Raw genomic sequence first — 132597 nt, 5'->3', positions numbered from 1 at the left:
TCTCCAATTACAAATAACCATCAAAAAGCTGGAGGTAGAGTGGTGGCTTATGTGGTAGAACACAAGCCTTGAGCCAAAAAACTAAGGAATAGTAACCAAACCTTAGTTCAAGTTCTAATACCAGCACACACACACACACACACACACACACACACACACACAATTAAAACAATTAAAAGCCAGGTGATGGTGGCTCATGCCTGTAATCCTAGCTATTCAAAAGGCTGAGATCTGAGAATGAAGGTTTGAAACCAACTAGGGTCAGGAAAGCCAATGAGACTCTTATCTGCAATTAATCACCAATAAAGCAGGAAGTAGAGCTGTGGCTCATGTGGTAGAAATCTAGCCCTAGAGCAAAAGAAGCTGCTAAGTGACAGCGCCTAGGCCCTGAGTTCAAGCCCCAGAACCAGCACACACACAAGCAAACAAATTCTTTGCTCATTTTCATGAGAACGTGTAAGATACTTCTAACTCATATTTTTATTCAGCATCTTTCAGACGCTCTGGAGGCAGGCAAACCCGGACTTAGATCCGAAGCCTGTCATTTACAACTTTCAAACCCAGTTTCCTTGTCAAAGCTGCCCAGTTCACAGGGCAATGAGAATTGAATGCCACAGGGCTTGTCCTTGGCATTTATAACCAGCAACCCTATGAAGGGCAGGGATCAATTCTCTGCCTTTTCCAAGGAGAACCCTTTGAACCCACAGCTGGGGAGTAACTCACCTAGATTTCCAAGAAGTCATAAAGGATCTGGGCCTATATATATTTTTAATTTTTAGGGTTAGTCCTAGGACTTTTTTTTTCCCACAAGGCTGGCTTTCTACCACTTAAACCACAGCTTCAGCTCTAGCTTTTTTTTTTTTTCCTTTTGAGGGGGGCAGTTAATTGGAGATAAGAGTCTCATGGACTTTCCTTCCCCAGGTGGCTTTGAATGTGGATCCTTAGAGCTGAGCTTCCTGTATAGCTAGGATTCCAGACCTCTGCCTTTCTCTCTCCCCCACCCCCACTCGGTTCTTTCCTGTTTCCCGTTCTCCTTCCCAACTCTTTTCTTTCCGCTGTGTCCCTAGTCTGCCTATTACTCTTCAGGGCACCACAGAAGGCAAAGAAATGGCACAGAGTGACACTGTGGGAAATTCCCAGCTTTGTCACAGACTTGACATAGCGGCCCCTCCCCCAGTCCCTCTGGAGTCCTGCGTCTTCCCTCCTCCTGCTTTCTCTCCCTTTAGCTTGTCTCTCTTCAGGTCAGGGTATCAAATTGGATTTGGGCAAGGCCTTGTCATCTTCCTGGAGTGGAAAGAGGTTGGCCAACTTCAAGGAGACAGACTCACACAAGCAAATTGGGCATTTCCCAATTCTGGGAAGCCCTAGTGGGGGGGCCCCCAAATGCAGCCCTCTTCCTGTCCCCACCATTCCCCCAGGCCCTGCTCTTCTAGATCCTTCTGCATTCTCTTTCTATCCCTCTGCAACCCTGAAGTCATTAAGAATGTGGCCTCCACTCCCTCCCTCTCCCAGTCAGGGACTTCCCTGGGTTCCTTGGCCTGTGACCAGTTTGGAAAATCTGGACTGTTGGTGATCAAAGACAAGGCCGCTGTGTGCCCACTGTGTGCCAGCCCTTGGCCCATTCCTGGGGCCCTGAGCTCTCTGTGAAAGATTCAACCAGAGGCCCAACAGCAAATAAGACAGGAGAGAGTGGGTGGTTTGGCTTCTCCAATGTTATAGAAGGGTCTGGTCCCTACCATGCTTTCCAGGATCAGCATGGACTCGAAACCTGCTCTCTTGCTATCTGATTTGACTTCCCAACTCTGTCACATACACTGCCCGGATCTTCAAAAACACACATAGACACACAAGACATGTGCACAGGTCTGTACACACAGACATGCTCATATACAAACAAACATGTATACTCAGTCGGACCAAATAAAATAGATCTTTCTTTTCTTATCCCTCTGGGAGAAAGAGCAGCCGAGTGGGGCAGGGCAAGAAGAAAAGGGTAGAGAGGAACGGGATACAAGAAGAGAAAAGAAGCCAAGCAAGGAGCAGAGAGACTAAGAGCCCAGAGACAGATTGGGGGGCGGGGTAGTAGGGGGAGCCCAGCAAGCTGGGCTGGGGAGAGATGAATCCCCTGTTGGCAGGAAAGAGAAGGCCAGACAGCTGCTCCTGGCACAGAGTTGGCAAGAAGGTCTGGTGGTGTTTGGCACCTTTGTTAAGTCACTTTCTCCTGCCCTGGTCCACCTTGCTCCCAGCCTGTGTCTCTTACCTGAGGAAGGACAGAAGTCCAAGGCTGGAACCGTAGGGGCTGCCGTGCGTTCTGGAGAAGACTGTTGGGCTTTCTGTGTCTATGTAGGAAGGAGGGCTGGGCTGGGCTGACTTTTAGGCAGGAGGGGAATTCCCCAAGATGGAGGACAGCCGAGCCACCAGACAGCCCTACAGGCCCAGTGGAGGCCTCAGCCTGCCCCTCTGGGAGAGCACAGGGTCCTTCTAATTTTAGTTTAGTGTATAGTTTTTGTGTTTGTTTTTTTTTTTGTCAGCCTCCACCTGTCACTTCCCAAGATTGGCTGTCAGTGGCTAGGAATTCCAGGAAGGGGGAGGGGAGTCCCCTGAAGAAGGAGAAACCTGATGAGTTTTTGAGTGGACTTGGAAACAGACCCAGAGGCCACCTGTCCTGTCCTTCTGGGTTCTCCCAAGGATCCCCCACTTCCTCCTCTGCCTAAGGTAGGGGGATTCCAGTACTCACAGGCCTGAGGAAATTGCCAGATGTCCAGCCCACGTCTTCCCGTCTTGCTCCCATCCATCTGTTTCCACTTAGATTCCTCTCCGCGGATTCTCTGCAGAGAAGGAAGAGCCTACACCATCCCTTCCTGCACGCTGGGTGGCTTTCACATGCCAAATAGCAACTGGAGACCCTCTTCCCCCCCAAGCCAGGGAGCTGCCCACTTGTCCTCTGCCTGCCTGGCTGACTCCCTGTCACAAAACAGGGACAGTGAGCCCTGCTCTGTCTGACTTGTGCAGTGGTACATAAAGACACGTTTGGCTGGAGGGTCTGTGACTCCCACCTGTGATCCTAGCTAATCAGGAGACTGATTGCTGAGAATCATGGTTCAAAGCTAGCCCAGGCGGGAAAGTTTGTGCAATTTTTATTTCCAATTAGCCTGCAAAAGCTAGAAGTAGAGCTGTGGGTGAAGTGGCATAGCAATAGTTTTGTTGTTGTTGCTGCTGTTTTTGTTTGTTTGTTTGTTTGTTTTCTTGCCAATCCTAGGGCTTGAACTCAGGGTCTGGGCATTGTCCCTGAGCTTCTTTTGCTCAAGGATGACACTGTACTACTTGAGCTACAGCACCACTTCCAGCTTTTTCTGTGTATGTGGTACTGAGGAATTGAACCCAGGGCTTCATGCATGCTAGGCAAGCACTCTACCATTAGGCCACATTCTCAGCCCAAATGTCTTCATCTTATAGGCAAATGAGGATACAGGAATGCACAGACAGGTCAAGACTTGGGGTTATGCTCAGTGGACACATCAGATCCACTTTCTTCCTTCTCAGAGCTTACAGGAGCTGGGCACTGATCACTCATACCTATAATCTTAATTAATCAGGAGGTTGAGATTGGAGGATCAGTGTCTTTGAAGCCAACCTGAGGCAGAAAAGCCTCTCTGAGACTCATCTCCAGCTAGCTAGCAAAAAGCCAGAAGTGGAACTTTGGCTCAAGTGGCAGAGACCCAGACGTGAGCAAAAAAGCTAAGCAAAAATGAGATGCTATAAGTTCCACTCCTGGCAGGGAAAAAAAAAAAAACCCAAAACAAAACTCTCGTAAATAGGAAAGCTATCCTGTCCAGAAAGTAACATTAGCCACATATGACGAATTTACTTAACTATAAGTTAATCAAAGCCTGGTGCTGTGGCTCATGCCTGTAATCCTATCTACTCAGGAGGATGAGATCTAGCTAGGAAGAAAAGTCCATGAGACTTACACATTCAACTACCAAAAAGCCAGAGGTGGAGCTGTGACACAAGTTCTAGAACAATTATATATATATTTTACATATACCATATATTAATATAACATATATATTATATTATATACATGTATGTATATATGAAATAAAGGTAGCCATTTGATTCTTCAATAATATAGGCATATTTCAAATACTCAGTAGCCACAGGTGGCTATAGTGTTAGACTGCCTATCTATCCAGTTCCGTACTCTACCATCACACAGTTGTATTGATACCATTTCTCTGGGGGCTGTAAACAAATGAGCAGATAATGTCTTCAAGCAGAAGAAATATTAGTGGCTGGGGGGCGGGGGAGGGTGTTGTCAACAGAGCTAGGACAAGAGAGAGCCTGGTCAGATCTGGGAAGTCTTCCTGAAGGGAGTGACTTCTTAAGCTGAAACCTGGAAGTAATCAAACGAGATCATATGGAAGGGCATGTCATCAAAGAGAACAGAATGTGCACCTAGAAGAGAGAATTTCTTCAGGGAACTGAAAAATGGTTCACACCTGGCCTTCAGCAAGGGGTTTGAAACAAAGGAGAGGGAAGAATTTGGAGAAATGGGCAGAGCCAGATCTCCTTTGGGGTCCCCTGCAGCCCCTGCATGGGAAATGGGAGAGGGGGAGACAGGTGGGAGGGGAGATCTCACTGAATCCAATCCTTAGTTCCCTCGGGTCTTCTGTGCCCTTACAGGGCATGGATGCTAGAAGAATCTCCCAGAGCAATGCATCATCTTACAGATGAGGAAGTGAAGTCCAGATGGGAAATGAGCTCTGAATGAGTAAAGGGAAGACTTCTGACGCTCTGGTTATTTTTTTCTTTCCTTTTTTTCTTCGTGTGTGTGTGTGTGTGAACATGCACCAGTACTGGGGCTTAAACTCAAGAACTGGGCACTGTCCCTAAGTTTTGTTTTGTTTTTTTTCTTTCTTTTTACAAAAGGCTGGGGGCTTGACCACATGAGCCACAGTGCCATTTTCAGCTTTTAGCTAGTGAAGGGGACACTAAGAATCACACAGACTTTCCTGCCCATGCTGCTCTTAAAACCAATCACAATCCTTGAATCTCAACCTCCATAATAGGATTATAGGTAAGAGCCACCAACACCCAGTTTCTAGGGTCATTCTTTTTTTTTTTTTTTTTGCCAGACTGGGGCTTGAACTCAGGCTGTCCTTGGGTTTTCTCAAGGCTAGGGCTCTACTGCTTGAGTCATAGCACCACTTCTGGTTTTTTTTTTTTTTTCTGCATATGTAGTATCAGGGAATGAAATTCAGGGCTTCATGCATGCTGTGCAAGCAGTTTACCACTAGGCAACACTCCCAGCCCCTAGGGCCATTCTTTTGATATTAATAATTCAGCCACCTCCCCTACCCCTCAGTTCTTTCTGTTGGTGCTCTGAGGCATGGAAGCCATTTGATGATTATTCTGGGAACTATGAGTAGAACTTCACGCATTTTCTTAATTCACTGATTTCTGTTGAAAGCTCACCAAGAACAGAAACTCTTCATCTTATTAAAGTCAAACCTAGGGTTCAGCACATTTCTGGGGCCCTTCCACAGGCTGAAAGAATCAGGTTCTCCTGGCGGGGGTTGGGGGCAGAGTTCTAGATAAAGCATTTAATAGAAATTCCAAGTCACCCTGGAATTGACACAGTAGACTTTGAGAAGCCCAAATTCTCTGAGTTAGGCCTTCTAATTCCAAAGTGAGCATTATTGGCTCAAAATAGCCATGGAGAAGCAGAGGGATGTACGAGTGTGCGTTTTCTTGTCTGAGCACCAAATTCATGGCTTTAGAAAATTCTCATGTACTCTAGAAAAATCATGTGTGTGTGTGTGTGTGTGTGTGTGTGTGTGTGTGTGTGCGCGCGCATGTGCACGCACACGCTAGTTTTGGGGCTTGAACTCAGGGCCTGGGTGCAGTCCCTGAGCTTTTCTCTTTTGTTCAAGGCTAGCTCTTTACCACTTGAGCCACAACTCCACTTCTGGCTTTTTGGTGGTTAGTTGAGATGAGCCTTATGACTTTCTTGTCTACGCTGGTTTTGAACCTCAATTCACTTGAGCAAGTAGGATAACAGGCATGAACCACTTTCACCTTGCTAGAAGCTACCCAGGACCTTACACCTGTTCTCTGTGTGTGTGTGTGTGTGTGTGTGTGTGTGTGTGTATGTTTACACCCAAACTGGGGCTTGTACCCAGGACCTGAGCACTATCCCCAAACTTCTTTTTCTTTCATCAGTCATGGGGCTTGAGCTCTAGGTCTAGACACTGTTCTTAAGTTCTTCTGTTCAAGGCTACTACCCTACTCCTTGAGCCACAGTGTCACTTCCAGTTTTCTGGTAGTTAATTGGAGACAACGGTCTTTCATGACCAGGCTGGCTTTGAACCGTGATCCCTAGATCTCAGCCTCTTAAGTAGCTAGGATTACAGGCACGAGCCACTGCTCCTGGCTTTCTCGAACTTCTTTTGCTCAAGGCTAGCACTCTGCCACTTTTGGCTTTTTGGTAGTTCAGTGAAGATAAGAGTCTCTCAGACTTTCATACTTGGGCTAGCTTCAAATTGTGATCCTCAGATCCCATCCTCTGAGTAGCTAGGATTACAGGTATGAGCCAATGGTGCCTGACTGGTTTTGTTTTGTTTGTCAGTCCTAAGGCTTGAACTCAGGGCCTGAGCACTCTCCCTGAGCTTCTTTTGCTCAAGGCTAGCACTCTACCACTTGAACCATGGTGCCACTTCTGGCTTTTTCTGTTTATGTGGTACTGAGGAATTGAACCCAGGACTTCATACATGCTAAGCAAGCACTCTACCGTAAGCCACATTCCCAGCCCCATATTTACCATATGAACTCTGCCCAAAGTCCTTTATGCTTTTATTACTTTTTTTTTTTTTGCCAGTCCTGGGCCTTGAACTCAGGGCTTGAGCACTGTCCTTGGGCTTTCTTAAGGTTAGAGTTCTACCACTTGAGTCTCAGCACCACTTCTGGCTTTTTTTCTATGTATGTGGTACTGAGGAATCGAACCTGGGCCTTCATGCATGCTGGCAAGCACTCCACCACTAGGCCAAACTCCCGGCCTCCCAGCTGTTCTTTTTGTACCAGCGAAGTTGCCTGCTCAGAACTAGGTCAGAGTCTGTGATACCAACAATCTTTGAAGAGAGCTTGTTGCATGGCATTATAGTAGGAAAAATGTAAATTTACATTTACATTTACAACTGTTTACAAAGCAGACACAAAAAGGTACATGTCTTCTTGTTGGCATTAGAAAAATGGGTTTTGTAAAATTGTAATTTCCAAGGAAACAGATACAGGGTGGTATGTTGCAATATTTTTTTTTCTTTCAAAAGAAGAGGATCCAACAACAAGTGTTACAAGTTTGTTCTGTAAAAGGAAGTGTGCTTTTTTTTTTTTAGACCATCCGATCTGGAACAAAGCTTATGTTTTCCAATTTTCTCACTGAATAGGAGAAAATTAAGGCCTAGGGAGGGGAAAGCAGGTAGCCAAGAAGACAAGGAGTTATTGATGAGACAATTTCAGTTTCCTATCCCTATCCTGTCTTCTCCCTAGCAAGTGCATTATCAAGTTTAGCTTTTGTCCCAAGTCCAGCCTTCTAGACAGCACCCCGGGTCACAGGATGAGACTGAGTTTGTGGGGTCGGTTCCACACCTGTCAGATCACAGGCTGGGATGAGCTGGAGAGGAAGGGAGCTGTCTGATGATGTGGTCTAACCTCAAAAAGGGAAGTCTGGTCACCAGTGGGGAATTTCCCCAGGCCTGATCTATGCAAATACTACACTCCAGCTGACCTAGACTCAAGGATGGGACCGGGAGAAGAGAAACAAAGATCCTGGGGAAGGCAGAGAAGATAATAGAGCCTGAATACCCCCCAAGGATCTGGCACTGTGCTAGGCTGCACCTCAGGTGGTAAATGCAGGTTGTGGGGTAGGGGGAGAGGCTTGAGCCAATACCAAGGTACACAGTCCCAAAGTAGTGTGCTCTAATTCTGGGGAGACCAAGGTGATGTCAAAATCTCTCTTAGGCTTTATGTTCAAAGCTGGCATCCTACCACTTGAACCACGGCTCCATTTCTGGCTTCTTGCTGGTTACTTGGAAAATAAGACTCACATTGGCTGGGTTTGAATTTTGATCAGACACGAGCTCAGATATGATTCTCAGCAAGGCTCAGATACGAGCCTCGTACTTGTGCCTGAGCCTTGCTGAGTGAGTAGGATTACAGGCATGTGCCACTGACACCTGATTAGTTAGCAGGGTTTCATTTTAGGTTTGCATGTCACTCACAGGGAACTTGATCCTGGGTACAGTGAAAAAGCACAAAGCAGGTAGTGACCTTGACTCACCTTGAGCAAATCCTAGTTTTTCAGACTCTTGGGAATAGTCCAAAGGCATTGTTAACTCCTTCACCACCAGTTTCCAAAAACACTCTGGGGCAGGTAAACTGAGTGGGAGCCATCTTCTGAAGAGACTGTCTCCTTGCAGCTTCTTTAACCTTTACCTCAATCTCAGGGTAGCCTGCCCTGAGGCCTCAGTCCCACTATCTTGTCTCCCCAAGACAGAGTTTCAAGTAGGACAGAGCGCCTCAAGGACGTTAGGCCTACAGTCCAACCATCACAGAGCCTGGGTGTTTTTCCTTCTATTAAAGGATCCACACTTCTTTTTTTTTTTTTTTGGTTGATCGTGGGGCTTGAACTCTGGGCCTGAGTCCTGTCCCTGAGCTCTTCAACTCAAGGCTAGTGCTGTATCATTTGGAACCACAGTGCCACGTCCAGTTTTCTGGTGGTTTATTAGAGATAAAAGTCTCATGGACTTTCATGCCCAGGCTGGCTTTGAACTGCAAACCTCAGGTCTCAGCCTTCTGAGTAGCTAGCATGACAGATGTGAACCACTGGCAGCTGGCAGGACTCACACATTAAGAGACAGGTCTTTGATGCATAGAGGTATGTATGATCTATAAAAAACATGTGTCAACTCCCCCCCACAAAAAAAAACCCAGAATAAAGACTATGAGTGTGCCATGGTTCACGCCTGTAACCCTAGCGGACGACAGGAGGCTGAGGTCTGAGGACCATGTTTTGAAATCAGCCTTGGGCAGGAAAGTCCATGAGACTCATCTCTACTAAACTACAGAGAGAGAGAGAGAGAGAGAGAGAGAGAGAGAGAGAGAGGGGGGGGAGGGAGGGAGGGAGAGAGGGAGGGAGAGAGAGGGGAGAGAGCCGGGGGAGGGGGGGGGAGAACGTCAGAAATGGCACTGTGGCTCAAGTGGTAGAACTCTAGTCTTGAGCAAAAGAAGCTCAGGGACAGCATCCAAGCCCTCAATTTAAGTCCTAGTACTGGCACAAAAAGCAAAATGACTGACAGCACGGGCCCTGATCATTTATGTGGTCAACAAAGTGTGTTATCAGCGTGGGTCATGTGTATTATCTACATCTCGCTTGTGACTGTGACTCTGCAGTGAGGAGGTGACTTGGGACTGTGACAAGCTGTGAGCAAAACAACCTTTCTCCATCCACCTGCTTCACTCCCGTCTCCCCCATCCCCACCGTCCCGGTCCAGCACCCCTCTTGATGGATGCCTACAGAGGGCCTGCAATTGCAGCTGGATACACCATAGGCAGGTGGTGATAACTTGGAGGAGGAAGGGGTGGGTCTAGCCCCAAGAGGAAGTACAAGTGCTGGCTGGAGGCTTCTGAGAACAGCTGCTGCTTGGGGAGGGTGGGGGGAGGCACTCCCTGACAGCTGTGGCCCAGGGCTTTGTTGATTCAGTAGCTTCTAGGACAGTACCTGGCCTGGAGAGGGAGGCTGGGGGGAGTTGGCCTCCCATCCTGCCTTCAGAGCTATTCTTAGATATTATTCAAAGCCTCTGGGTTCCTAAGTTAGTGACACCTGGCTTTGCAGTTCCCTTCCCCCTATTCCCTTCTCTTTTTCTCAGGTCCTCATCAATCTACACCCAGGGCCATGGCAGCCTGCTTCTTCCATGCTAGCTGCCAGGGTTTTAAAAGGGTGTTTTTTTTTGTGTGTGTGTGTCACTCTCTGCTCCTAACATATTGCTCAGCCCAGCGGCAGCAAGTTAAACTTCATGGCCCTCCCAGCTTCTGCTTTCCAGCTCCGCTTCAGCCTTTGCCTCTGTCTGCAATTCTCCTGCCTATTCCATCCCCTGCATAGTGTGTGTGTGTGTAGGTTGTGGGGTTTGAACTTGGGGTCCTGTCCCTGAGCTTTTTTTTTTTTTTTTTTAGGCTAGAGCTCTATCTACCACTTGAGCCACAGTGCCACATCTGGCTTTTCGCTTTTTTTGGTAGTTTAGTGGAGATAAGTCTCGCAGACTTTCCTGCTCAGGCTGGATTCGAAACATAATGCTCAGATCTCAGCTTCCTGAGTGGCTAGGATTACTGGTGTGAGCCACTGGTGCCCTACCTACTTTCTTTCCTTCCTTCCTTTATTTTTCTTTTGCATCCTTTCCCTCCTCTCCCTCCCTCTCTTGATCTCCTGGGTACTCTTGGCTTTTTCACTTAAGACTGGTGTTCTATCAGTGGAGCCATACCTCACTTTTGGCTTTTTAAAAATTCTAATTGGAGATAAAAGTCTCATGGATTTTCCTGTCTGCCTGGGCTGGTTTCAAACCAAGGTCATTAGTTGTCAGCCTCCCTAAGTAGTCTAGGATTACATGTGTGAACCAGCTTACCTATGGTTATTCTCAGATACATGGCTGGATGGGATACCTTCCTTCCCCCAAGAAAGTCTAAAGGTTTCCTTGGCCATTGAGGAAGGTTCTGTGTGATCGAATGCAAACTCCCATTTCTATGGTAACTATCTCCTCCTACAAAGCCTCTTCCCACCAAGCAGTCCCAGGATGCAATCACTGAACGTAAAGTGCAAATCATAGTAGACTGGAATTTGAAGGGCAGGTCTTAGTTGTTCTCAATTCTGGTTCTCAGGCCTCCTCTTCATCATTCCCTGAGCTTCTTGGGGTCTCCCTTGCCCCCTCAGATTGTAGTGCTCTCTATTCCATGCCAATCCACTTCTAATATACATTAGCTATTTCCATATAATTCATTCTTTTTGTAGGACAGAGGCTTGAACTTAGGGTCTTGTGCTTGGCAGGCAGTCCCTCTACCACTCACACCACAGCCTGGCTTTACTTATTTTTCAAATCAGATCTTGCTTTTGTTTTTTTTTTTAACCTGGGCCAGCCTAGACCTCCATCCTCCTAATCTCTACCTCCCAAGAAGACAAGATTATAGACGTGCACAACCATGCCCATTATAATGATTAATTTTAAACACTATTCTTTTGGGCTTTGGGGCATCTGTGAGCTGTCGCTGACCCATTTTTCTTGGGAATCTCAGCTGAGAAACCATGAGCCAATTCCCCTTGGTCTTATAAACAAGGCCAGTTCAGAGCAGACTCCAGCTAAGTGGGGAGGGGGGGTGATGTGGATCTCACCTGACGCTCACAAGGCTACAGGTAGATCAGAAGCCCATCTCACACACAAGCAGATTACAAACCGCAGTCAGTGAGCAAGGAAGATCAGACATCAAATCATTAACCACTCTGAATCTACCTTTCAGTAACACTTAACAGTTTTGCAACTCCTTAATGCTCTCAACTGAGCCTTGGCACAAGTGGGTACTCAGCCCTGTGACACAAAGGAAGAGAAGACAGGCCAAGGCAACTTAGTTTCCGACTATGTCAGAGATGGAAGGAGGGTTCTTCAGAACTGTGAGCCCTCACCATAGAAATAGGGAAACTGAGACCCAAGGAGGGCAATGCACGGCTGGCATGAAGCCACACAGTGAAGTAGGGACAAGATCAGATCCAACAAGTCTCTCTAATCTTTGTGTTATAATACACAAACCACACACAGGAGCCTGGCAATGGCGGCGGCGGGGGGGGGGGGGGGGGAGGGAGGAGGGGAGGGGGCGGGGAAGACTCATCTCCTGGTGATCAACTTCCTGTCACTGAACAAGTTTAGATTGGAACTACAGAGCAGAAGAGGAGCTGGAAGATGAGACAGAGAAATTGCAGTTGAGTCCACTTGCTTATCGGTAATCTTCATGCAATGGAAACTGTCTTCCACCGCTCAAATGATGGAATCTGTGCCCCTGAAGGGGTCCAGAGAGGAAGTGTGGGCTTGGCAGTAATGAATGCGCATCACACAGAGGGGCATCCAGGCTTAGGCAAGTATGTACTGTCTAGTGGGAGTCCCAGAAACACCAGGAAGAGTACAAAGACCTAACCTGTTTTATCCTAGCTACTCAGAAGGCTGAGATCTGAGAATCAAGTTCAAAGCCAGTCCAGGCAAGAGAGGCTCTGAGATTCTCATCTTCTTAATCTCACACACACACACACACACACACACACACACACACACACAAAGCTGGAAGTGGGGGGCTGGGAGTTTGGCCTAGTGGTTAAAGTGCTTACCTAGCATGTGCGAAGATCCGGGTTCGATTCCTCGGTACCACATACATAGAAAAAAGCTGGAAGTGGCCAGGAGTTTGGCCTAGTGGTTAAAGTGCTTGCCTAGCATGCATGAAGACCCAGGTTCGATTCCTTGGTACCACATACATAAGGTGGGAAAAAAGCCGGAAGTGGTGCTGAGGCTCAAGTGGTAGAGCTCTAGCCTTGAGAAAGTCCAAGGACAGTGCTCAGGCCCTGAGTTCAAGCCCAGGACTGGCCAAAAAAAAAAAAAGCTGGAAGTGGAATTGTGGCTCAAGTGGTAGAATGCTAACCTTGGGCAAAGAAAGCTCAGGGATGGTGCACCCAGCCCTTTGTTCAGGCCACAGGACTGGCACACAATCAAACCAAACCAAATGGAAAAGTAATGAATCAAAGTCGGGCAGCAACGGTTCACATTCATAATCCTAGTTACTTAGGGGTTGAGATCAGGAAGACAGAAGTTCAAGGGCAGCCTGGGCAGAAAAGTTCATTGGACTTCATCTCCAAGATAACCAGCAAAAAAGGAGAGCTGAAAATGTGGGTCAAATGGTAGCCAAAAGCTGGGTGCTGGAGGCTCATCTGTGTAATCCTAGCTACTCAAGAGGCTGAGATTTGAGGACTGTGGTTTGAAACCAGCCCAGGCAGGAGAGTCCCCGAGATTCTTATCTCCAATTAACCCCCAGAAAATCAAAAGTGGCTCCAAGTGGTAGAGTGTTAGCCTTGAGCAGAAAAGCACAGGAACAGCACCCAGGTCCTGAAATTAGGCCCCATGATTAACAAAAAAAAAGGGGGGGGAGAGGGAGCCAAAATTGTACAGTCTCAGCTGGTTGCCAGTGGCTTATGCCTGTAATCCTAGCTACTCAGGAGGCTGAGATCTGAGGATCACAGTTCAAAGCCAGCCCAAGCATTCAAGTCTACAAGACTCCAATAAACCACTAGAAAACTATAAGTTACACTGTGGTTCAAAGTGGTAGAGCCCTAGCCTTGAGCTGAAGAGCTCAGGGACAAGGCCCAGGCCCAGAGTTCAAGCCCCATTACTGATAAAAAAAAAAAAAAATTATGGTCTCTCATTCTGTAGTGATAAAAGACTAGGGAAGGAGTCTGAAAGCAAGTGTGTGTAATGGATGCAAACTGGATCAAACTGGATCCAGGCATCTTGACTACTGGTCCAGCATTTTAGCCAACTTGGGCAAGTGGACTGGGGGAGCGCTTGGATTTGCTACATACCTTTCCTCCCGCCTCCTCCCCCAACACACACACCTGGCACCCAGCATTCAAACACACATACCACTCAGTTTCGAGCAGAGGCTTTGGTATTTGGGGATTTGACAAAGTCCAAGTCAGAGAAGGGGGTATGGTGAGGGGCATAAGCAGAAGGAGGCTGAAGAGGAGGCACAGGGAAGTGGAAGGAGGGGAGACGGGCGGCTCCCGCATAGCTACCTGGCGGGGCGGGGTGGGACTATGCCAGGCCCGTGGGAATGGCAGCCTTTCCTGAGCCCCAGGTGAGGAGCAGGGAACCCCGCCCACACCCCATTCCACCAGCGCTCTTTGCTTTGTCTCTGCAGTTGGAACAGCAGCTTGGTCATGGCGGCCGGTACTGCTGACTGTGTCTTGGCAGAGGGGCCCCACCGAAGCGTGGTGGACCCTAATCCTCACCACCACAGATAGCCAGCAAGGCCTTCTGGAAATCTCCAGAGGTGTCACCCTGGCAGAGAAAGAAACAGAATCAAATCAGAGAGCAGAATCTTGTCTCAACGCCCCCCTATCCTCGTGGCCACTAGATCAGATATGAGTAGAGTTCTGTGACATCATTCCCTCCTATTCTTCCCTGCAACTCTCCCCTGCAGGGCCTGCAAGGTTCGGATCCCGTTGCCAGCAGTGTCTGCTTTTGTACGAGGGCTTAAACTCAGGGACCTTGTTATTACTCAGCTGGTGCTGTATCACTTAAGCCATGCCTCTAGTCCAGCTTTTTGATGGTCAATTAGAGTTGGAGTATTATGAATTTTTCTGCCTGAACTGGCTTCTACCTTTGATCCTCCAGGCCTCAAACTCCTGAGTATATAGGATTATTGGGGTGAGCCAATACCCACTAATCTATTATTTATTTATTATTTTTGCCAGTCCTGGGGCTTGAACTCAGGACCTGGGAACTGTCCCTGAGCTTCTTTCACTCAAGGCTACCACTCTACCACTTGAACCATAGTACCGCTTCTGGCCTTTTCTATATATGCGGCCCTGAGGAATTGAACCCAGGGCTTCATGCATGCTGGGCAAGAACTCCACCATAAGCCACATTCCCAGCCCCTGTTTTATTTTCGAGGTAGAGTCATACTTTTTGACCTGGCTGGCTTGGGCTACAATTCTCCGATCTATCTGTGTGTGATCTCTATCTCTTGAGGTGACATGCATGCGCCAACACAGCCAGCTATTGTGTTCCCCTGTAGCTGGAATGACAGACGTGTGCTGTTGTACTCAGTCACCAAATGAGATGGAGTCCCCTAAACTTTTTTATGGCTGGGCCATCTTCAAACTATGATCCCCTCCCGATCTACACCTCCCAAGTTGGTAGGATTACAATCCTGAGCCACTTTGGCAGATCTGTTTTTATTTTAAGCCAGTCCCGGCTGTTTTACAAAGAAGAGACTCTCCTGAATCAGAGCTCCTTACCTCAATGGCTTGGTGGAGAGACTTGTCATATTTCTCAATGAATTCCCGCCGGATATTGAGCAGGTCAATCTCACTCCGGGATACCATGATCCTGGTGAGTGTCTTCTCATCAGTGCCAGCGCCCTAGTGGAGTTTGGGCAAGAGGGAGACACAGAGTTGGTTCAGTCAAGAAGGAGAGAGTGCTTCTGTCCCTTTTGCCATCCAAACCCAGGGTGAATTACTCCTTATCTATCTTCCACCAGTAATCCCAACCACACCGGCGCCATCCCACATACTGATGATCAACTAGCTGGAGAGGCAAAAAAAAAAAAAGGTCAGCTGAATAGTATTCCCTCTAAAACTCAATCCCAAAGGGAACCTCAAAGTGTCACCTAGCTTGGCAATAGGGTCCTTGGACATGTGACTAATTCAGATAAAGTTTGTACTAGATTATCGTGTGCCCTGTAGTTACTAACTGCTATCCATTTTTAAGAAGAGAGGAAGCCAGTGCGGGTGGCGCATGTCTGGTATCCCAGCATTCAGGAAGTAGACGAGGCAGTGGATGGAGAGACTGGACTACACAGTGAGACATACAGCAGACTACTGTGAGGGTAGAGCGAAGACTGGAGTGATGTAGATACAGGTGTGAACGCCAGCGACTATTAATCCCTCTTTTGGAACCTCCAGAAAGAGCCAATCCTACAAGGTTTCATTTTACATTTCTGGTCTCCAGAACTATGAGTGAAAAAGATCTGTGTTGCCACCCAACTTGTGATGACAAGAAATAAAACACAGGGTCTAAGGAGCAGGTATTGGGCACACATGAAGGAGACAAGGCAAGTTTTACAGCTTTTGTGTTCAAGGCCAGACATTCTTTGTAATTAGAAGCTGTTCTGCGCTAGAAGGATTTTTTTTTTTCCCTCCCAGTACTGGCTACTTAAGCCACGCTCTTAGCCTCCCCATCCCCTTCTTTTGCTTTAGTTTGCTTCAGACAGTGACTTGTGCTTTGGCCCAAGTTGGTCTCAGACCACAATCGTCCTCAGGAGCTAGAATTACAGGAGTATACCACCGTGCTTGGCCTACGATAGGATATTTGACAACTCTTTCCCCACCAGATCCAATAGCAACAACTCTCCCAAGTTATGACAACCAAAAATATGTCCGGACATTGTCAATGTTCCCTGGATGGTGGGTGAGGCTGACACTTGACAAAAGAGAAGACACAGTGGCCCAGAAGTCCTGATCTGGAAGGGGGTACATATCTGTGTCTGGGGACATGACAAACCAGTGCTAGGAGGGGAAGGAAGGAACGAGCCACATGCCTTACCTTCATGGACTTGTAAAGCTTGTCGGCAAAGAAGAGGGGCTTGTTCTTGACACTCTGAACTGGGTGAGAAGAGACAGACACAGGGAAGTTGGTCAGAAGTTGTGTGCTGGGGCTCCTGGCTGGGCATTCCTTCAACTTCCCCAAAGGGTCTGCAGATCACTGCTAACCTCAGGTCATCGCAAGGAGCCACACTGCCACCATTTCCCTCCACAATGTCACCTCTCTAAGCCTCTCAGGGGCTGCAACTCACTTGTAGATAGGGTGCATGCAGCAGACCAAGGTCAGGAGAAGTTTCAAAGGGCATGAATGCCTGCTTAGTGTCAGACTCTAAAGGGCACCAACACGAGCGATGGTGCTGAAACCCAGGTGTTAGGCTCCACTTTAGAGACTAAGATTCTACAGACATTCTGAGCAGTGGTTCTCAAAGCGTGGTGGGTATCAGGCCAACAACATCTGTGCCAGGATCTGGGACCTGGGGTAGGAGTGCTAAATTTCATGCCTCACCCCAGACGTAATGAACTTGCACCTTTGGGCCTGATCCTTATCTTAAGACTGAAAACCCTGGGCTGGGAGTTTGGCTTTGTGGTAAGAGTGCTTGCCTAGCATGCACAAAGACCCGGGTTCGATTCCTCAGCACCCCACATACATAGAAAAAGCCAGAAGTGGTGCTGTGGCTCAAGTGGTAGAGCTCTGGTAGAGCTCTGGCCTTGAGAAAGCCCAAGGACAGTGCTCAGGCCCTGAGCTCAAGTCCAGGACTGGCAAATAAATAAATAAATAAATAAATACAATAAAAATAAATAAATGAGGGCCGGGAGTTGGCCTAGTGGTTAAAGTGCTTGTCTAGCATGCACGAAGACCCAGGTTCGATTCCTTGGTACCACATATATAGAAAAAAAGCCGGAAGTGGTGCTGAGGCTCAAGTAGTAGAATTCTAGCCTTGAGAAAGTCCAAGGACAGTGCTCAGGCCCTGAGCTCAAGCCCAGGACTGGCAATAAATAAATAAATAAATAAATGAGAAGTCACTATGGGCACCCCCTTTTCTTTCGTTCCCTTCAGTTACCGATAGCCACAAACGCATCCCTCACATCCCCAGACATCTCCTTCTTGATGACATGCTCCACGTCGTAGTTGGTCATCTTGATGAATTCCTGGAAGACTGGCCCCAAGAGAAGCCAGGAGAGGAGAGATGAGCCTCAGTTCAGAGAGGGAGATCCTCTTCACCTCTTTGCCCACCAGCTCCACCCCCAGCTGGGCCCAGAAAGCAGGAAGGGCAGGGGGAATGGTCATGGCCCAGTCTGCGCATTGGGTAGTCACTAAGAGGGGAAATGTGGTGGATTTCCAGTCAGATCTGGGCCAAATGAGAGCTTCTGGCTCCAGAGTGTTAGCAAGTTCTACGAACTTAGGCTGGGGTGGAAGAACAGGGGTCCCTATTCACCCTGTGCGGTGAGGTTACTGAAGACCCTGGGTGACCCCAGCCCCTGCTGGCCTCTTATCTCAAAATCAAGCTGCTGTAAGTAGTGATCATGATAATGACAGTAATTAAGAGGCCTATAGGTGTGGTGTGGTGCAGTACATTGTCTAGATTGACAAGGTTTTTTCTTTCCTTTGTGCTTGAACCCAGGGTCTCTTACTCTTGCTAGACTCTATACAGCTCATAGCATGACTCTATTTTATTACCACTTGAGCCATGCTTCCATTTCTGGTCTTTTGCTGCTTGGTTGGAGATAAGAATGTCATGGATTTGTCTGCCTGGCTTTTATTTATTTAATTCTTTTGGTCAGTTGTAGGGCTTGAATTCTGGGCCTGGGCGCTGTCCCTGAGTTCTTCAGCTCAAGGCTAGCGCTCTACCATTTTGAGCCACAGCTCTACTTCCAGTTTTCTGGTAGTTCATTAGAGATAAGAGTCTCATGGACTTTTCTGCCTGGGCTGGCTTTGACCCACAATCCTCAGATCTCAGTCTCCTGAGTAGCTAGGATTATAGGCATGAGCTATTGCTATATGGGATGGCGTTGAGCTGTGATCTTCAGATCACCTGACTAGCTAGGATAAAACAGTGACACTCCAGCACCCAGCTTCTTTTGCAGTTTTGATATCCTAACACCAATCAGTCAGGGCAAAACTAAAAAGTCCCGATTCCTAGGGAAGGGAATGGAAGCAGAGATTTGGTAAGTTGCCTAAGCCATGTCACTGCTGGAGTAGTGAATTAATCAAGACATTCCATTCTGTGGGCCACCATGTGAAAGTACCTTTCATACAGAAAGGTGTCCGGCAAATGTGTAAATTGTTTTTGTGTGGAAAGGGAATTTTGGAATGACCTCACATTGGGCCAATGCTTACGGCTGTGCCCTGCTACATGTGGCAACATCTGATTCAGGAACTCGTGGTTCTGTGCAATCACCGCCACCCACCCTACCTTGTTCTTGGCAGGTATCATTGTACCTCGGAATCCAAACCACACCAGAGGCCAACTTGGGTAGCCTCAGGGGAAATCTGCCTGGCAGTCCTTGTCCTGGGAATCCCACCTGCTTCCTGAAGGCAGCGAGGGGAACAGCCCTGACTCTCCACCTCTGAGACAAGAGGGGCGATGCAGGTGACTGGCTGCTTTTACACTGAGAGCTAAGAGACTCAGCTTTGGACTGGGGGCTCTGGTTGCTGAACTGGAAGTGGAGGGGTGGGGTGAGGCCTCACCTCTTCGAAGGTGGGGATAGCTACGGGTGCAGAGGACTGTCATGAATCGTGTCTCCAAGGAAGTTTTGTCGCCACTGGGAGTGTCGGCAATTTCCTGCAGGGATTTGGGAGGGAGACAGAAGAAAGCATAGTTGTCATCTCTTCCCTTGCAGGCAGAAGTGGGGTTAATCCAGCCTTAAGTGGGGGACTTAAGGCTGTCCTTACTTCTTCCCTCACCCTCTAGCAGTGGTCATCCAGTGTCCTCCCCCCTCCCCCCTGTTCCTGGAGACCTGAGGCTACACATTTGAAGATCGTGGTTCTGGGCACTGACACCTTGACCTGGTGGCCAAACCTGAACTGGCATCCTCCTTCCCTTCTACTTTCCCTCCCTCCTTTCCTCTCTTCCTTCCACTCTCTGAAAGCCCCTCTGGGGACTATGTATGGCATGCAAGCAGAAATGGCCTTGCCAGTGTTTCCCCAGGGGTGATCATGTCAAACATGTATCGTGACACATTCCTAAGTTCCCACAATTACATTCCAACCAGCTACGCTGTCATTCATATCAACTAATTTTTTACTTTTTGTGCCAGTACTGGGATCTGAACTCCAGAGCTGGGTGCTGTCCCTTAGGCTTTTTACTCACAGCTGGAGCTCTACCACTGGAGCCACAGCTCCAGTTTCAGCAATTTTTGGTAGTTAATTGCAGATAGGAGTCTCATAGACTTTTCTATCCAGGCTGGCTTTATTTTTATTTGTTCTGCCAGTCCTGGGGTTTGACCTCAGGGTCTGGGCAGTGTCCCTGGGCTTCTTCTGCTCAAGGCTAGTGCTCTATCACTTGAGCCACAGTGCCACTTCTGGCTTTATCTGTGCATGTGGTACTGAGGAATCAAACCCAGGGCTTCATGCATGCTGGGCAAACACTCTACCACATTCCCAGCCCAAGTTAATGCAGCCTGAATAGGGATATAAACCCTGAATCGTCAGATTACAAGTCTGATGCTCTACTGCCAGGCTGGCTTTAAACACTGATCCTGAATAGCTAAGATTATAGGCATGAGCCACCAGTGTCTCGCTTTATATCAGTTTAATTGCCTTTACAATAATGTATTTTAGCTTAGGAATAAAAAAAATGAGTTGATTTGAAGAAAACCATCATAGCTGGTACTTATGTAGCATAAATCATACCTAAGGAAAATACTTGTCTGGCCTGTGGGGGTTTTTTTTGCAGTGGGGTCCTTAAGGGGCCCTGAAGGGGGGAGAGAGAGAAGCCGAGGAGCAGTTCCCCCACATTCCTGCCCAATTCTGCCTAGCCCAGAAGCACAGACTTTGCTCAGAGAGCCTGTAAAACCCATACAAAGACCAGGACACTCACCAAGATCTCAGCGGCCACCTGAGAGCGGGGAGGAGAGAGAGAGGAGAGAGAAAGAGGGGAGGCAAGAGTCAGAGAAGACCTGAGAGGTTGATTTTGGGGTGCTGGGTAGGGCAGAGGTCCCTAGAGACCTGATCCTAAGACACCTCAAAATTGTAATGGCAGGGAGAGAAAAATACTTTCCTCTGAACTTTGGGTTAGACTCAAAGGGGAAGACAGAACAGGGAACAATTAAAAGTTTAAAACAGGACTTGCACTCTGTACCCAGAGCAAGCTCCAGGCCAGTTTGCTTCTCCTAAAACTGGGAGAAATTAAATTCCAACATGTTGGCCAGTGGTAGCTCATGTCTGTGGGCAGCTCAGGAAGAAAAAAACCATGAGATTCTATTACTGGGTAACAGCAAGATGTCAGACTGTAGACCTGGCTTAAGTGGTAGAGTACCAGGCACGAAGGAAAAAATGCCGAGTAAGAGCATGAGGCCCTGATTTCAATCCCCTGATACCCCCGGTTCACTGGATCCTGGGTGTATTGAATTGGAAGGGGTGGGGGAGACAGGAAGCAGGATAACTGAGGCCTGGGGAAGATGAGTTGCTGGGATGGAGTCACCCAACCAAGTAGCAGAGCCAGGAAAGGGCAAGGTTGATTTCAATGGTGGCAATCTCCATAGCGCCCCCTGCAGCTAAGATGCTGCATTTCACTAGGGAAGTAGTGGCACAAAGCCAGATGACCCTCTGGGGATGCCTCCCACTTTTGCCTTCTGCCTCTAGAGTACTTATTCTCTTGGGTGAACTGAAACCCCGGTCTTCTTTTCTTTAAAACATTTTCCATGTTCTGAGTTTGGTTCAATAAATTGTACTTTAGGTGTTCAGGGAGGTTAACATCTTTGGGTTCCTCCTCTAGGGCTTCCTCCTTTAGTCTGACTGTTGATGTGTGGATGCCTATAGTTTATCATGTCCAGTTATATTTTAGATCTAGCTTTCACATATGAGAGAAAACATGAGCCATTTGTCTCTCTGAGCTTAGCTTACCTCACTTAACACGATTTGTTCTAGGTCCATCCATTTCCCTGCAAATGACATGAGCTTATTCTTTCTAATGGATGAGAAAAATTGCATTGTGTATAGATACCACGTTTTATTAATACACTTATCTGCTGTAGGGCATCTGGGCTATTTCCATCACTTGGCTGTTGTGAATAGTGCAGCAGTGAACATGGATGTGCAAGTGTCTTTACCAATAACCTGATTTGTAAAGATCTAGGTAGATGCCCAAAAAGTAGTATGGCTGGTTTGTAGGGAAGTTCTAATGATTTTTTTTTTTTGGCTGTTGTTTTCGATCAATTGAGGGGCTTGAACTCAGGGCCTAGGCATAGTCTCTGAGCCCTTGTGCTCAAGGCTAGTGCTCTTCTGATTGTCTGGTGGTTAACTGGAGGTAAGAGTCTCAGGGATGTTCTTGTCTGGGCTGGCATTGAACCCTGACCCTTAGATCTCAGCCTTCTGAGTAGCTAGGATTTCAGACGTGAGCCTGAATCCCCAAGCCTCCTTCCAGAGAGGTTATACTTACTAGTTTACATCCCCCCTTGGATTTATAAGCTTCCTAACAGTTTATTCTCCTGCAGTCTCCTTCTCCTTGCAGAAACTGGCAATGTCTATGAAAATTCAAAGTCACATGGCACTTCATTAATTATGTCACTAGAGATTTGCCCTAAGGTAGATTGGCCTGTAATGTATATAGGAGAGTGAATGTAACACAAGGTTGCTCTTGTAGCTTTCTCTACAATAGTGAACAATGAGAAACAGGCTGTGGTTTCTCTGATCAGTGGAACGATCTATGCAGCTTCTTAGAAAGATTAGACATGGCTGGGGTGGAGCTCAGTGGTAGAGCAGGTACTCAGCACAAGACGACCCTGGCTTTGTCCCCAGCACCAGGGACAAAGGAGGAAAGAAAGGGAGAACAATGAGACTTATCAGCCTCATTTGATGTAAGTTGTGTAAACAAGTAAAGAAGTAGCAGGTGCTTATATGTGTTATCCTAGCCACTCAGGAAGCACAGACAGACATGGAGGATCATTGCCTGAACCAGCTGAGGGAGAGAAGCCTGCAAGACTCCATCTCCAGAAAAAAAATAAAGCAGGGCTGGAGGTATGGTTTCAGTAGTAGAGTGTCAGCCAAACATGCAAGCTAAGAAAGGACAAAATCTTGGGGCTGTGAATGTAGCTTAGGAGTAGAGTGCTTTCCTAGCATGCATGAAGCCCTGGGTTCGATTCCTCAGTACCACATATACAGAAAAAGCCAGAAGTGGTGCTGTGGCTCCAGTGGTAGAATGCTAGCCTTGAGCAAAAGAAGCTCAGGGACAGTGCCCAGGCCCTGAGGTCAAGCCCCAGGACTGGCCAAACAAACAAACAAACAAACAAAAAGAAAGCATAAAGTCTTGAGTTTAAAGCTAAATGTGAGGGGAGTAAAGAAGATATCCATCAAACAACTTCAGTCATAAATACCAAGATACTAAAAATAGTTATTACTATTAGGTAATGGAGTTCTTTCTATTTCCTAAAGCTTCTATAAAGAACACATATTATTTGTAATACAAACAAAAAACAGATATAAAAAAATGGGTATACACAGAAATTGGGGTATAGCAGCCTAGCCCGGAAGCAGCTGAGCTGGGCAGGGCTCTGGCTGCTCAAGGGTCCTTTGGCTGCTTCCAGAAGGTTCTCTCTCTCCCCCCCTTCCCTTCTTTCTGCAAAGCAGCTGCCAGCAAGATTTACCCCCGCCCCTGCAAATAGCTTCATAAGCAGACCAGATACCAGGCAGAGGCAATCCCTGGAAGATGACTTTGGGAAAGAAGGATGGATTTTGGGTAACATCTAAGATTGGCTCTGCTGTCAGGGACACACACACACACACACACCCCAGCAGCAACAGCAGCAGCAGCAGCAGGAGCCAGAGCTACTTTCTCAGGGAGCCCAGCAGGAGTGGATGGGAATCTTTACCTGGGCATCTTCCTGGGCCTGATTTCGATCTTCTCCTCCTTCCTCACGGTTCCCCTGCAGCAAGAGCAGTGAATAGTCAGTCCCAGAAGACCCCCAATCTGCTTTGCCTGTCCCACAACCACCTCAGATCCTACTCAGTCATGTCACTTCCTGGCAGCCCAGGGACAATTCTGTCTCCTGGTGGCCAGTGGAACAGTGAGCTCTCCATGAGTAGATGAGGCCTTGCTCTCAGGTTATGGGAATTTAATACTGAAATAGAATAGGCCCAGCGCACCCCGCCTACCCAACTTATGTCTTATGAACTGAAGGCCCAAAAAGCTAGGCTGAGGCCATCAAGGAAGGCTGCCTGGAGTAGGTGGCACCAAGAAAGTTGTTCTTTTTTTCTTTTTTAAGACTAGGACAGGTGGTAGGATTCTGAGAAGGCCAGTGGGAAATATCTTCTCTTCAACTCTGTGATTCTTCCTCTCCTCCAGACATGGGGCCTAGGCACTCACTCACCGTAGCCAGAGAGATGAGGATCCTCTTGAAGTGGCCAGAGGTGTCTGAGCTCAAGGCATCTTCCAGGGACTTGTGATAGTCTGAGAGAGAAAAGAGAGGGAGAGAGAGGGAGAGGGAGAGAAGGGAGATGTGGGCAGCTTTTGGCAAAAGATTTGGTAGTAGTGTTGGTTTGTGGTGGTAGGGGAGATATTCAGACATGGGGAGAAGTGTGTGTGTGTGTGTGTGTGTGTGTGTGTGTGTGTGTGTGTGTGTGTTTGGCCTGTTCTGGGTCTTGAATTCAGGGCCTAGGCTCTGAGCTTCTTTTGCTCAAGGCTCGCACTCTACTACCTGAGCCACAGCCCCACTCCCAGCCTTTAGCCAGTTAATTAAAGATAGTGTCTCATGAACTTTCCTGCCCTGGTAGGCTCTTAGTGGGCAGGGACAATCTCTCTTCCCAACTCCATCCAAACAGTCTTCTAGTGCCAGGTCCTTTGTCCTTCTATCTTTTCCCCAGACAATGGGTTGTGAGGCAGAAGGGGCTTAGCAAAGTCTCCTGGACTATGAGAAAGGGGATGGGGGAAGCTGAGGGTTGAGTTTGACACAGAGGCTAAAAGTTGAGGGCCCTGGCTCTACTCCGACCCACTCCTGACCAGCAGCTGTAGCCCGGACCTCTCACACTTACCTTCCTTATAGGCCTCATTGATGGCCCGGATTTCTGCATTGTTTCGAGTGGCCAGAATCTCAATAAGAGTCTTTTCATCTGTGCCGGCTCCCTAGAACATCCAGACAAAGGTTATCTTCGCCAGGGTCTTGGCTTCCAGTTGAGGGTGGTCCCTGTGTCCCTCCCAGCTCCCCAAACAGCCTGCGTGCCATCCCCTCAGTGCCCATACTCTACCTCCATGGCCTTCTTCAACTGCTTGGCGTCGTAATGGGCAGGTGGCATCATGAGCCCCAGAATCAGCCTCGCCAGATCTCCAGAGATCTCAGACTTCAGGTCGGCCATTAAATCCTGCAAAGAACACAGCTCAAAATCATGAGCACACCAGCACTTGCCCACAGAAGACCCAAGGCAGGGAGAAGATTTATCATGAGACAGGGAATAGTGGTGGGGGTTGGGGGTGGGAGGGGCACGTGACCTAGGTCTCTTTGCTGATACTAGACTTACTACTTACACAAGAATGTAAAGAGGCAGATCTGAGCCAGGTATTAGTGGCTCAGGCCTGGAAGCTGAGATCTGGGAATGGAGGTTCGAAGCCAACCAGGGCAGGAAATTTTCTTTCTTTTTTGCCAGGCCTAGGGCTTGAATTCAGGGACTGGGCACTATCCCTGAGCTTCTTTTGCTCAAGGCTAGCATTCCACCACTTGAGCCACAGCACTACTTCTGGCCTTTTCTGTGTACATGGTATTGATGAATCAAACCCAGGGCTTCATGTATGCTAAACAAGCACTCTACCACTGAGTCACATTCCCAATCCCTCATTTTACCATTTTTTTTTTTTTTGGTCAGTCATGGGGCTTGAACTCTGGACCTGGGCACTGTCCCTAAGCTATTCAGCTCAAGGCTACCGCCTTACCCCTTGAGCCACAGCCCCACTTCCCATTTCCTAGTGTTTAATTGGAGATAAGAGTCTCATGTTCTTTAGTGACTGTTCTTTAGTGTCCATGTTGGCTTTGAACCGCGATCCTCAGATCTCAGCCTCCTGAGTAGCTAGGATTACAGGCGTGAGCCACTGTGCCCAACTCTCACACCATTTTAATCCGGAGAACTCATCAACCTAAACTAGATGCTACCAATGGTGCCATAATCACTGACAGTGACAAGGCCTAGAAGCCAGCTCTTCCTATGCAAAGGATTTAGGTCCCCAAAGCGCTGGTTGCTAGTTTCTATCCTCAACGCAGGTCCCCTGCTGTGCCTCGATTCTACCCAGCCACTTTATACAAGGGTCACTAATCACAAGAAATTGGGAAAATGCAGACACATTCTCATGGCAGACCAAACCCAAGTGCTGGAAATATTCCAAGATCACCCATCTGCACAAGAGCTTGAAAGACCCCACCCAACTGTGCAGAGCTTGAAGTGACAGGGCACCTCCTGTGGAGGTTGTGTAGATGCAGGGCCCATGACTCAGGAACAGCCCTTACCCGGCCAAAGTGAGACTTGAAGGTTTGGCGAATCTGCTGCCGCTGGGCGTTGCTGCGATGCGTGATGATATCGATGATGGTGGCTTCATCGGTTCCTGAGTCATCAAAGTCACGGGCCTCAGAGGAAGACCTGTGGTTCCACTTCCCTCATGCTCCCCTTGCCCCGCCCTGCACCCATCAATCTTAGGGCAGAAGCTGGTCTTGAAACTGGGAACTGGTGGCTCACTCCTGTAATCCTAGCTATTCAGGAGACTGAGATTTGAGGATCCCATTTGAAAGCCAGCCAGAGCAGGAAAGTCTATGAGACTCTTACAAAAACAAACAAAAAAAAACTGTCCTTGAGAGATTGGCCAGCAGAGGGCACTCCTGCTCCAAGACTGTTCTCCAGAGAACACGGTCAAGGGTCCTCATTTTACACATGGGGAAACTTGAGACCCAGACTCATTTAAGAACTTGCCCAAAGCCCTACAGTGAGCCAGCAACAAAGCCATGGCATGATGAACCCAAGTTTTATGACTCAATATTTTTTTTTCTACACCAGGGTACTGTGCCCAAGAGGGCTGAGGACAATGTGGTTTCCAGGAAAATTCAGTTCTTGTCTGAGGATGCCTGGAAGTTCCTCGGGAGAGGGAAGAGATTTAGTCTAGAGTCTTCCTTGTCCTGTGGACCTTAGTAAGAGGCCTCCGTCCTTTCCTCATATGTCTACCCTTACCAATTCCCTTCATGGCTTTCCTCAGGGCTTTGGCATCTGCATCAGGGTTGAAATCATTGGCCGGGTGCACGGTTCCCTTCAGCTGTGAGAAGCAGAGAAGAATGCAATAAGTGTCTGGAGACCGAGTCCTCAGAACCTGGCCAAGATCTGAGCATGCGAAAGAGAAGAGGCTTTCCACACAAGCCCCGAACCAAGCAGCCTAGGGGAAGAGGCAGGAAGAAGACGCAGAAGACAAACTCTGGCCTATAGCTGAGAGATGAGAGACTTCAGGCCTGGGAGCAGGGCCAGTGTTGGTCAAGGGAAAATGGCCATCTCACCACTTCTGACTTTTTCTGTTCATGTGGTACTGAGGAATAGAACCCAAGGCTTCATGCACTCTACCACTAAGCTACCTTCTCAGTCCTCTCAAGGACAATTTAGAGGACAAGAGTTCTTGCCTGTTTCATTCATTAACATATCCTCTTGTGTCTACCACAGTACCTAGCACAGAACAAGCTCACTCAGAATATATGTGTCCCCGAATGGATAATATTACGATCCTGAATCCGAAAGTTAATATTGTACCATAGTAGATGATCACCTGTGAAGATATAATAAAAATGTACTAAATGTAAAAAAAAAGATATAATGGAAATAAAAGTAATAAAAACAACCACAAAAACCTTCAGGTTAAATATCATCAAGTTTAAACAAGACGTTAGGGCTTGTCAAAAAAGCTATGAACATGTGAACCAGGACCCCCAGTGTTCATCTATAAAATGGGGACAATACCTCCACTCCCTCTTTGGGAAGACCCACAGTGGACACCTGAGGTTTTTAGAGATATTATAAAAGACAATTAGCCAGGCACCAGTGGCTCATGCCTATAATCCCAGCTACTCATGAAGCTGAGATCTGAGGATCGTAGTTCAAAGGTAGGAAAGTCCACGAGACGCTTCATCTCCAGTAAGCTAGTAAAAAGCTGGAAGCGAAACTGTGGCTCAAGGGTTGAGCATTTGTGCTGAGAGGAAAAACTAAGGGACAGAGCTCAAGACCCAGTACCAATATGCACACACACAAACACAGACACAGAGCTGTGAACTTAAAGCCAGCTCCCTTAGCTCCCTGATTCTGTTTATGAGCAACGACCATCAATAGGTGTGGCACCAAGCTGAGATGGTGTCTGTGTCACCTTAGGAAGGGAGTAAAACTGGAGTGGCCCTGTCAGTTCTGTGAGGCTCCATGTTTGATGCTGCAGAAGGCCCTGTCAGCCACACGAAACCTCATTCACCACGTCAGGGAGCATCTCACCTCAATTCGAGGTTATTCTTGGACATCAGAGCCCCAGAGCCCTCAGGTTACTGACACTGCCTTGTCTGAAGTCCTTTTCTTTTCCAGAACTAGGGTTTGAACTTGGAGCCTTACCACATGAGCAAGCCCCCAGGCCTCTAAGCCTCTCATTTGAAAGATGCAGACCCAGAGGGCCAGAGACAGGTAGAAACCTGGCAAAGGATGCACAGCCAAGAGCACAGAGAATCCAAGGGCCCAAACTTCTCATGTGGATCCAGTGTCACAATATCTTCCCCCAAGTGTTTCTGTGCAACCATTCCTCCTTATCCTCCGTGGACTCTGGGTGTCTATACATGCAAAGCCCAGCTGTGGGCTCAGGATGGGGTCAGGCCCCACCATGGATCTAGCCAAGTGTCCATTGGAGCAAGGCTTGTTAGTAGGGAGGGGGTCAGAGCACATCCCAGGGTGTGAAGAGTCAGTGCAGGAATGATGGGGTGCCTCCTCTGGGGGGCCCGCCCACCAATCCTGAGGGAAGGAGGAAACAAGCTTCAGACGTGAGCACCAGTTTCTCAGGTTGGCCTCCAGGGGGCAGCAGGGAGCCAACCCGAGCAGCAGGGAGTGAAGCACAGGAGAGTGGAAGCTGCTGGTCAAGAGGTCAAGCAGGAGGTGGGGAGGGTCTGACCTCTACTCGGGACACTGCACTAAGCTCCCACATCTGATAGGCCACCTGCGCTGCCTCCGGGAAGAACTGGCCAGCAGCACTGGAACGGAGGGGGTCGGAGAGGACAGGAGGGCATGTCATGGAGGGCCACACCTCTCCACACACATCCACACATATGCCCACACCAACACATGCACTTCAATACATACCCAACACACATGCCACACACCCCCTACATCAACACACATACACCTCAATACCCACACTAACAAACACACACAGCAAGCCACATATCAACACATACACTTCAGTACACACCCAGCACACAGGTCCATATCAACACACATACCACACCTTAACACACATACGACATGAACACACACCAACACCTTCCCAACATACATGCCCTCACATCCCAACACACAATAGTTCAATACACACTCCACCCACACACAACAAAACATACTGCAACATACAAGTACACCCCAACACATACTATATATACACTAACCAATGTATATACCCCAACACACATCAACATATATACACACGTGCATGCACAGCTCTCTGGCTTTTTCTCCAGGCTGTGCCCACTCACCAGAGCCCTCCCTCCATCCCTAAGACACTTTGTCCTCTCTGGAGCCACATCTCCCAGAACCAAGTGGGCTAAGACCTTTTCCAGTCCTCTCTTCCTTACAGTGAGGCTAACGTCTGTCCACATTCCCATCTCTCACATCCCGTCAACCTGGTGCCAGCAGATCTGTGGCCCTGTGGCACCTTCCACATGGACAGACTGCTCTCATGACCTTGAACATCCACAACTGAGAACCCACAATTTGGTTAAGTCATGGCCCAATTTAATATTCTGGGAAGAGGCCTCTGTGGCGGTGGAGGTGGGGGTTCTGCCTCTCAATGTGCTCTCGGTCACAGGAATTCTTTCTCACCTCCAGGGTCCTCCTGGCCTGCAGGCCATCCTGCGTGGGGGCTCCACGAGAGCTTCCCCGTGGGGCCACAAGAGGCACCACATACATATCAATAGGGAAGTCCAGTAAGGTGGGTGGAGCCAGGTCTGGTATTCTCCCCATGAAACCGAAGCTACAAAGTAGCAAAGCCTGGATCTCTATAGTCTGCCTCTCCCTCCAAACCCCAAACTGACTTTTTAAGATCAGGATATATCCACGCATGGAAGGATCACACTCACATCTAGACATACAGGCCCCCCAACCCCAACAGATGCTAGCAAAGGCATCTTTCACCTGCATGGTTCTTGGGCCTCATTTGATCTGCTCATCCGCTCGGATGAGAGCTAGGAGGGATCTTGCCAGGGTTGTGGGACTACTTACTCATCATCTCCTCCGCATAGCTTCAGCAGAGCCTTCTTGTACTCCCCAGAAGTATCATTCTGGAAAGAAAAGAGGAAAAAAAGATTTATTTCCATCCAAGGCAAGAAGGCAAAGTTCTGCATAGATAACCCCACAGTGGAAGGCTGAACGCTTCTCCATCTCAGACCTGCTTCTCCTCCTGTCTGTGGCCAGTGGCCCGTCCTGAGGATTGAACTCAGAGCCTGGGCACTGTCTCTGAGCTTCTTTTGCTCAAGGCTAGAACTCTACCACCTGAGCCACAATGCCACTTCAGGCTTTTTCTGTGTATGTGGTATGAGGAATTGAACCCAGGGCTTCATGCATGGTAGACAAGCACTCTACCACTAAGCTAGCTTCCCAGCCCTGTTTCTCTGAATTCTAACAAGTGGTTTTCAAGGGGGTGGGAGGAGGGAGGAGAGAGAAAAGGCTTTGGTTTGTGGCATCTGCCCATTTCTGTGGTATAAATAGTTCCCACAATGTACAATTCAAGCTGTCAGTATGTCTCCACTAAGTTAGGAGATCCTCGCTGTTCTCCCACGCCAGTACAAAGATGGCTCCCACCACAGTACTTAGCTCCACTCCTCCCAGGAGAGATAGCTCATGGAATTATGTCTCCATGAACTGACACATTAGGAAATGCCAAAAGCCACGGTCAATTGATATAGGGCCTCGAGCTCTCCCTTGACTCTTTTACTCAAGGATGATCCTTTACTATATGAGCCAAACCTTCCACTTCTGGCCATTTGCTGCTTAACTGGATAAGAGTCTCACTGGCTTTTCTGCCCAGATTGGCTTCCAACCATGATCCTCAGATCTCAGCCTCCTGAGTAGCTAGGCTGACAGGCAGTAAGGCACCAATGCATGATTCCTTGGGATCTTGGGATTTCCTAATGAACTTAAATATATGTTCGTGGCTGTGAGAAATTCTAGATTCTGTTTATTCGACCTTTTTCTCCCATGGCACATGATTCGCCCAGCAACACCTTATACAAATTCCTCACTGGAAACCTATTTTAAGGAACACAAATCAGACTTTTCCCTCTCCCTGTCAACAAAAGCTTACTCTACTCAACACAAAATACAAAGGGAAGAAAGAAGGGAGGGATGGAGGGAAGAAGGGAGAAAGGGAGGGAATGAGGGAAAGAAGGAAAGAAAGACCTAACTTTATAACCCCTAGACAAAGCCAAGGCCTCAGGGGAGAGTTCCCCAGTCATCACTAAATCATTGTCTTCTAATCAGGGAGTGCTCTTCAGAGACCCCATCTGGTAGGAGCCAGAACTCTCACTGCCCTTGGAAGATGTGGCCTTCATGCTGTAGCCCTGCCTCCTTTTTAGCCCTGTCTCTCCCAAGCATCCCTGCACTTGAACTCCCTCAAGCTGACCTTGATCATGCTGTAGAGCGACTTCTCATACTTGGTCCGGAAGATCTCGCGAATGTCCAGCATGTCCAGCTCACTCCGGGTGACCATGATGCGAATCAGGGTGTTATCCCGGGTCCCCAAGCCCTGGGTGACAATCAGATTTTGAAGCAACAGGTTCTTGAGGAGAGGTTGAGAGCCTCGAGTATCAGCAGAAACACTATTTCCATACTCCAAAGTGAAAAATGACTGACAGAAGGTACACACTGACCCTACCCCACCACACACCTTCATGGCCTTGAAGAGTCTTTCAGCAAAATACTCTGGGGTACTCCGAATACATTTCACTAGGAAGAAAGAAGAGACAGGTTATCCTGGGTAGACCAGAAAAGATATAAATTTTGTTTCTATCCCTCAGGGGCCACCAAGCTCAAAAGTACAAAGAATCCCAGTAGAGATAAAGACATCAGGAGAGCAAAGAAGCTTAGGGACAGTACCCAGTACTGAGTTCAAGTCCCTGCAGCAGCACCAAATGAGGAAGAAGGAGGAGGAGGAGAAGAAGGAGGAGAAAGGAGAAGGAGAAGAAGAAGAAAGAGGAGGAGGATGAACAGGAAGAGGAAGAGGAGGAGGAGGAGAAGGGGAGAAAGAAAGGGATAGGTGCAGATAGCAATACACCCCTCAGTTACTGATCACATCATTTCTTTATCCTTTTTAAATTTCTTTTGTCTGTCATGGTGCTTGAATTCTAGGCCTGGGTGCTGTCCCTGAGCTCTTCATCTCAAGAATAACACTCTACCACTTTGAGCCACAGCACCACTTCCGGTTTTCTGGTGGCTCATTGGAGATAAAGAGTTTCATCCACTTTCCTGTCTGGATGGCTTTGACTGTGATCCTCAGATTTCAGCCTCCTGAGTAGCTAGGATTGCAGGTGTGAGCCACCAGTACCTGGCTCCATCACTTTTTCCTGGTCCAGGGATTTGAACTGAGGGCCTAAGCACCGCCCTTGTGCATCTTTTGTGCTCAAGGATAGTGCTCTATCACTTAAGCCACATCACCACTTCCAGCTTTTTCTGAGTCTCACAGACTTTTCTGCCTCAGCTGGCTTCATCTCAGCTTCCTGAGTAGCCAGGATTTACAGGTGTGAGCCTTTGGAAGCACCAGGCCTCCACAAGGATCTTTGGTCATGATCACCACTATCTTAGCACCAAGTACAATGCTTTCCTCTCTCTGTCACCCTGGAGAAGGGGGTAGACAAAATACAGACCTTCAATCCCAAACTCCTCCAGCCCTTTCCCAGCTGTGGCCATGACAACCTGACCCAAACTCTTAGGACTCATAGCCCATCTGATCTCCTTCCCAAGTCCCCAAATGAGTTCTCCATTTTCAATTCCTGGCTGCTTCTGCTGGGACCAGTATCCCAGAATCCCTTGGGAAGGTGACCTCAGGACATACCCACGGCCAGCATTAGTTTTTCAAAGTCCCCAGAGAGCTCTCCTCGGATGCTAGCTTCGATCGGCTTCCCTGTGGTCTTCAGATACTCATCAAACACTGTGTCAAAAAAGAGAGCGAGAGATAGACAAGATATTCAGGATACTGTGATTGTAATGCCAAGAAAGGACAGAGACGTCTGTGTACATAATTCTATCAGTACATATAATGTGGCAGAAAAAAATTGTATGCACAAGACCAGTTCTTTTTTTTTTTCTTTTTGGTCAGTTATGGGGCTTGAACTCTGTCTGGGTCTGAGTGCTGGCCCTGAGCTCTTCGCCTCAAGGCTAGCACTCTACCTCTTTGAGCCACAGCCCTACTTCCCAATTTTCCTGTTTATGTGATACTAAAGAATCAAACCCAGGGCTTCATGCAGGCTAGGCAAGCACGCAACCACTAAGCCACATTCCCAGCTCATGCTGTGGGATCTTTTCTGGAACTTACCCAAGCGGAGATGCTGCTTGCTGCGATTTCCCAAGATGTAAATGAACTGGGCCTCATCGGTTCCCCATTTCAGTTCCCCTGCCTCATACAGGTCCTAAAGAAAAGAAGCAGGACTTAAGGGCAACAAAACCTCTGGGGAGTTTGGGGTGTGGCCCAAGCAGGGGACTATGGGCCTAACAAGTACAAGGTCCTGAGTTCAAACCACAATAAGGAAAACACCCTGGCCAAGCCACTCAGAACAGAAGAAGTGATACTATCAGCTTTTCTTCCTTTCTTTCTGAGGAAGCTCTTCAACTTTCATGGTTTCAATTAAATGTCCCTTTTTTTTTTTCCCCCTCATACAGTTCCTCCTGCAGAATTCTCTTTCTTTCTCTCCCACTGTCATCATTTTCTGCTCTTTATCTCCTTATCCTAGCATGTGGTATGATTTCTTCACTTGTCTATGACCCCGCTATTGCATGGGACCCTTAAAGTCAGGGAATTTGTTTTCATATTTGTCATACTGCCACTTTAGCGTTATTGGTACATAGGGACTCAAAACACCCGGCCTGGATAGTGTGCTGACGCAGGTGTTTGTGGGATGGATGTGTGCCTGTCTCTCTCATACTGTCTGATTGTTACTTATGAAGTGATTGGCGGAGGGCCTAGCACACAGTAGGCATTTAAATCCAATCCATGGAATGAATAGATCAAGGAAAGCTCCAAAATACATCTCACCAGTGTACATGCTGCGTACCTTTGAAAGGTAACTTTAATCTTTGCTTCAACAAAGCACTGCATAAATAAATAAATACCCCCATGTCTCCCTGCTCCACTCTCCATCCCCTTCTCTCCCCAGCAATGTCTTAGGGATCTCCCTCAGTGCCTGCATACCTGGACATCCTGCTGGACCAAGTCCTCGCTCACAACATCATCCTCCTCCCTGGTTCCCTAGACAGAGAGACAAGGAAAATGTGTCTCCAACTGTGTAGAGTCTGGGTGCCAGTGTTGGTGTATGCAAGGCCAGAAACCCTGATAGTACAGAGGTGAGCAGCAGCAGTGGCTGCTGGGAAGGTGGCTCAGTGGTAAAGTGCTTATCTAGTATGCATGAAGCCCCGGTTCAATTCCTCAGGACCACATACACAGAAAAAGCTGAAAGTGATGTTGTAGCTCAGACTGATGCTGGGCTAAACACTGGAGCCACTGAAGGCAGGACCTGAGATATGGATGACTCCTGGACTGCCCGTGACAATGATGCCTCAGGGCAAAGGGCTGGCACATTTGCAGAAAGATTTCCCCAAGGACAATCCGAGTCCTGAACCCTAGGTCAGAGTGCAGGGCCCCAAAGGTGCAGATGCTTCTGTTGCAACTACTGCCCTGCTCAAGGCCTGAGCCCCATTTGATTGAGGATACCGAGGAACAGGAAGCTGCTTCAAAGGAACCAAACCGGGTCCTTGCTTTCTGGGACAGAGGGTGTGTAGCGGGCCGGCCTAGCCCAAGGCTGCACCTTACTTCTCCATATTGTGCATTTCTGAGACTAAGCAAGAGACAGAGCATGCACTTGTGGGAGGGTGGAGGGGCAGCATCTCTGGTTCCAAGTACAAGAGTAAGGAACCCTATCTTCCCACCACACACACCCTAGTACTGCACCTGTCAACAAAAGGTTGAGATCCCACTTCTCCACTCTTGACCACTGCCTTGGCTGCTTCTTACCATGGGATGTGGGTTGTTATGGTAATGGGAAGAGGAGAACTGGGGGAAAAGTCCTGTAAAGTGCATTAGAGACACGAGTGGGACAGAAGTGGACAGAGGGGACAGAAGCGGTTTGATTTATAGATCATGCTTCCGAGAGGTACTGACTTTGGAGCTAAACTTTCACCATCATGATTCCTGTCCCCACAGGCACTGTGGATCAAAGAGCCCTGGACCCACCTGGAGCAAGACAATGAGCATCTTCTGAAAGTGGCCGGAAGTGTCACCGATAATGTCAGACTCCAGGTCTCGCTCATAGGCTGCAGGAGATATACAAACACTAGCCTCATCCCCAGAGGACCCCAGGATTCTTGCTGTTCACCCCAACACACACACACACACACACACACACACACACACACACACACACACGTACACACGTGCTTAGGTATTTGTCATAAGTCCCCAAACCCATATACATGGAAAGACTCAGGGATGTTACTAATATGATGTTAAAACAAAACGAAACAAAACAGGGGACCTATCTTCTAGCCCTGGTACCATCTTCTTCTACCTGGTCAATTCTATCTATTCACTCATTTCAGGTCTTTCTAAAGGGCCAAGGGAAACAGCCTTTGTGCCCATCTCTGTTGGCACTGGCATAACCCTCTACTTGTCACTGGACTCAAAAGCATCTCTCTCTCTGCCTCCAGGACACTGGGTGACTCTGACCTGCCCTCCCCCTTTTGAGGTTCATTTCGGTCTCAGGGACTTTGCACTTGTCTTGGCCACAGCAGTCTGTCTGTCTTTCTTTCTTTCTTTCTTTTTTTGTGCTGGTACTAGAACTTGAATTCAGTGCCTCAAGCCCTCAGTCTCTTTTTTGACCAAGCTAGTACTCTTACTACTTGAGCCACAGCTCTACTTCTGCCTTTTTGGCTAATTGGAGATTTAAGAATCTCACAGACTTTCTCGCCCAGGATGTCCTTGAACTAGGATTCTCAGATCTCAGTCTCCTGAGGATCTAGGATTACAGGTATGAGCAACAGCAATTGACTTGCGCCACTCTTCACATGGGCATTCCCTGATCTTAGTCCTCTCCCATCAAAGTGTGTCTCTTGTGTGTCTCCATAACCCTCAGACACACAGTGACACTGTCCAGTTTATCTGGTGACACACCCATGGTATATCTCTATCGTTATCTCCCTCGTGTGTCCCTAAGTTCTAGGTGGTAGACTACAGAGGCTTTACCCACTAGCACATCCTAAACCTTACATATACTTCACACCCTATGCAGAGTACTTATTAGATGGATCTATGGGCAGATGGGTGGCACCAGGGGGTGTGGCTAGTCTCCATGGCTCCGCCCCACAGCCATCTTCATTTCACATGCAAAGATCCTGAGCTCGGATTACCTGCCCAGCTTACCATCTTTGTACGCTGCCACCAACTGGTGGATCTGTTCATTGGTCCGGGAAGCCAAGATCTCAATGAGGCATTTCTCATCTGTGCCAGCTCCCTAGACAAGAGGAGTAACTTGAGGGTGGAGGATCCTATGGTGGCCTGGACTGCAATAGCTTAGCAATGGAGACGCTGCCCTGACATTCAAGACATGGGTTCTAGTCCCGTTTCTATCAGCAGCTTGCTCTTGCAACCACTGTGTGTGTGTATATGTGTATGTGTGTGTATGTGTGTGTGTGTGTGTGTGTGTGTGTGTGTGTGCGTGCGTGTGTGTGTGTGTGTGTGTGCGCGTGCGTGTGTGTGTTTGTGCTGGTCCTGGGGCGTGAACTCAGGGTCTAGACACTGTCCCTGAGCTTTAGAGATACAAGTCTCATAGGCTTTCCTGCCTGGGCTGGCTGGCTTTGAACTAATTCTCAGATTTCAGCCTCCTGAGTACCTCAGATTGTAGGCATGAGTCAGTTTCACCCAGCTTCTTAAAGGCAATCTTGCTGGGTACTGGTGGCTCACATCTGTCATTCTAGGTACTCAGGTGGCTGAGATCTCAGGATCACAATTCAAAGCCAGGAAAGCCCATGAAACTCTTACCTCCAATTAAACAGCAAAAGGGTGGTAAATGGAAGTGTGGCTCCAATGATAGAAACCAGTATAAATAAGATATAAAAAAGAGAGAGGGAGGGAAAAAAAAGAGACTTTTCCTGGGTCTCAGTTTTCAGATCTGCTCTTAGACTTAGTGGCTCAGGTAGGCTATAAGAAAGGCTGAGGACATGGTAAGCTCACACGGCTGCTGTATCTGCTTATGAAATGCATTCATGTTGATAACCCCAATGGCAGCAGTGGCCACGCCACTGTATCTGCCAAGTGCAAGATCTAAACCAAGGGCTTTTATTTACAGATCCTGCAAGAGAGCATCCCAGCCTTGACATGACATTTTCCTGGCAGATAGCGTGAACGTACCACTCCCAGACCCTCTTGCCTTCTTCCATCCGATCATGACTCCATGTTCCTATCTGCTAAATCTACCCCGTTTCTAGGCTTGACATGATCTTCTCATCTCACGTCTCTGAAATCTGTGTCTAAACTCCCCCAGACATCATCTCAGGCCCAATGGGCCTGGGGTTTTCCCCTGATGACATTGTCTTTGTTTCGAATCCTCCATTACCCATGCTCCTGTCCTTAGACCCCAAACTCATGCACGAGCTTAATTACCGAGATGGCATCTTTGATTTCCTTGGCATCGCAGTAGGCAAGTGGCCTCATCAGACCCACGATGAGCCGCTCAAACTTCCCCGTCAGTTCATACTTCAAGTCTGCAATGAGGTCCTGAGGGTTGGGAGGATCAGTGGTCAGGCACAGGTGTGGACAGCGAGGCCTTAGGTGACAGGCACCAAGTCACCTCTTGCAGGTATTACACTGCTATAATCCTCGAGAGCCAGCCTCAGTGACTCACCCCCAGTTATTCAGCAAATGGGCTGTGCAGGTTCACACACTCCCCATCCGTGACTGCTTCCCTGTCTACCATGCTTCTCTCTTGTTCCACAATCTGGACCTTCCCAGCAGAGCCTTAACACCAGCACAGAGCCCCATTTATAGCAGGAAGAGAGAAAGCCAGGGCAGTATCCGAGGCAGAAGGGCCAGTGTCGGGGGGCTGACCCAAAGAATCTGCTCGAACACATAGGTGTGTGACAGCCCACTCTCACCCCAGCTGCCTTTGCTTGCCATGGTTACCTTGCCATAAAGAGACTTATAGCTCTGGTGGATGTCCTGTCTCTGCCTGTTGCTCCGGGAGGTGATAAGCTCCAGTATGGCCTCCTTGTCACTGCCTGGAAGAGGGGAGATGATCATGGTTAGCCCACGCCACCTCCAGGAAGCCCATTCAGGATGCTTGCTTGTCTTAGCACTGGGTCTATAGAGATCTATTAGGTCCTCATTGAACAGGGTTATAGGAGGCCAGGTGTGATCTAGTGGTAGAATGCTTGCCTAGCATGCACGAAGCCCTGCGTTTGATTCTATTGTACCACAATGGGACAAAAAAAAAAAGAAAGAAAAGAAAAGAAATCCCAGGTGTCAGCCAGGGGCCAGTGGTGGCTCACGGCTAATCACCCAACCTACTCAGGAGGTTGAGATCTGAGAATCAAGGTTTGAAGCTAGCCCAGGTGGGAAAAGTTCCTGAGACATTTATCTCCAAGGAATTACAAAAAATATGTTGGAAGTGGAGCTCAAACGGTAGAATGTTAGCCTTAAGCAAAAGCAGCTCATGGATAGCACCTAGACACACAGTTCCAGCCCTAGAACTAGCAAAAGAGCAAAGAAATCCCAGGTCTCTAAAGAACAAGCAATAAGTACCAAAGTCAGGGTAACGACCACCCCGAGCAAAGGTAAGGAGAGCTATTGGGAGAGGCCTGTTACACCAACGAGGCCTCAATATCCCGGAAACTGGGGAGGGGTAGAATAGGTTCTATGAAAAAGGCTTCCATTATTCTTCTTTTGTTGTTTAGTTTTTGTTTTTGGTCCATCATGGAGCTTGAACTCTGGGCCTGGCTGCTGTCCCTGAGCTCTTCAACTCAAGGTTAGCACTTTACCATTTTGAGCCACAGTACCAGTTCCAATTTTCTGGTGGTTCACTGGAGATAAGAGTCTCATGGACTTTCGTGACCAGGTTGACTTTGAACCATGATCCTCAGATCTCAGCCTCCTGAGTAGCTAGGATTATAGTTATGAGCCACCAGCACCCTGCCAATATTGTTTATGATTTCTTGTTGGCTCCAGATGTTTATTATTATTATTATCAGTAGTGGTAGTCGTATGAATAAGGCTAGGGGGTGCAGCTCGATGGTAGAGAAAGCTGGTTATGTGCACAAGGTGCTGGACTCGATTCCTAGCATCACATGCAGCTGAAAAAACACAGGACATTCCACCCCCTCACGCCCTTTCCCACCAGTGGGAACAGGCTCTGGGCTCTGCCCACATTTCTCTGGAGTGAAGCCTCCTTCCTGCAGAACCCACTGTCTGGGGGCTTGGCACTCACCAAAGCCCTTCATGGCGGTGTACAGGGCCTCAGCATCCTGATTGGGATCGAAGTCTGGGAAGTCGTGAACAGAACCCCTGTACCTGGCACCCTGTGGAAAGAAAAGGTTGAGGATAACTGACTTTGACCTTGGGTCTGGACTGCTGGAACAAATCTAGGCTGAGCTCCTTTTCCCCTGGTAAAACCAAGTACTGAGCTAGGTAAGATGGCTTACAACTGTAATCTAGCTACTCAGGAGGCAGAGATAGGAGGATCAAAGTTCAAAGCTGACCCTGGCAAAAGTAGGCAACTCTATTTGAAAGCAAGTTTAAATAAATAAATAAGTAATTAAATAAAGAGTATGAAGCTTGGCGCTCATCCTTGCCTTTAATCCTAGCTACTCAGGAAGCTGAGACCTGACGATTACAATTCTATGCCAGACTGGGCAGGAAAGTCCAGTCCATGAACTTTCCTCCCACCCCTTCCAGTTTTCTGGTGGTTAATTGAAGATAAGAGCCTCCTGGACTTTCCTGCTTGGGTTGGCTTTGAAATGCAATCCCCAGATCTCAGCTTCCTGAGGAGCTAGGATTACAGGTTTGAGCTACCAGCATCCAGCTTCAGTGAACCTCTTATCTCCAATTAACCACCAAAAAACCAGAAGTAGAGTTGTGGCTCAAAGTAGTTGAGCGGTAGCCCTGAGTAACAGCACCCAGGCCCTGATTTTGAACCTCATGACTGACAACACAACAAAAAAGACTACTGAGGGAGAGACACAGATAGACTTCCAGGTGCCTCAATTTTAAACTCTAATACCACTAAAAAAGCAAAACAAAACAAATGAAACACACACACACACACACACACACACACACACACACACACACACACACTCTGTTCATATAACCCCAGGGAAAGCTTAGGTAAATCTCTTGATCTTACTCCAGCTTACTCAAGGGACTGTGCCATTTCTCCATGTAGGGTAGTATGGCCAAGACCCACAGCCCTGATACCCCCCAGGAAAGAGTGACTGAAAAATATGAAATCTCCCCATAATGATGAGAAATATGAAATCTCTCCATAATGTAATAGTAACCAATAGTAACCACACAACACAAACATCTTACTTAAGAAATCCAAAGTCTTAGAAGAATGGTCTTTAGAATAGTGCAAGTAGCTGCAGTTTATACAATGGGCTGAAAAACAGCCAACAGGACGTGCAGTTTGAGTTGGTTCGAGTCAGTAAAACTGTATACCTTATGAACCTGAATAAGAGGAGGAAATTCCCGGAATAAAACAATAATATATGGCCAGAAACAAGACATACAGTCAACTGCCTGTTTAACCAAGTGGAAAATTCAATAAACCCCTAGCTGAGTCTTACCTAATGTGATTATAATCAATCATTACTCTGTAACTATGCTTCTGCTTCTGTAACCTGCTTCAGCCACCCATAAATATCCCCCTCTCCCCAGCCTAGGCGCGCAAGTCTCCTAGGAGATCTTGTTGCCCCCGGGTTCCCAAATAAACCTCTTGCTGATTGCATCCGACTGTGTGGACTCGCTGTTCCTTGGGAAGGGGGCTCCGTCTAAAAGACGCCCCGCTGAGTCGGGAGTCTAACATTTGGAGGCCCCAGCGAGATAGGAGACCCCCACCCAGGGACCACCGACCCACCTTCGGGAGGTAAGCTGGCCAGCAAATTTCTGTTGTCTTTTGTGTGTCTTGTCTTATGTTAAGAGTATTTCTGGAATCTGTGACTCGGCCGTGTCAATCTGTATCTGGCGGACCCGTGGAGGAGCTGACGAGCTCGTACTCCCGACCGCAGCCTCCGGGAGACGTCCCGGAAGGTGTCTGGGGTCAGATTTCTGACCCATCTGGTTTCGGGGCTTCGCCCCGGTCTGTGGACTCTCTAGTCCGTCTGGTTTCGGGGCTTCGCCCCGGTCTGTTTTCGAGGCTTTGCCTCGGTCTGAGGACTCTCTAGTCCGTCTGGTAGGGGAGACTCCGAGCTCCCCCTCGAACGCCCTTCCCCTTTCGGTTTTGCACCGAAGCCGCGCTGCGAAGTGTGTTGTCCTTTGTGTCTGTTTAATTGTTGTGTTTATGGTGACAGGACTGGGACTGATTATTAATATGGGACAGTCTGTGACTGCTGCCATGTATGCCATCAAAGTTTGGGGTACTTAAAGGTCTCTGCTTCTGTCTTGTTTTGTGAGGTGTTTTTTTGTTGTCTGGTTTTGTTTTCAAAATTGGTACCAGTCTTAAATATGGATCCTTGCAATTTTTGTGTGTGTATTCTGGGCAGTTGTAACAAGCCCTAGAAAAATAAATCACTGCTAAGTTGCCTTGTAAAAAGTTTTGTTCTGAACCTGGTTCTCACTTGCAAGAGTAAAATTGGCAAAGCTCTCTTGACACAAACTTCCGGAAAATGAACGGCCGATATTAATTTTGCGCGCTTTAAGATCTTTGAGTATGAATGTGTGAATGAGTGAGTGAACATGTTCAAGGTTAAATTGTCAGCATGCTGTATAAAACAATGGATAAACTTATACTTGAAACAAAAAAGCAATTGGGTAAATCTAAGTCTAAACTTCAAGAAAATTATTAGGTTAAAATGTTTTACAATGTCTTAAAGGGTAATTGCATTGTTTTAAAGAGAAACTGGTAAAAAGTATTTTTCTAAAGTAGAAAAAGTATTTTCTAAATGAAATTTGCATTAATAATTTGATATTGAAGTGCATAGAGCTGTTTACATTGTAAACATTGTATCCTGTTTAACCCAGAGGTATTAGGGAATTTGGAATCTATTCCTTTAAGTTAAAGTTTGGAGATAAATATTAGAAATTAAAATGTAAATTTATTTATTAATGTCAGAGACTTTACCTATCTTTCAAAACTGTCTAGGTAATCGAATGCTAAGAGAAAGGATGGGAAAACTTAGGATACCATCTTTGGGGGTGAGAGGTGAGCTGGCAAAAGTGCAGCCTTGGGTAAATAAGCTGGAATGAAGGCTGTTCACTTAACCTGGTCAGGTGGACTGAGATCCACATCTTCGCTCTTTTTCTTTGCAGACTGACACTGAAAATCTGATGGTAAAATCTGGGTAATATAATTAGTATTTTAAAAGGAATAAATATTTAAAAATTTATCTCTGTATAATTTGGGTTCATGCTACTGCATTGCAATTGGATGTATTCTAGAAAAAGCAGGAAACTAAATCCAGATTTAGACTTTTGGTGCACTGATGATGTTTACAGTTCTTGCATTGAGGAAAAACTTATTTGAGTTTAAACTGTTGCTGGAGTTTTGAAACCTGGAAACAAAGGGAGTTCCTTGAGCCCTTAAAGATTTTTCAAATGCACATAAAGGCTAAAGTGTTAATTGTTTAAGCAAATATCAGTAAAAGTTTTAAAGAATATTGGAAATGGGTTTCTGAACAAAGTTTGAAATTAAAGTTGTCCTAAATGTTTGTTTCAAGAAAAAAAGAAAACAAGAAAAATTAGGACTACCAAATTGGTTGCTTAATTGCTATTTCAGCTTATTCTTGCAAGTTACTCTATAGCAATCTCCAGCAGGCCCATGGAGAAGGACAGCAGATCCTCATTCAGATGTCAATTTGGCCCTCACCAAGTTCCAGGTAAGCTCATGCTTAGAGACTATTTCTGAGTTGACCACCTTGTTGCTTCTAATTGGAGTAAAGTGGCCTTTGTAGGACTCACTGATCTGAAAGCCGCAGTTTTGAGCCAGCCCGGGCAAGGCAAAGTCCCTGTGAGACTGTGGTGTCTAATCTGTCAGAGTGCTATTGAAAGTTGCTTTGGAGCTTAAAGTGGCAGAGTGCAAGCCTTGAGCTGCAGAGCTGAGGAGCGGCACTCAGGCCCTGAGTTTGGGACTTAGAAGTGGCAGGGTGTTAGCCTTGAGCTGGAGAGCTGAGAGACAGCACCCAGACCCTGAGTTCAAGTCCAGCAACCAACAAAGTAAAATGCCAATGGGACATTTATTCCTGTGTGGAGAGACACTACTGGGACAATGAAGCATCCAGATGCAGTAAGCCACAGCTTGGATGGCAGAGGTGGTGTCAGATCCTAGAGTCATTTGTGCTTGGCCATTCAAAATTAATCAGAGCCGGGAGGTCATAGAATAGTTTGTAAGCATGCCTTACTAATGCCCATGCCTTTCATACCTGGGCAGGAACTTGTCAATCATCTGTGATAGAGAATAGTTTAAAATCCTGAGTAAAGTTTGATTTGACACCAGCCACAAATTCAGGGTGAATGTGATGCTTGCGTCCCCATTATCTGTTTAGATCTGGCAACTGAAGCATAGAGTGCAGGGATTAAGTTCCCCAGAAAATCAGGAAAATGCCTTTGCAAATGGGTGCTAAGTAAGCTACACTGTTGTAGCCAAAGAAAAAGTTTGTGCAGTTGTTAAATACTTTATATGACCTCCAATTTGGAGTAGAATATATGTAATCTTGACAACCTCTTGGTAAAATAGGCTAAGTTTTTAGGGTCCCTGGCTAGGTATAGAGACAACGCCCCTAAGTCAGCCTGAAAAAGTTATAGAAGATGGATCGTCGCCCATCAGTCCTCTTTAGATAAAGGGACCAAAAAGTTGTTTCTTAAAAATTAAAACAGCATAAGTTAGAGGCATGGAAAAAAATAGTAGTAACAAATTAACAAATGTGCAAGAGTGGAGACTGCACTTGTGGGGAATGGCTACAGTTTCGAGTCTTCTGTGCCTGTCTAGAGAGTGCTAAGCCTTGTTCAATCTGGTTACTAAAAGTTGTCACCCTGGTATTACTTTGGATTCTCAACCCTATACTGTCTTAAAAACCAACGGGTGCCAGCCTGCAAAAATGAGTGTGCTCGGGTAAAGCAACTAGAAAAGCATTGGGAAAATTCACCAGAGTCAGGCCTTAGGTTAGGCTTCTTTAGAAATTTTGCAGGCGACCCAGCAGGAGGTGTGACATTCCATTGGAGCTGCTGTGCTGCCGGATTCAACCACCACCTCACAGTTGTTTCCTGAGAGGACTGGAACTAAACTCTTGGGGATGGGACCCAACCTGATTTGACAGAAATGGAGAGCGGAAGGCAGGGGCAGCTGTTACCACGGAGACTGAGGTAATTTGGGCTGGAGGACTGCCCCCTGGAACATCGGCCCAGAGAGCAGAGCTTATTGCCCTAACCAAGGCCCTCCGAATGGCAGAAGGTAAAAAACTTAACGTCTACACAGACAGCCGGTGTGCCTTTGCAACCGCCCATATACATGGGGAAATCTATAGAAAAAGGGGTATTGACATCGGAAAAAAAGGACATTAAAAATAAGGCTGAAATTATAGCCTTATTGACTGCATTATTCTTGCCCAAGAGACTAAGCATTATCCATTGTCCTGGCCACCAGAAGGGAGAGTCACTGGAGGCACGAGGCAACCGCCTAGCTGACAGGGCGGCCCGGGAGGCAGTGTCACAGGAGACCCCACAAGCACAAATCCTCCCAATGGCGGAGAAATCGCCCCGCAGTCCTCCTCCACTCCCGTATAGCCCGGAGGACATTGAGTGCCTTAAGAAAATGGGGGCGGCCTATAATTCCAAGCAGAAACTATGGATTTTTGATGGAAAAACAGTATGGCCCAAAAAGTGGACTCTTGAACTTATAACTAACTTGCATACCCTCACACACTTAAGTAAAAATAAAATAAAAACCCTCTTAGACCGGGAAAAAAATTCTGGCTATCTCCTGGGAAAGGATAAAGCCCTACAGCAAGTGGCCAATCAATGTTCTGCGTGTGCTAGGGTAAATGCAGGACGGACTAAAATTGGACTTGGAACCAGAGTGAGAGGACACCGCCCAGGTGTTCATTGGGAAATTGACTTTACAGAAATTAAACCTGGACAATATGGCTACAAATATTTTATTCATAAAAGCGGCTACCACCGACAACTCTGCCGATCAGACACCAGAATGGTGGTTTGTGTGCTACTTTAAAAGAGAAATGCTGTTTTTTATGCAGACCAGACAGGAATTGTACGGAAAACTATGAGTAAACTTAGGGAAAGACTAGCAGAAAAAGAAAAGAAATTCCATTCCCAACAAGGTTGGTTTAAAAACTGGTTTAATCAATCCCCCTGGTGTGCAACTCTGTTATCCACTATAGCAGGACCACTCATTATACTCATTCTAATTCTCACCTTGGGTCCCTGTATCCTAAATAGACTAGTCCAATTTGTAAAAAATCGATTAACTGTAGTACAAGCCTTAGTGCTCACTCAACAGTATCAGCAACTTAAGGAAAAAGAGACCACTCTCGTTAAATAAAGGATTTCATTCGACCCATAAGAAAATGGGGGATGAAAAATATGAAATCTCCCCATAATGATGAGAAATATGAAATCTCTCCATAATGTAATAGTAACCAATAGTAACCACACAACACAAACATCTTACTTAAGAAATCCAAAGTCTTAGAAGAATGGTCTTTAGAATAGTGCAAGTAGCTGCAGTTTATACAATGGGCTGAAAAACAGCCAACAGGACGTGCAGTTTGAGTTGGTTCGAGTCAGTAAAACTGTATACCTTATGAACCTGAATAAGAGGAGGAAATTCCCGGAATAAAACAATAATATATGGCCAGAAACAAGACATACAGTCAACTGCCTGTTTAACCAAGTGGAAAATTCAATAAACCCCTAGCTGAGTCTTACCTAATGTGATTATAATCAATCATTACTCTGTAACTATGCTTCTGCTTCTGTAACCTGCTTCAGCCACCCATAAATATCCCCCTCTCCCCAGCCTAGGCGCGCAAGTCTCCTAGGAGATCTTGTTGCCCCCGGGTTCCCAAATAAACCTCTTGCTGATTGCATCCGACTGTGTGGACTCGCTGTTCCTTGGGAAGGGGGCTCCGTCTAAAAGACGCCCCGCTGAGTCGGGAGTCTAACATGACAAAAATGTGGCTGGTTGGAAGGAGATGGAAATGACCCTGTAAGATCAACCAGAACATGTCTTCTTTTATTTCCATGCACTCACAGTTCAAAAGTCCTTCGCCCTGCACTAGTGATTATTTTAGCAGCTGCTTTAAACAAGGAGCAGCTAAGCCTAGAGAAACAAAGCCAGAGAGGTGAAACCACTTTAAAAAAGAAGCCACAAAGATCCCAGATCTCAGCCCTGTCCCACACAAGGCTTGCAGCCACCAATTTAACTCAGGTGATTCAGAGAAACCCTCAGGTTCAATATAGAAATTAAGGGCCATCTGTCTCTGTGGAGTAAACCAAGCCAGTGAACCAGCATCTAAGGACAAGCTGGCAAAGTCCACAGAAGCCAAGAGAGGTGACTGAGAACCAAGGGATCTCAGACATCAGATCTGAACCTGAATGCACAATGGGCTGGTTCACAGAGGAGTCAGGCACCTGAGAGTCAGCCATGGCACTGAGAAAACAGGGTCCAGGAGGGCAGCAGAGAGCTGCAGATATAGAATTTGATCTGGGCCAGGCCCCCACACAGGGGCTTAATATAATGAAGAGAGGGAGAGAATATCTTCAGTCTTTTCTGAACTCCTAGCTCCAGAGAGAGACAGGAAGGGAAGGAGGGAGTGAGGGGGGCAGAAAAAGAAAGAGAGAGAGAGAACAAATCCCAATGAAGGCTGGGCACCAGTGGCCTGTGATCCTAGCTACTCAGGAGGCTGAGATCTGAGGCTCATGGTTCAAAGCCAGCCAAGGCACGAAAGTCCATGTGACCCTTATCTTCAATGAACCACCAGAAAATGGGCAGTGGCTCTGTGGTTCAAAGTGGCAGGACACTAGCCTTTTAGCTGAAGAGCTCAGGGTTGGCACCAGGCCCAGAGTTCAAGCCCCATGACCATCACCACAACCATCACCCAACAACAAAGAAAACGAACAAAGAAAAGAAAAAAAAAATCAATAAGGGAATGTGGCTTAGTGGTAGAGCACTTGCCTAACAGGCATGAAGCTCTGGGTTTCCAGTACCACATACACAGAGAGAGGTGGAAATGGTGCTGTGGCTCAATTGGTAGAGTACTAGCCTTGAACTGAGCTGCTCAGGGACAGTATCCAGGCCCACAGTTCAAGCCCCATGACTGACAAAACAAAACAAAACTAAGAAAAAAAAAAAAAAGCATGTAACAATGATCTCAGATAGAAGCAAAGTAATGAGAGAAAAAGCCAGGGCCAAGTTCTGCCTGGGGGATGGTGGAGGCAGCTTCAAGGATCTCTGGGCCAAGTAGCTGGGGGAAGGGAGGGCAGCTGACTCATAGGCTGCACTTTCAAGGAGCAAGGGCCTGCTGTTTGGTTTATGTCTGCAGAGGCTGGCTCCTCTGAGGCACGCATGTGCAGGCGCAGGGCTGCTATTTAAAGCTCTGACAAGGTGGGTGGACTAGAAAGTGACACAGTCTTCTTCCCACCGTCCACAAATCCCCGTAACCCAAACAGGCCCTGGACAGGGAAGGAAGGAGTAACAGGCCAGACACCAGATGATGGCACTTCGCTGGGGAACTTGCTTTGCCCCGTGCCAAAGGTCCTCAGGCTTTACTCGGCCCTGACAGACAATCTGATCTAGGGACCCAGGGAAGACACTCACGTGCTGTCACCAAGAATTCGTGGTCAGGAAGACAACAAATGTCTGCTCTGGAACTTGACATCTAACCCTTCAATAAATGATCTCGCCAGAGCTGTTACTAGAATTCCCCACGCTCAGTCACTGGGCATGGGGTCGAGCTTCTAAGTGTTGGTCACATTTAGAGTCACAGAGACAAGACAATCTTCTAGGCACAGAGTTCTCCCTGGCAGTCTTCCTCGCCCCCACAATGTGGGTTGGCATCTCAGAGCACTCCCCACGTAGTTGGCTGGACTTCTCCTTGGCTAAACCTGCTCCAATGCCTGTCCTGTCTCTGGCAGAAAGGATCTTGGCTGCAGGTACCCGTGGTGGAGGGAGGCGAGAGGGATAAGGGACTTTCCACCTGAAATATTCAGCTTTTTTTTTGAGCTTTTTTTTTTTCTTTTTCTTCAAGGCTAGCTCTCTACCATTTGAGCCACAACACCACTTCCAGCTTTTTTTTCTGTGTGTGTGGTATGGAGGAATCGAACTGAGGGCTTTGTGCATGGTAGGCAAGCAATCTACCACCAGGCCACACTCCTGGCTCTTTTGTCCTGCTCTTAAAGTAGTTTAGTTCCTCACTGCATTTCAACCCAAAGCCTCCCTTGCTTGCTTCCTTCGTTCCTTTGTACCTTCCCACTAGTCATTTTCCTTTCTGGGGAACCAGTCTTGGGCTATAACAGCTCCAGTGGGATCTACTGGCTCTGAAAGAGGGCCAGTCAAGGAGAACACATCTGGTAACTCCCCCTGAAAGCACTGGGAGTCAGCTTCTCAGACAGAATAAAGATGCTGACAGAATAAAGATGCTGACAGAATAAAGATGCTGATGACCAGCATGTGAGGAAAAACCCATCCAAGAATCAAGCCACCCAGAGAAAGCACATCCCTCAAAGTAGACTCCCAACTAACGTTTTCATCCCCTGGATCCAGCTAGACCTGAAGTCCCATGCTTGTCAGTCACACGGGCCAATATACATGCATCCTGTTGAAAGATTTTGCTAAAGGGGTTTCTGCAGCAGGCTTAATGATGGCAAGGAGATTCTAGGACCAGGAAAGAAGCACAGCCTTCAACACGGAGAGCTCTTACCTGTGCTTGCTTGGCCATGGTCTTTGTTCAGCAGAAGCCACTGTGGAGAGAGAACAGAGTCATGAGACCTCCATGTCATCCCTCTGTATTTCCCTCCCCATTCCCTGTTTGCCAGCTTGCCAGCTTTCAGCTGCCCCCAGCTCTCCAGGTTACAGCACCTATGAGGTTCAGCTTGAGCCAGAGCCTGTTTGTTTTTGCCAGTCCTGGGACTTGCACTCAGGGACTGGACGCTCTCCTGGAGCTTACTAAAGCTCCAGGCTAGCGCTCTACCACTTTGTGCCACAATGCCAATTCCAGTTTCCTGGTGGTTCATTGGAGATAAGAATCCCAAGGACTTTCCTGCCAGAGCTGGCTTTGAACTGTGACCCTCACATCTCAGCCTCCTGAGTAGCTAGGATTATAAAAGCATGAGCCACTGGCTCCTGGCCAGACACCCTTCTATCCAGGGAAAAGAAACTAAGACTAAGCAACCCAATGTGTGCTCCAAGGTCAAACACTTGAGTCACCAATTCAACCACCAGGGTCCAGAGCCCATTCAATGTGCACCATGGCTGGTGCACATTCTCTCAGTCACCACACAGCCAGCTGCAGTTTAGGGATTCCCCGGCTACAGCTGTTGGGCTCCCAGTAGCCTCTTTCTAAGGTAATAGTCCAGTCAGAGCCAGGGAATATTATTACCCATCATCCATGCCCAGCCAGTCACTCTGGAGATCCGGCAGTAATAGGCAGGCTATAGTAAGGGGCAGGGGGAATGACGGGTACAATCTTGGTCCCATCTGTGGCACACACAGCTCAGAGTGATTGACAGGAAGGGATAGAAATGACAGGATGCGGAGAACTCAAGTTCTGGGCCTGAGGTCACAGTGAAGATTAGATTTTTCTAAATACGATAAGGCCTTGCAGGCAGGGGAATACTGAACACACAAAATAAGGGACATGCTAGAAAAGGCTGCAAATTCAGCTTAGTGGTAGAATGCTTGCCTAGCATATATGAAGCCCTGGGTTTGATTCCTTAGTACCACATACACAGAAAAAGCGAAAACTGGTGCTGTGACTCAAGTGGTTGAGTGTTAGCCTTGAGCAAAAGAAGCTCAGGGACAAGGCCCATATCCTGAATTCAAGCACCAGAACTGTCAAGAAAAGAAGACTAAGAAGCTGGACGCTGGTGGTTCATATTTGTAATTCTAGCTACTCAGAAGGCTGAGTGAGATCTGAAGACCAGTCAGCTTAGGCAGACTCTTATCTCCAATCAACAACAACAACAACAACAAAGCCAGAAGTATAGGCATGACTTGACTTAGTAGATCACCAGCCCTTGAATACAAAAGCCAAGCAAGAGGGTGAGGCTCAGAGTTCAAGTCCAAGGACCGATACAAAATCAGATCCGTTTCAATTGGTTTCATTGTTCTATAAGGGGCAATTCAGGGAAGGCAAAAAATTCCAGTTAACAACCCTGCCCTCTGTTTGGCATGGCAGAAAGCACCTAAACCTGGATCTGACCTTTGTTTTGTCACTTGTTACATATGTGACCCACAGGGTTATTGTCTACTTTGGGGTTCAAGGTTCTGTGGAGTATAAACATGGGATTTTCACTGGGGTTGGTAAAGGGCATCAGCAACACACTTTCAGGAGCTGGTATAAAGCCCTTGTCCTTGGCTCATGTGCCTGCATCATCTGCATACACATTTCTCCAAGTGAACAGGACAGTTATCAGATAGGGCATGGAGTGAAGGGCAGAGGGCAGGGGACAGAGGTCCCGTGGTCTTGGGCAGTTCCGCTGGGCTCAGTTGGGCCCCTCTGTCCTATTTAGCTTAGCTCTGTGCAGTTCAAGTTTGAGAAAAACCCTGTTGTTGCTCTGGCAACCAGGGGCCCTCTGCTGCAAATGTGAAATGCTCACCAGGAAATGGAAACTGAAGCCCCCCCAGCCCCCCCTCACAGAGAGACGGGAGCTGACATCCTCTCCAGGATTGGGCTGGACGCCAGCTAAGGGATTCCCCAGACCTGGGGTGGTAAGATCAGAGGGTAAGGAAATTCCAAGGCCATGAGAGAGGTTGAATGAAGCCCTGGCTGCCCTCTGACACCAGAGAGGGAAGGAATTACACCCGATCACCTACCTGCACCATTGGGCTCTTTTTCTTCGGCTTGGTTGCTAGAAACTATGGTAGCTGGCTGCCACCCAGGCCCCATCTGGATGAGAACTCCTTTCCAAAAAGAGGAGGCTCACAGGAGGGGCCTCCAGGCCATTGGAGAAATGGGGCCTCTTTTGAGTGCCTACGTGGAAAGCAAGCTTCTCCCCCGAGAGAGGGGTTCAGACTGTGGTTCAGAGCCAACCTTCTAGTACATTCCATAGCCCCTCTGGGAGCTGATCACACCAAGCATTTACAATTGCTTCTGGCTCTCTGAGGGCCTTGGAGTCTTTCCAGAACAACCAGGACCATATGTCTCACACTGGCTGAATATTTCATATCCAAAGTTCTAGAATCATAGGAGGCCGGAAAGGATCTATCCCCTTACCCATCACCAGTCAGTCTCTCAGGCATCTGAGAGGTGCCTCAGGGAAGAAACGTGACTCACCAGGGCTCAGCCAGCACCCAATGGCCTGGTTGAACAATCCCAGACCAAAAAGGTTTCTACATAGCTAGGGCAAAGAGACATGTCAAGAAAATTGGGTTTCTAGCCTACCCTATGAATCAGACAATCTAGGTTCACTCTCGGGGCCTCAGCATGTTCATCTATAAAATGGGGACAATATCTCCACTTCCTCTTTGGGAAGACCCACAGTGGACACCTGAGGTTTTTAGAGATATTATAAAAGACAACTAGCCAGGCACCAGTGGCTCATGCCTATAATCCCAGCTACTCAGGAGGCTGGGATCTGAGGATCGAGGTTCAAAGCTAGCCAGGGCACAAAAGTCTGTGAGATTCTTATCTCCAATGAATCACCAGAAAACGGGAAGTGGCGCTGTGGTTCAAAGTGGTAGAGCCCTAGCCTTGAGCTGAAGAGCTTAGGGACAGCACCCAGGCCCAGAGTTCAAGCCCCATGACAGAGAGAGAGAGAGAGGGGTGGGGTGGGGGGGAGGGAGAGAGAGGGAGAGAGGGAGAGAGGGAGAGGGAGAGAGGGAGAGGGAGAGGGAGAGAGGGAGGGAGAGAGAGAGGGAGAGAGAGAGGGAGAGAGAGAGGGAGAGAGAGAGGGAGAGAGAGAGGGAGAGAAAGAGGGAGAGAGGGAGGGAGGGAGAGAGAGAGGGAGAACTTAAAAAATGCTTTTGCTGCCAGTGGCTCACACCTATAATCTCAGCAACTTGGTAGGTCTGAGTTCTGAGGAATCATGCATGGTTCAAGTGATTGTTAGCCTTGAGTGAAAAAGCTAAGGAGTGCCCAGGCTCTGAGACTGATTAAATGGTTCTGGGGGGAGATTTGGTTTTGATAATTTTTAAAAACTTTTCTGGGTGATTCTGATATGTGGTCAGGTGAGAGCCACTGCAGGATGCAACAGCCACTTCTTCCAGCAGTAATTTCCCCCTCCTTGGAACTCCCACAAAGCTCTGAAACCATCTTCATTTGATTGACTTAGATCAGTATTGGAGTCCATTAGTGCTATTGGATGGAAGTTGCTGGCCTCCCTGAACTGTGTGTGTGTGTGTGGGGGGGGAGGATCCATATTTCAAGGGAATAATCAGTGGGCAGAGCTCCTGCTCTTGAGTTCAAACCCCACACTGCCAACAATTAAAAAAAATAAAATAAAAAGTCCAACTTGGGGGTTGGGTATATAGTTTATCAGCAGAGTGCTTGTCTAGCATACACAAAGCCCTCGGTTCAATTCCTCAGCATCACACAAACAAAAAGCAGGAAGTGGTGCTGTGGCTTGAGTAACAGAATGCTAGCCTTGAGCAAAAAGAAGTTCAGGGACAGTGCTCAGGCCCTGAGTTCACGCCCCAGGATTGGCACCAATAAATAAATAAATAAATAAATAAATAAATGAAAGAAAAAGAAAAAAAAAGTCTAACTCGAAAAAAACCCCTGGAAACAGCTAACTGCAGTCTTCCATGGTTGTTGAGCTATTATAGTTTAGATAACTAACTGCTGGTATGTGAAGTAATTCTAATGCCAGCACACAGTCTTCTCTCTCCAGAGGGTGGAAAAACCAGTTTTGCTTCTAGTGACATTTCTCTCAGTAAAAGAGATCACTGATCTGGGTTTAGAGCTGGTTATTGACATCTGCCTGGTGTTGGTATAGACTAATGCTTAGGATAAAATCTTTAGCACAAGATCATCTTTATATAGGTATGGATCCTGATTTTTGTCCCTTTGGGGGAAATTATTAGTTATACTGTCCATGTATCTTTGCTGTTATCCACTGGAGGTTCAATACCTACTCACAGTCAAGTCCATGAGGCATTGAAAAATTATCAGGTGACATGTACTAAGCTATCTTTGGTGACACCTGGAAAAGTCACAGAATTTTTTTTTTTAAGGTACATTTAGCCATGCTATGTTTTATTCTTCTTTCTATGATTTCTATGGCCAGGAGAGATAAATAAGTCAAGAATTTTTGTATTTTGCCCAACTGTGTGAAGAACATTACTAATTAACCTGAGATCTACTTTTCAGATGATACCTATTGAACAAATCAGACTCACTCACAGAATATGAGGATTGAATGGAAAATGAGACAGATAAGGTCTCTCTATAAGGCTGGGCAGTCTAATGGAACAGGCTGCAAATTATTTTTGGATTTTAGAAACCACTAGTAACAAGATTGAAGATTTATTACAATTAACAGAAAAGTATTTTAAAAAATAAGGTAGTAAAGGTAAAGGTACACATAAGAGCTGGGTGCCAGTGGTTCATGCCTGTAATCTTACTTAGGAGACTGAGATCTGAGGATCACTATTTGAAGCTAGCTGAGGGTGGGAAAGTCCCTGAGATTCTTGATCTCCAGTTAACCACCCAAAAGCCAAACAAATGGAGCTATGGTTCAACTGGTAGAGCACTTACCTTCAGGGGAAAAAAAAAATCTGATGGTTTCTACCTGTATCTCCCAGAAGATCAAGATCACCCTCCAAGAGTACACCCCACTCCATTTTGGATTATAAAATCTAGATCCTGGGGGCCGGGGGTTTGGCCTAATGGTAGAGTGCTTGCCTAGCATGCACGAAGATCCGGGTTTGATTCCTCGGTACCACATACGTAGCAAAAAGCCGGAAGTGGTGCTAAGGCTCAAGTGGTAGAGTGCTAGCCTTGAGAAAGTCCAAGGACAGTGCTCAAGCCCTGAGCCCAAGCCCAGGACTGGCAAAAAAAAAAAAAATCTAGATTCTTCCAGGTAACAGAATGCTTGCCCAGCATGCATGAGGCCCTAGGGCTCCATTCCTGGCACATACACACAAAAACAAATGAAGCTAACAAATGAAACCAACTAGATCCTTTCTTCTTTCCTTTTCTGAAGGTTCCCCTCCAGGAGCTAAAATTAATGGAGCCTGGGGAAATGCCATCCTGGCCTTGGGCCTGGACCTCCCCCCCTGCTGTAGGCACTCAGGTTTCTTAGAGAGCAGGCTATCCTCTCCTGACCCAGAACCATTGATCCCAGCCTGGACAAGGCCCCAGGAGTTCTTCTGGCTGCCTCACTGTTGGAAATAGTCTGACCTGGGTTTGAATCCCAGTTTGGGTGACATGGGATATGACCAGCAAAGCCTTGAGGTTCACACTCCATCCTAACTAATGGAGATAGAAACTGAAGGTTCTCTTTGCAGTATAGAGGCCCTGGATCCACACATTTTACCACTTGGTACCTAGCTCACATGCAAAGTAGGGATAGAAGTATCATCTCCCCCAGGGAGTCCCAGTGACTCATAGCCTGCAATCCTAGCTACTCAGGGAGGCTGCGATCTGAGGATCAGATCAGCCAAAGGGGAAAGTCCCAGTGCAGGGAAAAGTCCAGTGTGACCCTTATCTCGAATTGATCACCAAAAAGCCAGAAGTAAAGGTGTGACTTAAGTGGTAGCCTTGAGTGAAAAAAAGCCAAGCAAGAGCAAATGGCCCTTCAAGCCCCAGTACCGGAATGGCATGTGTGCACGCAGTCCCTCCCCAACTTCCCCCACCAAAACATTTCCACCCTGAAGAGTTATGGTGGGAATGGAAAGACATGTGCATAGAAGGGATATGGAAGATTTCACTTCTTTCCATGGTATTAATGGTACTTCCATATCAAGGGTTCAGGCAGGAGTTGGTCAAGCTGTAAGGGCTCAGGTAATACCTATGGCCATTACATTCAGACAAAACCTTAAAGGGCATCAGAACCCCAGCCAAAGAGGAAAACTGAGGCTCAGGTAGCTTGCTTCCTCCAGCACCACACCCTTCTGAGGTTACAATGGCAGTACCTGCTTCTCTTTTAGGGCACAGTTTACTAGGCATTTTCATATCTGCCATCTCATCTTGTCACCTCAGGAAAGTACCAGTCTTATTCGTGTGTGCGCGCACACACACACACACCATTATTGGGGTTTGAACTCAATGCTTCAAGCTCTTGCTTGGCTTTTTTTTCTTAAGGCTGGTGTGCTACCACTTGAGCCACATATCCACTTCCAGCTTTTTTTTTTTTTTTTTTTTGCCAGTCCAGGGCCTGAGCACTGTCGTTGGACTTTCTCAAGGTTAGAGCTCTACCACTTGAACCTCAGCACCACTTCCAGCTTTTTTCTATGTATGTGGTACCGAGGAATCGAACCCGGGTCTTCGTGCATGCTAGGCAAGCACTTTAACCACTAGGCCAAACTCCCAGCCCCCCCCCTTTTTTAAAACTGGTTAATTGCGGGGGGGGGGGCGGGGGCGAAGTCTCAGGGATTTTTCTACCCAAGCTGGCTTTGAACTGGGATTCCAGAGCGTGCTCTCTCTCGCTCGCTCTCTCTCGCGCGCTCTCTCTCTCTCTCTCTCTCTCTCTCTCTCTCTCTCTCTCTCTCTCTCTCTCTCTCTCTCTCTCTCTCTCTCTCTCGAGCTAGTAGCCTCAAGAGATCTGAGGTTCACAGAACCTTTGTTCCCAAGGACAGCCATCCCTCCTTACAGCCAGGCTCTCTGGGGACTTCTCAGACCAGGAAGAGGGAAAAAAAAAAAAAAAAGCCAGGGAATGTGGTTGGATAAGACAAGCCTTGTGTCTCTCAGATGAGGAGCTCGAGATGTCCTTCTCTACTCTCTCACATTTCCTGTGGGCGTGGGGAGCATGCTCAGAAATCAGTGCGAAGACCACATCCTCAACCAGGTTCCCCACCCAGGAAATCATCTAAATGAGACTGGGTGCAGCTGGACACCACTGGGATTCCTCAGAAAATGCCAGAGGCTGGCAGACCTAAACCTAGGCATTCATCCCACCCATCCAGAGTGAAAGGAAGTGGGTGGAGCAGGGTAAGTGGGTAAAGCACCCAGAGGATTGGGTGCAGACAGGGTCTGGAGCTGAGCTGAGGCCGGGCTCCCTCTAGGGTGGTGCAGTGCAGATCTTCCAGCCCTGGGCAGCTACCCAGCACTGCAGAAGTCCCACCCCCCACCCTGCTCAAGGGTCTGGCCTTCCTTGGGCAGTGCTTTCCTCCACCCTCACCTACATCCTGCCCCAGCAACAGCTGTGGCACCTGCGCTGAAACCACGGATGCCTGAAGGCAGCAGAAACAAAGGGTAGGAAGCAAGGGAGATGGATGAGAGACAGCCACAGCTGCAGAGAGGAGGGAGGGGGAGATGGAGGCTTGGGGCCTCCGCCTCTAGCTCAGTCCTGCCCCACCCAACTCCCAGAAGTCTAAATCTTCAAACAGCTGAACGCTTGTAGGCAAGCACTGACTGACTGCAGCCAGCTCAGCAGACTCTTGCCTTGGGGCCCAGGGGGAAACACCATCTAAGGCCCCCAGCCAGCAAGAGCTGCAACCTAGCTTTCCACACCCCAGGGCAGTCTTCTTTTTAGGAGACTGGACTTGGGGAGGGGCGGGGTGGAAAGTCAGGGTCCACAGGGCATAGAAAGGTGGCAGACACTGTTGGGGCTAAGCTGGTTAGGCCATCCAGTCTAGCTGGGAGGGACAATTTCAGAGTGTACTTTGGGGAGAGGGGAGCGGAGGGGGAGGAAGGAGGACAGATTTGGGGGCAAAACCAGAGTCCTTTCACAAACCCTGCAGCCATATGTCCAAATTTGGATATGTTTTGGAAGACCCACCAGAGTTTAAACAAAAGGAAGGGGAGGGAGGGAGGAAATGGGGACAGAGCACTGCTCCCAAAGGACCCTCCTCCCCCTTCCCTTTCTCCTTCCAGGGTCTCCAATGGTGGCCCAGACACTCCAAAACTGTAATCAAGGATCCCAAACCTGTAATGGGGTCCTGTCACCGGACAAACCCCTCTGCACCGAAACAATGGCTGGAGTTATCAGCTGAGCACTTGGGAGAAAGAAATGGAGGATCAGAGAGGGAAAGCCACTAGCCTCAAGGTCACCCAGCAAGTGGGGGATGAAGCTGGGGTTTCATAGGATTATTTTTGCAAGGGACCCCCAGCCCCCACAAGACTCTGATCTTTTGGGGGAAGGCACAGACTGTGCGGGTCAGGTGAAGGAGAGCGAAAGGTGGGGTCCTTGTCCCCCTCCTAGGGCCCTTGGAGGCTCCTTCATCCGGAAGCGTGGCCGAAGCGCCCCGGGGTAGGGGGTAGATACAAGCAGAGGGCCCTTCCTCCGACGGCGACACAGGCCATGTGCTGTCCCTTCTCACGCTCAGTCTCGACCTCAGTCACATGCATCCCTTAGGGTCCTTACACCCACGTCCAGCGCTCCCAGCCCCCAGGCCTTCTTAGTCCCCACCCTCCAAGTTAGGCCCTTCTGGATCACGAGCAGCGGGGCGCACAGCCCTGTGCCCCAGCCCCGGGCTCCGGCCACACCCTCAGCAAAGCTGGGTTTCCCCCCTCGGTGTCCCTCTCTTCCCCACCTCCTCCAGCAGGGGCGCGGTCTGCCATTCCGCCCGGCAGCCCTAGATTTGCGCCCTGCGCTCCAGGGACCACTCCGGGTCATTGCGCCCCTCCCCAAGCCCAGAGTGGAAGGGCACCGATCTGGCGACATGGAGACCTCTGTAACTCACCCCGCGCCCCTGGAGGCCCTGGATGGGGACCCCGATGGCCCACTCACCGCGCGGTGGAGCCTCCGTTAGCGGGCAGGAGGACGGCCGGACGGAGGGACGGAGAAACGCGCACCACAAAGGACGCCCTGGACGCCAAGCGCGCTGGTCGCGGCCCCGTTAGCTGAGCAGCTGCAGCCACGGCGCAGTGAGGGGGCGGGGCCGACCCTGGACGCTGGGCACGTGATGAGCGGAGGCCAATCCCGTTCGGCCGCGCGAGACCCCGCCCCTCTGCCCAGCCACGCCCCTCCCCACCCCACCCCTGAGCCTTCACTTTGGGAATCTCAGAATGTCACGGAAGGCTTGAGACACGTCAGGGGAACCTCCGTCAATTTTCTGCCCTTCAGACACCGGATCGAGAGAGGAAAGGGGATGTGGCCAAGGCCCTCCAACCCCTCACCCCCTCCCCCAACCCAGATTTCCAAAGCCCAGCGCTTCGTTTGAGAAACTGAAAAGCCAAGTTTGCCAAAATTGAGGTCAAGCATCTTATTTGACTGATCAGGTTTCCTGCCTCAACAGCCCCATCAGGTCCCCTTTCCAGGAGGAGCGCTTCAGGAATGGAACATGAGGGAGACCCCAGTGAAAATGGAGGTGTGCTCTCCTTATGCATCATGGTAATGATTGCTATTTAATGAAAACTTTATTGGTTTTTTGTATGTTTTTCAAGTTTCTTTTTTCCCTTTTTCTTTTATTAATGAACACTTTCTATGAGCAAAGCCCTTATGTAACATCTTACATGCAATGTCACACCTAATCCTCACAACTCTTTGAATGCATATTTACTACGTGCTAGGCACTATTCTCTGTGTGTGTGTGTGTACATGCATGTGCATATATACTTGCACACTAGTACTGGGGGCTTGAACTCAGTCCTGGGTGCTATCCCTTAGCTCCCTCATCATACACACACACACACACACACACACACACACACACACACACACACACACACACTAGGTTGGTGCTATACCACTTGCACAAACCTAGTTCCAGCTTTTGGGTGGTTTATCAGAGATAAGTGTGTCATAGACTTTCTTGCCTGGGCTGGCTCCAAACTCAGATCTTCAGATCTCAGGCTCCTAAGTAGCTAGGACTACAGAGGCACTATTCTGAGACTTGTAGAGACAAAGATCTGTTCTCTCATTGAGTCTGCCTGCCAGCAGAGAAGGAAATAGATAAGTGGTAAATAAATATGCCAGTGCTGTGGGGGGAAAAATAGGCAAAGCGAGGGGAAAAGGAGCAGGCAGATATACAGCATTATGGGGGGCTTTGTTGGAAAGACTTAGGTTCAAATAAGATGTAGCGGAGGCAAGCAAGCTTGCAGAATTCATCAGATGTTTGTGGAAAGAATCCCCACAAAGGAATATCCGGATAAGAGCCTTGTAACAGGAGCAGATCAGCCATGTTTCCAGATCTGGGGTGGGGGGTGAACTGGGGCTGGAACAGAGCCAGTGAGAGGTTGGAAGAGGAGGAAGAGAGGAGAGGTTAGAGGGGACAAATCGTGCAGGACCTGTGGAGCCCAAGGGGACTTTGTCTTTTACTCTGAGTCATTTGGCAGACGTCACAGTGTTGAGACATGATTTTTAGGACAGTCACAATGTTGCACAACCACTGGGTTCTGTCCAGTGCCCCAAAATTTTCACCACCACAAAGGGAAACCCCACACCAATAAGCACTCATTGCTGCTATCCCTGGATCCCTGGTCTTGTGTCCACTGCTTTCAACCTCGTTAGTATTATGAAATATGTAAATATTCTGCAATATTTACATATATGAAATATTTACATACTTCATATAAATGAAATAATATCACTTGTCCACAGGTGTCTGGCCTTGTTCATTTAGCAGTGTGTTATGTGTGTGCACACGTGCACACACTAATACTGGGGCTTGAATTCAGGGGCTTGCATTTTCTCGGCTTTTTCCACTCAAGGCTGGCACTTTAGCCAGCCTGGCGTTTTAATGGTTAATTGGAGGGGAAAGTCTTCCTAGGCTGGCTTTGAATCTTGGTCCTTCATATCTTTTTTGATCCTCCATATCTTAGCCTCCTATTAGCTAGGATTACAGTTGTGAGCTATCAGTACCCAGCTTATTTGAAGTTCATCCGTACTGCAGCATGTGTCAATACTTAATCTTTTAAGGCCAAATAATAACCCATTGAGGGGCTGGGAATGTGGCTTAGTGGAAGAGTATTTGCCTAGCATGCATGAAGCCCTGGGTTCAATTCCTCAATACCACATACACAGAAAAAGCCGGAAGTGGTGCTGTAGCTCAAGTGGTAGAGTACTAGCTTTGAGCACAAGAAGCTCAGAGATAGTGCCCAGGTCCTGAGTTCAAGTCCCAGGACTGAAAAATTGTATAATATGCTTTGTTTCTCCATTCACCTGTTGTTGGAGTTCAAATGATTTAAATTGTTTGGCCTTTGTGAATAATATTGGTGTGAATGATTGGAAACACTTCTGTGTTTGGTTCTCTTATGTATTTACTTAGGGGTGAAACTGATGTGGTCCTAATGGGGATTCTAGACTTAATGTTTTTTGGGGTTTTTTTTTTGCTAGTCCTGGGGCTTGAACTCATGGCCTGGACACTATCCTTGGACACTTTTTGCTCAAAGCTAGCACTCTGCCAATTGAGCGACAGTTCTACTTGTCTTTTTCTGTGTATATGGTACCGAGGAAGAGAACCCAGGGCTTCGTGAATGCTAGTTGAGCATTCTACCACTAGGCCATGCTCCCAGCCCATGCCTGTCTGTTTGTCTGTCTGTCTTTCTTTTCTATACTATTGTTGGTGTTGAAAGAAGAGGACCTTTTCGAAGGTTTCTCTTTTTGTTTTTTGAGCTAGAGTACCCCCAGGCTGGCTTTGAACTCAGGACTCTCCTGACTAGACCTGAGTGCTGAGATTACATCACATTTTACTACAACACATGGCTCTGTGGGAGGCTACTAGGCTAGAGAGACCAGTGGCTCAGCCAGAGTGGTATAAATGGAAGGGGTAGGAAGTACTTAGGGATGGAAGACATTTGAAGGTCAGCTGAGTATGGTTTCTTGAAAGACTGGATGTGAAGTTAGAAAGAAGAGGAACTGGGGAAGCAGCTTAGTGAATAAGCAATTGGGTAGGTTCAGATCCTAGCATGAGAAGATGGTAAGAAAATGGATGGATCTATAATTTATGGGTAGAAGTTCAGTTTCTGACCTGTTTGTTGAAGATTTCTAGTAAACATTTAAGAGCCACGTGAAATAGGCTAGGTAAATCAGAAGTTCTAGAGATAATCTGTTGGGGAGAAAGAGCAGGGCACTAGTGATTCACACCTTCACATCTGTAATTCTAACTACTTGGGAGGCAGACAACAGGATTACTGTTTGAGGACTGTCTAGGCAGAAAAGTCCTTAACAAAGTTGGTTTTGTTGTTGTTGTTGTTGTTGTTTTTGTGTGTGTGTGTGTTTGCCAGTCCTGAAGTTTGAACTCTGAGTTCAAACCCTGAGTTGCTCAAGGCTCATGTTCTACCATTTGAGCCACAGACCCATTTCTGGCTTTTTCTAAGTAGTTTATTGGAGATAAAAGTCTCACAGACTTTTTGCCCTGGTTGTCTTTGAACCATGTTCCTCAGATCTCACCTTCCAGGTAGCTAGGATTACAGACGTGAGCCATTGGCACTTGGCTTAACACCCTTCTTAATCAAGGACTCGGCACAGTAGCTCACACCTGGCATCCCAGCTACCGTGGGAAACATAAGGACCAGGATTGGTATTCATGCCAGCCCAGTTAAAAAGCCGTACCCCATCCCCCCAAAGGGCTAGAGGCATGGATCCCATGGGTAGTGCTATCAGAAACAAAACAAAACAGAGAACACCCTACACTTTGAGAAGGAAAGAGTCCAGCAAAGGTGACTGGGATGATGCTGTCCTTGAGTTGGGAGGATATCCCAGGAGCAGACAGGAGACAAGTAAAAAAAAAAAAAATGCTGCCAGGAGGAAGCCAGAGCAATTGTGTCAGCAGTGCTTTTAGGTCCAGCAGGCGCAGGCCCAACAGTCCATCATGAGATTGAGCAATGTGAAGGTCAACATTTCTCTTGCAGTGAGGAACAGCATGGCAGAATGCTGGGAAAGAGACCTGCTACAGCCTGGCTTAAGAGGACAAGAATAAACAGTATCTGGCAGGTTTTGTGTCAAGAGATGTGTGTGTGTGTGTGTGTGTGTGTGTGTGTGTATGTGTTGGGATACTGTCTCTCTTAGCTCCTTTTACTCCCCTCCCAATCAAGGCTGGTACTCTACCACTTGAGCCACAGCTCCACTTTTCATTTTTTGCTGATTATTTGGAGATCAGAGTCTCACAGTGCCTGAGCTGGTTTCAAACTAGGATGCTCGGATCTCAACTCCTGAGTAGCTAGGATTACAGGTGTGAGTGAGCCACTAATATATATATGTGTGTATATATATATATTTCTTTTCTTTCTTTTGGTACTGGGGATCAAACCCAGGACACTGCTCTTGCTAGGCAAGTGCTTTGCTACTGAGCTACATCCCAGCCCAGTGCTTTGTTTTCTTAACTGCGAAAAGGAAACAACCAGTCAGGTGCCAGTGGCTCACACCTGTAGGAAGTGGAGATCTGAGGATCCCATTTCAAAGCCAGCCTGGGAAGACAAATCCAACAGACTTATCTCAACCAGCAAAAAGCTGAAAGTGGAGGTATGGCTCGAATGGTGGAGTGCCTTGAGTGAAAAAAACCAAGCGAGAGCTCAAGGCCCTGAATTCAAGCCATTCCCCTGCCCTCCCCCAACCCCTAACCCCTGCCTGGGCCAAATAAACAAATAGGTAAATACATACATACATACATACATAAATGTAAGAAAAAAAGAAGGAAGTAACCAAAACTGTAGAGCAGCGAGTAATTCAGTGTCACTCAGCCACAGTTCCTGGTGGGAACAAATCCTGGAAGGAAATAACTGTTAAGGTTACTTCTATGTTGGTCCTATTCCCAGGCCTCTTCCTCCATGGATGGGCCTGACCACAGGTGTCTGTAAGGGAGATGGTATGATACATTGATTCAACCCAGAACAAGGCCTGAAGATCCAGAACCTTCTCATTTCCTTCCCCTGTGCCTTAAACTCAGATGAGAGGAGAAAGTACATCTCCTGCTACCCCAGGAGACACCCAGATGGTCACCTACTGCCACCTACTGGCCAAGACTCAGTTTAGCCTGGCTTCCAAAAGTAGAGGTGGACAAGAGCTGTCATTCCAAGGCAGGTCTTCCATTTTAAGGTCCTCATAAAGGAGCCTTAGGAAGGGATGTACTGCTCTAAATGCACCAGGAAAGCCCTCTTCCTCCACAACAATGGCCCTAAGAAAACCCCTTTTAGGGGCCTGACATTCCCCCTAAGAGAAGGATTGCTGCCCTCCACAGACATTTCTATTCATTTTCTGCACTGAAGTCTCAGCAATGAGAAGATTTCTAGCTTTGGGTAGAAAAGTCACTCTAGATAAAGTGTGAAAAAGAGAGAAAGAGAGAGACAGAGCTACAGAGAGAGAGAGGAGAGAGAAGCGGGGGAGACACTTGAAAGTCAGTCATGGTTGAGGTGCAGCCCAGTGGTAGAGCCTAAGCTTAGCAAATAGCACATAGCATGGTAATGAATAGCAACTTAAAGACTTGCTGCTTTTGTTCATTCAGTGGACAGAGTCCTGGCCTTTGGAATGGGAGATAGGGTTAGCTGTGGCTGGGTTTGGCTAAGACTCCCTTTGTTCTCCCCAGTGTGAAGTTTTGGAGTCTCTACCATTCTAAGTTTATCCTTGAGGAATCTTATGTTTGTTTCAAGATGATAAGATTGTATGAGTCTGAAATCCTCTTTCTGGGATTTCATGAGGCTTTGATTCATTCAACGTTCTATTAGAAGATTCTATTTCTATAAATTATTTCCTTCACAGAAAACCTTCCAAGCCAAAGAGCAGAGTCCTGACTAGCCTTTCCCGTAGATTTCTCTTGAAAAAACATCTCTAAAAGCTCCCCCTTCTAATCTGTCCTCCAATGTACTCAACAACCTTCTCAGGAGCTCTTCTAAAAATCTTGTTCCTCATCACGAAATTGATCACAACAGGTAAATTATATAACATATGGATATATAATACATACATATATTACATTATAATGTATACACATGACACATAGATATGTTATATATACCTGTTAAAATATATACACATGTACACACATATAAATTAGAATACATACACATATTTATTGCATATGTGAATTTACTATATGATATATAGAATAACATATTATTCCATATGTCCTATATAATATACATATAGGATAGTATATTATCCTATATATGATTATATATTATATATGTGCTAGCACATATATCAAACATATATAATATATATACATCTAGTTATATACGTGTGTGTGTATATGCATCCGTACTGGAGTTTGAACTCACAGTCTGGGCACTATCCCTGAGCTTTTTTTTTGCTCATTACTGGTGCTCTATCACTTCAGCCCATTTCTTCTTCCACCTTTTGGCTGGTTAATTGGAGATAAGAGTTTCATAGAGGGCCAGGAGTTTGGCCTAGTGGTAGAGTGCTTGCCTAGCATGCACGAAGACCTGGGTTTGCTTTCTCAGTACCATATACATAGAAAAAAGCCAGAAGTGGTGCTGAGGCTCAAGTGGTAGAGCTCTAGCCTTGAGAAGGTCCAAGGACAGTGCTCAGGCCCTGAGCTCAAGCCCAGGACTGGCAAAAAAAAAAAAAAGAGTCTCATGGACTTTCCTGCCCATGCTGACTTTGAACCATAATCCTCAGATCTCAGCCTTCTGATGTCTTTGACTGTTATTTGGGACACATGGATATTCTTCTTGGGAAATCTCTCCTCTAGGAAACTACCAGCTAGAAATAATTATAGGCATGAACTAGCAGGCATAAAGCTGGACATATATTCATATTTATGATCTTGGTCAATGCCTACCTTCCTCAGGCACCATCAGTATTTTGATGGAAAAGAACTTAATGACGAATGAGTTCTGCAATTCCAGGGTTCCATTCTAACTTCACTGGGCTGGAATGCTGGGACCATTATGTCCTGCCCTTCTCTTCCCCTCTTCTGTTCTTTGTCTCTTTGGGATCCCTTGGACTAGAAGAAAAGGCTAAACTAACTATATCTCTGTGACTAAAACTAGCAGGAAGCCATCCACTCACTCATTCATTCATTCATTCATTCATTCATTCAGAAAATGTTTGTTTAGTGCTACAAAGTATTGAGTGCACTGGGGGACCAAGTGCGAGCAGACTATGATCCAGTTTTCTGTGTTCTCATTCTGACATCATGGAAGAGTAGGACTGGTGTGGTCACACAAATTCCTGTATGATTATCAACTGATAAATGCAAATGGACAGAGAGACACAGACTGACAGCCTGTGGTCTAGCCTTGGGTTGAGAACACAACAGGGCATTTTTCAGGGCTTTGGCTCTTATCTGGGACATACTGATACACTTTCTTTTTTTTTCTTTTTTTTTTTAATATTTTTTTTATTGTAATTAATAAAAGGGTTACATGTTATTTGCCAGATAGAAGGTGCATTAATTCACATACATTGATACCCTTTCACATGTCTTGGTACCCATTATCCCCCCTCCCCCATACTGATACACTTTCTTGGGAAACTCTACCTCTAGGAAACTATAAGCTAGAACTAGGGTTCAAAGTGGTATCTTGGCAATCCTCCTAGCACCTCCCCGAAAGCAAGAATCTGTCTTTGTAGGACTCAGCCCTAAAGGCTGCCATGCTAGCAAGTAGGCAAGCTGGGGCACACTTGGCAAGTGGCCAAGCTACAAGTGATTCTCAAGCTTAGCTCTCTGTCCTCTGAGGCTCCCGCTAACCACCCCCCACAACCCATGTAAGGCCTCTTCCCTACAGAACCCCCTACCCTCCCATCAAGGCCTCCCTGTCCAAGAGTGACCACTGATGTTATTTCAAAGGAATCTTTCTGCAGCCAGAACTCTGCAGGAAATGCTCCAGGCTACTGGGGACAGTGATGATGCAGACGGAACTCCACAGGGAACTCACAGACAAATGGCTGCATTCGGAGGGATGCGATGTTCCATTTTATCATTCACCTAGGCTCTATGAATTATTTGGAGGTCGGGGTGAGGGTGGGGGGGGGAGATGTCCCCTGTTGGCCCTATATGGAGACATCATTGGACTAGGCCTTGCCAAAACAACTGGAGGTAGGGCTTGAAAATCAATAAATCTAGGAATTTTCATAGCAATATAGATATCAATACCAGGAAATGTGGCTTAGTGGTAGAATGCTTGCCTAGCATGTATGAAGCCCTGGGTTCAATTCCTCAATATCACATACACAGAAAAAGCTAGAAGTAGAGCTGTGGCTCAAGTGACAGAGTGCTAGCCTTGAGCAAAAGAAGCTCAAAGACAGTGCCCAGGCCCTGAGTTCAAGCTCTAGGACTAACAAAAAAAAAATCACTTGGACATATCGGATCTGGCTGGGTTTGAACCAGAATCCTCAGATCTCAATCTCCTGAGAAACTAGGATTATAGGTGTGAGCCTATATTTCTTGAGTAGTAGAAGGACCCCATTCCCCCCACCCCCTTCCCCGCAGGACTTGTATAGCTTGAAGGCTGGGTCTGACATGAAGTGTATCCCTTTCTCTGAAGGTATATTAAGTACTTCTTGCCTGCTCACTGGTACCTGAGAGATGGCACCTGGGCCAACTGACAGTTTCCTTTTGGTTCCCCACAACAGGGCTGAACCCCCTCCCCTACATAGGTGAACGGGTTGATGGAAGTGGAGAGAACCTTGTATGTAGAAAGAGAGTCGGGCCGGGTATTCTGACTTCTACATTTGCCAGGCCACCAACCTTCAGGGCACAGGGTCTGCCACCACACCCGTCCGTGTGACCCAACGCCCCTCGTGGCTCCCAGACCCCTCAGTTGCTCCTTCCCTGGCTTCAGGCTTTAGGTGCGGAACGATGGGCAGAAACAGGGTAAGTGACCTGTGAGAGGCTCAAGGTTGTGTCCAGGCATCCCACCTCCTTCCCTAGTCCTAAACACCTGCTCCCTGGTCCCCTGTAACCTCACCTCCATCTTGCCTTGCTCCATTTGAAGGCCATTGTGTCATCCAGTCAGTATTCTAATCCTGGGCCCCAAGCTCCAAGGTCCATGGACACACAAGCCCAGGATCCAGGGTGTCTTCAAGATTCCTGCTCCCAGTGAGGGAGAGGGATTAAAAAATGGTGGGCATACCTGTGACAGATAACAAACGGCCCATCACGGCGCTGCTTCTCCTCTCGTGTCCCGGGTTCCCGCTTTGAAGCCGCTTCTTCCCATAATGCTCTGGGTTCCCGCTTCCAAGCTGCTTCTTCCCACAATGCCCTGGGCTCTCGCTGCGGAGCTGCTTCTTCCCATAATGCTCTGGGTTCCCGCTTCCAAGCTGCTTCTTCCCACAATGCCCTGGGCTCTCGCTGCGGAGCTGCTTCTTCCCATAATGCTCTGGGTTCCCGCTTCCAAGCTGCTTCTTCCCGCAATGCCCCGGGTTCCCGCTTGGAAGCCTCTTCTTCCCATAATGCCCTGGGTTCCTGCTCCAATGCTGCTGCTTCTCACGATGCCCCGGGTTCCTGCTTCAAAGCTACCTCTTGCCATACTGCCTTGGGCTCCCTATGTCAACACCCCTTCCTATAATTCTCTGGATTCCTGCTCCAACATTCTTTCCCATGATGCCTGGGTTCCTGCTTTCAGTGCTGCCTCTTCCCACAATGCCCTGCGTTCTCCAACATTCCTTCCCATGATGCCCCGGGTTTCCCCTTCGAAGCTGCCTCTTCCCACAATGCCCTGGGTTCTCCAACATTCTGTCCCATGATGCCCTGGGTTCCTGCTTTCAGTGCTGCCTCTTCCCACAATGCCCTGGGTTCTGGCACAGCCAATGAAAAGAGCTACTGCGGTGGTGCACACACGTCATCCTCAATCAGCCCCAAGCCCCTCCCAGAGGACTCACTGAACCCCAGCCAGCTCTGGGCCCGCTCTATGGTGAGTCTACATGTTTGCTTTCAAATAAATGTGCTCTGTTGGCTTTCAATGCTTTCCTACTCTGTGTGTGTGTGTGGATCTTGGTGCTTGAATTCAGGGCCTGGGCTCTGCCCATAGCTCCACTTCTGGCTTTTTGGTGGTTCATTAGAGATAAGAGTCTCACAGACTTTGCTGCCCAGAATGGCTTGGCACTGTGATCCTCATGTCACAGCCTCCCGAGTATTTAGGATTACAGGCGTGAGCCAACAACACCCAGCTCCTTCTTCCCTCTTTCAGGAAAACAGACACCAGATAAATAAGACACCACTCATTCTTCCCAGTTCCATAGCAAGGAAGGGTATGACCATAGTTTATCTCCTCCCCACCCACCACAGGGTACATGAAGGGAACCCTAGTCTGCTACAGCCGCTCCTTTGTCAGCTCTACCTTTCTCAATGAAAAGGATGCTGTCTAAACTTCACTCTGTAGCCTGAAGTGCTCTGATGGTGGGATGGGGTTGGAAGAGTAGCAGCTTGGCCAAGGAAGTTTGGAAGATACTAGATATTTTGTGTTCTTCTTGAAAAGCTGCAAAGCACAGCCCAGCAAGTAAATTGTCAATCAGTTTAACTTGGTGTGTGTGTGTGTGTACGCGCGCGCGCGTGTGCGTGCACTGATACTACAGCTTGAAACTCAGTGCCTGAAACTAAGGGTCTGGGTGTGGTTCCGAGCTCTTTGGCTCAAGACTGGTGCTGTGCCACTTTAGCCACATTTCTATTTCAGTCTTTTGGTTTTTGCTGGTTAATTGGACATCAGAGTCTCCACAACTTTTCCTCCTGGGCTGGCTGTGAACCTCGATCCTCAGATCTCAGCATTTTAGCTAGGATTACAGGTGTGAGCCACCAGGGAGGACAAAGCTCTGGACAGGAGGAAGGGTAATTACAGTCTTCAGGCTGACTGGAATGAAGTTCCTGAGAAAGATCTGAAATCCACAGACAGAGGTCAGTCACTGTGACCATCCCTATTCACCGATAAGGAGAAGCGTCTGTTTGGCAGGTAGAGGAAGGTGGACAAAGACTATGTCAGATGGACCATCACACAGCCTAAAAGAATAGAAGCAGCAGAAGAGGCTCCAGTCCTGACTTTTCAGAGTCTGCATTCTGCTCTCCTTATCTGCACAAAGATGAGGTTTCAGCTCAGCCTGTTGAGAGTCCTCAATCCCTCAGACTAATATGGCCCCTAGGTCCAGCTGTCACTAAGACTGGAGTGATAAGAAGGCTGGGGGCTGATCCAGGCTTGGGGAAGGCAGTGGGGGCTTGGCTACTGCCCCTAAGCTGACCACTCTGGCATCAGGAGTGGTTACTGGCTGGAATGGTGGCCTACTGGCCAAGCCCAAAGCCTACAAAGGGAGTTCCTCTCAGTTCACTCATCTTTCCACTTCTGACCCCTACACTGGGGAACCCCACTTTAACTCCCAGTCTGACCTTCAGAAGATCATGGAGTGACGTGAGTCATTGGACAGTCAACCTCAACTGCCTTAGGGCAGGAGTAAACTGAGGCTGAAAGAGAATCAGGGCAGATATGGAAACACCTGGAGAAAACTGACAAGCCAGGTGCCTACAGACAAGCAAACAAACTGGAGCTGGGATTGTTACCTCTTTGTCAGGTGGGGAGTGACCACAGAACAGCCTGATTTAGGCAGCGAGAAGGGACTAAAAGGAAAAGACTCTTCTGGCTTGTTCCTTGGGCCAACTGATTGAGAGGCATTTTTAGAGCCTCCAAAGTCTCCCCAGAGGTGGTTCTTATGACCCCCTACGTCCCCAAGGCTCCTTGGGTATGCTTATTCCTAGACTCCCGTGCACACCCTATCCTGTTCCTTCCTGAGCAGAAAACTGAGAGGCACCGCCGTCTTCTCTACAGTCTTTGGAAGGAAGCTGCAATGCCACGGGTGTCATGGCAGATGCAGGTCCTGCCTGCTATGTGGCGAGGAAGGAGATTTCTGTGGGGGTGACAGAGGCCAGGGGATAGGTGGATGAAGCATCAGCTCCCAGAACCCGGTACACCAGTTCCTCCTTCTCTTGCTGTAGTTGTCGCCTTATCTGTGCCTCTTCTTCCAGGGCCTGGCGAGCTAGAAGCAGATCTTCTGAGAGCTGCCTGTGGGTATAGACAAGTTTGAGATTGCATTCTGGGTATGAGGGATGTGAGGTTCCCCTAAAATGTCTTCCTGAGATTTCTCCAGAGTCCTCCCCCACCCAGCCCCCTGCCCAGCCCCCTGCCCTTTTGTTTGGATGTCAAAGGCCATTCAAACTATGAGCCAACCACTCACTCTTTTTCAGGGCAGCTAGCACTTCATGGCTGCATGTCTCTGCCCCATTACCTAAATTGTGTAATCTGGGGTGATTAATTGGCTGTCACTGAATTCCAGCTAGCTCATTTGTAAAACACACTGACAGAGAATAATAGGAATTACTAGGCAGATTCCACAAGAAAAAAAAAGTTTAACCTCTATTTGATACGTGGTATGAGCTCTCATTGATAGGAAACCTAGAACAGACTTATTCCACGTAGCAAGTTCAGCTTTGAGTTTCCTGGGGCTTGAATTCAGGGTGTTGTCTCTGAGCTGTTTTTTTGTTTTTGTTTTTGGCTCAAGGGTAGCCGCAGCAATACTTCCAGTTTTGTTTGTTTTGGGTGATTAAGTGGAGATAAGAGTCTCACAGGCTAGATTTGAACCCAGACCCCCAGATCTCAGCCTCCTTATTAGCTAGCACCTGGCTTGTTGGGCAACTTTTTCCTTGTTAGCTCCTAGATAGGCCTGGCCCCTACTGTTAAATCCATCTCTCAGCCTCCTCTGAGATGCTCTCAAATGGAGATTTTGGCAACAGAAATTGGGGGCGGGGGAGAATGAGGGGTGGTGTTTGGAGTGACAGCTACCTTGACACTATTGCTTGGTTCCGAGCTCGGACATGGAGGTCTTCATTCTCTTGCTGCAGAGTCGTGATTTTTTCCTCTAACATCAGATTTTTTTCTTTCTGTAACAAACCAGAATGAGCTCAGAAAGCTATTCAACCGCCATGGCACAGTGTGTACGGCATCTGTCTTTTATCTGTGAGTCCTGAACACAGATTCCTTCCTAGACTAGATGTTACATTTCATGGAAAATTCAGATAACTTAAAAAGAAAACTGAAGAGTTATTATGGCTGTAAACTTTTCATTTTATTATGGAAGAATGTTAATGCAAGCAAGCAAGCAAGCCCTGGTGGCTCATGCCTGTAATCCCAACTACTCAGGGGGCTGAGATCTGAGAATTGTGGTTCAAAGCCAGCCCAGGCAGAAAAGTCCCCATGAGACTCTTATCACCAATTAACCTCCAGAAAACTGGAAGTGGAGCTGGGACTCAAAGTGATAAATCCCTGGCCTTGAACAAAAGAGTTCAGACAGTGCCTAGGCCCTGATTTCAAACCCCAGGACTGACAAAACAAAAAGCAACAAAACCTTTATAAGGAACATTGATGCTAGTTTGAGGTTCTGTGGTACACGGGAGGCCAGGAACACCCCATCCACAGAGACATAGTCTGTTGGTCTGGTTGGATCCCACCCTTGGGTGCTGAGACCTTTGTTCTCCTGGAGACAAAGTCATCAGGTCCTCACTGTCCTCAGCTTCCCATATCTGCCTGATCTTTCAACGCCATCTCTTTCCTCAGTTCCTGCCTCCCATGTGATACCTGCCAACTGCTCCAGATTAGCGAGGTCAGGCTCCCTGCCTCAACATGGCAGGGGCAACCAATGAAAGCTCTGGACCCAGATGACAAGGTGGCTACTTATTGCCTGACTCACACCAGCCACAGATCAGCTCGGATGCTCTGCACTGTGTGATTAGCAGTTCAAAGCTGCTATGGACTCGACTCAGACCTCCTCTGCATGCTTTACAAAGGAGGTGCTTAGCCCTCTGTCTCCCTCCCCTCAGCCACTCACTCCCAGGCACGGACCACTGTTTCCATAAGCATCAGCTGCTTGTCTAGCTCATGAATCCGTTCATTCTTCATCTCGATGACAAAGTGCAAGCTCTCCACTTCTTGTTCCCAGAATGGGCTGGGGCTCCCATGATCCTAGATGGAGACGCAGAGAGGAGACATGATGAGAGTGGCGGGTAGACAAGGGCATAGTGTTGGATATATATAACTCATCTTTTCCACTATGCTTTATCATTGTAGGTGTTTTGTTTTGTTCTGGTGTGTGCACATATACATATACTGGTATTAAGGTTTTAAGGGCCTGGACGCTGTCTCTTCATTTTTTCCCTTCAGCATGGTACTCTACCACTTGAGCCACAGCTCTGCTTTTGGCTTTTTGCTGGTTCATTTAGAGATAAGAGTCTCCCCAGCTTATCTCATAGACTTTCCTGTCTGGGCTATTTTCATACCAAGATCCTCAGATCTCAGCCTAATGAGTAGCTAGGATTACAGGCCTGAGCCACCACGCCCAGTTACTATGCTTTATCTTCCCAGATCCCACAGTCTTTTGAGTAGGCCCTGGCTTTACCCCCCTCCCCCAGTCTTCAGGCTTGAACTCAGGCCTGGGCTCTCTTCCTGAGCCTCTGTGTGCTCACGGCTAGTGCCTCTACCTCTTGAGCCACAGTACCACTTCTGTCTTTTTCTGTTTCTTTTTTTTTTTTTTTTTTTTTTTTTTTACCAGTCCTGGGCTTGAGCTCAGGGCCTGAGCACTGTCCTTGGACTTTCTCAAGGCTAGAGCTCTACCACTTGAGCCTCAGCACCACTTCCAGCTTTTTTCTATGTATGTGGTACCGAGGAATCGAACCCAGGTCTTCATGCATGCTAGGCAAGCACTTTAACCACTAGGCCAAACTCCTGGCCCTCTTTTTCTGTTTCTAATGTACCGAGGAATCGAACCCAGGGCTTATGCATACTACCACTAAACCATATTCTCAGTTCAGCCCTGGCATCTTCACTGTGACGACTCTGTAATTCATCTGCTTAGTCTAAGCTAAGCAGTAGGTTTTCTATTTGTACTTTGTTTCTGTATGAACCCAGAGAGGTTGTGCCCTTTTCTAGCTCACATGCCTCTCTCTGAGCCTTAAAAACCCCTACTTTCCCCTCATGGAATAGGAACGTCTTGCTTCTAGCCCTGGGAAGTCCCTTAGTGAAAGCCGTGCCTTCCAGGAGAGCCTGATTTCCCAGGAGCACCTAGGAGAAAAGACCTGTACGTTATTCTGTCCACACCTGGATGTGCTTCTTATAGTCCCGACTTAGAATGGACTCTTCTACCCTCTTCATCTTGGCCTGAAAGGCCTCCAGCTGTGAGGTGAGTCTGGATATGGTATCCTGGAGAAGGAGACAGTAGGAAAGTGGTCAGAATCTGGCTCACCTGGACAGCAGCATATCCCACAGAAAGACACATTTCAATGCATCTGCTCTACCCTACATAATCAACAAGCGTGAAACGTCCCAACCCTACCTCTGATGGCCCCAAAGATCCTTGAGGGATAGGATCCTGGTGCTCAAGGCCAGTGTTAGCCTCACATTCAAAGCTGTTCCATGCCAGGTGCAGTGAACTTCCCCAGTGTCTGCTGTCAACAAACAGCAGGCAAACATCATGTCACTACCCAAACTCAAGGTGCATGTGTTTTCTTGTTTTGTTTTATATCAGCACTGGGGCTTGATTTCAGGACCCTTTGTACTTCCCCTTAGTTTTTTTCAACACTTCCATTTCTGACTTTCTGCTGGAAAATTGAAAATAAGTCTTACGAACTTTTCTACCTGGGCTGCCTTTGAATGATGATCCTCAAATCTCAGCCTCCTGAGTAGCCAGGATTACAGATATGAGCCCCTAGCACTCAGCTTCCACCATGTTTTCTGTCCAAAGCGCATTCATCTGCCCAGCAGATGCTGCCTGTTCTAAGATTTCTAACCCATCTGTCAGGCCCCAGTTCGGATATTCCTCCCCCCTGCCGGCCCTGCCTTGTTTCAAGCTTCTGCAGAGAAGGCTCACTGTCAAGTGTGTGCTTTTGTGTTTGCATTAAGCACTGGGCATCTGCCCAGCAGTCTTTAGAACTGCAGACCAATCCTAATGACAAAGCTCATGTCCTTGCAAGCTAACCCTGGATCTTCATATCAAGGAACTTGAACACATGGAAGGCTCCACATTCCGGAAGCTATTAGCTGTACCTGGCTTCCCTTCCATTCTTCAATACCTACACCAGATGCTACTATGGGCCCCATCTTTCTCACCTGAAGGGCAGCTTTGGCTTCCTGGAAGGACTGGGTAAAGGCTTCTTTCTCCTTCTCATAGGAGGCCCGGAGGACTGTGGGGGAAAGGAGACCTCCATAAGCTCAGGTTCTTTCCTCCCAAGCCTTCTGGAAAGCCCCCTAAGGACTTGAAAAGGAACAGCAGTTAGCCTGGGGCTTTTAGGGGCCCAGAATTCCACACCATCTTATCCATCTTTTTTATCTCTTAGGCTTGCTTAGGAGCTGTGCCATAAAAATATTCTAAGCATTAGATGAGTGTGGTAGTACATGCCTGCAATCCCAACTACACAGGAGTTGGAGATGGGAGAAGCAAGGTTCAAGATCAAAGTTAAAACAGCAACAACAAAAGGAAGTGAAACCTCCATTTCAAGCAATAAGCCTGATGTGGCGGTTGAGACTGTCATCTCAGATATTTAGAAGATGGAGGTAGAAAGATCATAATCCGAAGCCAGCCAGGGGAAAAAGTGATACTTTATCTGAAAAACAACAACAAAACAACACCTAAAAGTGAGAGGACTGAGTTCAGTCTGCAGTACTGCAAGCACAAGCATGCACACATATAGACTCACAAAAACTCATGGAGCTTCTGGCTCCTAACCACTCAAGAGGCTGGGATCTGAAGATTGTGGTTCAAAGTCAGCCCAGGCAGGAAAGCCTGTAAGACTCATAACCAGCAAAAAGCTGGAAGTGGCACTGTGGCTCAAGTGGCTAAGAACTGGCCTTGAGCCAAAAAAGTTCAGAGATGGTGCCCAGGCTCTGAGTTCAAGCTCCAGGATGAATACACATGTACACACACACACACACACACACACACACAGCTGGTATTAGGCAGTAGCCACTCTGGAAAACGGCTCAGTTGTTTTTCAAGAAGTTGTTTTTACATGACCTATCCTCTGTTACGTGCTTATCCCAGCAAAATGAATACTAATGTCCACACAAAAACCCTGTACATTACACACTAGAATAGCTCTACTATTAATCACCTCCAGCTGGGGACCATTCCAATGTACTACAATAAGCGAGTGAGTAAACAATGAAATATAACTCAGCAATGAAAAAAAGAATCCATCACTGCACTAGGCAACAACTTGAATCTCAGCTGCATCATGATGAGAAAAAGAAGCCAATATAAAAAGTCATATATTTATGAACTAGGTGCTGGTGGCTCAAGCCTATATTCCCTCATATTCAGAAGGCTGAGAACCAGAGAATCATAATTAGAAGCCAGGCTAGGCAGAAAAGTCTGTGAAATTTCATCTCCCAAAGACCAGCAAAGTGTCAGTCTGGAGACATAGCTCAAGTAGTAGAGCATCAGCCACAGCCAGCAAGCAAGCAAGAAAGCAAGACAACATTTTAAAAGGAACAAAGACACAGGCATGTCACCATAGACTGGGGGTGACAAGGAAGACTAGGGAAGGGCAGTAAAAGTTTAGGGGGATGGTGAACTATTTTTCGTTGATTATGAGGATTGAACTCTGGGCCTGGGTGTTGTCCCTGAGCTCTTCAGCTCAAGGATAGCACTCTACCACCTTGAGACACAGTGCTACTTCTGGCTTTTTGCTGGTTTTTTGTTGGAGATAAGAGTCTCATGGACTTTCCTGGCCAGGCTGGCTTTGAACCTCGATCCTCAGATCTCAGTTTCCTGAGTAGCTAGGTTTATAAGCATGAGCCAACAGTGCCAGTCAATGGTGAACTATTTCAGATCCTCACTGCAAGGATGACTGTATAAATAATGATATGGGTAAGGACTGTACACAGAAAATCAATTTCCCCTTGGAATAATGGAAGTGTAGAAAATAAAAGCAAAACTAGAAAAGACACCAAAGGTTAGTCCAAGCTATGATTTCATTAATCTAGTTAACATACACTTCTGCTTTTGGGTAGTTTGTTGGAAATAAGAGGCACACAGACTTTCTTGCCTGGGATGGTTTGAACTGTGATCCTCAGATCTCAACCTGAGTAGCTAGGATTACAAAAACTAGGATTACAGTACCAGGCTGAGTAACAGTTTTCAACAGGATGTATTAGTAATTAGCATACACTCCTTCAAATTCTCAGCAAGGATTTCAGTTTTGTTTCAAAATGTTTCATGCTCATGTTGCAATATGTTTTGAGATTCTTCTAATAGTTCAGACCTCTGCTCTGATTACTCTGTTTCAGGGAATTGATCTAAAGTGCAAAGCAGTGCTATTTACAATAGCTAAAATGTAAATGTCTAGACTCATAGAAACAAGAAAAAAAATCAGGGGTGGCTTGGGGCTTGCCTTTATTAGCATGTTTGTAAGCACATACTTGGAAACAAGTTTGATACAATTTAAATGAAAAGAACAGGATGTAAATCTTTTTCCTTGCCTGTTGGAAATCTTATACAAAATAATAATCATCACAGCTGTGGGGTTTTTGTTTTATTGTCCCTGAATTTATTTTGGTCAAGGCTAGTGCTATACCACTTGAGACTCAGCACAACCTCTGGCTTTTTTCTGTGTATGTGGTACCAAGGAATCGAACCCAGGGCTCTGTGTATGCTAGGCAAGCACTCTACCACTAGGCCATGCTCCCGGCTCTCAAATTGCTTCTTTTTAAGAAGTAGTGGAGAAAATGTACTTAAAATATTGAGTTATGGCATAAATTCAAATTATACCATACTTCCTGTTTCTAAGATCATATCTAAATTCCTAAAATTATACATGAACTCTGGGGGGAAAAAAAACCTCTCTCAAATAAGATAAATCAAATAGTGTCAACAGGCAATGACACACACTGCCACTCAAGAGGCTGAAGCAGGAGGACTGCAGCAGGTTCAAGGACATCTTGGGCTATAAAGACCGTGTCATTCATTCATTCATTCATTCACTCATTCATTCATAGAGTCATGTTCAAAGGAAAATGCTAGCATATTTCTAGAGCTAAGGACTTTGTATAGACTCTCCAGGTTTGGCAAAGCTGATGGTTCGTAGAGGGCGAAGAGGGTCATAGGACAGCCCATGTACCCAGGAAGCCACAGCAGGTAGGAAGGCACGGCCTTCTCCAGAAAGCATGTCTGTTCTCACCTTGCAGGGCCTCTTCATGCTTTCCTTCCAGGGCACTTCGCTGCTCATCCAGCCTCTCTTGAAGCTCTAGCTCCCGCTCCTTCTCCACCTAAGGGTCCAGACCAGGACTAAGACTTGCACAGCTCCTGGCAGCCATTTACCACATTCCAAGTGATACAGAGCTTCATCATCAGAGCCCTCCCCCAGCACATTATTACCTTCTTCCCTTCCATGATGGGAAAGGTGGCCAGAGAGGAAGGGAGACTTCTGTCCAGGAGACTTCTTTCCGGGATCAGAAAGGGCATCAGAGAAATATTTAGGTAGGGGCTGGGAATGTGGCTTAGTGGTAGAGTGCTCGCTTAGCATGCTTGAAGTCCTGAGTTCGATTCCTCAATACCACATAACCAGAAAAAGCCGGAAGTTACGCTTGTGGCTCAAGTGGTAGAGCTCTAGCCTTGGGCACAGAGAGGTTCAGGAACAGTGACGTAAGCCCTGAAAGTTCAAGCCCCAGGACTGGCAAGAGCTTCAGGAATTTGAGGATCATGGTTTGAAGTTAGCCAGGGTAGAAAAATCTGTGACACTCTTACAGCCAATGAACTACCAAAAAGCCAAAGGTGGAGCTGTGGTTCAAGTGGTAGAGCACTACTAGTCTTGAGTGAAAAAGCTCAAGGACAGCACCCAGGACCTGAGTTCAAGCCCCAGAACCAGCACATGTGTGAGCACACACACACACACACACACACACACACACACACACGCACACCCCAGTCCCAACTTCTTGGAAAGAGAGGTTAGAGAGGTATCCAACAAAATTCAGAGTCTGATCTGGATGAGGATTGCTAGGCCTTACCTGTTGAGCCCATTTTATCTTTTCTTCTTCATGCTGCTGGAGAATTCTGGTTATGTCTACCTGGTGCTCTTGGACTGCTTCAGACACACACAGTTGGACAGTTGTGGCTGGAGATGAGAATGCAAAAACAGGCTGGGAAGGTGGCTTAGTGATAGAGTGCTTGCCTAGCATGCATGAAGCCCTGGGTTCAATCTCTCAGTACCACATATATAGAAAAAGCTGGAAGTGACACTGTGGCTCAAATGGTGGAACACTAGCCTTGAGCACAGAGAGGCTCAGGGACACAGCCCTGGTCCTGAGTTCAAGCCCCAGGACTGGAAATATTGAGAGAGGGGAGGGGAGAGAGAGAGAGAGAGAGAGAGAGAGAGAGAGAGAGAGAGAGAGAGAGAGAGAGAGAGAGAGAGAGAGAGAGAATATGTAAAAACAGGTGCTGGCAGCACACATCTATAATCCTAGCTATTCAGGAGGCTGAGATCTGAGGATCACAGTTCAAAGTCAGCTTGAGCAGAAAAGTCTTATCTCCAATTGACTAGTAAAACTCTGTGAATAAGCTGAGCAAAAGTATGATAAGGCCCTGAGTTCAAGCCATAGTGTTGGGGTACATGTGCATCCAAATATGCTTATAACGTATATTTTAGGATTATCTAAGGCCTATGAATACCATTATGCCACTCCTCACCTTTGCCATCTCCCAGCTAAAGGTAAGAGCTGCCAGTGCCCAAGAAGAGACCACTTGTGCCAGGAGTGTGGCCTAATGGTAGAGTGCTTGCCTAGCATGCATGAAGACCCGGGTTCGATTCCTTGGTACCACATATAGAAAAAAGCTGGAAGTGGTGCTGAGGCTCAAGTGGTAGAGCTCTAGCCTTGAGAAAGTCCAAGGACAGTGCTCAGGCCCTGAGCTCAAGCCCAGGACTGGCAAAAAAAAAAAAAAAAGTCTATGGCATGACCAGCTAAATGCCTCAGGAGCTGCTCATAATCATGTAATCAGAAAACAATAGTAAATAAAAACAGATAATGACCCACTTGCTGGTGGCTCATGCCTGTAATCCTAGCTACTCAGAAGGCTGACATCTGAGGATCGAAGTTTGAAGTCAGCCCAGACAGTAAAGTCTCTAGAACGCTTAACTCCAATTAACCATCAAAAAGCCACAAGTGGAAGTGTGGCTTAAGTGAGAGAGCAACAGCCTTGAGCAGAAAAGGACAAGAGCATGAGGCCCTGAATTCAAGCCTCAGAATGTACCAGCATACACACATATATAAAAATACTTATCATTTTACTGAAAAAAAAATCGATTCTTCATTCCCATTTGTGGAGTGAACAGTGGTGGGTTCCTACAATTTGTCTCTTTGATGTCTTCTGTAATTGTATTATAGAACAGATGGGTGAATCTCATAATTCTGGTCCTGTTTGTTCTTCTCTGTATCACCATGGCCTCTAGGCTGTAACTGAACACCTAAGAGACAGGGAGTTCTTTCTATCCCCAGGTAGTGTCAAGGGCTGGCAAGCGTCCAGCACAACCATTGTTTTGTGATTGGGCTGCATTTGGTCAGGCTACTGCTCCAACTTTAAGGCCCTCGTACTCAGGTCTGGGGCACTCAGAACAAAGCTCCATTTTTCTTCTCCAGTAGGTCATCAGACCCTTGGGGGAACAAAAACAATTTTTTTTTTTTCAGTCATGGAGCTTGAACTCTGGGCCTGGGTTCTATCTCTGAGCTCTTCGGAGCAAGGCTAGGGCTACCACTTTGAGACACAGCATGACTTCTAATGGTTTTCTAGTGGCTAATTGAAGATAAAAGTCTCATGGACTTTCCTGCCTAGTCTGACACTGAACCGTAATCCTCAGATCTCAACCTTCTGTGTAGCTAGGATCACAGGTGTGAGCCCCTGGTGCCTAATTATTTATTATTATATTATATTATTTATTTGCCAGTCCTGGGGTTTAAACTCAAGGCCTAGGCACTGTCTTTGAGCTTTTGTGCTCAAGTCTAGCACTCTACCACTTTGAGCTACATCTCCACTTCCAAGTTTTTGAAAGTTCACTGGAGAGGAGAGTCTCATGGACTTTCCTGTCCTAACTGGCTTTGAACAATGATCCTCATATCCTGACCTCATGAGTAAGCTAGGATTATTGGCATGAGACACCATTACTTGTCCTGATGGAAAGATTTAAGTTCCTTCTGTTGCTCTTTATAGGATGGATGTTCTAGGTTTTTTTTTGCCAGTCCTGGAGATTGAACTCAGGGCGTGGGCATTGTCCCTGAGCTTCTTCTGCTCAAAGATAACACTCTACCACTTGGGCTACACTTCTGGCTTTTCCTGTGTATGTGGCATGGAGGAATTGAATCCAGGGCTTCATGCATGCTAGACAACCATTCTACCACTAAGCCACATTCCCAACCTGTTCCAGATTCTTCACCAACCTCATTCAGCTTCAATGCACTCTCTCCCCAGGTTTTTCTGAGTTTCCCTGAAAGTGTAACATCTACACAGAATCCAAGGTGTGAAGAGGTCTCGTGAACAGCTCAGAGCTGTGAGCCCACTTTAGGAATATCACTTCTCTATTGTGTACGAGCTACTCTGATGATCGAAAGCCACCTAAGATCTCATGGGCTACTTCATTATTGCTTTATTTATTTCAGGCCAGTACTAGGGTTTGAACTCAGGACCCTGAGCTCTCACTCAGCTTTGTTTTTGCTCAAGGCTGTTGTTCTACCACTTGAGCCACAGCATTACTTCTTAGTGGTTCATTGGAGCTAAAAAGAGTCTCAGGGATTTTCTTGTCTAGACTGGCTTCAAACTGAGATCCTCATATCTCAGCCTCCTGAGTAGCTAGGATTACAGGCGTGAGTCACAGGCACCTGGCTTTCCTGAGCTCATTAAGTAACACTATCAGTGTTGTTTATTATGGGATGGGGGTCCTTGAGGTCAGTGGGGGACATTGGAAGGGTTGGCTATCCTCACCTGCCTCCTTGTGGAGGAGACCCAGTTCCTGTGACTCTGGATGGGATGGCTGATCGGCTTCTTGGTGCCTCTGGAAGAAATGAGACAACCATGAGGTGAAGGTTCAATGCTAGAACTTTCTGGGCTTGACCTCTGTGACAGGACAGTTTCTGTACCATGAAAGGGAACTGGCCAGGAGACTGCTACCCAGCATGCACCAGAAACTTCTTCCCATACACTTTAATCCTCAGAAACATCTGGGGAATTGTGAATGTATTTAGCTTCAAGATGAGAGTGGAAAGTTGGGTGCAGTCGCTCACACCTGTAATCTTACTGAGTTACACACGAGTCTGAGAGCTGAAGATCATGGTTCAAAGCCAGCCAGAGCAGGAAAGTCCGTGAGACTCCAATGAACCATCAGAAAACTGGAAGTGGCACTGTGGCTCAAAGTGGTAGAGCACTAGCTTTGAGCACAAAAGAGCTCAGGGACAGCAAAAGTCTTCTAAAAGAATTGACTCTTCCCCTTCCTTCCCACAGTGCTAGGACCAGAGCCGGCATGTGTAAGTCCGTGGCAAAGTGAAGGAAGCTCAGAGCCTCTGGTACCCCAAATCTTCTCATTGGCTGGGAGGAAGGAGAGGGGGAAACTGTTAAGGCAGGGACTCCAGAAGTGACAGCAGCCAGTCTTTCCACCTTGGGGTTGGAGGAAGGAGCGAAATCAATGCAGATACTTGTTTCTTGCCTTCACAGAACCTGCTGGCTGACCTGTTGAATCTGGGTAATGTTTTTAGAGGAGCAAGGAAGCCTGCATTCCAGCCTTAACTCCTCACTCTCCCAGTCCAGGTTTGTTTCCAACTCTGTCAGGGGGACTCTGGTTATTTGACTAGATGATGCCAAAGGGTTTGAGTTCTTCTCTGAAGTACTGTGAGGCTCTCTGGTTATTACAAGTGAAAACACTGAGACTCTGAGGTTTCAGACATGGATTACAAGCTGGGTGCCAGTGGCTCACGCCTGTGATCTTAGCAACTCAGGAAGCTGAGATCTGAGGATCATGATTTGAAGCTAGCCTGGATAGAAAAGCGTGAGCCTCTGATCTCCAATGAACCACCAAAAATGCTAGAAGTGGCATTGTGGCTCAAGTGGTAGTGCGCTCAGGAACAGTGCTTGGGCCTTGAGTTCAAGCCCTAGGATTGGCACGCACACTCACATGCACAAGTATGTGAATGTGCAGGCACACACACACACACACAAGCAGTGTGGGGTAGGGAGCAGCTGAGGGCGGGGCATGGGGACTGAGCTCTGAAGCAGTTTCCTGAGTCACAGGAAATGTAGGAAGGAGCAAGCTGCAGAAGTGGCAGACATCCAAGCCTGAGAAATCTGGGTTCCAGCTTTTCCATGTGACTTTAGGCATCTCCCTTCTCTAGATCTCAGTTTCCCCATCTGTGAAACAGGAGAGTCTCCTCACCCCTTTTCCTCAGAGCCCCTACAACTAGATAAAACACATGCTAATCCTGAGGCTCTGCTATGAGTTTTAGTTGGTGCGTTTTGGAAGGTGTCAAGATCCAGCTGCCAAAAATAGATATGGAACCAGGAACTGGCGGCTCATATCTGTTATCCTAGCTATTCAGGAGGCTGAGATCTGGGAATCATGCTTCAAAGCCAGCCAGGGCAGGAAAGTGTGTGAGACTTTTACCGCCAATAAATCAGCAAAAACAAACAAAAATGCTGGAAATGGAGGTAGGGTTCAAGTGGTAGAGTACCAGTTTTGAGGGGGGGAAAAAAAAGCTTAGGAATGGTGCCCAGTCCCTGAGTTCAAGCTCCAGTAACACACACACACACACACACACACACACACACACACACACACACGACACAGGAGGGCTCATGTCCAGAGCTGTGGAAAAGCTAGACTAGCTGTTTAGACTTGTTGAGAACCTCCGAATTGACTCACACTATAGAAGGAAAACAAACTCACTGGAAGAAGTCCAAATGCCATCGACAGAATTGAAAGAAGGCTCAAGGCCCAAAATCACAGAATGACAGTTGGGCAGCCTCATGACTGACAAAAAAAAAAAAAAAAAAAAAAAAAAAGCTTCATGGTCTTTTCTGCCCAGGCTGGCTTCAAGCTCTGATCTGAGGATCTCAGCTTCCTGAGTAGCAAGGACTAGAGGTGTGAACCACTACTAGCATTTTTTAGGTTGCATTGGGTAAACATCGACCTATACATCTATGAAGTATTCCTGAGACTAGCAAAGAAAACCCTCTGGTCCACAAAAGTATTGAGTTACTATAGGTGGATTGCAAGAGACCTGATAGCCTGGTCAGAGCCTCAGTGTGCTTTGCTGAGTTCTATTCAGGCTGTAGTGTTCTGGGAGTGAGTACACAGTCACATACTCAAGCCTTTGGGGGAGGAGACCTCAAGTTCCTTCAAATTCCAAGTCTCAAGCTGAACCTAGTAGTGTACACCTGTAATCTCAGCACTCAAGGGACTGAGGCAAGAGACTGGTGGCTCATGTCTGTAATCCTAGCGACTCAAGAAGCTGAGATCTGAGGACTGTAGTTCAAAGCCAGCCTGGGCAGGAAAGTCCAAGAGACTCATCTCCAATGAACCACCAGAAAATCGGAAGTGACACTGTGGCTCAGAGTGGTAAAGCACTAGCCTTGAGTGAAAAAACTCAGGGACAGATTCCAGACCCTGCAGAGTTCAAACCCCACCACTGACCATCACCCCAAAGAAAAAACGAGACTGAGGTGAGAGGAGCACAAATTCTAAGTCAGTTTGGGCAACACAGCAAGAACCTGTCCTTAGGCCTCATGCAACCAAAGCAAATTAGGCAGAAATAAGGTGAAGAGAAGCTGGGTGGAAGTTCCTCACTTTGGTAATCTTTCTAGAATGTTCTTCAGGGAAGACCCTGAAGAAGCCTCAACCTTTTATACAGATTCTAGGCCTGATCTCTTTTCCAAGATATCACTTCCATCTTATCTGTGGGCCTTCAAGACTATGTGTATTTGGAAGGGGCTTGGCATAGTCATTATTCTTGTTTAAATTAAGAAACAGAGTTATCAAAGGGCCCTAGAGAATTCACCCAGCTCCTCTTCCTTTGTCTTATAAGCCAAAATAGTTCTACTCACTCATCTTAGCTAAGGAAATATTCACCGAAAACCCTCACAAACAATTTGTTCCAATACCACCACCTCGTGCTTTCTAGATAGAAAATCAAAGGTCAGACCGAACACAATGGCTCATGCCTGTAATCCCAGCAATCCAGGAAGCAGGGATTCAGAGGATTTCAGGCCAGTGGAGGCAAAAAGGGAAACTCTATCTCCACTAAAAAGTTAGTGTGTCCTTGTTAACCTGTCATCCCAGCTACAAGGGAAACAGAAATAGGATCACGGTCCAGGCTGGCTTGAACATTCTTATTGGAAAGAAAATAACTAAAGCTAAATAAATAAATAAATAAATGACAGGGGGTTGGAGAGGTGGTTCAAGTGGTAAAGTACCTTTCAGGCCAATGCAAGGCCCTGAGTTCAAATCCTAACATTGAAGACAGATGTGTACTGGAGATCTCAAAAGCCAAGAATAAACTCTGGAGAAACATGCAGATTTCCCAGCAGAGGAAGGAGTAGTTCTTTCCATTCAGGTATGAGCACAGGAGTCACCCCAGAGGCAGGGCCTGCAGGGCAGGGATGACTGCATCTCCAGGGATTCAGGTACACACTGTGCAGAACCAGAGGCGCCTGGCTGCTGTCTGGACTACTGAGCAATCACAGGCCCATCCCATTGGTTGAGGGAGAGGCAGGAAGGAGATGAGGGTGGAGGCTTAATGGAGGAGGCTTTGGGGGTGGGGGGAGACGAGGGCAGGAAGAAAGACAGGAGCTGTGGTTGAGAATTTTTTTTTTAACCATACATACCGAAGATACAAAAGACTCAGATTTTAAGAGTACCAGAAATTCATGTTGCAACTTCCCCAATCTCTAAGATGGGCAGAACTTGTTTGGCCTGAGGAATGCCTGAATTTGATTTGATCACACCCTTTATGAATGTATTACATAATATGGGGTCACTATGGCTCTCAGCCTGCCCAAGGGGGGTGGGGAAGGGAGCCATGGTTCTCTGAACACCTGCATTTCCCCCTTCCGCCAGCACAAGTGTGTATGTGGTGGGAGGGGGGCGGATGTGGTCTCTGGGGCTTCTGTTTGAGCATCAGGCAAGCAGACAACCATCGGCTGGTGGATGAAAGACACCTGGGGTTTGGGTGTACCATTTTCCTCAAACACCCTGCCCCCTCCCACCTCTGCTCAGCCAGTCCAGGCACAGAGCCTCACAACACCCCTGGCCTTGAAGAGAAATGCTTTCTAAGATGACTTTTTGTGTTCTTTCCTTCTTTCCTTCCTTCCTTCCTTCCTTCCTTCCTTCCTTCCTTCCTTCCTTCCTTCCTTCCTTCCTCTCTTCTTTCTTTCCTTGCTATTTTTTTTTCCTTTCTGTCCATCATGGGCCTTGAACTCTGGGCCTGGCCATTGTCCAAGTTCTTTTGCTTAAGGGTAGTGCTCTACCATTCGGAGTTGTAGCACCACTTCTGGTTTTCCAGTGGTTTATGGGAGATAAGAGAATCTTGGACTTTCTTGGCTGGGCTGGCTTCAAAACTCAATCCTCAGATCCCAGCCCCCTGAGTAGCTAGGATTGTAGGTGGTTCTTCCTTTCTGTCTTTCTTTCTTCCTTCCTTGTTCTCTCCTCTTCTCCCCCTTTTTATTACCAGTCCTGGATTTGAATTCAGGGCCTGAGCACTGTCCCTGAGCTCTTTTTGCTCAAGGTTAGAGCTCTACTACTTGAACCACAGTACCACTTCTTGCCTTTTCTGTGTATGTGGTACTAAGGAAGGAAACCCAGGGCTTCATGCAAGTCCTAGGCAAGCACTCTACCACCAAGCCCCATTCCCAGGCCTTCTTTCTGTTTTATGCCAGTACAAGGAGTGGAACTCAGGACCTGGGCCCTGTCTCTTAGCTTTTATTGCTGAAGACTGTGCACCCTTTGGGCCACAGCTCCACTTTCCAACATTTTGCTGGTTAACTGGTTCAAGCCCTAGGAATGGTCCATCCACATATATACAGACTCGTAGGGACTTTCCTGACTGGACTGGCTTGGAACCGTGATCTTCAGATCTCAGCCTCCTGAGACTTTCCTATTTTCTTCTTTCTTAGCACTCACCTTCCCTTGTCCCAATTCTGGACAACTGAGAGGGCTCAACTGCTGGCAAGAGTACTAAACACCATCCCTGAATTTGGGTCAGCCAGCAGGCAGAGGATCTCCAAAGGGACTGGGCAGAAAATACTGTCAGTGGCTTCTGTGGGGGCTGAGAATTCAGAGAGGAGTAGGCCCTGGCTTGGCATCACTTGCTGTGTGACTTTGTATGAGCGTCCTCCCCTCTCTGGGCTTCTGTTTCCTCTTCTTCATGGTCAGGCATTGGGCAACAGGAAACATAAGAGCCCTTCCAGTTTTGAAATGATGTGGACGGGGAAGGAGGAAATGAGAAAATGAGGTCATCTTGATTTCTCATTCTCCCTCTATTTTGTCATGCTTGCCAGAGGCTGGACATGCTCAGCTGTCAGCTCTTGTCATGGACAAGGTTTGTGTAGCGGATAGGGAAGGAAGGCTTAGGGAGGCCTGAAAGAAGGGAGGGGAGGAAGGATCCTGAGCTGGAAGTAAAGCTGTGGTTCAAGTGGCAGAGTGCTTGTCTTGAGCAAAAGGGACAATGCCCAGGCCCTGAGTTCCAGCTCCAGTACCAGCACAAAACAAATGAACAAACAAACAAGAACAAAACAAGATAGACCATCATTCACCAAGACAGGAAATCATATAGGAGAATATCCACATCAAAAAAAAGCTATTTGCATTGGTCGTTAAATATACACAAAGTCCATGGGGAAATGCAGTCAAGTGGGGTTGGCTTGTAGAACCATTGCTCCTACCTCAGTTTCTTGTGTCTCCTGGCTTTCTTCCTCCTTCTTCTTTTTTTTTTTGCCAGTCCTGGGCTTGAGCTCAGGGCCTAAGCACTGTCCTTGGACTTTCTCAAGGCTAGAGCTCTACCGTTTGAGCCTCAGCACCATTTCTGGCTTTTTTATCTATGTATGTGGTACCGAGGAATTGAACCCGGGTCTTCATGCATGCTAGGCAAGCACTTTAACCACTAGGCCAAACTCCTGGCCCCTCTTCCTCCTTCTTGTAAGGATGCTAACATTGACATCCTTAGGGCATGAGCCCTGGCTCATAGTATTGCCTGCCGGCACTGCCAGTGGCTCACACCTGTAATCCTAGCTACTCAGGAGGTTGAGATCTGATGACGGAGGTTTGATGCCAGCCCAGTCAAGAAAGTCTGTGAGACTCTAATCTCCGATGAACCACCAGAAAGCCACCAGTGGTTGAGCACTGGGCTTGAGCTGACAAGTTCAGAGACAGCACCCAGTCCCTGAGTTCCAGCTTTGTTCCTCCCTCTCAAGGCTGGTTCTCTACCATTTGAGCCATACTTCCACTTGTGGCTTCTTGCTGGTTAATTGGAAATTAGAGTCTCCTAGACTTTTCTTCCCCTGGTTGATTTTGAGCTGAGGATCTCAGATGTCAGCTTCCTGAGTAGCTAGGATCACAGGCATGAGCCACAAGTACCTGGTTGTTAATGGTTTGATGTTTGAGACAGGGTCTTGGTAGGGAGTTCATACTCATCTAGAACTCATCCTGCCTTAGCTGGAGGGGCTCTGGCTTAGGGGAGGCTGTTGAACCTGGTAGATGTAGCGATTTTCCTGGTATCTGGGCTGGTTCATGAAGGACAGGGGGAAGGGGCAGGGTAGCATGAAGCTGGGAGGGCCATAAAGCCCACTGAGTACATGGTGGATGGCTGCCATGGAAGCAGATTGCACAGCGCATGCCTCGAGTGTTGGGGGGGGGGAGAGGATGGATGGAGGATAGAAGTTGTATGAAGCTGGAGGGTATCTGGCCTAGATGTTCTGGAAAAGTCCAGGTTTGAGAACCATGATATAAGGTAAGGTTTTTTTTTTAGGGATGAAAACTTACCTGATGGGAAAAGCAGGATGCATTGTGTTTAGGTAATGCAGGGCTTTGCTTGGCTAAGGATGGATAAACCATCTTTCTGCCCAAGGCTGGGGAGCTCCCTGTCCCCCCAACTTCTCCCACCTTCCCTACCTGTTATGGAGAAGCTGACTGACCGCTAACTTAATCATCAGGCACAGCTCACAGAATCGGGGTGAAGGGAGGGGACACACTGAGGGGACAAACTGAAAGCTTTGAGGACCAAACCCCAAGTTCACCTGTCAGAGCCAGGGTCAAACTTCAGGCCCTTATCTTTTTACTGAATTACTGAATGAATGAATGCATGAATTGTGTGCGTGTGTGTGTGTGTGTGTGTGTGTGTGTGTGTGTGTACGTGCATGGGCCTGTGCTGGAGCTTAATCTCAAAAGTTTGAAGCCAGCGCAGGCAGGAAAGTCTGTGAGACTCCTATCTCTAATTAGCCACCAGAAAACCAGAAGTGGAGCTTTGGCTCAAAGTGTTAGAGTGCTATTTTAGCCTTCCAGCAGAGCAATAAATTAAGTCAAAGTTATACATCCACAATCCATTCCCTTCCCAGGTTATGAAGGGAGCACACTTGAAAATAGCTCAAAGATTGCCACAGAACCAGACACAGTAGCCATGTCTTCTGAGATCAGAAGCAACATTGTTTTTCAATGTTTTGATACAAATATGGAAATTTTGTCTTCAAACTGAGTCTTCCTAAGAATTAAATCTTTCAAAGGGAATTGGAGCAATCTTCTAGTTCTGTTTTGGGCCAGTATCCCTTGTATTACCATCCTAGTTACTCAGGAGGCTGAGATCTGAGAATCGTTGTTCAAAGCCAGCCTGGGCAGGAAAGTCCATGAGACTCTTATCTCCAATGAACCACCAAAAAGCTAGAATGATATAGTAGCTGAAGTGGTAAAGTGCTAGCCTAAGGCCTGAGTTCAAGCTCCAGGACTGGCATTAGGAAGGAAGGAAGGAAGGAAGGAAGGAAGGAAGGAAGGAAGGAAGGAAGGAAGGAAGGAAGGAAGAAAGAGAGAGAAAAGGTTGTTTGATCTTAGCTAGATCTTTTTCCACTATTAGGGATTCTCCCCCACCCCCACCTCCCGGGTCATTTTCTGGCCAATGTTTTCTCATGAGAAGGCAGAATGGAGCTCCTTTAGCTCCCTCCCACAACCTGCCTTTGAGTTCAAGGTTGCTGCTTAGACTCCTGACAGCAGAGACTCCAAAGCAGATCAGGCTGTAATACCGGCCTGTTCACACAAGAACATTGAAATCCACCCTCTCCATGTCCCTGTGGTTTCCCTAGCCACTATCTAGGCAATAATGTCTGTCCACTGCCACCTGCTAATCAGGCTCTTCTGGTCAACACTACCTGCATCCATCCAGTAATGGGCCCTGAACAACTCTCAGACACAGGAGTTCATATACCTACCACATAAAGACATCTGAACAGGTTGAGTGAGGCAGCTCATACCTGTAAGCCCAGCTTACCTAAGGAAGCAGGGCTGTAGAGAGAATCCTGGTTCTAAGCTAACTTGGGCTGAAAGTTTGTGAGGCATCCTCTCATCTTCTTCCATTCCTTCAACTAACAAGCTGAGTGGGGCGGCACAGGTCTATAGACCCAACCACTCAGGATGTATAGGTAGGAGGATTGAGGACTATGGCTAGCCCCCAGGTAAACACTCAAGACACTGAAAAAAAAAATAAAGTTAGGCTGGTAAGTGTGGCCTAGTGGTACAGTGCTTGCCTAACATGCATGAAGCCCTGGGTTCCATTCCCTGATACCACATACACAGAAAAAGCCAGAAGTGGTGCTGTGGCTCAAGTGGTAGAGCTCTACCCTGAAGAAAGCTCAAAGACAATGCTCAGGCCCTGAGCTTAAGCCCAGAACTGGCCAAAAAAAAAAAAAAAAGGCTGCATACATGGCTCAAGCAGTACCACATCTGCCTAACAAGTTCAAATCCCCGTATTGTCCAGAATAAACTACAAAAAACAACACAGATAGGCATGAAGTCAAACCTCTTCCAATGTCACAGGTTCAAGGTCACAATTCTAGCTGTGATGGAATGAAGTTGAAAGGGAACTTGCACTCAGATCCAGAGCTTGGTATGGTCCAGGCACAAATGTTCACCGAGCTAATAAGAATCCACACACCCAGTAAACACTGAGCCAGGAAAGCCTGTAAGATTTCTAATTCTAACGCACCAGCAAAAAGCAAGATGGGAGACATGGCTCAAGTGGTGGAGCACCAGCTAAGGGTGCACACCCAGGCCCTGAATTGAAGCCTCAGGACTGGCACAAGAATCAGTACACAGACTTTAAGACCTGTGTCCTTAAGACGGGTTCTATTTCCATATGCACATGCTTACCTGGCATCATTCACTTCAATCTTACTCCCTGTTATCTCGCCTGCCAGCAGGAGCTACTCATGAAAAATCCCAGTAGGACTCCCCAGTATCTGTTTCCTGAGTCCCAACTTTGACAGCAGTGTAGAGAAGCTCAGAGGCCTCTCTTGAGACTGTGGTTCAGAAGCCAAGGCCTGGGAATGGGGAAGGCCAGGCCTAAGTGCCACCCTGTAATCCCAGTATGTAATTCCAGCCACTCAGGAGGCTGAGATCTGAGGATCCTGGTTCAAAGCCAGCCTGGACTGGATTTCTTTATATGCCTAATTAATCAGTAAGAAGCCAGAATTGAAGGTGTGTTTGAAGTGGCAGAATACCAATCTTGGGTGAAAAAGCCAAGTGAGAATGAATGCCAGGTCCTGAGTTCAAGATGAAATATTGGTTCACGTGTATACACAAACACACACACACTCACACACAGATGCACACTTAGGCAAGAGGCAGCTTATAAGGTAAGTACAGGTGCCCACAGTCCTGGTAAAAGGAACACAAGCCACAGAGCCCAGCAAGCCCTGTACCAGGCAATGCCATTCTGTGATAATCAAGGTGGAGGCCTTTGTGCCAAGTGGCTTTGTAGCCATGAAGAAGCAACAGGAGCTGCTTATACTGGTGGATGCTTGTAATCCTAGCTGCTCTGGAGGAGGTAGAGACAGGAAGACTTCAAGTTGGAGGCCATCCTGGGCAGTTAGTGAGATACCATTATAGATTAAAAAAGAAAAGGTTAAAAAAAAAAAGGCTGGGAACGTGGCTTGGTGGTAGAGAGCTCATCTCACATGCGTGAAGCCCTGGGTATGATTCCTAGGTACCACATACACAGCAAAAGCCAGAAGTGGCAGTGCGGTTCAAGTGATAGAACGCTATCCTTGAGCAAAAGAAGCTCTGCAGCAGTGCCCAGACTCAAAATTCACCACAGTTCAAGCCCTATGACTGACCAAAATAAATAAACAAATAATTGGGGAGAGAGTGGGAGGAAGAAAATGGGGACAAAAACATAAGACGGGGTATCAATGTGTGTGAAGTAATGCTCCTTCTATTGATGAATATAACTGTAACCCCTCTCTTAATTACAATAAAAAAAATCTATGAAAAAAAAATAAATAAATGATTTTAAAGCCACTGACACTTTTCTCCCTAGACTAATATGTCAGGGAAAAGAAGGAGCAGGGGCCCACCAGTTTGGAGATCGTGGCTTGTGTTCAGTCACACACACAAACACACACACACATCCCAGAGGCAGAAAACTTTTTCCTGTGCACAAACCAAGAGGGGCGGCGGAAGGACTCTGATTACCAGAGTGTTCAGTTTTGGGGGGGGTGAGGAGGGCCATCTCAAAGCAGAAAGACCACATAGTTAGCGATGGTGTGACCAGCGTCTAGCTGAGGTTGGAGAGGCTGGGGGCTGAGGGGCTGGAAAGACTGTAGAGGGAAAAAAGGCTGACACTTGGGGATCCTTCTCCCCCCCCCTCTTGTGGTCACTCAGAACATCCGCTTTCGAGGGGCTCCAGGATCTGACCTTTAATTGACCTTTAATTGGGCTCATCAGGCGGCCAAGGGGCCAAAGATCCCAGTGCAAGAAACCTGAGCAGAGTCCCTGGGGCCCTAGCCCCGCTCCGAGGCCCCTTTGGGTGCAGCGATGGTAGGGTGGGGGGTGGACAGGAAGGGAAGGGAGGGCAGCAAATGGCCTTGATCTCCCTGTTGGCTTGTCCCAACTACCTCTAACCCTGGCTGGGGTGTGGGGGGGGAGGGGGAAGTGAGGGAGAGGGTGTCACACTTTAAAAGTCCCAGTCAATGCCAAACCAAGGGTTTCAGGCCACAGTCTTAAGTTGGGGTGACCCTAAGAAATAATTACACCCGCCCCCCTTGTCTCCAGAGCCCTCAAGATCCAAAGCCTGGCTGGCTGGCACCTGCCAGCACTCTGCCAAAGCAAAGCCCAGAGACCGAACGAGTCTGCTACAGATCCTGGTCTGTGTGTCAACTTAGCTTGGGGTGGGGGATAGGGAAAAAGGGGAGCACAGAGCCCCTCTCCCCACTTCCAGCTGCGTCCTCCAAGGGGGTGGGGGTCCCCAGCCAATCAGAGTGATCCAGGGGTACCCCCTCCCCAGCAGAGCACTTCTGCACCCCCTCTTTTCTACAAGCAAAGTTCTCCTCCTGGGGCTGCTGCCCCCCCCCACCCCATGTTGTTGTTGTTTGTTGTTGTTTTTCTTTTACCTTTTTGGGGGGGTTACAGCAGTTCAGGTTGCTATGTCCGCTGCCCATCTTCCTCCTGGAGTGGAAGGAGCTCCAGGAGTCCTCCAGAAAGCGTTGTAGTCCGAGCTACCCCCCCACCCCCAGGGCTGGGGCGCCCGCGGGACCCTGAAACTGAACCTGGAAGCTCAGCCCGGAGCCCCAGCCCGAGCCGGGCCGGCCGCGGACCGTAAATACCCGAAGAGCAGCGCCTACAGGAAACCTGCGGGGCTAGCCCAACCCCTCCACAGGGCACCCCAGGCTTCTCCCAGGACTGGAAGCCTGTCTCCCCTGCCTCAGGGAAAAGAATAATAATAGTAACAAATAAAGATTTATTGGAGCTTTTTCCTCAGCCCTCAGCCGAGTGGAAAGAACCAGACAGAGGAAAAGAGTTAAAAAATATATATATATTTTTTTTGAACCAGTGCTGGTGGTTCAAGCCCATTATCCTAGTTATTCAGAAAGCTGAAGATCTGAGGATCAAGCTTCCAAGCCAGCCAGGACAGGAAAAGTCCCTTTGAGACTCCTATCTCCTGGGAACTACTCAAAAACCAGAAGTGGTGCTGTGGCCCAAGTGGTAGAGTGCTAGCCTTGAGCAGGAGAACTCAGAATCAGTGCCCAGGCCTTGAGTTCTAGCCCCAGAACAGAGAAGAACTAAGGAAAGGAAGGAAGAAAGGAAGAAAACAAACCAAAAAAAAATCCCAAATATCGCTTAGATCTGGCTCACACCTGTAATTCCAGCTACTCAGGAGGCTGAGATCAGAGGATTGAGGTTCTAAGCCAGCCCAGGCACAAAAGTCTGTGAGACAACTTACCTCCAGTGAACCGCTCCCCCCGCCCCACGCAAAGCTGGAGGTAGAACTGGGGCTCAAGTGATAAAGCTCCTGCCTTGAGTCCCCTCCCCCCAGAAAAAAAGCTTAAGGGAGTTCAAACCCCCAAACCAGCACAAATATAAATAAATAAACAAATAAATAAATACAAAGCCAGATGCTGGCTCACGTTTGTCATCCTTGCCACTAAGGAGGCTGAGATCTGAGGGTCTCAGTTCAAAGCCAGCCCTGGCACAAAAGTCCATGAGACTTATCTGCAGTGAACCACCAGAAAACTGGAAGCGGTGCTATGGTTCAAAGTGGTAGAGCACTAACCTTGAGCAGAAGAGCTTGAGCTGGGACAGGGCCCAGACCCAGAGTTCAAATCCCATGACCAACCAAAAATAAATGAATACATACATACATGCATGCATGCATGCATATGTGGAAAGAAGCAACTAAGGAGGATGGGGATGGGTCAGGGAAGACTTCCTGGAGGAATCACTGAAAACTAAAACACATTCATGCCAAAGGAATTCCCGCATCTCAGCCTGGGGTGGAAGCTAGAGCCTGGCTTCCATTGTCTGCCACTGAGAACCCTTGACTGATACAAATCCCCTCTGTGTCATTTCCCTTTAGGGGTTAGGCAGCCAGAGTTGAATGTTTCCAGCCATGGGGAAGTCATTACCTGTCTACCTCTATCTTAGGAGAGGAGGAGGAGCTGGGAGAGGTAATTGGGAGAGAGAAGAATATTGAGTCAAGACAGGGAAGGGTGGGGCCAGTAGGAAGTTAAGGCCCAGAGGAATTTGTGTTGTGCCTGGGTTGTGTACAAAGGGGAAAAGTTTTGATAAGAAGGCTTAGTGGGGAAAAGATGGGAAAGAATTATGCAGAGATTAGCTATTATGACAAAAGAATAATTTCCTCATGTGCAAACTGCATAGAACTTCAGGTAGGACAGGGTCCCCGGGCAGCCCATGCGAAAAGGGTAAATGAAGTGAACAAGCATTTGGCAAATGAATAAGTACAAATGCACAGGGGAAAAAAATACCCTTAGCTACTAAGAAAAATGTAACTCTCAATGACAGTTGAGAGTCTGTCTCACTGTCTCTTGATGGAAGTCATCAAGAAAATAATAATACAAATAGACCTGGAGCGTGGCTTAATGGTAGAGTGGGTGATCTCTCAGTACCATATACACAGAAGAAAGCCAGAAATGGTGTTGTGGCTCAAATGGTACAGCACTAGCCTTGAGCAAAAGAAGCTTAGGGCCAGTGTCCAGGCCCTGAGTTCCAAGTCCGAGGAAGAAGAAGAAGGAGGAGGAGGAGGAGGAGGAGGAGGGTGGTTACAATACTAATAATATCTAATTATGAAATTAAACTAGGTGCCCATCAATCTGTGAGTGGATAAACGTGGTCTATTGATGTATACGCAATGGAATACTACACAGCTGTTAACAAGAGTGCAATTATGACATTTGCTGGGGATAAAAAATGAATGGAACTGGAGAGATAAACCAGTCCCAGGAAGACAAGTGCCCTGTGTTTTTTTCATTTGTGCAATCTAGGGAAAAACAAAATAACAAGAACCAAGGTTTAAAAGTGAAAGGGAAATAATAGAGGGCCAGGAGTGTGGCCTAGTGGTGGAGTGCTTGCCTAGACCCGGGTTCAATTCCTCAGTACCACATGCATAGAAAAAAACCAGAAGTGGTACTGTTGGCTCAAGTGGTAGAGCTCTAGCCTTGAGAAAGCCCAAGGACAGGGCTCAGGTCCTGAGTTCAACACAGGGACTGGCCAAAAAAAAAAAAGGAAAAAAAGAAAGAAAAAAAGAAAAAAGGAAGTGTAATAGAGATGGGTGCCCGTACCACACACATACAAACTGTGTGGAGAGTAGCTATGCATTAATCAGAGATGGGTTCTTCCATTAAAAAAACCATTGGTTCATAGTAAATTGTTCATAGTAGGGTATTTGTTTTATTCTGACATTTCTATGCACACAGTGCATTTTGATCACATTCACTCTGTGTGTGTGTGTGTGTGTGTGTGTGTGTGTGTGTGTGTGTGTGTTTGCATATGAGCATGCATTCACACACAGTTCTGGGACTTGAGCTTAGGGCCTCAAGTTCTTGCTTAGCTTTTTCCCTCCAGGCTGGTGCTGAGCCAGTTCAGCCACAGCTCCACTTCCAGTTTTTTTGGTGGTCAATTGGAGATTAGTATCTCATGGATTTTCCTGTCCCTGTTATACTTGAACCACAGTCCTCAGATCTCAGCCTCCTGAGTAGCTAGCAGTGTGAGCCACCAGCACCCAGAAATCTTATTTAAAAAACAACAACAACAACAAAAACCAAACCAAACCAAACCAAAACAACAACTCAAATGTCTGGGCTGGGAGTTTGGCCTAGTGGTACAGTGCTTGCCTAGCATGTTTGAAGACCCCAGTTCAATTCCTTGGTACCACCTAGAAAAAGCCGGAAGTGGTACTTTGGCTGAAGTGATAGAACTCTAGCCTTGAGAAAGTCTAATGACAGTGTTTAGGCCCTGAGTTCAAGCCCCAGGACTGTCCATAAAAAAAAAAAATCCTCAAATATCTGTAATGCTGGGTGGATCCTGTAATGAGAAGGTCAAAATGAGATGGGGAGAACAGTGCAGAAAAAAATACTGGGATTTGCTATAGCAGAGGGGCATGAGAGGGCCGGGAGTTTGGCCTAGTGGTTAAAGTGCTTGCCTAGCATGCATGAAGACCCAGGTTCAATTCCTCGGCACCACATACATAGAAAAAAGCCGGAAGTGGTGCTGAGGCTCAAGAGGTAGAGCTCTAGCCTTGAGAAAGTCCAAGGACAGTGCTCAGGCCCTGAGCTCAAGCCCAGGACTGGCAAAAAAAAAAAAAAAAGAAAGAATCCAGAGGGGCATGAGAGGTAAAGAGGGGCCGAAGTTGCCAGGATATATCAATTTTTTTTTTTTTGCCAGTCCTGGGCTTGAGCTCAGGGCCTGAGCACTGTCCTTCAACTTTCTCAAGGCTAGAGCTCTACCATTTGAGCCTCAGCACCATTTCCAGCTTTTTTCTATATATGTGGTACGGAGGAATCGAACCCGGGTCTTCATGTATGCTAGGCAAGCACTCTACCACTAGGCTAAACTCCCAACCTCAGGATATATCAATTTTATGTGTGTACATTCTAGGTCTGGGCATTGTCCCTGAGCTTTTGTCCTCAAGGCTAGCCCTCCATCACTTCAGCCACAGCGTTATGTCAGCTTTTTTTTTTTTGGTGATGGTTCATGGGTGATAAATGTCTCATAGACTTTCCTGCCCAGGCTGGCTTTGAACCTTGGTCCTCAGATCTGAGCCTCCTGAGGGGTTAGGATTACAGGTGTAAGCCACTAGTGCCTCAGGATCTGATGTCTCAATTTTTTTTTTCAACAGAAGCTGGAACATTTTCATATTTAAATGGAAAATAGCATACTTTCTGTCTTTCTCCATGTTTCCCTCTATCACACAAATATGCATGCATGTACACACATGTTGGGGACCGACTGTGGGGTCAATGACCTTGGACCTGACCTTGGACCTACACAAGGAAGTAACTCTTATCATGATGACTTTAAGCAATGCCAATCAGCTCTTATCAGGATGACTTTAAGCTATGTCAATCAGTTCTTATCATGATGACTTTAAGCAATGTTAATCCTTTCTCAATTATCCTATATGTGATTTGTTTACTATTTTGTATGAATGTAGCCTCTGGCAACTCCCTAGTTTTAAGAAGAGTATTTAAGGTCGGAACTTAAAATAAATGGGAGAGTCTTAGGCGGGAGTCTGGAGCTCACAGTCTTCTTGGACTGCTGACTTGGGCTGTAGTCCTCCCGAACTCCATCTGTTTGTCTCTCTTCTATTTTTTCCTAGTCCTTGCCCCTATTTCAGGAATCCCAATCCGCGAACCCTGGTTTGCTGCCAGCTGGCCCCGGCGCGCACACACACACACACACACACACACACACACACACACTACTATTACTTGAGCTAAGTGAAATATTTGGAGGCGATTGCGTTGCATCCGGAGCAGATAGGCAAATGACCCATCAGGGGATATGGAAAAACACTGCAGGAACAGAAGGCATGGCTAATTCTGGCACAGACAGTGAAGGGTAAAGGGATAGTGTCCTTGGTAGGGATGAGAGATGAGCTTGGGTTCTGTAGATTAAGTAGGGGTTCTCTCATCCACATCACAGGAAGAGCATTTGGGTTAGGGCCACAGGATTTTTTTCTGTTCTTTTTTGGTAGTCATAGGTCTTGAACTCTGCGCCTGGGCACTGTCCCTGAACTCTTCAACTCAAGGCTAGCGTTCTGTTACTTTGAGCCACAGTGCCACTTTTGGTTTTCTAGTGGTTCACTGGAGATCAGAGTCTCATGGAGTTTCCTGCCTGGGCTGGCTTTGAACCATGATCCTCAGAGCTCCGTCTCCTGAGTAGCTAGCATGACAGGGCGTGTGGTTAGACTTTGTGACAGGCCTCCACCCACTATTGCTCAAGGTCAGATGAGGGTTATTGAAGGTGATGGGGCGGGGGTCCAGAAGAGGAGCATGGACCCCAGAAGCCCTCACCTTCTAGAATGATTTAGGAGGAAACTGAGGCTCCTCAAAGACACCCGTGTCCAGTTCAGGGGCCCTGTCCTTCAGGTTGAGCTCCTGGCCTGATCTAATCTGGTAATTACGGTGGGGCTCCAGGCCCAGTGTAGGGTGTGGGGTGTGGGGTAGGCGGGGAAGCAGTTTCCTCCTCTAGTCTCAGTGTTGTGGTTACCAGGGCCTTGGGTGACAACACATTTTGGTTTTTATTTTTATTTCTTTTTGAACACATAGAGATACCTTTTAAATCAGAGCCTTGGGTAGGCTCCAAGGACAGTAGCTGGGTCCAGCCCCCCACCCCCCCAACTTCTTAAAGAAACAGCTGCATGGAATGGGAATGGCGGTCTATTTGGGCCTGGATAGCTTGAATGCCAACTTCAGGCAACCCAGGGAGATTACTTCTTCTGATCAAACCCCTGGCCAGCTCTCCCCCAACCCCTCACCCCTACCCTTCCCTGTTTCCTTTTGTGCCAGTCCTGCCTGGGGCTTGAACACAAGTCCTAATCACTGACTCTGAGTTTTTGTGCTCAATCAAGGCGAATGCTCTAGTATGTGAGCCACAGCTCCACTCCTGACTTTTGGAGTGGTTCATTGAAGATTTAAGAGTCTCTTTCCCTGCCCTTGGCTGGTTTTAAACTTCAATCTTTGGGTCTCAGCCTCCTGAGTAGCTAAGATTACAGGTGTGAGGCATGTGTTGGTACCACGTGGCTCTTTCCCTTCCTCTTCCTATCTCAAGGTACCATCAAGTCAGGAGTGTTTGAAGGAGGCAGGTGGCATCCTTCAAGCTTCCAGGGACCAAGAACCAGCAATGGGTGACTCAGTCCTTGAATGGGGGTTCAGCTGCTTGGGAGAAAGGACCATTATTATTTTTTTTTTCTTTTTGCCAGTCCTGGGGTTTGAATTCAGGGCCTGGGCATTATCCCTGAGCTTCCTTTGCTTACGATGAACACTCTACCACGTGAGCCACAGTGTCACTTCCTGCTTTATTCTGTGTATGTGGTACTGAGGAATCGAACCCAGGGCTTCATGCATGCTAGGCAGGCACTTACTAGGCCACACTCCTGGCTCCTAGCACTCGATCACGAGAACTACAGCATCACTTCTGGTTTTCTGGTGGTTCACTGGGGATCAGAGTCTCATGGGCTTTCCTGCCTGGGCTGGCTTTGAACCATGATCCTCAGAGCTCAGTCTCCTGAATGGCACGTGGTCAAAAGTCTATATTGGTTTGCTCTTTCTCATTGTGACAAAATCGTGTGAAAAATCAGCTTCTAGAAAGAAAGCTTAATTTTGGCTCAGGGTTTGAGTCCACCATTGCTTGGCTCGTTGCATTGTTTCTTGAGTTGTGGTGAGTCAGACCACCAGGACTGGAGATTGTAGTAGAGCAGACTGGGGGTGGGGGAGAGAGAAGACGCTAGAGTGAGGGAGGTCCAAAGGCCCTCTATCATAGGTTGATTTCCTCAGCTTTTATCACTGTCTAATAGGGTGTTAAATTGCAAATCTATCTATGGATCAATTTATTGATAATCTCATTATCATTAGCCCATGAATTCCCCTAAGTCCTTTTTTTTTTTTTTTTTTTTTTTTTGTCTCTCGTGAGGCTTGAACTCTGGTCCTGGGCACTGTCCCTGAGCTCTTCTGCTTAAGGCTACAGCCCTACCACCTGAGCCACAGCCCCACTTCCAGTTTTCCAGTGGTTCATTGCAGATGGGTCTCACAGACATTTGTGCCTGGGCTGGCATGGAACCTTGATTCTCAGATCTCAGTCTCCTAAGTAGCTAGGGTGACAGACGGGAGACACTGATGTCGTTCTTTGTGAGTTATGTGTTACCATTTGCACTATATTTATAAAAGCCCTTAGGATGGTGGGTGTGGGGGAAAACCAAGGGAGTAAAAGCAAAGATGCATTTTTGCCAGATGTTCGTGGCTCACATCTGGAATACTAGCTACTCAGGAGGCTGAGATCTAAGGCTCACGAATGGAAGCCAGGCTGGGCAGATAAAAATTTAACGTTTAGGTCTAATTAACCAGCAGAAAGCCAGAAGTGTGGCGTGGCTTGAGTAAGAGAGCTCCAGCTTAGAGTGAAAAAGCCGTGAGAGTGCGAGGCCCTGAGTTCAAACCCCAGCATTGGCACATACAAACACAAACATAAAAACAAAAACAAAAACAAAAAAGAAAGGAGGAGGAGGAGGGGGGGAGAAGAAGAAGAATCAGTAGCAGAAGCCACCCCTCAGGTACCAAGAAAATCAAACCACTTGGGTGTTCAAATCTCTGAGATTTGAACTGAGACCTCTGGAACTCTCTTAACCTGAGTCTCAATATTCTGCCACCCTAGATTTCCATTCTCTGTTCAACTATGGTAGAAGGTGAAGATCAGGAGGAGGTGGGGAAGCAAGCAAACTAATCAGTGGGACAGGACAACACTAATTGCAGGCAAGGGCTAGCTATTTACACCCACCAGGGAACCCCCCCCCATAAGAAAGCATGATAAGGGGGTGGGCAGGGACATAAGAGGAGCCAGGGAGGGCCAAGGGGCTTCCTTCTCCTGCTCCCCCCCACTCCTGCTCACCCTGTGGCCTGATGTCTAAATAAGGCTGAGAGCACACACTCCAGGCTGCTAAAAATAAACTCCCCCCCTCCCTGGCCCTTGAGATCTGGCGACCTCCCCAAACACATTGGGCTCTTTATAGTTCCTACCAGAAGGGATTTCCATTCAGGAAACCAGGGCAAGTTCCTTTTTACCTCAGTTTCCCCACAAGTGAAATTAAGATATTTAGAATATGGATGTGGAGAGGCTGGTGGTTGTGGGGTTTACCGACAGGAAGTTTATGGGTGTACCTGTCATATAGACTCACTTGTAACACATTCAATGTCTTCCTAAAGGTTTAAATCAGTTGTCCTTAATATCTAGGAGGGACACATAAAAGTGTATTTCCAGGGAATGTGGCTGTGTGGTAGAGTGTTTGCCTAGCATGCATGAAGCCCTGGATTTAATTCCTCAGTACCATACCACATACATAGAAAAAGCTGGAAGTGGCACTGTGGCTCAAGTGGTAGAGTGCTAACCTTGAGCAAAAGAAGCTCAGAGACAGTGCCCAGGCCATGAGTTCAAGCCCCAGCACTGGCAAAAAAAAAAAAAAAAAAAAATCACAGCCAGGAATTGGTGGCTCAGATCTATAATTCTAACTACTTAGGAGGATGAGATCTGAGAACTGTGGTTCAAAGTCAGCCGGGCTAGGGAAGCTAGTGAGATTCTTGACTCCAATTAAGCACCAAAAAAACAAGAAATAGAGCGGTGGCTCAAGTGTGCAAGCCTTGAGTAAAAAACATTTAGGGACAATGCCCAGGCCCTAAGCTAAAGCTCCAGATCTGACAGAAAGAAAGAAAGAAGGAAAGAAAGAAAGAAAGAAAGAAAGAAAGAAAGAAAGAAAGAAAGAAAAGAAAGAAAGCAAGCAAGCTAGCTCAGGTTTGGTTCTGTTTGATCTGAGCAGGTCTGTCAGTAGTGAACCCAAGTTGGGCAGCGTCTGCCCCCTGCTGGCAGAATGAATTGCTGCAAGGGTCTGCAGGCATCTCCTGGAAGCTGATGGAATGAGCGCTGGCATGTCCCAGTGTAGATTCTGCTTTGCCTCCCAAAGCCTGGGACACTGGCATTGCTCTGCTTGGCATATGTGCATTGAATGAGTGAATAAAGCAGGTTGAGCTGGGCACCTATGGCTCACACCTGTAATCCTAGCTACTAAGGAGGCTGAGATCTGAGGACTGTGGTTAGAAGCCAGCCTGGACAGAAACTAGGCTTACCTAGTGGTTGAGAAAAAGCTCAGGGACAATGCCAGGGCCCTGAATTCAAGTCCCCATCATAAAGGATGTATGGAAGGGGGCTATGACTGATGAGCTAGTTGTAAGATCTAAGAAGGGACAAGATTCTCACTTTGTGTGTGTGTGTGTGTGTGTGTGTGTGTGTGTGTGTGTGTGTGTGTATGTGTTGGTACTGGGGTTTGAACTCAGAGCCTAGCCATTGCCCCTTAGCTTTTTGACTCAAGGTTTATGTTCTATTATTTGAGCCAGTAGTGCCTAATTGTAAGAAATGAGAGACAGAGGCTGGGAGTGTAGCTTAGTGGTAGAGTGTTCACTTAGCATGCATGGAGCCATGGGTTCGAATCCTTGGTACCACATACACAGAAAAAGCCAGAAGTGGTGCTGTGGCTCAAGTGGCAGAGTCTTAGCCTTGAGCAAAAAGTGTCCAAGGACAGTGACCAGGCCCTGAGTTCAAGCTTCAGGACTGGCAAAAAAAGAAAGAAAGAAAGAAGAAAAAGAAATGAGAGGCAAGCAAGCAACAGGGGCTCTAAGTTTTATTGGAGGCACAGACTTGTTGGGGTGCTCCAATTGGAAATAAGAGGCGGCAGCAGTGGGCAGGTCTGGGTGAAATTTAGAGGAAGGTTATGAGTCACATCATATGGGATTCCGGAATTGGGGGGACAGAAGTTAGGGGGGGAGGAATGTTTTAAGTGGGATAGGAATTTGAACATCACACCAGGGAAATCAGTGCCACATCTGGGAAATAGAAACTTCACAAAGTTTTGTAAACAGATCGGGACTCAGGGCACAGACTTCTCTGAATTGACAGGCTGACTCTGAAACTTTAGACTCGGAAAAGAGAAATCAAATCTTTTTATTTATTTAATTGTGGTCGGTTGTGGGGCTTGAACTCTGGGCCTGGGCTCTGTCCCCTGAAAGATTAACCCCCAGACCCTATTTTCCTAGGTGCATACAGATACCAGGCAGGATGTAAGTGTAGACTGCTTGACTGCAGCCGAGGAAGATATCTAAGTCCAGCTATAAACATTGCATTGTGGGCCCAACAGAAAAACTACCATCTCCCATTACCTAGTGGCTTTTGTGTTAGCCTCTGCCTCTTTGCTCAGACCCCCAAAACCCCAGCTCTTGTCCCAGCTTAGGGACACAAGTCCACAAGAAGACTGTGTCCCTAGCTGCTACTCTATCTCAATAAACAGTCCTGGCCTGTGGAGGATAGAGTCCGGCCTGTTTCCTTCCTTTCTCCTCCATTTTCCTAACAACATCATGAGTTCAAGTCTTACAGAAGATGTAGGCAAGCTACTAAGAATATTTTATTAGAAAAAGAAACATTTTGTTTAAATTCAAGATTTTATGCTGTGTGCCAGTGGCTCATACCTGTAGCCCTAGCTATTCAAGAGGCTGAGATCTGAGGATCAGGGTTCAAATCCAGCCTGGGTAGAAAAGTCTTTGAAACTCTTATTTCCAATTAATTACAAGAACTAAAAGTTTTGCTGTGGCTCAAGTGATAGAGTGCTAGCTTTGAGCAAAAGAAGCTCAGGGACAGTGTCCAGAACCTGACTTTAACAACAACAACTATGACGACAACAACAACAACAACAAAACTCCCCCTCGTTATTCTAACTTCATTTTTAATCCCTAGAAATATTACTTGGTAATATCTCTCTCTCCCCCCCTCCAGACCTGGGGTTTGAACTCAAGCCCTCATATGTAGTAGTCTGGAACTCTAGCACTTTTTGAACTATACTTCCAGCTCCATCTTGGCTGTTTCTTTACTTTCTGATTGTTCTTTACTAAAGTTCTAGTCTTTTGGGGGATGGAGCCAAGGCCTTTATCTTATTCAGTTGTTGAATCTATCAGTGAATGAATAGCTTATCACTTCATCATGATCATTAACATCTTTGTCTTCTTCATCATCATCATCATCATTTTACATCCTTGTTTGGTGAATTAGAAGCTGAGGCCAGAGAGACTTGAAGTTGCCACATGCTCAAGGCTAACACTCTACCTCTTGAGCCACAGCACCACTTCTGCTTTTTTTTTTTTTTTTTCTATGAATGTAGTCCTGAGGAATTGAATCCAGGGCTTCATACATGCTAGGCAAGCTCACTGCCACTAAGCCATATTCCCAGCACCCCCCACCCCCAAGCTGATTGTTTGTTTTTGTTCAAGATTAGCATTCTCCCACTGGAGCCATCACTCTACTCCGGTTTTGGTAGTTAACTGGAGATAGGATTTTCCTGTCCTTGGCTGGCTTTGAATTGTAATCCTCAAATCTCAGTCCTCAGAGTAGCTAGGATTATAGATCTAAGCCACCAGTACACCACGTTTAACTATATATATATATATATATATATATATATATATATATATATATATATATATATATTGGTCATATATTGGTTCTTCATCAGTGACCCCTGTGCAGTTTACAATTAAATGGTAAACTTCATTCTATGGGAATATATATGTATGTGTCAAATAAACACACACACACACACACACACGCATGTTTTTAAGCCTTCAGCTATGTAGCAAGCTAACAACCTAACAAGCTCTTGGGCAATGGGGTAGGTACATAAGCTCTCCATCCTTTCCGGGCTGTGTCACCGTGGCAAAGCCAAACCTCACCGCAGATGGGTTTCCTCCACGCAAAGAACACGGGATTCTCTCAAACTAGTCCCCAGCAACGCCTTCCACCACTTAACTACATGTTATTGTGTTTTGAAAAAAAAAAAAGAAAAAAGCCAGAGTGACTCGTAATTCAGGTATGGGGACGCCTACTGATGGAGAGAGCATGGCATTTCTGCTAAAGGCTTGGGGTTGAAAAACTATACCTGGGTTCCTCCAGTGCCATCCGGGGGTGGTGGTGGTGGTGGTGACAGTCACAAGCAAGAATTCTAGAAACCTCGGCTTTGCCTTCCCTTGCCCTCCGCCCCAGGCCCTGGCCCCAGCCACGCCCCTTTCAGGAGCCACGCCCTCTACCTTAGACCGCCCCCCTCGTAGTGACCGGCCACGCCCACCCCAGTGCTCGGCCCCGCCTCCCTCCGCACTAGGCTCCGCCCCTCTGTGCTTTAGGCCCCGCCCCTCCCGGGTGCTCAGCGCCGTTTGGTCCCTCACACCCGACGCCCCCCCCACTTTAGCTTTCGTTTTCCCCGTAGAGTTGGGAGGCGGGGTGAGTGAGGGGGGTGTGGCCTTGGAGAGACCCCCGAACTCTCCGCGCCGGGTAAGGGCGGAGCTCAGCATTGCGCGCTGGCCAATGGCTGCACTCTGATTTGCATCGCCACCATATGTTTTGCATAAACAATCCGGGCCGACTCTTAAAGCGCCTGGGCTGCGGTTCCCGGAGAGAAGTCCCGGCCGCCCCGCCACCATGCGCTCCCCGACGCTCCCTCCGCTCCTGGTGGCCGTCCTGGCCTGGCTCCTCGCCGGCCCTGCGGCCCCCGCGCGCCTCGGTTCCAACCAGGTGAGCTGCCCCTGTTGGGAAGGCCGTCCACCACCTCCCGGATCGGGGTGGGGAGTGGCGGGGGTCGGGGGTGAGGTTGTCACCGCAGGCTTCTTCAGGGCTGCTCCTTGCAGCTTGTGGGTCCCCAGCACAGTGAATCTGCCCGCAGAAGCACTGCCTGCAGCCCCCGGAGATCCAGCTCCGCTTACCCTGCTCTGTTCATCTAATTTTTGTTTTTAATAATACTTTCTCTTACTTGAAAGCTCTGAGCTCTGTCGTGGGGGGGGGCGGTTGAGAACCCCATCTCGGCCAAAGGGTGCACACTTATCCCAACTTAACAAAGGTCCAGCATCCTCACCGCCCCGCCTCCAATCCCTTCCTCTACTTCCCCTCCCCTCCCCTCCATTCCCAAACTTCTCCTTTCAGATCTGCTTCATTTCCAGGCTGCAGTCTCCCATCCCCCCACTCCACCCCACCCCACCCCACCCCACCCCCGGGAGGAAAAAGAGAAGTCCTAGCATTCGGAGACTTTCTTTTGCTGTGTAGCTAGGGACGGGACCCATAACTGACAGGAAGTGAACAGATCTGCAGATTCCACCCCACACCCCACTCCTCTTGCCTTCTCCCACCCTCCCTCCCCTTGTTCAAGAGTGGGAGCCTTGTGGTATAGGGGAAGCTGAGCAGGGAGCTTGGGTGTCTGGATCCATGTAATGGTCGTTTGTGCAGAAAAGAGAAGGCTCTCCCCCCCAAAAAAAAAAATCACACAAAATCAGTGATCCCCCTCTCAGGGAGTGGGAGGTCTATTTTGTCTGTTGGATTGTTGGGGCATAGACCTTTGGGCCTCTCTTGCCAGAAGCGAAGCACCTTGTTCAGGGTGGGGTGGGTTGAGAATGGAGTGGCTCTGATCTTGTCTCCTGGCCTTGTCTGCATGCCATGGATACAGACGCCTTACCCAGGCCTGAGGGTGCCATATTGGCAGGCCTGGAGTGGCTCTGAAACAGCAAGAGTCCTCTTATCTCAGCCTAGATCACAGTATTAGCCCTGTGATACTTTCAGCCTCAGGGCCTGGCTAAGGGGACCATTTTGGTTAACTGGACATAAGGAGCCTCACACATTTTTCTGCCCAGGCTGGCTTTGAATCTCCATCCTCAAATCTCAGCCTCCTGAGCAGCTAGGAGGACAGGCGTGAGCCACCACCAGTGTCAGCTTGAGCTAGACAGTCTTGAATGAAACCTTGTGCTTTCTGCTAACAAACTTTGTACCTTCGGGATAGCCCTACCACACATGTAATCATACACCCTTTTCATGGGTGAGGAAAATAAACCTCCAGGGGTTAAGGTGCTGTAGTTAAGAGCTGCTGCAGTGGAAGGATTTTTAACCCACGCCTGTGATTTGTATCTAAGTTTCTGCTTCCTGAGGCCCTAACTTTCATCCGTGTCCTCTGCCACCTCTACCCATGAGGAGACAAGCCAGGGTTGGCAAATACTTTGTGTCGGCCCTGATGGCCCCCAGCGGTGGGAAACCAACTAAGGGAATTCTGGAAACTTCCTCGAGCCTGGAATCAACCCTTCAGTGCTGCTTTAGAATTGGGGGAAGCAGCTCCCCTCCCACACCCCAAACAACAACAACCTAAATAGTCCTCTTATTTACACCTTCAGTCAAACACTTTCTATCAGTTTAGAGGCTTGAACTCAGGGTCTCATGCTTTTGCTTAGCTTCTTTTTCTACTCAAGGCTGGTGCTTTAATCCCTTCTGATTTTTTTTTTTTCCTGGTTAGTTGGAGAGAATCAAATCTTTCTGCCTGGGTTGGCTTTGAACTCTGATCTTCAGAATTTAGCTTCCTGAGATAGTTAAGACTATAGGTATGAGCCACTGTGCTAGACTCAATTCAAATGTTAGCTCTGGACATTTTTTTTTTTTTGTCAGTCAAGAGGCTTGAACTCAGGGCCTAGGCGCTGTCCCTGAACTTTTTTTTTGCTCAAGGCTACTGCCACAGTACCGTTTCTGGTTTTCTAGTGGTTCTTTGGAGAGAAAAGTCTCAGGAACTTTCCTTCCTCAGGCCCGGCTTCAAACCATGATCCTTAGATCTCAGCCTCCTGAGATAACTAGTATTACAGATGTGAGCCACTGGTGCCTGGCTTCCAGACAATCTTTTGTTGACTATGATGTGCCGGGCCCCCCACACCCAGGCTTTGTCACCTCCCCATCCACTCCCAACCATAAAGCAGAGTAAGATGCTTTCTTTCCATGGTGTTCATTTTCCTTTAAGCCACTGAGATCACAGTGGGTGACATTTATTTATTTACAGTAGACTGAAAACCCCACTGGGTAAGGCAGGCACCAAGTCTAGTTGTTTACTTCTAGGGACAGCCCTGAACCTAAGGGCCTACCATCATTGCTCCATAAATATTTGTGGAATGAATCCTATATGAAACCTTGGCTAGTAACCTACTCTGGCCTGCCTTCTTTAGTCATGACATGACCTTTCATTCCAAGAAGAGGAGACCCATTTCAGGAAGCTCAAGGACAGGGAAGGTTTGCCAGGTATAGAAAGAATCTCCTGGAACTAATGGCAGGAAGCAGAGGTGGGGTGTCTCATGGCTGTCATTTCCTGGGGCCAGCTCATGCTTTTTGTGCCTGGTACGGTGTCACAAGAGTTACATGACTGCTGTCTCTCTTTGCAACCAAGGTATGAATGAATGAATGCCTCCACTTAAGATGGAGAACCAGGCACGGGGGCTCATGCCTTGGCATCTCAGCTACTCAGGAGGCTGAGATCTGAGGATGCAAGTTCCAAGCCAGCCTAAGGCAGGTCAATATGTGAAATTCTTCTCTCCAAGGAGCCACCCAAAATCCAGAACTCCCATGTGTGTTTTGTGCCCACTGGGGTTTATCTTCTCCATTGCTCTTGGGTCTGGATTTGGCCTGGGTTTGAGGTGAAGGGCTGTGGGACCTGTCTCCAATGAGTCCCCCCACTCTTTTTTTTGGTGCCATTTCTGGAGCTTGAACTCAGGACCTTGAGCACTATCTTCTGGCCTGAGATGGCTCCCTTTGGTTTAAGTTCTCCCCTCCTTTTTCCTGATTGTCTAGCTAGCCAAGCTGGGTGGCTTTTCGTGGGATAATTGTGACGAAGGACAGGATCCTGCAGTGATTAAGAGCCTGATGCTGGCACCAGACCCCATCATTATTCCTGGAGATGTGACCGTGAGTGCCGAAGGGACAACCCAGGTCCCCCTCATCTCCCCTCAGAAGGTGAGCATGGCGGGGTCGGGTGGCTGGAGGGGTGGAGGGTGGGGCTCAGTGACCATCATGATCTGGTTGGCATTTTTTTTTTTTTGGTGGTACTGGGGCTTGAACTCACGACCTCACACTTGCTGTGCCTGCCTCCAGCCCTGTTGTGCTTTACTTTTCAGACAGGATCTCACACTTCTGCCTGGAACTGGCCATGAACCATGAACCTTTTACTTCCACCTCTGGAGTTTACAGACAGGCACCAATCTCAGTTGCTTATTTGTTGAGATGGGGGAGGGGAGGGCTTTGTCTTACTCCCCCCCTCTTCTTTTTTTCAGTCCTGGGGCTTGAACTCAGGGCCTGGGCACTGTGTCTAAGCCTCTCTGGGCTCAAGGCTAGTGTTCTACCACTTGAGCCACAGAACCACTTCCAGCATTTTCCATGTATATGGTACCAAGGAATTGAACTCAGGGCTTCCTGCATGCCAGGCAAGCACTCCACCACATTCCCAGCCTGTCTTACTCACTTTTTGCCTGGGCTGCTTTGAACTTCCTTATCTCTGTGATCTTCCTTATCTTTGCTGTCCCCATAGCAAACCCATTTATTGGAGTCTTTTACTCGTTAGTAAGAATCACCACCTTTTGGGGATAGTCTTCTTCCACATTCTACAGTCTATTCCTGGCCTTAGATTTCTTGAAATGAGTTTTATCTTGAGTTTTGTTTTTTTTTTTAAGTTTCTAGATTTGGGTATGGGTGACTCACACCTATCATCCCAGCTACTCAAGAGGCTGAGATTGGGGGATCACGGTTCAAAGCCTGTGGGGGCAGAAAAAATCCACAAGATTCTGTATCTCTAATGAATGACCCAAAAACCGGAAGTGGAGCAGTGATTCCAAGTGGCTAGCTTGGAGCACAAAAGCTTAGGGATAGGGTCTAACCCTGGACGGTACCCCCCCAAAAAAAATCTAGATGGGGAGCCTGTTTCTGAGACAAGCCTGGACTTGACCGAGTCACAGCCCTTGCCTCTTAGGTGTCTTGAGCAATAACTAATTTAATTAGGGATTCCCATGGGGCATGGTCCCAGTTAATTTCTTGTTAGCTATGTCTGTGGATACAGACAGAAGTAGGTCTGTGTAGCCGAGTTCCCTATCCGGGATGGACCATTGCCTTTATTTTCTTGGTATTCAATGGCAGGATACCAGCCAAGCTCTGTGCCCTCCCATCTGGGCACTAGGACAGAATTTGCCACAAATCAGAGGCTGAGTAGACACTGGCTTGTTTATTTGGCATTGTTGCAGAGACCTAGGTGCCAAAGCCAGGCGTTTCTAGGATACTCATGCTATGTAGCTGCTGTGAAACTTCCACACCCCTGGTTTGCTTTTCCTGGCTTCTGAGAAGCATTTAAATTGCTTTGACCAGCCAGTTACCTGTGGCTCACATCTGTAATCCCAGCTACTCAGGATCACAGTTCAAAACCAGCCTGGGCAGGAAAATTTGTGAGACTTTTTTTGGCCAGTCCTAGGACTTGAACTCAGGGCCTGGGCACTGTCCCTGAGCTTCTTTTGCTCAAGGCTAGTGCTCTACCACTTGAGCTACAAGTGCCACTTCTGCCTTTTTCTATGTATGTGGCACTGAGGAATCAAACCCAGGGTTTCATGCATGCTAGGCAAGCACTCCACCACTAGGCCACCTTCTCAGCCTGCATGTGTTCATTTCTGGCTGGTGTGGGTAGTGACTGCTGGAAGGTCTGTAAGATTGTGTATGGTTCGGAGAAAGGAGATGAAGTCCACTTTCAGTTATTAACAATGGCCAGAGACACAGGAAAGGGTTCCACTGGTACCTGTGTTGTGCAGTGTCCTGCTAGTGTCACAGGATCAGATCTATCAATACAGTAAACTGATTGCTGCCGGCCTCTTTTAATAGAGGTGTGCCTAGCTGGGAGTTTAGCCTAGTGGTAGAGTGCTTTGCCTAGCATGCATAAAGACCAGGGTTCGATTCCTTGGTACTGCACACACACACACACACACACACACACGCCAGAAGTGTTAGAGTTCTAGCCTTGAGAAAGCCCACGGACAGTACTCAGGCCTTGAGTTCAAGCCCCAGGACTGGAAAAAAAAAGGGGGTGTTGGAGTGGGGAGGAGTATGCGAGAAAGTAGGAAGGGGGAGACCTGAGAGGGTCAAATGCATCTTTCTCGAACTCTTGGAATACTGAGAATCCCCTAAAATGGTCAACCAGTTCTGGCTTGGAGGACCTCACATTCTTATTCCTTAGGTGTAGGTTAAGTCCACACCCAACTTTCTGGGAATTTAGAGATATATAAAAAAATCTATGCTAATCGTAAGTCACCTGCTGTGTGAGCACCTTCTTCTTCAGATTAAACAAAAAGAAAGAGAGAAAGATATCAGGCCCCTGTGTGCCCCAAATCTCCATTCCATACTGGTATCTGTTATTGTCTTTTCTGTGGTCACCGTGGATTGCGACAGGTTGGATTAGGGCTTGGAAGATTTTTTTTTTTTTTCCCAAATCCTTTCTCACCAAATCCTTTCTCCCCAGGTGGAATTAACCTTGGAGAAGGAAGTGGCTGGCTTCTGGGTGAAGATCCCATGTGTGGAACAGCTGGGCAGCTGTACTTACGACAATGCCTGCAAAATGCTTGATTATTACATTCCCCCAGGACAATCCTGCCCAGAGCCCCTGCACACCTACGGCCTTCCCTGTCACTGCCCCTTTAAAGAAGTAAGTACTAGGGCTGGGAATGTGGCTTAGTGGTAGAGTGCTTGCTTAGCATGCATGAAGCCCTGGGTTTGATTCCTCAGTACCACACAGAATAGAAAAAAGCCAAGAGTGGCACTGTGGCTTAAGTGGTAGAGGGCCAGCCTTGTGCTAACCTTGAGCAAAAGAAGCTCAGGGACAGTGCTCAGGCTCTGAGTTCAAGCTCCAGGCCTGGCAAAAACATAACAATAAAAACTGTGTGCCTCCATGTATCCATCTGTAAAATGGGTACATTGAACTTAGACCTAGCCCTTTAGCTCTGTCCATTCATCTCCATGGCCCTTTGAGAACCAGAGGGGCCCATGAAAGATCTTGGGGTGGGGGATCGGTTCCAGAAGACCTTCTCTCTGCCACCCCCTCCCTTGACTTCATATCCTTTTTTATTTCTCACAGGGCACCTACTCTCTGCCCTCCACTAATTTCACACTACCTGACTTGGAGCTGCCCAGCTGGCTCAGTACAGGCAACTACCGGGTCCAGAGCATCCTGAGCAGCGGCGGGAAGCGTCTGGCGTGCATCAAGCTAGCCATATCCCTAAATAGCAAATAACATGGCGCCTGCCATAGCATGAAAGAAGGTGGTATGAACCAGGTGCTCCCCAACTTGACTCCCCTCTTCCATTTTGTGCCATTTAACATTCACGTTCGAGGACAGGGCAAGTGGCCCTGCCCACAGGAAGCATGTGATATTCCACAAGACATCTGGGGATATCTGAGCTGCCTGTCACTTCCCCTCACAACCCCCATGCCAGAAGCTTGAGCTGTTTTTTTGTTTTGTCAGTCCTGGGGCTTGAACTCAAGGCCTTGGCACTTTCCTTTAAGCTTTCTCAAGGCCAGCACTTTACCACTGGAGCCACAGCACCACTTCTGACTTTTTCTATTTTATGTGGAATCGAACCTTCATGCATGCTACCCAAACACTCTACCATTAGGCCACATTCCCAGCCCTGTGGACTTGCTTTCTTAAGGGCCTCTTTTATTTCTCAAAACCTTCAAGGACCAAGAATCCAAAAGTTTGGGGACCTTAAATTCATGATGACTGGTATCTTGGCTTCCTGAAATGATACCTTGTGACTTTTGTTCCTTTCGCCCTGACTCACAGCCACAGGAAGTATTAACATTTTCTGTGCCACCCCCCCCCCCCGAGTCTGGTGCTAATGGCTCATGCCTGTAAATCCTTAGCTCCTCGGGAGGCTGAGATCTGTGGATGGCACTTTCAAAACCATGAACCAACAACAAGCTGGAAGTGGGGGTGTGGCTGAAATGGTAGAGCTCTAGCCTTGCAGTGAAAAAGCTCAAAGACCAGTGCTTGGGTCCTGGGTTCAATCCTTACTTACCCACACAAAGAACAAAATTCAAAAAAAAAAAATGTTTTGATTCTAATCTGGGCCCTTGGTGACTCATCCCTGTAACCCTAGCTCTACTCAAGAGGCTGAGATCTGAGAATCCCAGTTCGAAGCCAGCCAGGGAGGAAGAGTTCATGTGTCTCTTATCTCCAGTGAACCATCAGAAAACCAGCAGTAGTACTGTGGTTTAAGTTGTAGAAACAGCAGAAGAAACTCAAGGATAGCACCCAGGTCCTAAGTTCAAGCCCCAGTACCAGCACAAACAAAGAAACAAAAACGAAAAAAAAACCTTGTGCAATTAATTTTGTATTTTCTGGTTGTACCTAACTGATATCCAGTCAGATATACCTGGAGAGACAGGGCAGACACTGGTATTGGCTCTTTCGTGAGATTTATTTAGGGTGACACCAGGGAACTCAGACACTTATTTACTAATTCAAGTGTGTCAGTAGAACCATGAAAAAAAACACAAATGATCAGTCAGGACTTCCAGAGCCACCCTCCGGCCTCTACTTGTTCTTTTGTGCTAAACACTCAGCATCTCATGGCCAGAGGTGGTAGAGTATTAGCCTTGAACTGAAGAGCTCAGGGACAGTGCCCACGCCCAGAGTTCAAGCCCCATGACCAACTACAACACAAAAATTCTTTTTCTAGAAAGGCCAATTTTCTACATTTTTTAATATGAAATCTTACACTTAAAATATTGGCAATTACTATTTTTTTTGTACACTCAAGGCAAGACAAAAAGGCCGTAAGACCTCTGGTAGGTTTTGTCCTTGTTCTTTTCTTTTAGTTGGGATGTCAGGCTTCCTGGATTTGTCCACCCTCTAATATAGCAATAAATCTTTCTAACTTGCTGAGAGAATCCTGCTCGTTTGTGCTAATGGGAGGAACACCGTGAGATTGGTACAGGGGACCCAAAGAAGACATTGCTAGGATACAGCTCTCCTGTTCTTGTCATGAGCTGCCATGATCTCTGCTTCTCTCTCCTGAGTTATCAATGCAGAACTCAACTTTCTACCTGTGCTATTTTGTGTTCCCCTAACTTCAATACCTGCAGCAACTTTGTGTGTCATATCCCTTACCTTCTTCCATGGGCTAGTCAACCAGTGAAGTTTCTAGTTCTCATTAACATGGGAAATCTTTGTGTGTGTGTGTGTGTGTGTGTGTGTGCCAGGACAGGGACTCAAGACCTCTTTGAGATCTTTGGAGGGTTAGAAGGTGAGGTTAAAGGTGACATCTAAGATCACAGGACAAAGAGGATTTTATTTTTGTTGTTGTTTACTTTTATGCCAGTACTGGGATTTGAACTCATGCCCTCTTGCTCTTACTTGGCTTTTACCCATTCAAGCCTTGAGCCACAGCTCCATGTACAGCTTTTTGGTGGTTCATTGGAGAGTCCCATGGACTTGGCTGCTTATGCTGGCTTTGAACTGTCATCCACAGATCTCAGCCTCCTGAGTAGCTAGGAGCCATATAGACAATATAGCTAGTTCAATACCTGCCATAGAGAAAAGAGTTTCTCTCCTATGTATCCCCCTTCGTGAGATATTGGGGTCACCATTTTTCTATTCTGTGAAGCTTATGGCATGAATGACTATATGAGGAGAGTTTGGTATAGAGATGCAAAAGACATAAATTCCAAAAAGGTAGCTGGGTACTTGTGACTCATACCCATCATCCTGGCTACTCAGGAGGCTGAGATCTGAGGATCAGGGTTTGAAGCCAGCCTGGCATGAAAGTCCTTTGAGATACTTATCTCCAAGGCACCACCAGAAAACGGGGAAATGGCACTGATGTGGCTTCAAGGGGTAGAGCACTAGCCTTGAACTGGAAAGCTTAGGGACAGTGCCCAGACCCTGAGTTCAAACTGCATGACTGACCAAAAAAAAAAAAATCTGAAAAGACGCACAACTTGACAGGCTTTTTGTCTCATTCCCCTTGCCCCATGGGAAAGAGAAAGGAAGTGCTAATTAATAAATGCTGGAGTTTTATGAATGTATCTCTCTCTCTCTATAGCATCCAAATGGCAATCACACGTGGGATGGGTGGGGTGGGGTTGGGGCCAGGGGTCTAGCAGATTATAAATAGATCTTTATGCATGGACGCCTGTGAAGTTGGCTCTGGAATAGAAATTGGGTTGGGTTAGCTCGTAGAGGGCTTGGTAGGTCCCAAATATACACCCCAAAAGCCCCAGGATGCTGATGAGGACATCTTTGGCGATGGTGACAAAGCTGATGTCCTCCGAGTAAAACGTGGTAATCTCCAGCAGGGGAGGGACGATGAGGGCCAGAGCGCTGCTGCTCACGGAGCCCACCAGGGAGATGACAAGGTCCAGGCGGGGGATCAGGACGGCCAGCACGCCTGCAGGGAGGGGGAGACAGACAGGAGGGGCAGGACATGAGGAAAAAAAAAACCCCAAAACAATCACTGAATACTTCTGAAAGGAAGATAGGCTCATGCCTGTGATCCTAGCTACTCAGGATGCTGAGATCTGAGGATCATGGTTCAAACCCAGCCTGGTTAGGAAAATCCATGCCAGTGAACCACCAGAAAACCAGAAGTGGTGCTGTGGCTCAAAGTAGCTAGCTTTGAGCTGAAGAGTTCAGGGATAGAATCCAGGCCATGAGTTCAAGTTCCATGACTGACCCAAAACAAAACAGACAACCCAGTGTCGTTCCCTGTGCCTGCGTCCCATGATGCCAGTCTCATGTGGATGGATGGCATCGGAGATTTCTGCTGTCCTCGCCCCCACGTGTAAACTTCATGGGAAGGCCTTGTGGGCAGTGTCTAAGCCATGCACAATTTGCCTTTGCCCTTGAGAGGCGTGGGCCGTGTCTCTTGGTTCCCATACGAACCACTTGCTCTTGGCATGAATCATGGAGTTAGCAGCTACAACGAGGCCTCTGAAGGCAGATTCTGGCAAATCTTTATTCTCAGTGATGGTGTGGTTGAATCATAACCTGGTTGATGATGTCATAGTTTTCTCTTCTGGCTGGCTTCCAGGGAGACCAGAGAGAGTTCGAATCTCCTTTTTCCTCTGGCTTATAAGAACTGTGCATTTGAATAACACAGTCATTTCCTTTTTTTTTTTTTTTTTATTGTGGGTTGTGCTTGAACTCAAATACTAGGTGCCGTCCTTGAGCTCTTCAGCTCAAAGTTAGCTCTCTATTACTTGAGCCACAGCACCACTTCTGGTTTTCTGGGGGCTCATTGGAGATGAGATTGGCAATTCTTAACCACGTGAGCCTCACCTCCACTCCCAGCCTTTAAAAAACAACAACAATAACTGTTAATTGGAGATAAGAATCTCAAGGTTCTGGGAAGACGCCTAGCATGCCTGAAGCCCTAGGTTTGATTCCTCAGTACCACATACAAAGAAAAAGCCAGAAGTGGTGCTGTGGCTCAAGTGGTAGAGCTCCAGTCTTGAGAAAACTCAAGGACAGTGCCCCCCACAAAAAGAATCTCATAGTCTTTAAATGCTCAGGCTGGTTTCAAACTTCCATCCACAAATCTTATCCTCCTGAATAGGTGATTGTAAAATGCTAGGGCTGGGATAGATTGCTCCCCTCCCTCCATGCCACCTCCTCCTCCATCTCCAGAAGTGACTCTCTGCCATGGTTCTGGGACTTTCACGAACTCACAGGTGAGGCAGACCAGGGCAGTGCGAACTGTGAGGTCAACGAACAGCGCCCAGCTTTCCGACACGTGGGAGAGGGCGAAGGGGATGATGATGTCGGCTGGAACGTGAAACTGGAGCACGTAGGTGAAAAAGATCCCCACGGAGTACATCAGCTTCACTGACTGGTAGAGCCTATGAGCAAGACAACAAGAGGGACTGGAGGTGCTATGTAGAAGCTGGCCCTGTCCTGGGGTTCTAGCTCCCTGACCAACAGGCTACAAGGACTGAAGCCCACTGGTGCCCAATCTAAGGGGGCAAGATAGACGCCCAGGAGTAATCAATTACACCTTTTTCATATATATATATATATATATATATATATATATATATATATATATAGTCAGTGGTGGGGCTTGAACTCAGGGCCTGTGCACTGTCCCTGAACTTCTTGGTGCTCAAGATTAGTGCTCTACCACTTTGAACCTACAGTTCCATTTCTGGTTTTCCAGTGATTAACTGAAGATAAGGAGTTACCCAGACTTTCCTACCTGGGCTGGCTTTGAACTGTGATCCTCCTATAGTAGGTAGGCTGACAGGTCGGAACCCCTGGCATCCGGCTAGTTTCTCTTTTTTTAAGTATACATTCAAATATTTTTTTTTAAAAATGCTGTTTAAAAAATATATGCCTATGGTGAACTATTTGCTACCACTCTTTGATTTCTTTCTTCTTGAGTTGTTGGTGTTTTTCTACAGTCTCTGTCTGCCTGCCTGCCTGTCTGTCTGTCTGTCTATCTCTTTCTCATGTACACAGTATTAATGTTTGAACTCAGCCTCCCACTTGCTAGGCGGGTGCTCTAACCCTTGAGCAACACTGCCACACTCTTTTGCCTTAGATTCGTTCCTTCCAGAGAGGGTCTTGCTGCATCCCCTTCCCTTAGGATTGGTCTCTGACTCTGGTCTTTCTACCATCCCGCTATGGAGCTGACAGGACAGGCATGCACAACTCCACCTCGCTTACTGGTTGAGATGGCGTCTCAAACCACCATCTTCCTCATCTCTGCCTCCCACGTGGCTGGGATGACAGACAGGAGACCCTGCAGCTAGCCTGGCGTTATTCTTGCGACGGGACAATCACTATTATCATTTTGAAGGTTTCCTTGTAGTACTTTATGATGAGTTGGAACCCACCCCCCAGTGGGGGCAAATCCATACATCTTGGTACTTTGGGAGTCTAGTTGGATGCCAGCAAGAAGTGGGCTCAGTTCAAGGAGGCTAAAGAAGCCCATTTAGCCCAGAATAAGAATGCCATAGCAGGCCGACATTTTACTTGTTTAAAATAAAAGGCACACACTTCAAAGACATTCCATTTCCTTGCCGGAGGCTGGTCATTTCCAGGGCATAGTGGAGGCGGGTGAGGCTGGGACAATTGGACTAATTTTATAGCACTGAAATTTTACAAAGCAAATGTGCCATTCACCAGCAAGCCCAAGGCTTCCTAGATGCAGAACAATAGCTAACATTCCACGAGGACTGACTTCCTAAATACTCATAAATAAAACAGTATATACAAACGTATTATATATTATAATATATATAATGTATGCTATTATACATACATGTATAATTACATACATGTATATATTATATAATGAACAGGTGTGTGGGCACACCCACACATGTATAATATAATTAATATTATATGTGCTTATGCATCATATATGTATACATGCATATGTGTAATATATTATACATATAATGTGTACATGCATATAATATAAACATATATAAACCATTATATTGTATATCAATATATAATTATATAACAAATTATAATTACATAATAGTATGTAACTATATAATATATAGTATATTGAATATCATACAGTTATAATTAATTATAAGTTGTATGTGTAAATACTAATATTGAATATCTAATCTAGTGTTTAATATTATATATAATATATTTACTTATATATGATACAATATAATATATATATATTTTAAAGTGCTTATATATTGTGTTGGCCCTGGGGCTTGAACTCAGCGCCTGGCGCTATCCTTTAGCTTTTGTGCTCAAGGCTAGCTCTCTACCCCTTGAGCCACAACTCCACTTCCAACTTTTTGGTGATTTATTGGAGAGAAGGGTCTCATGGACTTTCTGCCCGGGCTGGTTTTAAGTCATGATCCTTAGAGCTCAGCTTCCTGAATAGCTGGATGACTGGCATGAGACATCAGTGCTCAGCTCATTTTTCTATATTATTAAAACAATGCCGGGCTGGGAGTTTGGCCTAGTGGTAGAGTGCTTGCCTAGCATGCACGAAGACCCAGATTTGATTCCTCAGTACCACATACACAGAAAAAGCCAACAGTGGTGCTGTGGCTCAAGTGGTAGAGCTCTAGCCTTGAGAAAATCCAAGGACAGTCAGTGCTCAGGCCCTGAGTTCAATGCCATCTCACCACCTGTCCAGGGGGGAGAGGCAGCAGTGGCTGTTTCTGCTGTGGGCACAGCCTTTGCCTGGGAGCTCGGGAGGGTGAGACTCACCCATGCCCACTGTGGAGTGACTGCCCCACCACTCTGAGCCCAGCCGTGCCCTCATGGAAGGAGAAGTAAGCAATTAAACGTGGATTATTATCACATTTCGTGTGTGTGTGTGTGTGTGTGTGTGTGTGTGAGTGTGTGTGTGTGTGTGTGTGTGTATGCCAGTACAGGGGTTTGAATTCAGGGCCTGAATGTTATCTCTGATCTCTTTGGCTCAAGGGTAGTGCTCTCCCACTTGTGCCACAGCTCCATGTCAAGGTTTGTAGGGTTAATTGGGGATAAGGGTCTCATGGACTTGCCTGGGCTGACCTTGAACCTGAAGTCTCAGATCTCAGCCTCCTGAGTAGCTAGCATGACAGGCCTTAGCACCTAGATGAGATTACTGATTAATTACACAGGGCCTGGATTATCAAGGAGACCTAGTATATTATATACATCCAATCTATTATAATGAATCCTAATATTCATACTGACTATTGGATTGGTTGCTAATGGCAACCATAGGGCATAATATTTGTTGTGTTGCTAAGGCCCATATCTCATATTCTTTGGCTCTCTGGGCCCTCCTTCCCTCCCTCCACTCCTGCCAGGCTGCAGGGACATACCAGCAGTTGGGTAAGTTGAGGGTGATGCTGGCCCTTGTGTCTGCCCCAAACTTCATGTAGCCCAGTGTCCCCAGGCAGATGTAGAGAATGATAACAAGTGACATCCCCAGGTACAGAACTAAGGAGAACTTCTGTGGATTCTTCATCTGTTTTTTGAGAGGCAGAACCTGGAGGGGAAGAATGTGAGAGAGAAAAAGGTAGAAAAGTATGACCCCGAGAAAGATGTAGGACCTCCCCGAATCCTTAAGGATAGGTCATCTGGGTAAACTGAGTCAGAAATCGGCCTTTCCACAAAGCCACCCTTATCATCTCCTCCTCCTCCTCCTCCTCCTCCTCCTCCTCCTCCTCCTCCTCCTCCTCCTCTTCTTCTTCTTCTTCTTCTTCTTCTTCTTCTTCTTCTTCTTCTTCTTCTTCTTCTTCTTCTTCTTTCTGTTGGTTATGGGGCTTGAACTCTGGGCCTGGATGCTTGTCCCTAAGCTCTTCAGCTCCAGGCTAGCACTTTGAGCCACAGCTCCACTTCTGGTTTCCTATGGTTCATTGGAAATAAGAATCTCACAGACTTCCATGCCTGGGCTGGCTTTGAACCACGATCCTTAGATCTCAGCCTCCTGAGCAGCTAGGATGACAGGTGTGCCCACTCCCCTTCACCAGGAGAGAGACATACTTATGCTTTCTGTAAGCACTGTTTTCTTAGAAATGCCCTAGCTGGGCTTGGAACATGGCTTAATGATAGAGTGCTTGCCTAGCATGCATGAAGCCCTGGGTTCAATTCCTCAGGACCGCATACAGAGAAAAAGCCAGAAGTAGTGCGATGGCTCAAGTGGTAGAATGCTAGCCTTAAGGAAAAGAAGCTTAGGAACAGGGCCCAGGCCCTGAGTATAAGCCCCAGGACTGGAGAAAGAAAAAAAAGAAACAGAGAGAGAGAGAGAGAGAGAGAGAGAGAGAGAGAGAGAGAGAGAGAGAGAGAGAGAGAGAGAGAGAGAGAAATCACAACCACCTGTAACAACTTGAAAAAAACACAAATATATCCCACAGGGGAAATTATAATAAATAACTGAGTTGGCATCTCAGCTTGTAGCTAGATGCAGAGGACAATCAAAAAGATAATTGAGTCAACTGACATCCTGATACTAGGCCTGGGGGTGGGGGGGAGGGGACCGGCCTAGAGGTGAGACAAGTTATCCTTTGAATGGTAGATATCTGCCTGGATGGGGAGAACCCTGAGGGCCTACTCTTGAGGAATACATAGATGAGTTGTGTTTGTTTAGCCCCAGGGGAGCTCTGCTCCCCTGCATACCAGGTCTTGATGAGGCCTGGTGTCTGTCCTAGGTCTGGGATCCATCTTAGGCCTGGTCTCTATCCTAGGCCTGGTCTCTATCTGACCTCTGGCCTTTGTCTTTATTTCAGTGCTGACAGTCCACAGGCCAGCCAGTTACCCCCAAGGCTGGTCTTATTAATCACTAGCATTCCTCCATTTATTATTTGTCATCCCTAGCAGTTAGTATCTGTTATCTGCAATTCCTAGACTACTAATTTATCTGTAATCATTACCATTTATTATCTGTTATCGGTAAACCCTAGATTTATGATCTGTCAGTCTGGAATTGCTACCTAACAATTTTTTGCTTGTCTGGTTTGTTTGTTTGTTTGTTTTGGCCAGTCCTGAACTCAGGGCCTGAGTACTGTCCTTGGGCTTTCTCCAGGCTAGCCCTCTACCACTTGAGCCAGAATGCCACTTCCACCTTTTTTTTATGTAATATGGCACCTAGGAATCAAACCCTGGCCTTTGTGTATGCTAGGCAAGCACTCTACCACTCGGCCAAACTCCCAGCCATCTTGTCTGCATGCGTGACTACTCAGTCTACTAGCTGACTGGTTGGGTGTAGTTGGTGTGGTTAATCATGGAGCCCCTTGCCCTGTTTTCCTGAACGGGTGGCAGTATTTTCGAGAATTAGGGTTCTTCAGCAGCCACCCCAGCACTGCTCACTGCAGCAACTCAGCTTACCATGCCCACACCTTCAAAGGCAAAGATGGCCGCTCCAAAAAACAGCAAGAAGGTCTTCCAGTTAGCCACCAGTGGCAGGTTTCCAGGGTGGGGGATTCCCTGGAAGAGGGCAGAGGAAAGGTCACATGTTAAGGTCATACCAAATCCCACCCTTGGAACATTTGAAGGCCCCTTTTGAGTTTCATTTCTTCCTCAAATGAATTATTTATTTTGGTAACAGGCAGGGCCTGGGCACAGTCCCTGAGCTTTTATGCTCAAGGCTGGCGTTCTACCACTTGAGTCACAGCTTCCCCTGGCTTTTATTTTTTTTTTGGTAGTTTATTGGAAATAAGAGGCTCATGGACTTTCCCTGCCTGGGCTGGCTTTAAACTGTGATCCTCAGATCTCAGTCTCCTGAGTAGCTAGGATGACAGGATGACAGGCATAAGCAAATGACACCGAACGCCTCCTTAGGTTGTTTTATTATTATTATTATTATTATTATTATTATTATTAAACATTTATAGCCAGGCACCAAGACAAGAGCTAGGGAGACAAAGTGGCTGAAATGATCCTTCCCCAAAACAACAACTCTGCCGATCGATTTCTTATCTATAAACGGGCAGTCCAGATAGATCTTCCATGGACTGGAAATGTGGCTTAGTGGTAGAGTGTTTGCCTAGCATGCAGGAAGCCCTGGGTTCACTTCCTTAGTACCACATACACAAAAAAGCCAGAAGGGGTGCCGTGGCTCAAGTGGTGGAGTTCTAGCCTTGAGCAAAAAGAAGCTCAGGGACAGTGCCCAGGCCTTGAATTTAAGCCCCAAGACTAGCCCCCCCCCAAAAAAAGTTCTTCCAAAACAGGACTGCGGTGAAGGCCCCATGAGCGAAACAGATGACCTCCCCCTACTGCCAACTCTTCGCTGTCTTTGTCATTTATACACATGTCGTGCCATTTTTATGGCTTCCTAAATCAGCATCACCTCCCTGGGGGATTGCAGCCTTCAGGAGAGCAGATGTCCCATTTCTGGGCAAACCTGAATGTCCAAACCCAGAAGGAATTCTGAATTAACTGAGTCATTGTGATTCAACACCACCAGTGATGGTGATGATGCTAAAGATATTGATTATGATGAATAATAGCGTGTGTGTGTGTGTGTGTGTGTGTGTGTGTGTGTGTGTGTAGACACGCACTCTCTCATACTAGGATTTGAATTCAGGGCCTGGCACGTTCTCCCTTAGGTTTTTTTTTTTCCCCCCTTCAAAGTTGATGCTCTACCACTTGAACCATAGCTCCACTTCCGGCTTTTTGGTGATAAATGGGAACTAAGAGTCTCACAGACTTTCCTGCCAGGGCTGGTTTTGAACTGTGAGCCTCAGCTCTCAGCCTTCTCAGTAGCTAGGATGACCGGCACCTAGCTGCTGCTTCTTCTCCTCCTTCCTCCTCCTCCTCTTCTTCCTCCTCCTCTTCTTCTCCTTCTCCTTCTTTTTCTTCCTCTTCTTTTTTGTTTCTAGACACCATCTTGGCAGGAGCTGCTCAGAGGAGGGTATTCATCTTCCTCTCCTAGGGTCCCAGAGGCCCGGTACCCTCATTGCTCCCCTTCCCCGGGTTCAGGGGGTCACATACCTGAATGATATACTCAAAGATCAGAGCCATGCTTCCCAGGGTCGTCACGCTGGCCAGGGTGGAGAAGATGGACAATACCCTGAGGTTCTGGATTAGCACCATGAGGACGAGGAATGGCAGGATGGTGAGCATGTAGAAGCGAATGTCCAGGATGGGACTGAGAGCCAGGATCTGACTGGGCTGGCATGAGCTCGATGTGGTGCGAGCTTCCTCTACTATCTAGGGATAGCAACAAGATACAAGGTAGCTGGTGCTTGCTTCCATTGGTTTATTTGTATTTTCAGTATAAGTCTATCTCAACGGTTGCAAGAAAATAAAATTGTACTAAAATAACAAGGTGATCTAAGCTCGGTGCTGGTGCCTCACATCTGTAATCCTAGCTACTCAGAAGGCTGAGGATTGCAGTTCAAAGCTAGCCTGGGCAGGAAAGTCAGTGAGACTCTATTGCTTTCCATCTCCTTCTCCTTCTCTCTCTTTCTTGCTGGTCCTGGGGCTTGGATTCAGGGGCTGGGTGCTGTTCCTGAGCCTCTTTGTGCTCAAGTCTAGTGCTCTACCACATGAGCCATAGCTCTACTTCTGGCCTTTTGTAGTTAATTGGAGATCAACGTCTCAGGGTTACAGGTGTGAGACACTACATCAGATTTGATCTGACTTTTCTTTTCTTTTCTTTTTGCCTGTCCTGAAGCTTGAACTCAGGGCCTGGTACTGTCCCTGAGCTTCTTTTGCTCAAGGCTAGCACTCCACCTCTTGAGCCCATAGTGCCACTTCTGGCGTTTTCTATGTATATGGTACCAAGAACTTGAATCTGGGTCTTCGTGCATGCTAGGCAAGCACTCTACCACTAGGCCAAACTCCCGACCCTGCTCTGACTTTTTAACGGTCCATTTTGAATGTGATTCCCAGGACTCTGTGATCTATTCTGGAAGTACAACAAGCCAGCCCCCCACCTGCCCTGTGATTCAAATGTTATGTCTTTGCTAATTGGACCCTAGCTGGAGATCCTCTTTGCTTTACCCCTGCTCTGTCCAGAAGAGGCTCCTTTACCTGTTGTAAATTGTCTGCCATGAACATAAAATAAACACTGCAAAAGCCCAGCTGTGTCACGATTAACATAAAGCTGACTGTGTACCTGGGGAAAAGAGGGAAACGGAGAAAAACAAACCTCAATATTATTTGCTTTGTGCTTTTACTTCTTTTGCTGGTCCTGGGGCTTATATTTAGGGCCTGGGCACTGTTCTTGAGCTTTATATTTTTGCCTAGGGATCTACCACTTGAGTCATGACATCTAACTTTTTGCTGGTTCATTGGCAATAAGAGACTTATAGACTTTCCCACCTGAACTGGCTTTGAACTGGGATCCTCAAATCTCAGCCTTCTGAGTAGCTAGGGTTACAAGTTTGAGCAATTTTTAATCAGAGTCTCTATTATCTCTGAGTGCACTAAAGATGACACTTCATTGAATACATTCATTAACTGGATCCATGGAATATATTTTCCCAAATGTTTCTAACTCCTCAATTACTGGATCTCCAAAGAAATGGCAGGGTTGAAGAGAGATGTTTCTGATTCCAGTCCTGCCTTGGCCACTGAATTCCTGTGTGATCTCAAGCAACTTTGCTATTCTCTCTGAGCTTCATTGTTCTGCATTCTGATGATGGTGGATGCGTAGATCTCTAAGGCCAGATATTCGCCCTAGATATTTGTTAACAGTGTCATAGGAAATGGATTATAACCTCATTTGTCTAATGGCTGCTGATTGGGAGATCAATTATCAATAGAGAAACCTAGGAGAGGAGCCAAGGAAGGACTGTTAAGGGATGTAGAGAGGATTGGAGCCAGAAAACCATTTGCACACCAGTAATTATTCAATTATTATTATTAGTGCCAGTTCTGATCTGGATGCTTTTTTAAAATTTTCATCAGGCCTGGAGCTTGAACTCAGGTCCTGGATGCTGTCCCTGAGCTCTTCAGCTCAAGGATAGCACTCTACCACTTGAGCCCCAGCTCTACTTCCTGTTTTCTGGTGGTTCACTGGAGATAAGAATCTCACAGGCTTTCCTGTCTGGGCTGGCTTTGAATCTGGATTCTCAGGTCTCAGCTTCTAAGTAGCTAGGATTACAGGAGTGAGCTACCAGTGCTGGCTCCATCATCATCATCATCATCATCATCATCATCATCATCATCCCAGTAGTTATACAAATTGGTTATAATTCCCGGTCACATTATGAGTATAGTGCATCTTGATCAATGTCACCCTTTCTTTTATTTGCTTCCATTTTCCCTTTCCTGTCCCTACCCTGAAGTTACATAGGTCAAGTTTTACATAATATATATTAAATATAATTGCAGGCTGGGAATGTGGCTTAATGGTAGACTGCCTGCCTTAGCATGCATGAAACCCTGGATTCAATTCCTCAGTACATCTACTCAGGAAAAAAAAAAGACAGAAGTAGCACTGTGACTCAAGTGGTAGAGTGCTGACCTTGAACAAAAGAAGCTCAGGGAGTGCCCAGGCCCTGAGTTCAAGCCCCAAGACCAAAACAAAAGCAAAAAAAAAAAAGGAAAACAAAATATAAAGCAATTCACATACTCTCATCTGCATACATATACTGATATATAGGCAGAGAATAAAAATATCTAAAGTAATATTTACTCAATAGACCTCAGTGATTGTGTGTGTGTGTGTGTGTGTGTGTGTGTGTGTGTGTGTGTGTGTGTGTAGATCCTACTGCTTGAACTTAGGGCTTGGGTGCTATCCCTCTGCTGTTTTGCTTCAACCTAGCACTCTACTATCTGAGCCACAGCTCCATTTCCACCTAGCTCTTTGTTGGTTACTTGGAGATCAGAATGTTTCCAAGCTGTCTACCCAGGCTGGCTTCGAACCATGATCCTCAAATCCTCCGTAGCTGGAATTACAGTCGTGAGCCACCAGAGCCTGGCAATGGTTACCTCTTGGGGAATGGGGGTCTGAGACTTTCTGGAAAGAACGCTTGCATTTAAAGTGTGTGTAAGAAGGGAAGGCGGGATAGTGGAGGAGTGTGAAGCTTATGATTGTTGTCATGGTGACAAATATAACGATGGCTACCTTCCCCACATGGAGTGGGTCCTGAGCCATGGGCTTGGGCACGATTCCAGACTGTACATCATTGCTTCTCCATAGTTCACGGAAGTCTTCTGCAGTCTAGGGGGACAGGACAGACAAGTGGTAACTTAAGACATTTTTCTTCATCTAAACCTGAATTGAGTTGTCCTTATATTTGTATGTCAGCAGCAAATGTTTTGTTACTTTTTTTTTTCCGTCAGTAGTTGGGCTTGAACTCAGGGTCTGGGTGCTGTCCTTTCCAGACTGGCTTTGAACTATGATCCTCAGATCTCAGGTTCCTAAGTAGCATGAACCACCAAGTACCCAGCACTATTCATTTCTAATAGTCATATACATTAATTAACTTTCGGGAACTTGCCTTTTCTTCTTCTTCTCTCCCCTCTTATCCTCCCCGTTGGTTTGGCAATATTTTACATATTTATTTATTTATTTATTTATTTATGTAATTATATTTGTGCCTGTCCTGGAGCTTGAACTCAGGGCCTGGGCACTCTTTCTGAATGTTTGTGCTCCAGGGTAGCTGCTCTACCACTTAAGCCCACAGCTCTATTTCTGCCTTTTATTTTGGTGGTTCATTGGAAATAAAGAATCTCATGAGCTTTCCTGTCTGGGCTGGCTTTGAACTGTGATCTTCAAAGCTCCTGGGTTGGGGCCGGGAGTTTGGCCTAATGGTTAAAGTGTTTGCCTAGCATGCATGAAGACCCAGGTTCGATTCCTTGGTACCACCTACATAGAAAAAAGCTGGAAGTGGTGCAGAGGCTCAAGTGGTAGAGCTCTAGCCTTGAGAAAGACCAAGAACAGTGCTCAGGCCCTGAGCTCAAGTCCAGGACTGGCAAAAAAAAAATATGAAAAATAAAGACACACAAAGCTCCTGGGTAGCTAGGATTATAGTCATTAGCCACCAGCTCCTGGCAGATGTTTTATTAGGATCAGAGAATACAGGGGCCTGACAGGATCTCCTAGCTAGCTCACTGCAGGGCTGGTCTGCACAAAGAGTGTTGAGATTTTTTTTGACGTCTCTGGGTTGCCATCTTTGTTAAGATCTAGAGCAGAAGGGCTGAGCATCAGAAGGGGCTGCATTCCCCTCCTCCTTTAACTTCTATTTTGTTTTTTAAACCTAGGTCGACCAGTTGTCCCATCTATATCTATATCTATATCTATATCTAACATATATGTATATATACACACATACATATGTGTGGTATATGTATATGTCAATGATCAAAAACAAAAATGAAGTGAACAGTCCTCCCATGACTGATGGCAGGTGCTGGGGTGATAGGGAGGCAGGACTCTGACCTCTGAGTGAGGTGGTGGGCGCAGTTCAGCAGGATGACCATGCAGTGCACTGTGAGAACCCCAATGGCCAGCAAGCTGATGGGCCCCACCTGCAGAGAGGAGGAGCGGAGAGCCAGATGGCGACCACAGACTCAGCACATCCCCACTTCCCACAGCACGGCCGCAGAGAGCATGCCCAAAGCTTCTGTCCCACCCTTTCCCTTTCCCTTCCCCCTTTTTCTTTCCCTTCCCCGTTTCCCTTTCCCCTTTCCTTTTCCCTTCCCCCTTTCTCTTTCCCTTCCCCTTTCTCTTTCTCTCTTTTTGTTTCTTTCTCTCTCTTTCCTGTCTCTTTTCCTTCTTTCCCTTTCTTCTCCCTCTCCTTCCCTTCCCCGTCCTTCTTTTCCTCTTTCCTTCTTTTTTCCTTCCTTCCTTCCTTCCCTCCACTTCCCTCCCTCCCTCCCTCTCTTCCTCTCTCCATCCTTCTCTTTCTCTTTCCTTCTCTCCCTCTCCCCTCCTTCCTCCCCCTCCCTCCTTTTTTTGGTTGTTCTTGGTAGTCCTGGGGCTTGACCTCTGGGCCTGGGTGCTGTCCCTGAGCTCTTCAGCTCAAGGTTAACACTCTACTACTTGAGCCACAGTGCCACTTCCAGTTTTCTGGTGGTTAATTGGAGATAAAAGTCTCACAGACTTTCATTTCCTGGCTGGCTTTGAACAGTGGCCCCCAGATCTCAGCCTCTTGAGTAGCTAGGATTACAGGTATGAGCCACCAGCACCTCTTAATCTTTCTTCCTTCCCTCCCTCCCTCCCTCCCTCCCTCCCTTCCTTCCTTCCTTCCTTCCTTCCTTCCTTCCTTCCTTCCTTCCTTCCTTCCTTCCTTCCTTCCCCCTCCTCTCTTTCCCCCTTTCTTTCCTCTCTCTCTCTCTCTCTCTCTCTCTCTCTCTCTCTCTCTCTCTCTCTCTCTCTCTCTCTTTCTTTCTTTCTTTCTTTCTTTTCCAGTCCTGGGGCTTGAATTCAGGGCCTGAGCACTGTCCCTGAGCTTCTTTCAAGTCTAGCACTTTACCATTTGAACCACAGCACCACTTCCAGCTTTTTCTGTGCATGTGGTACTGAGGAATCAAACCCAGGGCTTCCTGCATGTAAGGAAAGGATTCTACCACTAAGCCACATTCCCAGCCCCTTTCTTTATATTTTGTGCCAAGATTGGAGTTTGAACTCAGGGCCTCATGCTCTTGCTTAGTTTTTTCACATAAGGCTAGCATTCTACCATTTGAGCCATACCTCCACTTCTGGCATTTTTGCTGGTTAATTAGAGATAGAGTCTCTCAGATTTGTCTGCCTGGACTGGTTTCAAAGAACCATCCTCAGATCTTGGCCTCCTGAGTAGCTAGGATTATGTACATGATCTACCAGACATTTGGCTTTCTTTTGATGTGATCCTCTTGCCTGGGGGGGTGCTTGGGGGGGCAGTAGCTGGGATTACATATGAACAATTATGCTTGGCTTCCTAGCCACTTTCTCCCATACCATGGGAATGGTGTGACAACAGAATCTCCCCAAGCTGCTGCTGCTTTGAATAAATGAGGAGGTATCAGTGATGAACAGATTGTGTGTGTGTGTGTGTGTGTGTGTGTGTGTGTGTGTGTGTGTGTGTCTGTCTGTCTGTCTGTCTGTCTGTCTGTCTGTCTGTCTGTCTGCTGGTACTGGGGCTTGAACTAAGAGCCTGAGCTTTGTACCCGAGCACTTTTTTACTCAAGATTAGCATTCACTCTACTACATGAATCACTTGGGCTATTTAAAAGTTTATTAGAGGTCATGCCTGAGCTGGCTTCAAACCTTGATCCTTAGATCTTGGCTTCCGGAATAGCTAAGATAACAAATACGAGCCACCAGCCTCTAGTGGAAACATTTTTCCCAACTTCCCTGCTTCCAACTTCCAATTTGATCCCCCAAGCTGCAGGTGCCTTAGGCACCTGTCTCCCCTTACCTTAAAAAAAAAAAAAGCCAACAGAAGTCTCTTACCAACAAACCAGCGTTTTTCATGGCCAGTGGAAGGCTCAGAAGCCCTGTGCCAATATTACTTTTCAATAAGTGGATCAAGGTTTGCATCAGCCTGTTAGAAGAAGGAAAGTTGTTTTAGGGGTTCATCAGAGAGAAGAGTCTCATGGACATTTTCCTGCTCAGACTGGCTTCGAACCATGATCCTCAGCATCTCAGCCTCTTGAGTAGCTTGGATGACAGGCGTAAACACCCCCAGCCACCCCACTTGGATAATTCCTTTATCATTAGTGAGCATGAGGGTTTGAGAGGGAAGGCAGAGGTCTGAAGTCCCCCCACAGCATTGTACCTGAAAACTGGGGAGCCACTTACGATAGCATATCTGTTTCCTCTGCAGGAGCCACTTTATCGGGGGTGTCATGGCTCCCACTGCTATCTGAGGGGCTCTGTGCCCCCTGGTCCAGGTTCAAGCCATCACGGTACTCACTGTCCAACAGTGACTTTTTCAGCATGGTAGGTAGGGTGGCTGAGGCGCGGCAGGGAAGCCTAGAACCATGAAGAATATGATTGGTGTGGAAGAGGTCTTCCGTGCCCATCCTGAGATGCTAGGATGCTGGCACTTGCTATCTGAGAGTGTCTGGTGCTTGGCTGGAGCCCAAAGAATTTGATTTGGGAGTGGGGTGGGGAATGGGCAGGAAAAGCTGGTGGTGGGAAGTTCACCTGGCTCTTGGAGCAGTTCAGAAAAGTCTTAGGATCATCCTCCGTTTCCCCTTTTGTAATGGCTTGGACACTCTGCTGGGTCTCCCCTGGGCGATCGTCTTCCAGTTGAGACCAGTCTTGACTGGGAGAAAACTAGTACCCTCCAGGCTCAGTGGCTCTGGGCAAGGACGAAGCCAGAGCTACCTCATAATGGAGGCTGGCTAGCCAATAACAGGATGATCAGGACACAGAAGTGGCTTTGTGCAGGGTCTGTCACCAGAGTTTTCCTCTTCTGGATACAGAGGGGAGAGAGTGGCACATAGGTCCTGATCAAAAGCCACCTGCTCAGAAGAGAAGATGGACAGTCCACCTACCTGGGCAGGAGTGAGTGTATAAGCAAACGGGAGAGACATCACTTATCTCTCTCACTCTCCACCAATACCCCCCTCCCCACTAATATATGCTAGGAATTGCTGTCCATGCTGAGAGGTGGACATTCTATTACTGTCTTCTCCAACAAGGGACTCTGAGACCCCCCCCTCCCTAGGACTACAGGGAGACCCTACAGAAATACATAGGTGGAGAAAGATCTACGCTGGTGTTAATTTCCAGAGAGAAAGAGAAAAAAAATAAATTCATAGGGCTTGGGGAAGAGGGTTTGTAGCTCCATGGTGGAGTACATGGCCTAACATTTGTAAAGACCTGGGTTTGATTCCCAGGTCTCCCCCACCCTCAAAGAAAAAGGGAATATAATATAGAGAGAGAATGGACCACTGCTTGCTGGCTGGTTTAGGAGAGGTTGGTGATACTAAGTTGGATGTCATTAGAATCCACCAAAGGCTGATGGATGAAAGGCTTGGTGCAAAGCTCATAAAACTATTGAGTGCTAGGAAGAATTAAGAGCCTGGTAGAAGGAAGTGAGGTCACTGGGGTGGGCGGGCCTTGGGAAAGGAGACCTGGAGCTTCACCCAACTTCCTGTCTGCTCCCTGGTGGGCAGGTGAGCAGCTTTATTCTGTGTCTAGTGCTCCTCACCAGTCCCAAAACTTCAACATGGGTTTCAAATGATTTTTCTTTGCCAGTCCTGGGGCTTGAACTCAGGGCCTGAGCACTGTCCTTGGACTTTCTCAAGGCTTGAGCTCTACCATTGGAGCCACAGCACCACTTCCAGCTTTTTCTGTGTATGTGGTACCGAGGAATCGAACTTTGGTCTTTGTGCATGCTAGGCAAGCACTTTAACCACTAGGCCAAACTCTCGATGCCACCTTTGGCTCAAATGATAGAGCATTAGCTAAAAGAGTTATCTAGCTAAAAGATAACTCCCAGGATCTGCGTTCACACCCCAGTGCTGGCATACTTGTGTGTGTGTGTGCATGCACACACACACACACACACACACACAATTTGCTCTAGGCTTGGGACAAAGTGAGTAACCAAGAATATTGTAGCAAGCCAGACACATATTCAAGTCCTAGCTACTTGGGAGGTTGAGATGATGGGGTGGGGGGCGGAGACTGTAGGTTCAAAGCCTATCTGGGCAGAAAAATTCAAAGGTCTTCATCTCAGCCAATGAGTGGATGGTGGTTCGTACTTCTCATCCCAGCCATGGATAAATCACAATGGCTGGGCACAGCGGCTATAACCCCCAGAAGCACAAGGCTACACAGATCCAAGGATCACAGCCCAGACCAGTCCTTTGGCATAAAGCAAGGTATGCTGAACCCCAGCAAGAAGATGGATGAAAATAACCAGCACAAAAGAGGATGGGTGGTATGGCTCAAGGGGTAAAACATCTGGCTAATAACTGTCCGCCCCCAAAAAGAAAAATAATAAAACCGATTTCAGAGGTAAAGGTCTAGTGGACCAATTATTTCTCTGAGTGGGGCTACAACTTCATCCAGTGGTTTGGAAAGCACACACCCTTTGGCATGAAGGGCTCCTTTCTGAGAGTTGAAACTCATCATGGTTCGTCTTGGCCTCCATCTGTCTCAATGCTGGAGTTGTTGTACATCCCTGCTTGGTGGTGTGTTATGTCCATACCTTTCTCTTCCCCAGGA

The 132597-nt window shown here is 47.3% G+C and overlaps 4 protein-coding genes across 7 annotated transcripts; 1 reads left to right on the top strand and 3 right to left on the bottom strand.

Annotated features, from left to right (window-relative positions):
* Window positions 1–13728: 13728 nt before the first annotated feature.
* On the bottom strand, window positions 13729–58398 carry Anxa6 (annexin A6). Of its 3 annotated transcripts, none has more exons than XM_090321099.1 (26): window positions 58294–58398; window positions 49164–49203; window positions 39500–39590; window positions 38200–38294; window positions 37681–37794; window positions 36442–36532; window positions 35257–35336; window positions 34219–34275; window positions 33346–33439; window positions 32866–32961; window positions 31702–31760; window positions 31438–31560; window positions 30039–30097; window positions 28717–28795; window positions 26766–26847; window positions 26054–26148; window positions 24807–24920; window positions 24594–24684; window positions 23933–24012; window positions 23435–23488; window positions 20446–20463; window positions 19095–19188; window positions 17467–17562; window positions 16407–16465; window positions 15101–15223; window positions 13729–14138 (listed from the first exon to the last, which is right to left on the bottom strand). In XM_090321099.1, exons 2-26 carry the CDS (start codon window positions 49179–49181, stop codon window positions 14079–14081), a joined length of 2022 nt encoding a protein of 673 aa, XP_090177225.1. In that variant the 5' UTR covers window positions 49182–49203; window positions 58294–58398; the 3' UTR covers window positions 13729–14078. The 3 variants fall into 3 exon arrangements, with proteins under 3 accessions (XP_090177225.1, XP_090177226.1, XP_090177227.1); XM_090321100.1 differs by lacking the exon at window positions 58294–58398 and adding an exon at window positions 58247–58268; XM_090321101.1 differs by lacking the exon at window positions 20446–20463.
* Window positions 58399–68638: 10240 nt separating this feature from the next.
* Ccdc69 (coiled-coil domain containing 69) lies at window positions 68639–93234 on the bottom strand. 2 transcript variants are annotated; one of them, XM_090321281.1, is made up of 9 exons: window positions 93049–93234; window positions 81400–81469; window positions 78438–78544; window positions 74541–74614; window positions 73768–73879; window positions 73533–73634; window positions 72282–72401; window positions 71226–71323; window positions 68639–70448 (listed from the first exon to the last, which is right to left on the bottom strand). In XM_090321281.1, exons 1-9 carry the CDS (start codon window positions 93094–93096, stop codon window positions 70271–70273), a joined length of 909 nt encoding a protein of 302 aa, XP_090177407.1. In that variant the 5' UTR covers window positions 93097–93234; the 3' UTR covers window positions 68639–70270. The 2 variants fall into 2 exon arrangements, with proteins under 2 accessions (XP_090177407.1, XP_090177408.1); XM_090321282.1 differs by lacking the exon at window positions 73768–73879 and adding an exon at window positions 77609–77696 and having other exon boundaries at window positions 93049–93231.
* Window positions 93235–105574: 12340 nt separating this feature from the next.
* On the top strand, window positions 105575–113951 carry Gm2a (ganglioside GM2 activator). Its single transcript, XM_090321192.1, has 5 exons — window positions 105575–105763; window positions 108833–108994; window positions 111531–111713; window positions 112143–112318; window positions 112371–113951. Exons 1-4 carry the CDS (start codon window positions 105671–105673, stop codon window positions 112296–112298), a joined length of 594 nt encoding a protein of 197 aa, XP_090177318.1. The 5' UTR covers window positions 105575–105670; the 3' UTR covers window positions 112299–112318; window positions 112371–113951.
* A 206-nt stretch (window positions 113952–114157) lies between these two features.
* Slc36a3 (solute carrier family 36 member 3) lies at window positions 114158–130709 on the bottom strand. Its single transcript, XM_090321191.1, has 11 exons — window positions 130564–130709; window positions 130216–130389; window positions 129868–129958; window positions 127873–127961; window positions 126556–126651; window positions 124515–124599; window positions 123471–123689; window positions 121866–121964; window positions 119861–120027; window positions 116739–116908; window positions 114158–115458 (listed from the first exon to the last, which is right to left on the bottom strand). Exons 2-11 carry the CDS (start codon window positions 130353–130355, stop codon window positions 115190–115192), a joined length of 1425 nt encoding a protein of 474 aa, XP_090177317.1. The 5' UTR covers window positions 130356–130389; window positions 130564–130709; the 3' UTR covers window positions 114158–115189.
* Between the last annotated feature and the right edge of the window lie 1888 nt (window positions 130710–132597).

Source organism: Megascapheus bottae, chromosome 29 (genome assembly GCF_031878675.1).
Source record: "Megascapheus bottae isolate mThoBot1 chromosome 29, mThoBot2.hap1, whole genome shotgun sequence".
Taxonomy (NCBI): Eukaryota; Metazoa; Chordata; class Mammalia; order Rodentia; family Geomyidae; genus Megascapheus; species Megascapheus bottae.
The sequence above is the reverse complement of the archived record's forward strand: the minus strand, read 5'-3'. Positions and strand labels throughout refer to the sequence as shown.

Coding starts and splice junctions, on each gene's coding strand:
- Anxa6 (XM_090321099.1), bottom strand. Junction 31,761..32,865: donor AAAACTAATGCTGGCCGTGG/GTATGTCCTGAG, acceptor CTTTCTTCCTAG/TGAAATGTATTCGGAGTACC. Junction 30,098..31,437: donor CGCTCTACAGCATGATCAAG/GTCAGCTTGAGG, acceptor TTTTCTTTCCAG/AATGATACTTCTGGGGAGTA.
- Ccdc69 (XM_090321281.1), bottom strand. CDS start 93,096: ATGGGCAGCGGACATAGCAACCTGAACTGCTGTAACCCCCCCAAAAAG. Junction 73,880..74,540: donor AAGCCAAAGCTGCCCTTCAG/GTGAGAAAGATG, acceptor GTTTGTTGACAG/CAGACACTGGGGAAGTTCAC. Junction 73,635..73,767: donor GATCTTTGGGGCCATCAGAG/GTAGGGTTGGGA, acceptor CTCCTTCTCCAG/GATACCATATCCAGACTCAC.
- Gm2a (XM_090321192.1), top strand. CDS start 105,671: ATGCGCTCCCCGACGCTCCCTCCGCTCCTGGTGGCCGTCCTGGCCTGG. Junction 108,995..111,530: donor CCCTCATCTCCCCTCAGAAG/GTGAGCATGGCG, acceptor CTTTCTCCCCAG/GTGGAATTAACCTTGGAGAA. Junction 111,714..112,142: donor GTCACTGCCCCTTTAAAGAA/GTAAGTACTAGG, acceptor TATTTCTCACAG/GGCACCTACTCTCTGCCCTC.
- Slc36a3 (XM_090321191.1), bottom strand. CDS start 130,355: ATGCTGAAAAAGTCACTGTTGGACAGTGAGTACCGTGATGGCTTGAAC. Junction 129,959..130,215: donor GAGGAAACAGATATGCTATC/GTAAGTGGCTCC, acceptor TTCTTCTAACAG/GCTGATGCAAACCTTGATCC. Junction 116,909..119,860: donor CTCAACTTACCCAACTGCTG/GTATGTCCCTGC, acceptor TCTTGCTCATAG/GCTCTACCAGTCAGTGAAGC.